General features: G+C 39.0%; 1 protein-coding gene and 1 long non-coding RNA gene across 3 annotated transcripts; both read left to right on the top strand.

Annotated features, from left to right (window-relative positions):
- The first annotated feature begins 8,867 nt into the window (after window positions 1-8,867).
- LOC129410007 (uncharacterized) lies at window positions 8,868-25,114 on the top strand. Its single transcript, XR_008632675.1, has 3 exons — window positions 8,868-8,938; window positions 24,840-24,963; window positions 25,034-25,114. It is a non-coding gene; the product is annotated as an uncharacterized LOC129410007 (long non-coding RNA).
- A 30,037-nt stretch (window positions 25,115-55,151) lies between these two features.
- Window positions 55,152-116,928, top strand: atat1 (alpha tubulin acetyltransferase 1). 2 transcript variants are annotated; one of them, XM_055157015.1, is made up of 12 exons: window positions 55,152-55,541; window positions 59,092-59,152; window positions 67,154-67,245; window positions 74,992-75,049; window positions 78,475-78,588; window positions 81,291-81,392; window positions 92,528-92,573; window positions 99,840-99,914; window positions 101,720-101,900; window positions 110,931-111,022; window positions 113,221-113,278; window positions 114,624-116,928. In XM_055157015.1, the coding sequence occupies exons 1-12, from the start codon at window positions 55,450-55,452 to the stop codon at window positions 114,946-114,948; spliced, it is 1,296 nt and encodes a 431-aa protein (XP_055012990.1). In that variant the 5' UTR covers window positions 55,152-55,449; the 3' UTR covers window positions 114,949-116,928. The 2 variants fall into 2 exon arrangements, with proteins under 2 accessions (XP_055012990.1, XP_055012991.1); XM_055157016.1 differs by lacking the exon at window positions 110,931-111,022 and having other exon boundaries at window positions 114,624-114,855.
- Window positions 116,929-135,000: the final 18,072 nt, after the last annotated feature.

Genomic DNA, 135,000 nt, shown 5'->3' with positions numbered 1-135,000 from the left:
ATAGATAGATAGATAGATAGATAGATAGATAGATAGATAGATAGATAGATAGATAGATAGATAGATAGATGATAGATAGATAGATAGATAGATAGATAGATAGATAGATAGATAGATAGATAGATAGATAGATAGATAGATAGATAGATAGATAGATAGATAGATAGATTGATTGATTGATTTATAGATAGGTTCACAGCGTCACTTCTAGTTCAGTGTAATGGATCATTCGATGACTTATTCTGACTTCAGTACTTCCTTCTTCTTCATGTGTTTTTATTTTTAGTGCGTGTTTATATTTAGGCTGCTGCACTTTGGAGAGATCAGAACAAAACACTCACTCCCACCTTGTGATGTCATCAGGTTGATCAGGTTGTAATCCTGAAGTGCACTTCTATATTTGAAGTTATGAAAACACAGTGACCACATGACATCACCAGGTGGAACAGAGTGTTTTCAGTTTGAGAGAAGAACTCAGCGTAAATATGCAGATTTTGTGTTTGTTTGTGATGAGCAAATATTATAACTTTGATTATAAATAGTGTAAATAAATATGTGTAATATGTGTAATATGTGTAATATGAGTAATATGTGACCTTTAATGTATCAAGACCAGATTCATAAATGTGGAAACTGGAAACATCTTTGGGCCCTGAGATTCCAGATCGACTCACAAAAGAACATTTAGAAATTAAAAATGTGTGGTGCTGTGCTGTGTTGCCAGATTGGGAGTTTAATTTCATCTCTAATTCTCTGTTGTGACCGTGTTATATTTGTCTGTGTTTATCTGCCCCGTGTTTCTCATGAAGAGTCTGTGTGAAAGATGAAACTGTAGTACTTATGTATGAGAGATGAAGTATTTTTGTATGAGAGATGTAAAACTGCAGTATTTTGGTATGAGAAATGTAGTATTTTGGTATGAGAGACATAAAACTGCAGTATTTTGGTATTTGAGGCATAAAACTGCAGTATTTTTGTATGAGAGATGAAGTATTTTGGTATTTGAGACATAAAACTGCAGTATTTTTTTTTATGAGAGATGAAGTATTTTTACATGAGAGACATAAAACTGCAGTATTTTGGTATTTGAGACATAAAACTGCAGTATTTTTGTATGAGAGATGCAGTATTTTGGTATTTGAGACATAAAACTGGAGTATTTTGGTATGAGAGATGAAGTATTTTGGTATTTGAGACATGCAGTATTTTGGTATTTGAGATTTAAAACTGCAGTATTTTGGTATGAGACATGCAGTATTTTGGTATTTGAGACTTAAAACTGCAGTATTTTGGTATGAGACATGCAGTATTTTGGTATTTGAGACATAAAACTGCAGTATTTTTATATGAGAGATGCAGTATTTTGGTATATGAAACATTAATTTGCAGTATTTTTGCACGAGAGACATAAAACTGCAGTATTTTGGGTGATACATGAACATAAATGGAAGGATTTTGGAATGAAAATCAGTTTTTGACACTTTTCACATCTTATTATTTAGACTTTATTCATTACATCCAAATAATGATCTTGCTCCCGTCACAATGCACCCATTTATTTTTTTATTTTAATGCTATTTTGACTCTTTGTGACATGTTGCACATCGTATTAAACTTTAAAATAAGACACATCAGTTTGAGCGCAGGAAACCGTGATTCATTTGTCAACTGTGGTCGTGTGAAGCGTGACTAAAACTAACCTAAAAAGGAAAATACTACAGTCGATTATTTGTCTTCAGTGGAAGTCTTTGAGATTATCCCGAGATTGTGATGTGACGTTTTTGTGATGAATCTGAAACCACTGCATTTTGACTTCCTGAGTAGTTGACGTGAATCTCTCGGTACTCTCAAAACGAAAAAACTCAATTCTCTAAATAAAAATAAAAAGGACCAGAGTTTTCTGTTTAAATGAAATGGACTGATCAGATTTTTACTTTTTTAAGACCAGGACTCTACTACAGGACTCCAGAGAAACGGAAGTCAGTTTTTAAACAAAAAGTTAGGAATCAGTTGAAAAACAAAATTTGAATCACACACAGATTTAGATCCTGCACATAAACAAACAGTAACGGAGCCAGTTTGTTGAAATTATTATCACAAGCAGAAGTCAGAGCTCAGTGATGAATTATTACGATGATTTATTTTGCCCGAGTTTGTGTCTGTGTTCTGTTTTCTCTCTCGTCCGAACGCCTCATTACTCGTCGTGTTTCCTCCTCCTCCGCACACTGACACTGACTGACTCTTCTGGAAGCCGGTGTCAGTCTGTACCAACGTGAACTCACACAAACATGACTTTATGTTTGCTCAGAGGAGTGAACCTGTGACTCTCTGGTTAGTGGGCATATACCTCTCTCTCCACATGAGTGTGTACACATGCACATCAATAACCCGGTTATGATCGGCTTTTTTGAGTATCCTGGTTTCTTGATGGTGCATGTAAACGCAGTAACCCGGTTATTAGAAACCAGGTTACTGTAGCTGGTTTATTCCGATAGTAACCGGGTTACTTGTGGCATGTAAACGCAGTACCCCGGTTACTGCAACATAAAGTTGAGTGCGCATGCGTCCAAAAGACACTTTCCAGCCTTTCACCACAACAGTAGCGACAAAAAAGTGACCAAACGAGTGAAATGACTGTAAATTAAAGAGCTGCGCTAAACCTGCACACGTACAATCTGCACTCGTACGACCTGCACTCGTGTGACGCTGAAAAGCTAAAACATGAACTATCTCCTATACTCTATACGCACGGAACACACTTACCATCATTAGTGCCTCTTCTGTCACAGAAATAACACACATAATCCACAGAGTCGTGTCATTTAGTCCAAAAGAAACTGATCACATCAGCGGCACAAGGAGCGAGTTGTTTTTATCGCCGCTAACAGTTTATGCTAATTAGCCAAACGGTCTTAAGTTTCGTTTCTGTAAAACGTAAACAAATGTGATCAGAGCTGAATTATCTGATCAAACGGGCTGATGTGTCTATAGTGTTTATGGTTTATATGTTGTAAAGTTGAGTTTATTTATGCAGAAGATTTTAATGAAGAATCTGCACAGTGGATTGTGGGAGATCTCGTAGCTCCTTAGCTTCTTATGCTAAAGGAGCTCACGGTTTGTATTTTTCCTGGTTTATGAAATTGATTTAAGTTAATTTTTGCGCCTGCGCATTTGTAAGATTATGTCAAGAAACCGGGATACTCCATTTGATCATGTACACGCGGATATGAGTGTCCCGGTTTCTCAGTGCGCATGTAAACGCAGTAACACGAATACTGACATAACCGGGATATGGACAATAACCGGGTTATTGATGTGCATGTAAACACACTCATTAAGAAGTTTTCGATACGATACACACCTCGATACAGTGAGCGTTCGATTCTATAAGATATACTTCAAATACACTTCAATTCTGTACAAATACTCTTGGGTTTATGTCCAGAGATCCGCTCGTCGAGGTCCTCGCCTTCGACTGCTGCCCCTTATGGCTCCTCCCGCAGGTGCTGGGCCCACGGAAGAACGGACCCAAAGTCGCTCGTTCAGACTGTGCCCGGCGCTCACCATGGAGCTCCCACCCCAGGCCTGGCTCCAGGGCGGGGCCCCGGTGAAGCCACTCCGGGCGACGTAACTGTCCTCTGTGTGGACATCATCATAAAGAAGCTTCTGAACCTTTCTTCATCTGACCCGACCCCCCGACCTGTTTGACATGAGAGTCTGTTTGACTCTACCAGCAGTGTTGGGGAGTAACAGATTACATGTACCAGAGTTATGTAATCAGAGTACAAGTTATGAGGAACTGTATTCAGTTACAGTTACTGTTTCAGTGAGTGGTAATTGGATTACAGTTACTTTGTTGAAATAAATGGATTACACAGAGGGATTTTCCTGTTTTTACATTTGCCATTTTGGGCTATGTCCCTTTTTTTTTTTTGGTGATTCCACTCATTGCCAGACACTAAACCAGGTCTAAACCGGGTCTAAACCAGGTCTAAACCAGGTCTAAAACCAGATCTAAAACCAGGTCTAAAACCAGGTCTAAAACAGGATTTAACAGGACTAAACCATGTTTTGCAGACCGTGTCTCCTCTTCTTCTATCAATAATATTTTTAATTTGGTTCAGTAAAGTCTGAACTTTTTATTTTCTTTTATCAGACAAAACATCTCATGTGAAGATTTCCTCGTCTTTGCTTCTCTACAGCAAATGAAGTAATCCAAAGTATTCAGATTACATTACTCACTTTAAGTAATTTAATGGATTATGTTACAAACAACATTTTGGGGTATGTAACTGTAATCTGTAGGGGATTACATTTTAAAAGTCACCTTCCCGACACTGACCACGATAAGGTGACGGTTCGAGGAGGAGATGGATGGATTCTCTACGGTTCAATAAAAACAAACGCTTAATTGTGGCTGTGATACTGAAAGTCTTTGATAAGACAAAGTGTAAAGTTCATATGAAACAAACAAACAAAAGTGAAAATGTCAAATTTCTTTCCAATAAACAAGCAACAAAACTGCTTCATCAGCCAGTTTCACTTCGTACAAACCGTCTGACCTCGCAGCATTAGAGTTTGTTCGACGGTAGGCAGGTACTTTTTATCATTTAACCAATCGCTGCTGTTTGGTCATGACGTATGTAATGCGACAGTAAAAGATTTAATAATGTGTCACTGTACTGTCGTATTTTCTGATTTATATTATAATGTTTCCTCGTCACAAACAGACCTGAAGTTGTGTTTTGCTTCATTCTCACAAGTTTAACACACAAATCCTGCACATTTAGGCTGAACTCCTCTTTCAAATAGAAAACACTCTGTTCCTACTGTGTTTTTAAACTTTACACATCTTCACTAAACTAATTCCGATAATTTTAGCCCTGGAATTGCCAATCTGAATCTACTGAACTAAAGACAAGAGGAGCTGTTAACTTGAAAACTAAAGCTTTATACACTGAAAATTTCTCTGACGTGGCCAAAATTTTAAAACTTATATCAGGTTATTCCTCTTTTTTCAGATTTATTGTCTACTTACTAGTTCTGAAACTGCTTCATTCTAGTCTAAAGGTCGTTTATTTTAAGAAAACTTGTCAAGTAAAATGATCTTAAGTAATTTTCTGATCGATTTAAGTGTTTATATCTTAAAATGTGACACCACAAGAGCATTTTGAGTTTTGCAGAAGTAGACAGACTAATAATAAAACATAACTCAAACACGTGTGAATGAAACAAAACGTAACTTCAGGTCTGTTTTTAACGAGGTAACAACTTTATAAACAGTGTTGGGGAGTAACAGATTACATGTACCAGAGTTATGTAATCAGAGTACAAATTATGAGGAACTGTATTCAGTTACAGTTACTGTTTCAGTGAGTGGTAATTGGATTACAGTTACTTTGTTGAAATAAATGGATTACACAGAGGGATTTTCCTGTTTTTACATTTGCCATTTTGGGCTATGTCCCTTTTTTTTTTTTGGTGATTCCACTCATTGCCAGACACTAAACCAGGTCTAAACCGGGTCTAAATCAGGTCTAAACCGGGTCTAAAACCAGATCTAAAACCAGGTCTAAAACCAGGTCTAAAACAGGATTTAACAGGACTAAACCATGTTTTGCAGACCGTGTCTCCTCTTCTTCTATCAATAATATTTTTAATTTGGTTCAGTAAAGTCTGAACTTTTTATTTTCTTTTGACAAAACCTCTCATGTTACGATGTCCTCGTCTTTGTTTCTCTACAGCAAATCAAGTAATCCAAAGTATCCAGATTACATTACTCACTTTAAGTAATTGAATGAATCACGTTACAAACTACATTTTGGGGTGTGTAATCTGTAATCTGTAGGGGAAAACATTTTAAAAGTCACCTTCCCAACACTGTTTATAACCAGAGTCAGTTTAGTGTAACATGGCATCTTTAGAGAATGCGTAAACTTTGGTATTTGGGTCAGTTCCAGTGGAAACATTCGACGTGTGAAGTAACAAACCACAAAGCGCAGACTCAGCTTCAATATTTCTCAACACTGCCAACATATATGCTGATCGTTTCCATATTAGGACCAACATATACGTCTTCTGGTTCATCACTTCCTCCCGGGTTTCGAATAATCGTGGAAAAAAACTGGCTTTGGCCCAACCCAAACATGTACTGTAATCTCCTCACTGTACATGTGTCATATAGAAAAGCCGTCGTGAGTCAGGAATATGGGTTTAAAGAGCTCGTGTTACGCAATTTTTTTTTTTTTTGGGGTCTGTAATGGTGTTTCCTCGAGACAAAAACAGACCTGGAGTTGTGTTTTGTTTCATTCACAAGTTTAAAAGCACAAACGCAGCAGATTTAGACGCAGTTTTTCTCTCAGAATTGAAAATACGTTGGTCCACCTGGTGATGTCATGTTCATTCTTGGTTTAGTCTTGGTTTAGTCCTTGTTTAGGCCTGGTTCAGTCCTGGTTCAGTCATGGTTTAGTTTTGGTTTAGTCCTTGTTTAGTTCTGGTTCAGTCTTAGTTCAGTCCTGGTTCAGTCCTGGTTTGGTCTTGGTTTGGTCCTGGTTTAGTCCTTGTTCATTCTTGGTTCGGTCTTCGTTCAGTCCTGGTTCAGTCCTTGTTTAGTTCTGGTTCAGTCTTGGTTTGGTTTGGTTCAGTTTTGTTTTAGTCTTGGTTTAGTTCTGGTTTAGTCCTGGTTCAGTCTTGGTTCAGTCTTCGTTCAGTCTTGGTTCAGTCCTGGTTTAGTCCTTGTTTAGTTCTGGTTCAGTCCTGGTTCAGTCTTGGTTCAGTCCTGGTTTAGTCCTGGTTTAGTCCTTGTTTAGTTCTGGTTCAGTCCTGGTTCAGTCTTGGTTCAGTCCTGGTTTAGTCCTGGTTTAGTCCTTGTTTAGTTCTGGTTCAGTCTTGGTTCAGTCTTGGTTCAGTCCTGGTTTAGTCCTGGTTTAGTCCTTGTTTAGTTTGGTTCAGTTTTGTTTTAGTTCTGGTTTAGTCCTGGTTCAGTCTTGGTTCAGTCTTCGTTCAGTCCTGGTTCAGTCCTTGTTTAGTTCTGGTTCAGTCCTGGTTCAGTCTTGGTTCAGTCTTGGTTCAGTCCTGGTTTAGTCCTTGCTTAGTTTGGTTCAGTTTTGTTTTAGTTCTGGTTCAGTCCTAGTTCATTCTTAGTTCAGCCTTGGTTCAGTCCTGGTTCAGTCCTGGTCCAGCTTTGGTTCAGTCCTGGTTCAGTCTTGGTTCAGTCCTGGTTCAGTCCTGGTTTAGTCCTTGTTTAGTTCTGGTTCAGTCCTGGTTCAGTCTTGGTTCAGTCCTGGTTTAGTCCTTGTTTAGTTTGGTTCAGTTTTGTTTTAGTCCTGGTTCAGTCCTGGTCCAGCTTTGGTTCAGTCCTGGTTCAGTCCTGGTTTAGTCCCAGTTAAGTTCTGGTTCTGTCCTAGTTCAGTCCTAGATTAGTCCTTGTTCAATCCTTGTTCAGTCCTGGTTAAGTCTTGGTTTATTTCTTGTTCATTTGTGGTTCAGTTTTGTTTTAGTCCTGGTTCAGTCCTTGGTTTAGTCCTGGTTCAGTTCCTGGTTTAGTCCTTTATAATTAGGGCAACCACTTTGACAACAACTGCCCCTCACCTTGAAAACATCCCTCCGATCTACGTGAATCCTCGTAAAATTACAGTCGTCGCACCCAAATCTTCACTTTCACCTTTTACCGGCACAGAATCTCCGCCCTCCCGCCCCCACGCCCCAAACCCTCGACCTCGGTCCTTGAGTAAAAGTCTAATTTCAGTCCCTGGGGACGTTGTACCTGCAGCAGATCCACACTTACTCCAGACAATGTGGGACAAATTTTTTTTTTTTCTGGCCAAAAATCTGAAGATTGAGGAAAACTTCACGCTGGACCTGTTACTGCTGCACTTTAAATTTTGAAAAGTTTTGTTTATCTGCCATGTGGTATTAAAGGATTTTAATTATTTTGTACTTTTTTGATTGCCTCAGTTTTTTCTACTTTGTATTTGACAATTCTGCACAATTTTTGCATCTCCAAGTAACACTGCTGCCCCCAAACTTTTTAAAATTTTGTTAACTATTTACAACTATTTATTTTTTATAATATTTCATACATTTGTTGCTTATTTGAGAATATTTTCTTGAACTTATTAGTGTTACCAAGCAGCACTTTGCATTTATTTTAATTTCCCGTTTGTATAATGTTAAAACAAATTGTTGGTTTAATAAAAACACAAATAAACATTAAGCAAATGATTTCGCATTTTGTTCCCGAAAATGAACCGAACCGTGACCTCGAAACCCAGGTACTTTACCCAACTCTGATTTTTGTACCGTTACATCCGTGGTTTTTATAGTTTAACGTGAAATGCGAAAGAAAGTAGAAGTGGGATTTAAGTGTTTTTCTTCCCATTCCTTTTTGGACAATTTTATTGTTATTTCTGTTATAATTTCACTCATGTTATATGCTCAATTTTTAAAGAACATAAATTTGTGACTGGCCCAAATTGAATACATGAATAAATACAAATAAAAAAATAAATCACGAAGCCGAACGGAGCATTTTGAGCGTGTGTGAATGAAACAAAACACAAATCCAGCTCTGTTTTTGATGAGGCAACAACATCTTAACATTACAAAAGAGAAATTGCCATGGATTCGACCTCCACAAACACAAACTCTGCCACTTCTTAAATATCAGATGAGTCATGTTTGTGTAATAAAGGACCTTTAAAGTACCTGAGTCAGAATTCTTAGACTAAATTTAGCGAGTCGGGTTTTATTTAGTCTAAACTTAACTTGGTCGGTTCATGTTCTACCGACACCTCCTCCCACGGTGCGTGAAAAAACTCTCTGGTCATGACAAGTGGGGACTTGCCTGAGCAGTGGACCGTGGACCGGGGACGTCTGAGGAATGAAGTTTGTCTCGGTGGAAATATTTAGAAACGTGAGGAGGTGAAATTTCGATGAGGTGAGACGACGGCACGAGATTCGGTTCCCAAAATCGAGACGAAAGAGACAAAACGAGGTTCTGATATAATTTCAGTTCACATTTTTTAGTTGCGAATGAAAGTTGATACAGTTTCAGTCCTGGTTTAGTCTCGGTTTAGTCCTGGTTCAGTCTTGGCTTAGTCCTGGTTCAGTCCTGGTTCAGTTCTGGTTTAGTCCTAGTTCAGGGTTCAGTCCTGGTTTAATTCTTGTTTAGTCCTGGTTCAGGGTTCAGTCCTGGTTTTAGTCGTGGTTCAGGCCTGGTTTAGTCCTGGTTCAGTCTTGATTCAGTCTTGGTTCAGGCTTGGTTCTCCACTGGTTTAGTCCTGGTTCAGTCCTGGATCAGTCTAGGATCAGTCCTGGTTTAGTCCTGGTTCAAACCTGGTTTTAGTGTAGGATCAGTCCTGGTACAGTCTTGGTTTCGTCCTGGTTTAGTCTTTGTTCATTCTTGGTTCAGTCTTGGCTTAGTTCTGGTTCAGTCCTGGTTCAGTCTCGGTTTAGTCCTGGTTCAGTCCTGGTTTAGTCTCCTTTCAGTCCTGGTTCAGTCTCAGTTTAGTCCTGGTTTAGTCCTGATTTAGGCCTGGTTTAGTCCTTGTTCATTCTTATTTCAGTCCTGGTTTAGTCCTGGTTTAGTTTCAGTTTCTGGTTCAGTCTGGTTTAGTCCTGATTTAGTCCTGTTCATTCTGGTCTTGTCCTTGGTTCAGTCCTGGTTCAGTCTTGGTTTCAGTCCTGGTTTCAGTCCTGGTTTAGTCCTGGTTCAGTCCTGGTTCAATCCTGGTTCAGTCCTGGTTTAGTCCTGGTCAAACCTGGTTTTAGTGTAGGATCAGTCCTGGTACAGTCTTGGTTTTCCCTGGTTTAGTCTTTGTTCTTTCTTGGTTCAGTCTTGGCTTAGTTCTGGTTTCAGTCCTGGTTCAGTCTCGGTTTAGTCCTGGTTCAGTCTCAGTCCTGGTTTAGTCCTGATTCAGTCCTGGTTTAGTCTCCTTTCAGTCCTGGTTCAGTCTCAGTTTAGTCCTGGTTTAGTCCTGATTTAGGCCTGGTTTAGTCCTTGTTCATTCTTATTTCAGTCCTGGTTTAGTCCGGGTTTAGTCCTGGTTCAATGTTAGTTTAGTCCTGGCTCAGTTCTGGTTCAGTCTTGGTTTAGTTCTGGTTCAGTCCTGGTTCAGTCTCAGTTTAGTCCTGGTTTAGTCCTGATTTAGGCCTGGTTTAGTCCTTGTTCATTCTTATTTCAGTCCTGGTTTAGTCCGGGTTTAGTCCTGGTTCAATGTTAGTTTAGTCCTGGCTCAGTTCTGGTTCAGTCTTGGTTTAGTCCTGATTTAGTCCTTGTTCATTCTTGGTCTTGTCTTGGTTCAGTCCTGGTTCAATCTTGGTTCAATCCTGGTTCAGTCCTGGTTTAGTTCTGGTTCAGTCCTGGTTCAGTTCAGGGTTCAGTCCTGGTTTTAGTCGTGGTTCAGTTCTGGTTTAGTCCTAGTTCAGTCCTGGTTTAATTCTTGTTTAGTCCTGGTTCAGGGTTCAGGCCTGGTTCAGTCCTGGTTCAGTCTAGGATCAGTCTAGGATCAGTCCTGGTTTAGTCCTGGTTCAAACCTGGTTTTAGTGTAGGATCAGTCCTGGTACAGTCTTGGTTTCGTCCTGGTTTAGTCTTTGTTCATTCTTGGTTCAGTCTTGGCTTAGTTCTGGTTCAGTCCTGGTTCAGTCTCGGTTTAGTCCTGGTTCAGTCCTGGTTTAGTCCTGGTTCAGTCCTGGTTCAGTCTCAGTTTAGTCCTGGTTTAGTCCTGATTTAGGCCTGGTTTAGTCCTTTGTTCATTCTTATTTCAGTCCTGGTTTAGTCCGGGTTCAGTCCTGGTTCAGTCTTGGTTTAGTTCTGGTTTAGTCCTGATTTAGTCCTTGTTCATTCTTGGTTCAGTCTTGGCTTAGTTCTGGTTTAGTACTGGTTCAGTCCTGGTTTAGTCCTGGTTCAGTCCTGATTCAGTCCTGGTTTAGTCCTGATTCAGTCCTGGTTTAGTCTCCTTTCAGTCCTGGTTCAGTCTCAGTTTAGTCCTGGTTTAGTCCTGATTTAGGCCTGGTTTAGTCCTTGTTCATTCTTATTTCAGTCCTGGTTTAGTCCTGGTTCAATGTTAGTTTAGTCCTGGCTCAGTTCTGGTTCAGTCTTGGTTTAGTCCTGATTTAGTCCTTGTTCATTCTTGGTCTTGTCTTGGTTCAGTCCTGGTTCAGTCTTGGTTCAATCCTGGTTCAGTCCTGGTTTAGTCCTGGTTCAGTCCTGGTTTAGTCCTTGTTAACAGTTTTAATCAACTAGAAAATCAGTTTATTGAACCAGATAAGTCCCGTGTGATTTGTGGACGGGGCGTGTATGGACCTGTTCTTGAGGTTTGTTTCTAGTCGTGTTTCAATCTCTGGGATTGAAAACTAATCTCCACTTGTACCTTTCACTTATTTATGTTTCGTTTTTTTTTTACCATTTATCGAAAATATCAACTTTTATCCATGGTGCTGAGCTCATGTCTCTAGGTCAGGTCCGTCCTGGTTCAGTCCTGGTTCAGTCTTGGTTCAGTCTTGGTTCAGTCTTGATTCAGTCCTGGTTCAGTCCTGGTTCAGTCCTGGTTTTCAGTCTTGGTTCAGTCCTGGTTCAACCTTGGTTCAGTCTTGGTTCAGTCTTGGCTCAGTCTCGATTCAGTCCTGGTTCAGTCTTGGTTCAGTCTTGGTTCAGTCCTGGTTCAGTCCTGGTTCAGTCTTGGTTCAGTCTTGCTTTAGTCCTGGTTCAACCTTGGTTCAGTCTTGGTTCAGTCTTGGCTCAGTCTCGATTCAGTCCTGGTTCAGTCCTGGTTCAGTCCTGGTTCAGTCTTGGTTCAGTCTTGGTTCAGTCTTGATTCAGTCCTGGTTCAGTCCTGGTTCAGTCCTGGTTCAGTCTTGGTTCAGTCCTGGTTCAGTCCTGGTTCAGTCTTGGTTCAGTCTTGCTTTAGTCCTGGTTCAACCTTGGTTCAGTCTTGGTTCAGTCTTGCTTTAGTCCTGGTTCAACCTTGGTTCAGTCTTGGTTCAGTCTTGCTTTAGTCCTGGTTCAACCTTGGTTCAGTCTTGGTTCAGTCCTGGTTCAGTCTTGGCTCAGTCTCGATTCAGTCCTGGTTCAGTCTTGCTTTAGTCCTGGTTTGGTCCTGGTTCAACCTTGGTTCAGTCTTGGTTCAGTCCTGGTTCAGTCTTGGCTCAGTCTCGATTCAGTCCTGGTTCAGTCCTGGTTCAGTCTTGCTTTAGTCCTGGTTTGGTCCTGGTTCAACCTTGGTTCAGTCTTGGTTCAGTCTTGATTCAGTCCTGGTTCAACCTTGGTTCAGTCTTGATTCAGTCCTGGTTCAACCTTGGTTCAGTCTTGATTCAGTCCTGGTTCAGTCCTGGTTTGGTCCTGGTTCAGTCCTGGTTCAGTCTTGGTTCAGTCTTGGTTCAGTCTTGGCTCAGTCTTGATTCAGTCCTGGTTCAGTCTTGGTTCAGTCTTGGTTCAGTCTTGGTTCGGTCCTGGTTCGGTCCTGGTTCGGTCCTGGTTCGGTCCTGGTTTGGTCATACATTCTTATTTGGGTTAATTGCTGAAACCATTAGACTATTTATTTAAAATTTGTTGTATTTAATTTTGTATTTATTATTTTTTGTTTTTTATTATAATGAAACGGCAAAAGTAATCATGTAATTTTCTGTTCGTGAGTAAAATGTGAATATTTGAGGAGCGTGTGATCATTTTGTTGCGTGTTAAACTCTGCGTGACAAAGCGTTTTTATTCTCACAACATGTAGGAGGCAGAGGAGACGAGACGGAGGGAGGGAAGGAGGGAGGGAAGGAGGGAGGGAGTCACCGTCTCATGATCTCGAATGAATGAATCTTTCTACAATTTTCTCCCTAAACTCGACGAGTTACAGTGAGAAAGAAAAATAATAATCCTCCTCCCGTTGCCATGACGACAACCACAACCATTTTAATTAAACCGCAGAAATTGATCAATCAAAATGTCACAATGTTGTTACTAGACAGAAAAAAATGCAAAGAAGGAAGATGAAAAGAACGAGAGTCTGGTCCAGGACATGTCCACAGTCTGTCCTGGTTCAGTCCTGGTTCAGTCCTGGTTTAGTCCTGGTTTAGTCCTGGTTCAGTCCTGGTTCAGTCCTGGTTTAGTCCTGGTTTAGTCCTGGTTCAGTCCTGGTTCAGTCCTGGTTTCCAGTCCTGGTTTAGTCCTGGTTCAGTCCTGGTTTGTCCTGGTTTTAGTCCTGGTTCAGTCCTGGTTCAGTTCCTGGTTTAGTCCTGGTTTTAGTCCTGGTTAGTCCTGGTTTAGTCCTGGTTCAGTCCTGGTTTTAGTCCTGGTTCAGTCTGGTTTCAGTCAGTCCTGGTTCAGTCCTGGTTCAGTCCTGGTTCAGTCCTGGTTTAGTCCTGGTTCAGTCCTGGTTTAGTCCTGGTTTAGTCCTGGTTCAGTCCTGGTTTAGTCCTGGTTTACTCCTGATTCAGTCTTGGTTTAATCCTTGTTCATTCTTAGATTAGTTCTGGTTCATTGTTGGTTTAGATCTGGTTCAGTCTCAGGTCAGTCCTGGCCCAGTCCTGGTTTAGTCTTGGTTCAATCTAGGATCAGTCATGGTTTAGACTTAGTACAGTTCTGGTTTAGTCCTGGTTCAGTCCTGGTTTAGTCTAGGGTCAGTCTTGGATCAGTCCTGGTTCAGTCTTGGTTCAGTCGTAGTTTAGTCCTAGTTCAGTCCTGCTGCAGTCTTGGTTTAGTCCTGGTTTAGTCCTGGTTCACTCCTGGTTGTGTCTAGGATCAGTCCTAGTTTAGTCCTAGTTCAGTCCTGGTTCAGTCTTGGTTCAGTCCTGGTTCGGTCTTGGTTCTCTCCTGGTGTAGTCCTGGTTCAGTCTAGGTTCAGTCCTGGTTTAGTCCTGGTTTCCTAGTTTCAGTCCTGTTTAGTCCTGGTTCAGTCTTGGTCAGTCTGGTTCAGTCCTGGTTCAGTCTTGGTTCCTCCTGGTTTAGTCCTGGTTCAGTCTAGGATCAAGTCCTGGTTTAGTCCTGGTTTAGACCTAGTTCAGTCCTGATTTAGTCCTGGTTCAGTCTTGGTTCAGTCTCGGTTCAGTCCTGGTTCGGGCTTGGTTCTCTCCTGGTTTAGTCCTGGTTCAGTCTAGGATCAAGTCCTGGTTTAGTCCTGGTTTAGACCTAGTTCAGTCCTGATTTAGTCCTGGTTCAGTCTTTCAGTTCAGTCTGGTTCAGTCCCGGGTCGTCTTGGTTCTCTCCTGTTTAGTCCTTCAGTCTTCAGTCCTGGTTTAGTCAGTCTAGGTCAGTCCTGGTTTAGTCCTGGTTTAGACCTAGTTCAGTCCTGATTTAGTCCTGGTTCAGTCTTGGTTCAGTCTTGGTTCAGTCCGGGTTCGGTCTTGGTTCTCTCCTGGTTTAGTCCTGGTTCAGTCTAGGATCAAGTCCTGGTTTAGTCCTGGTTTAGTCCTGGTTTAGACCTAGTTCAGTCCTGATTTAGTCCTGGTTCAGTCTTGGTTCAGTCTTGGTTCAGTCCTGGTTCGGTCTTGGTTCTCTCCTGGTTTAGTCCTGGTTCAGTCTAGGATCAAGTCCTGGTTTAGTCCTGGTTTAGACCTAGTTCAGTCCTGATTTAGTCCTGGTTCAGTCTTGGTTCAGTCTCGGTTCAGTCCCGGGTTCAGTCTAGGATCAGTCCTGGTTCAGTCTTAGTTCAGTCCTGGTTTATTTCTATTTCAGTCCTGGTTTTGCCTGAACTTAGACTTAGTCCGTATTTTTCAGCTGTTACAAACACAGACGCTCAGAGCATCGACCATTTTGACTCTCTACACTCTTTGGCAAAGTTTTTACTGGACACTTGTTTTCCCGACATCATCACAATATTACGGTTATTGTTACATCTCTAATGATAAGACACATCGATGACCTGAAAACGGCTCCAGACCGCAGTCAGAGATCAGTGAAACAAGGAGCGTTGGTTTTAAATGACCTTCTAAGGCCCCATCCACACTAGTACGCCTTCAAGTAGTTTTCGTTGTGCATCCAAAAACGCTGATACATCGAAGTAGGTTGCGTTCTTATTTGACCACGTCACTGTGACTTGCACCTTCCTGATTCACAGAGTTTGTGACATCGGTCATGTGGTCTGCCATTCTCTGACATTCAGTAACATTCAGTAACAAATGAACCTCGTCGTCGAAATGACGGTTTCCATGCTTGCCATCTTCCTCAGCTCAAACTCGACGGCTGCAACTTCAGACACGATGCTCCACATCCTTGTTTTTATCGCCCACGTTTTTTTTTTTGCATTGCTGTGTGGATAGGGAAGGCTTTGAATGCGGACACAGAAATAACAAAAATAATTTAGTCTACGAAATGAACACTGGTGCTGAGTGCTCATCTCTCTAGGTCCGGTCAGTCCTGGTTCAGGTCTGGTTCAGTCTTGGTTTATTCTCCTTTCAATTTTGGTTTAGTCCTGGTTTAGTTTAGTTCAGTCCTGGTTCAGTCTTGGTTCAGTCCAGGTTCCAGTGCTACGTTCAGTAACAACTGACCCTCGTCGTCGGTCCACGAAAAGACTGTTTTCACGCTTGCCATCGTCCTTGGTTTCGAAATCGGCTGCTGCAACTTCAGACACGGTGCTCCACTTCCTTATTTTTATCGCCCATGCTTTTTTCGCATTACTGTGTGGATAGGGAAGACCTTGAACGTGAACACAGAAACTACGCAAATTATTTCCGATACAGTGATATGGTAATACGGTGATTTTTTTCAGTGTAAACATAACTTAAGTCTTGCAGAACCCACACGAGTCCTGAACCTCACTGCAGTCACAGTCCGTGTACACTGGGCATTACTGGGTGTCTCTTTTTCCACTTTGTCCATTAATATCACCATCTTTTTAGGACTAACCAACAGTTTCATGGTTGGATTTTCTCTTGGTCAAATCAAGAAATCTAGAGCAGGTAGAGATTCCGGTGAGGTGACTGCCGTTGTGATCTTGGACAATGCCAAAATACATTGAGCTGAACTCTGATTCTCTGATGTCTGTTGTGACACAGATGGAGGAGGGAGAGTGCGAGACTGTTGTTTTCAGAGCTGGATTGCTCATGTCACGCAATTAACTTGTTGCGTGCTTGTCATGGAATGTGCAGATGTTTGGCTGGTGAGAAAAGATCTGAAGAAGCCACAATTCCACAATGCTGCAATCGAAAAATGAAACATCTGGATGCTGTGGTCGCTCCATTTCTTCTAAAGGAATTTGTGAGAAGAAATTCCAGTCAAACCAAAAGAGGAAGTTCTAGAGGTGACTTCCCTGTGTTTTTCAGGGGTGGGGTCACATATTTTTTGGTTGGAGCTAAGGGGCTGCAAGGTCTTCAAGGTCTTCTAAGGTCATTTTGAACACTCTCTGGTTTCTATTGGAACATTTTTGATCGAGATCCTGTATATCAGAATGGAGAACCCTAACTCTACCCTCTTCCCGCTTCTTGGCACCACCCCTGGAACTTTTGGGCAACTCTCTTTTGCTTATGGAGGAGGTCAGACCAAGGGCGTAGGTTTGGTGTCAGCGTTGGTGGGAACATTATCAGCTAACATCCCCCCTCATGAAACCGACTGATAGGTTACTTCATTAATAGATTAATTCAAAAATATTGTTTACTTTTCAGCAAAAACCAAACAGCACATCTTCCATATAAGTTTTACATATGTATTATATAACCATGGGTGAGAGTAGGAACCTATAGTCATGAGCTCTGGGTAATGACCGAAAGGACGAGATCACGGATACAAGCGCTCGAAATGAGTTTCCTCCGCAGGGTGGCTGGGTGCTCCCTTAGAGACAGGGTGAGGAGCTCAGTCACACGGGAGGAGCTCGGAGTAGAGCCGCTGCTCCTCCACGTTGAGAGGAGCCAGTTGAGGTGGCTCGGGCATCTGTTCCGGATGCCTCCCTCGGGGAGGTGTTCCGGGCATGTCCCACCAGGAGGAGGCCCCGGGGAAGACCCAGGACACACTGGAGGGACTATGTCTCTCGGCATAGAAAGAAAATGGATGGATGGATATATATTATATATATTTATGTGTTTCTTTCCAAAAACACACAGAGTCTAAAAATAAGTGAGAGGTGGATTCATTTTTTCAGTTTGTGTCCATTGCCCTTCTAAGATGATTCTTTAGATCAGGGGTGTCAAACTCATTTTGGTCCAGGGGCCATATCCAACCTACTTTGATCCCAAAGGGTCCAGTAAAAAAAATAATGGCATATATTCCCCAAAAACAGCAATAAGTTCAAATATTTGTGCAGAGAAACACAAATCTATCACAGAAATCTTTTTTAATTGATGAACTCTTTTTTTGTGTTGTTTTAACATTAACTTGTATGCAAATAGGAATAAGTCAATTTTTCTTGGAAAATCCTGCACTCGGCTCCACTTTTCTCATTTTTGACATTTTTCTGATGAGGGTGTCACGGTCAACAGTCAAAACGATCGTCCTTTAAGAGCGTTTGGAAAGAGACAAGTCTTCATTTGTGCTGCTCTGGTGGGAGGGGCCACGTACAGAGACACTGGAGACGCTGCTCTGCTCAGCACCGTAGATAATTAACAATATTTTAATAGAAAATATAATGAAAATATTTTAGTAGAAAATCAGCTGAGGGCCAGATTAAAGGTCTTGGAGGGCCGGATCCTGCCCCCGGGCCGTATGTTTGACACCCCTGATTTAAATAATAACAGACATTTGTGAGTTCATGTCCAAACATTTTTCCATGGAATATTATCAGTAGAGTCCGATTGCTCACAGTGTGCAAGTAGGGCTCCGTTTGGGAGGTGCACTTGTGGACTTTTTCCGCTGTGACTGTTTTTAGAACGCTTCTGGATAAAAATGACAAAATATTTTATCGGAAGTGCCTTTCGTTTAGACGGTGGCGGCGTTTTTGGAGCTTAAAAAACGCAAAAATCTGAAACCACCCTCCAGAGTGGAAAAGTTGAATATTCTCCGCCGCAGCGTTTCCGTCTACACTGCCCAAGACGCAAAACTCTGGTCAGATCTGCTCAAGTCGTGTACGAGTTTACGTCACATACAAACGGTACACAGAAACAAACATGTCAGATGGCACGCATACCCAGTCAAATTCCACACACTTTTGCGTCACCGTATGCACGCAGATTTACTCCTGAAAATGCTTGTCTAAACGCAAAATAAAAAGTGAAGACGCGATGCCATGTTTGCGTTTTCCGTTCAGACGGTCATCGTATAAACATCGCCTAACTGAAGATGAAGCCAAGTAAGTTCCTTTTCCTTTTTCAAAGTTTGTTGCTCAGCGTCTTCACTCACGCCTGCTCAAGCCCCAGCTTAGGCTCCTGGCTCCACTAATGACATCACTCTGTTACAGCCAATGAAACAGCGGCAGGAGTAACCCTGTCGATATCACTGTACACGTCTCAGAACGTCTAATAAACAAAATGTGAACTCAAATGTGTTAAATTAATACCACTGAGTTTGGAAAAATATTGGACGAAATGTTTTAGTTTTTTTTGTTTATTAAAGTAAAATGGCAAATATTGGTCGAGACTATTTTGTCTTCCCCAAATATTGATTGCATAGGGACGGTGGGGGCATGTCTCAAACGCTCTTGGTTCAGATGTGGAAGTGAAAGTCAGACACGAGAGCTTTCAACACTGGGAGCATTTTCTAAAACTTTAAGACAGTGTTTGTTCAAAGGTCAAATATGTCGCCATGTTTACCAAAATTACACTTTTCTATTGAGGTGTTTAACTTTCTAACGACAAGTGAAATGTCCTTATAATCACATGTTCAGTGAGTGTGTGTGTACATGTACTTTTGTGTGATTATTTCTGTACTTTTGCTTGTAATCCTTCCTTCCTTTTACTGTTTGACTTCAAAATAACTGGATAGGGTGTTGCTGCTTGTAGCTGCATTCAGTTTTCGTAGTGACACTCACTATTATCATATTTTCCTCACTATTAGGCGCTCTGGATTATAAGGCGCACTGTCATTGAATGGTCTATTTTCGAACTTTTTTCACATATAAACGGACTTTAAGACGCATAAAACGAAACACAACAGTTCGATAAGTCAGTCAAACTTTATTTAACATGTTCACAATAACTCTCAACTTTGTTCAATTGCAACATGTAAAAAAAATACTGAATGATACAAAATTGTTAGAGGATTCACAATAACTGTTCGGTTATAATTAAAAATAACACATTACACTCCCTTTTTTGGTTCATTCCTCCATTCCATTCCTCGCCTACGTGGAATAATAAATGTGGCTAAAAGTATTTTTCTCTGCACAGTCCCTATTTGCTCCGTGCGCTGCAAGTGGTGCGGCTTTGTGGTTTACTAAAGTCGTACTAAGACACCCCAATAAATTCATATATAAGGCGCACTGTCATTGAATGGTCTATTTTCGAACTTTCTTCACATATAAACCACACCGGACTATAAGACGCATTAAACCAAACACAACAGTTAGATAAGTCAGTCAAACTTTATTTATTTGTTCAATTCTAACACTTAAAAAAACAAAACAGTTTGAGACGCTAAATTGTTAAGAGTATTCACAATAACTCATAATTGTTCAGTTCTAACTAAAAATAACACATTACACTCCCTTTTTCAGTTCATTCCTCCATTCCATTCCTCGCCTACGTGGAGTAATAAATGTGGCTAAAAGTATTTTTCTCTGCACAGTCACTATCTGCTTCGTGCGCTGCAAGTGGTGCGGCTTTGTGGTTTACTAAAGTCGTACTAAGACACCCCAATAAATTCATATATAACGGGCACTGGATTATAAGGCGCGCAGTCGTTTTTTGATGAAATTAAAGGCTTTTAAGTGCGCCTGATAGTGCGGACAATACGGTAATTTAGCGGAAAAAATGCGCTGGGCTGAGAAATGATTTTTCTCGTAATCACAAACTGCTCGTGTTCAGCTGACAGGGCACGTACAACTTTCAAAAACGTCAACTTTTGTGTCGATATTTACCTTATTTTTATATCATTAATCATTTTTCTCAGCTCAAAATCCTTCAGTTGTCTTAAAAAACACTTTATAATCGTTAGCTTCCGGCTCCGCTCTGCTCCTCTCTGATTGGTCGACGCGATCACATGCCTGTGGAAGAAAAGAGCATTAGTACCTCGCCGAGCTGAAAGGCGAATCTGGAGTCACGCGCCATTGAGCTCGGGCCACTGACTTGAATAAATACACCAAATACTTTCACATTAAAGATAATTTAAGTATAATTGAATACAAAGGTTTATTTATTTAATGTGTTAAGATCGTGTGCCAAGGCTGCAACAAAAAGAAGGAGGCGAAAGGTTGGATTTTAACTAAAGCACAAACAAAAAAATACACAATTTCTGCCTTTTGTCTTCGCACGACTCTGTGTTTCTGGCTCATGATACAAAGGCAAAGTACGGGAACTGAGAAATAAGACTTAAAGGTCGATTTTGAGCTCAATAGTTTTTTTATTCACATGATAAAGGAGCTCTCACATACAAACAAAACCACACAAACTCATTTTTGACCAAACATGATATTGCGGTGTTCTGCTTTTGTAGGGAAGAACAGCCCAAGCTAATTTCCATCCTTAGTCCCGCGACTTAACCCGCACAAATCATAAAACATGACAAAATGTAGAATACCCCATACAAAACATGCGTCTGTCACTCATAAACTCCAAAACATTCTCATGCAAGATTAGTATTAAAATGTACAGGTCAAATTTTTACTCTCACTACTCACACATGCGCAGTGTTGGGAGTAACAGATTACATGAGTTATGTAATCAGAGTACTAATTATGAGTAACTGTATTCAGTTACAGTTACTGTTTCAGTGAGTGGTAATTGGATTACAGTTACTTTGTTGAAATAAATGGATTACACAGAGGGATTTTCCTGTTTTCACATTTTGGGCTAAATCCCTTTTTTTTTTTTTTTTTTTTGGTAATTCCACTCATTGAAGGACACTAAACCAGGACTAAACCAGGATTGAACCAGGACTTTAAACCAGGACTAAACCAGGTCTAAACAGGACTAAACCAGGTCTAAACCAGGACTAAACCAGGTCTAAACCAGGACTAAACCAGGTCTAAACCAGGTCTAAACCAGGACTAAACCAGGACTAAACCACTAAACCAGGACTAAACCAGGTCTAAACCAGGTCTAAACAGGTCTAAAACAGGACTAAACCAGGACTAAACCAGGACTAAACCAGGTCTAAACCAGGACTAAACCAGGTCTAAACCAGGTAAACCAGGACTAAAACTAAACAGGTCTAAACCAGGTCTAAACCAGGACTAAACTAAACAGGTCTAAACCAGGACTAAACCAGGACTAAACTAAACAGGACTAAACCAGGTCTAAACCAGGACTAAACCAGGACTAAACCAGGTCTAAACCAGGACTAAACCAGGTCTAAACCAGGTCTAAACCAGGTCTAAAACCAGGTCTAAACCAGGTCTAAACCAGGTCTAAAACCAGGACTAAACCAGGACTAAACCAGGTCTAAACCAGGACTAAACCAGGTCTAAACCAGGTCTAAACCAGGTCTAAACCAGGACTAAACCAGGTCTAAACCAGGACTAAACCAGGTCTAAACCAGGTCTAAACCAGGACTAAACCAGGTCTAAAACCAGGTCTAAAACCAGGTCTAAACCAGGTCTAAACCAGGACTAAAACCAGGACTAAACCAGGACTAAACCAGGTCTAAACCAGGACTAAACCAGGTCTAAACCAGGTCTAAACCAGGTCTAAAACCAGTCTAAAACCAGGTCTAAACCAGGACTAAACCAGGTCTAAACCAGGACTAAACCAGGTCTAAACCAGGTCTAAACCAGGACTAAAACCAGGACTAAAACCAGGTCTAAAACCAGGTCTAAACTAGATCTAAACCAGGTCTAAAACAGGACTAAAACAGGATTTAACAGGACTAAATCCTGCTGTGTGGACGTGTCTCCTCCTCTTCTATCAATAATATTTTTTCTGGTTCAGTAAATCTGGACTTTTCATTTTCTTTTATCAGACAAAACTTCTTATATGAAGATTTCCTCGTCTTTGTTTCTCTACAGCAAATCAAGTAATCCAAAGTATTCAGATTACATTACTCACTTTAAGTAATTTAATGGATTACGTTACAAACTACATTTTGGTGTGTGTAATCTGTAATCTGTAGGGGATTACATTTTAAAAGTCACCTTCCCAACACTGCACAACATCTACACAACATTAACATCTATTTACAGATTTTCATACTGTACAAATATGACTGCAGTCCCCGGCTCGTGTGCAAAAACGTTCTGTCCTGCTCTGAAAAGTCAATTTCGCATAATTTGTCTTTGGCTTTAAGATCATGACACACCTTTGTAACATTTTCAAAACCAAATTAAATGTCTTGTGAGTTTCTGTGCGAGGAGAGTGGTTTCACCCAGTTTAATTCCTGTTTAACTTTCCCTTCAAGGTTTCAAAACTAAAAGTGCACTTATCTGCTTTGTTCTGCTTTCGACTTGGCCGACCCGCTCTCTGTTCTCCATGGAGCTGTCTCGGGCTCAAACAAAGCTCAAATTTTGGAGTTTTTAAACCTGATTCGACTCAGCTCAAAGTACATATAATATAATAATGGTATAAAATAATATTATGGGGCCGTTAAATGTGCTGTTAAACAAAATAGGAACCTATATTTCACGGTAAAAGTCACACCGCACCACCCACAACATGCTATAAAAATGTTTAGATATTAAACTTGTCATTTGTTCACACTTCCTCTTCACTATACAAAATAAAAAAGCACCTAGGTTCCACTTTCAAGTCAAAAGCAGAAGTAAGGACAGGCTGCTAAAACTACCCCAGTCTCTTCCTGTGATGGTCGGAGACTTCACACCTTTTTAACTTTTTAATTTGGAGGTGTTGATCTCAATATTTCGCTCCTGTACAGATGTGCTCAGAGGGGAAGTTTGAGGTTTTTGAGGGCAGATGTACCTGAGATGTACCTAGTTTGTCCCCTCCCACTGTAAGAGGAAACTATCGTCAAAAGTCCTGACCACATGTGGATCATTTTCACCTTCACTGGTTCATCATTCACACCTTTGAAAAGTTTAATGTCATACTTTCAAACCCACGATGAACGCGACGGTGAAACTACAGTGATGTTGGTTCTCAGTCGTCGATCTATGAACGAGGAAAATCAAAGCTCAGAGACGCTTGGAGACATTGAATCCGTGGCCTGCAGTACGTCCAGAACGCTGCTGCTCAGGTCCTGACTCGAATCAAGTCCTGGTCTCAGGTCTTTGCACACGCTCCTGTGGCTCAGAGATTTTAAAGGAGCTGCATGTTGTCTGCGCTCTTATTCTTCTACTTCTAGTTTGTTTTGTTTTTTTAAATATATATATACAGTGCTTTACACAGACATTTGTCACAAAGACGCTTTACCGAACATTAGTCAGTTCTGTTGCAACTGAACCTGTGTTGCTGTGTACACGTTTATCTCAGTCTCAGTTTATGGACAGACTCATCTGAAGCTCAGAGCCTCCAGAATTCCCTCCCTGAGCTGCAGAGGCTGCATTAGCACAGACTCAGGACTGGTGCAGGAGCTGGAGTTTATGTAGAGACCGTTCAGATCAGAGAGAGACATTTTAGGTTTAAAAAATGGCAACAACATGTGAGTCTCATTCTGCTTTCTGATTGGATAATGAGAACACCAAATTATAATATAAATGAAAGGGACATAATATCTGATGTTTTTGTCATTACAAATAAATCAGCATTACATTTATCAGTAAAAGCTGTATTTAATACACAGATCAGTCATAATCTTAAATACTCTTCCTTTAAAATAGCTCTCTGTGTATATATATATGTGTATATATGTATATATATATATATATATATGTGTGTGTGTGTGTGTATACATATATATAAAGGGAAAATATAATAGATATTATGCTCTGCCTTTATAATATGATGTAGTGAAATATATGTATGTGTAAGGATATATGCCTGCATGTATATATGTGCATGTGTATATATATGTAGGCATGCATGTGCGTATATAGGTGCGTGCATGCGTCCACACATGTGTGTACATAAGGGGTAGTGTTATGAACATATAATGTAAATGAATGTAGAGAATGAATGTGTACATGTATGTACCTGTGTGTGTGTGTGTATATATATATATATATATATATATAGTGTGTGTGTGTATGTGATATATATATATATATATATATATATATATATATATATATATATATATATATATATATATATATATATATATATATATATATATATATATATATATAAAAGCAGCTCTCTCTCTCCACAGCCGAGCACCACAGACATGTCAGTGTCTGTGAATCAGCTCACACTCTGAGGAGCACAGGGACCAGCCTCCTGCTTTACACTTAGACAAACTTTATTGATCCACAAGGGAAATTATTTGGGCACAGTAGCTCACACATCACAATATAATATAATAACAAAGAGAAAAAATATAAATGGTAATAATAAATTCTAAATAAGTAGCAAAAAAGAGTAAGAGACAGAGTCAAATAAGACATAATTATATAAATGTAAATGTACAAGTCAGAATAAAATAGAAAAATAAGTAATAGTCCTGGTTTAGCCCTGGGTTAGTCCTGGTTTAGTCCTGGTTTAGAACTGGGTTAGTCCTGGTTTAGCCCTGGGTTAGTCCTAGTTTAGTCCCGGTTTAGTCCTGGCTTCCTGCAGGTTCAACACGGGGAGTCGGAGTTTGAGTTGCAGCTAAACCCTGGATCATTTGTCCTGTCCAAGTAGAGCCCAAGACTCTCCTCGGACTCTGGAGTTCTGTTCTGTGACTGATTTAATGACTTAACCTTTTCCAAGTTCAGTCAAAAGTGAAACTGTTTATTGTGCAGAAAACGAGGAAATCCCCCCTCCCTCTGCTCACTGCTGTGGAATGTCTGAGCTCAGCAGAAGCAGCGAGACTCAGCAGAGCGGCATGTGGTCTGCAGGTGCCCAAGTCCAGATCCTCTAAACCAAGTCCAAGTCACAAAGTCAGAAAGTGTTCACCCATAATTAAATTTTATACCTGTTTTATTTATTTTTACAGGATGCTTTTAAAGAGACAGTCTGGAATTTTGGACGTAGCACCTCATTTCCTTGTGAGTCAGAGTGTTGGAGACGTGTGGAGACATTTTTTTAAAATATTCCATCCAGTCCTTGTATTTGCAGAGGTCACTGGTGCTAAACTAGTGCATGTCAATGGTCATAGTTAAACTGGCACTAAAAACAGTCTTACCCACTCCACAAAACACCCGAAACAAATCTATTATTACACCAGACTGTCCATGTGAATGTCTGTGTTGAAATAAAAATAACCTTGCATCGCGTGAATCTTTGCATGTTGAGGGACTATTTTCTCATATATCAGTCCGCCGCTGCCGAGCTTTCTGTCAGGAAGTACAACTCACTGCTGCTGCTCAGACATAAATCCTTCAAATGCAAGGTTGGTTTTACTTATTTTATCAACACAGACATTCACATGGACAGTCTGGTGTAATAATAGATTTGTTTCAGGTGTTTTGTGGAGTGGGTAAGACTGTTTTTAGTGGCAGGAAAACTATGACCATTGACATGCACTAGTCTAGCACCAGTGACCTCTGCAAATGGGCCCGGTCAAGCAGAAGTAAACAACAAGGCCAAAAATTCAAGTTAATTCATCTGATATAAAAAAGTATTGAACAGATACATATGTACTCTAGTTTATGAAACTGTTTACCTTTTTTCTGTACCATTTTTGGTTCTAAAGTTCCATATGTTTTAAACAGACCATGTATGAAACATGGAACAAAAAATATTTCCCAAATTTCAAAGACCTGCAAATCATGTCAATAAATTGATGTATTTCATCATATCTTGTGTTATTCCATCTTTGAATTTACTTGGAAGGACTGACATATTTTATAGAAATATTTTCCTTTCATTTTGAAGTAATATTAAAATATTCAGAAGAAAAAAGCGACAAATTATGTAAAATCCTGCACCTTCTACTTGTTTGCACAATTTTCCCTCCGTTACTTTTCCCTCTGTTACCATGATCTTTCTTAATAAAAAAAATCTCATGAGTCAAAAAGTAAGAGGTTTTTTAACCTAATCTTGTACCATATGGTAGAAAACTATATGAAGCAAATATTCAAACCAGTTTGTTAAGGATATGTAAGTGAGAACCAAGAGTTATCACTGTTTGTATTTATTGCCCAAAAAGTGTTGCATATTTCATTACCTCCGTTACCGACATGAATTTTTAAATTTTTTGTCAACAACTTGAAAGAATATCACAGGTTTAACTTGACCCTGTTGGAGTGTAACTCTTTCCTACATTCTGATACTTTACTTATTTCAATAGTCCCTCTAGTTTCTGAATAAGAGACATTTGAATGTCAAAAATCTGCCCGTTTCCCTCCGTTACCACTTGACCGAACCCAAATACAAAAGTAAATAAATTAAAAGTTTGTTTAATTGACAAGGGTCTTTTTATACTTTTTTACTACTTACTATCATTTATTTTGTAGCACTCTGTTCAAGGAGGAGTGTGGAGGATAAACATTTGATGCCATGTGTGTTAATAATAGTAATTCATTTTACACACAGTTTTGCATTATTTTTGGTGATAAATGAATTTAAGAAGCAGACAATCTGAGGAGCCATTTGGGATCCGAAAGAGTCGGCTCTTTATAGTAAGCAGAGCCAAAAGAACTGGCTCTCCAAAAAGAGCAGGAATTCCCATCACTGAGGGCCTGTTTACATGAGAACATTTGTGGGTAAAAACGGCAAAATATTTTATTGAAAGTGCCTTTTGTTTAGACGGTGATGTGTTTTTGGGGCTTAAAAATGCAAAAATCTGAAACCACCCTCCAGAGTGGAAAAGTTGAATACTCTCCACCAAATACTGAATACTAGGGGTGTAACGATATTCAAGTCTCACGATATGATATTGTCACGGTATGAACCTCACCGTACGATATTTATTGTGATATCGTGGGAAAGTTCACGATATGGTGCAGAGGCTCACGATTAGAGATGTAACAATATCCAAATCTCACGGTACGATATTTATTGTGATATTTTTTGGAGACTAATATGCTTCTTTTTCCTCTTAAAATGCCTTGACAAGACTTAACCCAAAGAACTAAGACTTAAAAGTGTTAGAACTGTTTTTTCTTCTTGTAGTTTACACTGAAATGGAGCAAAGGATCATGGTCTATGTGGTTCCCTCTGTCTTTATTTAGCAATTGCTGCACGGTAACTTTTAATTTAAGAGAGACTTGTAATTCGATATATTGTGATGGTCCATGATATTATTGTGAGAACTTTGACGATACGATATCACCATATTTTGGTTATTGTTACATCCTTATTGAATATGCTCCACTGTAGTGTTTCCGTCTTTATTTATGTCGGTCACTTTATTTATGTCGCTACAGTTGTGGTGAAAAGACTGGAAAGTGTTTGTCTTTTGGACGCATGCGACTCAACTTTATGTTGCAGTAACCGGGATACTGCGTTTACATGCCACAGTATCCCGGTTACTATCGGAATATTAGGGGTGTCAAATTATCGCGTTAATTGCGATTAATTAATTACAGTCATATTTAGCGCGTTATGTTTTTTAATCGCGTTAATCTCATTTTTAATCTCTAACTTTACTGTTTCTGTATGCGAGTTGCTTTATTATAAAACCTGTTTTTATGCGTTGCTGGGACAACAACACACACACACACAAAACACATTTATACATTTTTTTATTTCGGTAATTCCACTCATTGCCGGAAACTCACACAAAACACGCGCAGTAAGAGCGATGTAAACGTCATGTTAACGTTGGCGGCGTCAGGCACAATGGACGAGGTCGAAGAGCCAGTAGAACAGAGCAGCAGTGCACAGGTAAAAACACATTTGTGTCTTGGAAATTATTCTCCCGACGTGAAATATAAAAGAAAATAACAAATATAATATCGCCTGAAAACAACCTGCATAGACTCATGATGTCTGCACTACTGTCCTATAGTGACCTGCCACATAAGGGGACACACACACAAACACACACACACACACACACACACACACACACACACACACACACACACACACACACAAACACACACAAACACACACAAACAACACAAACACACACACACACACACACAAACACACAAACACCTTCATCATCGTCATTAACCTGAGAACGCGCGGACCACGTTTCCTTCCGTAGTTACTGCGTGGACACCGACGTGCTGCCGTGAGCCGCGTGTGGATCGTGTTTTCTCGCGTACGCGGCGTAAACCGCGCTTCCTCCTGTGCGCCTCTAAACCAGAACTAACACCAAGACTAAAACCAGGACTAAACCAGGACTAAACCAGGACTAAACCAGGTCTAAACCAGGACTAAACCAGAACTAAAACCAGGTCTAAAACCAGGTCTAAACCAGGACTAAACCAGAACTAAAACCAGAACTAAAACCAGAACTAAAACCAGGTCTAAACCAGGTCTAAACCAGGACTAAACCAGGACTAACACCAGGACTAACATCAGGATTAATCCATTCCAGGACTAAAGCAGGTCTAAACCAGGTCTAAACCAGGACTAAAACCAGTGATCTCATATATAAAGCATTTCTCTATCAATAATATTTTTAATATGGTTAAGGAAAGACTGGACTTTTTATTGTCTTTAAGTCGACAAAAGTTATTATGTTCAGATTTCCTCGTCTTTGCTACTTTACAGCAAACAGTTTCTTATTCATGGAGACTTGGGCTCAACAGCCAATTTGGAGATGACTTTATAAAGTCACTTTTTTTTTTTGTTCTATATCAGTCTTTTGATCTGCCACAATAATGTAATAATGAGAATTAATGAGATTAATTAGATTAATTAATTACAGATCATAATTAATTAATCTCTCAATTTTTTAAATCGCATGACAGCACTACGGAATATATCAGCTACAGTATCCCGATTTCTAATAACCGGGATACTGAGACCGGGATACTGCGTTTACATGCACCATGAAGAAACCGGGATACTCAAAAAACCCGATCATAACGGAGATACCGATGTGCACGTAAACACACTCATCGATTAAGAAAGTAAAACTGGAGAAAGAAAATGTGCACTCATCATGACCTTCACACATACCCGACCTTTGTGCCGTTTGTGTTGTTGTTGTTTGTCACTGAAGCCGAGGTTTTCCGTCCTTACATTAAATAGACGTACGCGCGGCCCACGGTGTGACTCATGACCCTGTGTCACCGTTCGTCGCCGCGTTCACTTCCTCCTCCCCGAGCCATTCACTAATCATGACCACATCTTTGGTTTGTACAAATTGTGAAAAGTAGTGACAAGTTGTTACATAATTGAGCTGTGATTTTAGGACGTTGTGGGTGACTCATCCGTAATAAATGGCTGGATTACAAAACATTTCACCTGAATGAACCCAAACCTACAAACATGAGACCTGTGTGTGATTAAATAAAACCCCTGGACCCATCGACTGTATAAAGAAGTGGATTAATAAGAGTGTGACGTCACCAATCTGTGTATCATTCCTTCATTTTTCAATATAAAACCAAAAAAAGAAAATGAAAAAACTACTATTTTCTTCATTATTTGTCTCCAAAACCAAAATGAAAAAATGAGATAATGATTCGTTTTTTCAGTTTTCGATTTTGTGTTTAAATCAAGAAAGGAAAATGAAAGTTTTCCGTTTCCATTATTTAAACTGTGATGTCGGACTGAACCAGGACTAAACCATTTTCAGTCCTGGTCTGGTCCCAGTCTCAGTCCCGGTCTGAATCATGGTCTGGTCCTGGTCTCAGTCCTGGTCTCAGTCCCGGTCTAAATCATGGCCTAGTCCTGGTCTGGTCCAGGCCTCAGTCCTGGTCTCAGTCCCGGTCTAAATCATGGTCTGGTCCTGGTCTCAGTCCTGGTCTCATTCCCAGTCTGAATCATGGTCTGATCCTCGTCTGGTCCTGGCCTCAGTCCCCGTCTGAATCATGGTCTGATCCTGGTCTGGTCCAGGCCTCAGTCCTGGTCTCAGTCCCGGTCTAAATCGTGGCCTGGTCCTGGTCTCAGTCCTGGTCTCAGTCCCAGTCTGAATCATGGTCTGGTCCTGGTCTGGTCCTGGCCTCAGTCCTGGTCTCAGTCCCGGTCTAAATCATGGCCTGGTCCTGGTCTCAGTCCTGGTCTCAGTCCCCGTCTGAATCATGGCCTGGTCCTGGTCTGGTCCTGACCTCAGTCCTGGTCTCAGTCCCCGTCTGAATCATGGTCTGGTCCTGGTCTGGTCCTGACCTCAGTCCTGGTCTCAGTCTCGGTCTGAATCATGGTCTGGTCCTGGTCTGGTCCCGGCCTCAGTCCTGGTTTCGGTCTCGGTCTGAATCATGGTCTCATTCCCGGTCCTGTTCCCTGGTCTGAGTCCTGGTCTCAGTTCTGGTCTGGTCCTGGTCTAAGTCCTGGTCTCAGAAAGAAATGAGTTGTTTTTTCATTCTATTATTTTTGGTTTTATATTGAAAAACAAATGAACGAACGACACACGGACTGTCACTGTAGCCACTCCAGTCAAATGAAGCTCATCGAGGCTGCAGTTACAGGAGAGAATTTAGAGCCGAGTTTACGAAAATAAATAAAATGCACCAGGATCATGTTGAGCGGGTTAAAACAAACATTTAAAGACCAAAACAACGACCCTGACAGCAGCAGTTACAGAGAGAGCGGCGATGTTTTTTTCAATAGAAAGTGAGGAACCATTATGATGTTTGGATCCATGAGCACCTGCCGTCTTTTTTAAACTCTGGTGTGAAAAATTATCATCAATTTTGCCTCATAAAAGACTTTATAATGTATTGGAAGGAACCTTGGACTATTTTGCAAACAGTGTTGGGGAGTAACAGATTACATGTACCAGAGTTATGTAATCAGAGTACAAATTATGAGTAACTGTATTCAGTTACAGTTACTGTTTCAGTGAGTGGTAATTGGATTACAGTTACTTTGTTGAAATAAATGGATTACACAGAGGGATTTTCTCTGTTTTCACATTTTGGGCCACTCATTGCCAGACACTATGCCAGGTCTAAACCAGGACTAAAAAACTAAAACCAGGTCTAAACCAGAAAACTAAACTAGATCTCTAAAAACCCTAGGTCTAAACCAGGACTAAACCAGGTCTAAACTAGATCTAAACTAGATCTAAACCAGGTCTAAACCAGGACTAAAACCAGGTCTAAAACCAGGACTAAACCAGGACTAAACCAGGACTAACCAGGACTAAACCAGGTCTAAACCATGTCTAAAACAGGATTTAAAATCTTTTTTTTTTTCTTTTATCAGACAAAACATCTTATGTTACAATTTCCTCGTCTTTGTTTCTCTACAGCAAATCAAGTAATCCAAAGTATTCAGATTACATTACTCACCTAAAGCAATTTAATAGATTCTGTTACAAACATTTTAAAAGTCACTTTCACAACACTGTTTGTTAAAGACTGGTCACATTTAAGAGACTTTCTTGGCTCTGAATGGCTCACAATAATCAGTATAACGTGAAAAGGAATAGAAAGTTTTTGGGGTTTTTTTTATAATATGGAATAAATGTTCTGTGCGATGCTCTCTGTCACGGAAAGGAAAAATCAATAAATAAACAAATAAATAAAAAAGAGCAATATATAATTTACTATAAACTATAAGAGCCATGATAAAAGGGAAAAAGAAAGCAAAAACAGAAGAAAAAGGGGAAAAAACAAAAACAAAAACATGAATGGTAGTGTGTGTGTGTGTGTGTGTGTGTGTGTGTGTGTGAGTGCGTGTGTGTGTGTGTGTGTGTGTGTGTGTGTGTGTGTGTGTGCATGAGAGTGTGTGTGTGTGTGTGTGTGTGTATAAACAATAAATTGTATCAGCAGCTCTTGAGGGCAAAATCATTCCACCGTGTTCTGTCTGTATCTTATTAGAAAGCATTTTACTGTCAGGAAGTGCGCCGTTAGCCAGCTGATTGTTGATAGTTTTACTGTCGCAACAAAACTCCGCCCTGGTTTCTGAAAATTGTGGAAAGAACTTATAATTTCCTGAGTGATTAGGATGCTCTGAATGCATAAGACACTACAAAACAGCACCTCTAATAATGTACAGGTAAGACACTTTTTAATTTATTTATTTATTTATATTTCATTTATTCTAACAAAAAAATAAAAAAAATATTTAGAATACTAAAATTATTTGCAATTCTAAATAATGAATAATAGACAGATGTAATAATAAAAAACATTGCCTGCAGAACATCTTTTCTGATCATTCATCACTTTTTTTTTTTTTTTTTAAACAAACAAACAAAACATTTTAAATAAAACAAGTGCATTACCCCCCCCCCCCCCCCCCCCACACACACACACACACACACAGATGGCGATTTAGAAAAGTTCCACAGTGTTCCTTTAAATTTCAGATATTTCCTCATCAAACACACTGTAATGATTCATCCATTTAATACCTGTTATTATTTGAAGCAACGTCAAAGTCGTTTTCCAAATATGGACGTCACTTCCAGGTCATAATACTAATATTTCACCTGCATGGAAACGTTATTGTATGTCAGTGTAAAGTTGCACTATGTAACATTATACAGAAGGGTATATCCTGCTTGTCTCCATGGTGATCTTACTGCTGAGACTAAACTATGTTGCATTTTATTTATTTTTTAATTCCTGGTGTTTCTGTTGGGAAAAAAAAAAAAAACATTTTACTGTGACTTGGTCTGGTGACGTCAAATACTTCAGTCTCCATGGAGATACTGTATATACATTTAATGCTTTACTGTGGAACATTCTAGGCAAATCATTAACGGAAAAGTTCCACAGTGCTCCTTTACATTTCAGATATTTCCTCAGAGCAGAGGAAACACACTGTAATGATTAACACATTTTAATACCTGTTATTATTTTAAGCAGCGTCAGAGTCGTTCTCCAAATATGGACGTCACTTCCAGGTCATAATAATAATAATAATAATAATAATATTTCACCTGTCAAAGCCAAAAGGAAATAAATTTCTGTTAAAACAAGACAAGACTCAAAACAAAAACAAACAAACAAATACACAAAAATAGATCTTAATTCAGATTACTTTGGGGCTAAAAAGTTACATACTGTGGCTTTAATTAGCTATTGATTGCACCTTTTGATTTGATTTTATGTATGTATATATATGTATGTATGTAAGTGTGTTTGTGTGTGTGTGTGTGTGTGTATAAAACATAAATACATAAATTAAAAACAAGTAAACAGATAAAATAATAAGTAAAATAGTAAAACATAATACAACACAATACAAACAAAAAAAAAAATATTTGGTTAAAATTATATTTAGTATGCACAGTGTGTCATTTCTTTTACTTTATGTAAATATTTGTAAAGTTTTGTCATCAGTTTACAGAAGAAACCACAGTGTTTTTGAAACTAGGTCATGAACAGAAGTTTGTTCATAAAAGTTTTTCTTCTTCCTACTGCTTTTCTGTTTTGTTTAGTTTTTTTTTTACAATGTTTATGTAATATCTGTGTGTGATTATTGTTTTTCTCTTGGCACAAACTCAAAATAAAAAACAATGGATCAATTAATGTCTGTGTAAAGTTGCACTGTCACAGAAAGTTAAAGCCACACCTTGGAACATTCCCCATTGAGACAGTTGATTTGATGCCATACAGAGGAAGAGTAAAGCCAAAGGAACTACATTTCCATGGAAACAAGCAAGATAAGAGTCGGGTTTGTGGAGATGCAAGCCCCCCCCAAAAAACAAACAAACAAACAAACAAACAAAAACTCAAATTTAATAATAATTCAAACTACCTTGGGGCTAAAAAGTTACATACTGTGGCTTTAAATCGCTATTTATTGCACCTTTTTATTTAATATTTGTGTAAAGTTGCACTATGTAACAGAAATATAAAGACATATTTTGGAATATTCCCCACTGAAATGGATTATTTTATGCCATACTCTGGAAGATTAAAGCAAAAGGAACTAAATTTCCATGGAAACAAGTGGGATAAGAGTCATGATTGTGGAGGTGCAAGCCCCAAACAAACAAACAAAAACATACTCTTAATTCAGATTACTTTGGGGCTAAAAAGTTACATACTGTGGCTTTAATTAGCTATTGATTGCACCTTTTTATTTTATTTTATGTATGTATATATGTGTGTATATGTATGTACATGTGTGTGTGTGTGTATAAAATAAAAATAATAAAAACATAAATACATAAATTAAAAACAACAAGTAAAATAATAAAACATAATACAACACAATACAAAAAAAGATTTTGGTAAAAATTATATTTAGTATGTATAATGTGTCATTTATTTTACTCTGTATAAATATTTGTAAAGTTTTGTCATCAGTGTTCAGAAGAAACCACAGTGTTTTTGAAACTAGGTCATGAACTTTGTTGTTGTGTTGTTGTTTACAATGTTTATGTACGTGTATGATTATTGTTTCTGTCTTGGCACAAACTCAAAATAAAAATGATTCATTCAATGTCTGTAAAGTTGCACAACGTCACAGAGATTTAAAGCCATACCTCGGAATATTCCCCACTGGACGGATAGTTTTATGCCGTACTGTGGAAGATTAAAGCCGAAGGAACTAAATTTCCATGGAAACAAGTGGGATATGAGTCAGGTTTGTGGAGGTGCAAGCAAACAAACAAATAAACAAAAACATACTCTTAATTCAGATTACTTTGAGGCTAAAAGATTACATACTGTGGCTTTAATTTGCTATTGATTGCACCTTTTTATTTTATGTATGTGCATGTGTATATAAAATAAAAATAATAAATAGATCAATAATAATAATAAATACATAAATTAAGTAAACAGATAAAATAATAAGTAAAATAGTAAAACATAACACAACACAATACAAAAAAAAGATGTTGGTTAAAATTATATTTAGTATGTACAGTGTGTCATTTCTTTTACTCTGTATAAATATTTGTAAGGTTTTGTCATCAGTTTACAGAAGAAACCACAGTGTTTTTGAAACTAGGTCATGAACAGAAGTTTGTTCATATAAGTTTTTCTTCTTCCTGCTTTTTAAGAAATGTGTTTTTCTGTTTTTTTTTACAATGTTTCTGTAATATCTGTGTGTGATTATTGTTTTTTTTCTTGGCACAAACTCAAAATAAAAAACAATGGATCAATTAATGTCTGTGTAAAGTTGCACTATGTCACAGAAAGTTAAAGCCACACCTTGGAACATTCCCCATTGAGACAGTTGATTTGATGCCATACAGAGGAAGAGTAAAGCCAAAGGAACTACATTTCCATGGAAACAAGCAGGATAAGAGTCGGGTTTGTGGAGATGCAAGCCCCCCCCCAAACAAACAAACAAACAAACAAATAAAAACTCAAATTTAATAATAATTCAAACTACCTTGGGGCTAAAAAGTTACATACTGTGGCTTTAAATTGCTATTCATTTCACCTTTTTATTTTATGTTTGTGTAAAGTTGCACTATGTAACAGAGAATTAAAGCCATATTTTGGAATATTACCCCTTGAGATGGATCGTTTTATGTTGAAGATTAAAGCCAAAGGAATTAAATTTCCATGGAAACAGGTGGGATAAGAGTCAGGTTTGTGGAGATGCAAGCCCCAAACAAACAAACAAAAAAAACATGCTTTTAACTTAGACTATCTTGATCTAAAAGTGACATACTGTGGCTTTAATTCGCTATGGACTGCAGCTTTTTATTTTATGTCTGTGTATATCTGTGTTCCACTATGTAACAGAGAATTAAAGCCATATTTTGGAATATTCCCCACTCAGATGGATGATTTTATGCAGTACTGAGGAAGATTAAAGCCGAAGGAACTAAATTTCCATGGAAACAAGGTGGCATAAGAGTCGGGTTTGTGGAGATGCAAGCCCCAAACAAACAAAAAAAAAAAAAAACATGCTTTTAATTCAGATTACTTTGGAGCTAAAAAGTTACATATTGTGGCTTTAATTTGCTATTGATTGCTAAATTTCCATGAAAACAGTTTATAAGAGTCAGGTTTGTGGAGCTGCAAGCCACTTTTTTTTTTTTTTTTTTTCAGTGCAATAAAGAACCAAAATGAGAAAAAACAAAAAGAAATGCTCTTAATTCAGACAATTTTGAGGCTAAAAAGCTTTATACTCTGGCTTTATTTAAGTATTGTTTGCACTTTTTTTTGTATTATTTCGTGTCTGTATAAAGTTGTACTGTGTAATTAGTTTTGTCTCCATGGTGACCTTATTTCTGGGACTTTCTGGCCACAGTAAGAAATTAAACTGTGGAACATCTTCTGCAAATTAATGACCGAAAAGCTCCACCGCGCTCCTTTACGCTTTAGTGTTTCCTCAGCGCACTGGAAACGCACCGCAACGATCCAGTCCGTTTAATCCCTATTATTATTTTCAGCAGCGTCAGCGTCGTTTTCCAAATATGGCCGTCGCTTCCAGGTGCGATGTGACTGCGCTGTTGTGTCGTGTTGTTTTTTACGGACCTCTCCCTTCGCGTTCGTCTCCTGCAGTTTACAATAATCTCTTGTGACGGCCTGAGTGTGAGCTTTTGAGCAGCAGCAGCAGCTCATACCGCGACTGAAACCACATGAAAACAGGGCGAGTGGGGGCTGGTTTCTGTCTGACAGAAGAACCATGATAAACACAACAAGGGAAATACCCCCCCGCGCACCTGCCTCACCACGCCAGGCCTTCACGATGACACCGCACCATCAACACTGCACACATTTACTATTGTGCTGCTCTCACAATGCTCCATTTAGCAACAAGAGATCTGTTTCTTAAAGCTCCACTGATCTGAAAGTCGGTGATTCGAATCCTGCTCCAACATAAACATCATATACACACATCATATTTATATATATATACACAGTGTTGGGAAGGTGACTTTTAAAATGTACTCCCCTACAGATTACAGATTACACACACCAAAATGTAGTTTGTAACAGAATCTCTTAAATTACTTAAAGTGAGAAACGTAATCTGAATACTTTGGATTACTTGATATTGTCATGCAACACGAATGTACCAACCACATCCTGAAAATTCTTGTTTGTTCTTTTCAAATTGTCTGTTGAGCCCAAGTCTTGCTGAACAGGTATTTGTTTACTGTAGAGAAGCAAAGACTAGAATATCTGAACATAAGAAGTTTTATCTGCTAAAAGAGAATAAAAAGACCAGTGTTTCCTTAACCAGATTAAAAATATTATTGATAGAGAAATGCTTTCTATATGAGATCACTGCTGCTTTAAATTATGTCCATCCTACTGTTAGTGTCATATTGTTTATTAAAAAATAAATAAATAAATCACTGTCAGTACAAACATAAAGGCGCCAGCCCAGTAAAAATCAGTAATATTTGATGTTCTTTACTCAAAATGATGCAGAATCAGATTATTAACAATGACGATTATTAACGACCTCGTCCATCGTGTGACTGACGCCGCCAACGGTAACAAGACGTTTATGTAACTGCAGTCTGTTTGTGTTTCCGGCAATGAGTGGAATTACCGCAATAAAATAATAAAAAAACGTGATATAGCCCAAAATGTGAAAACAGGAAAATACCGCCATGTAATCCATTTATTCCAACAAAGTAACTGTAATCCAATTACCACTCACTGAAATCATAATTTGTACTCTGATTACATAATGCTGGTACATGTAATCCGTTACTCCCCAACACTGTATACACTACCAAAAATTTTAGAACATCTTAATTTTTCCAGTTATTTATTGCAATTCAAGTTCAATGATGAGTTTGAAATGGTACAAAGCTAAAAACTGAATAGACAGAGGTTAAAAAAAATAAATAAAAGACAACAAAACACAAGTCCAAGCTCTGCCAAAAGTAGAAGTGTCCAGCACTAACCAGGCCGGCCCCATCTAGAACAAGAACATTAGAAGTGTATCTGCAGAAACAAAACTCACCATGTGCTGCTTTTCTTCCTCTAAATGCAGTAACAGGAAGGGCATCTGGTATAAAGTCTCCTAATGCCACATCACCCTGTAGAAGCACGATAACAGTTTCAATAGGAAGTTCAGTTTGAAAAAATTGTTTAAAATCATTTTAGTTGGTTTACTTACTTTGTTCATCTGTGCTCTGTGGTTTGTTGGTTCTCAAACATCTTCCTTTTTTCTGAAACATCTGCTGTAACATTCATGAACTTCCCCACAGCTCCAGCAGAACTCTGGACGTCACTCTGTGTTTGTAGACGACTCTGGAACAAACACATTCAAATCTGAGTACAAGTGTCACACTCTTGTAGATGGACAGTTTCAAGCTGTCCTTACATTAACTCTAATTTCAAATAAAACACCACAAACATGTTTTAACAATGACGACATTCTAGTCCAGAGAAACATATAAAGTCTTTGAAAAGTCTCACCTCCAGATCAGCTCCATAATCCTCCTGCTCCACACTGTGTGTCTCTGCTCCTGGATCTGTCCTGTGTCCTGTTACATTTGAATTTTCCCTCCAAAAGTTTTGGGGAGGAGAATTCCAGAGGGAGGAGCCTCACTAGAAATGATAATAAAGTCATGTTTCCACAACCTGATTAAAACATGCAGGTCTCACATCGGCCACAATCAAGCGATGTTTGTAAAGATTTAAACACACTGGACAGAGAAACATTAAAAAAAGTCATGTTATTGTTGTCAAATTAGTTTTTGCAATTTGAGCAACCCCTCTCGGACCGTTTTTTCAGTGTTGGAAGTGCGAGTTCGGGCACCAGCCAATCAGGGAAGAGTGATGTATTCAGAGTTGGCAACGATTCACAAGATCGAGGATTTAAAGCCGAGAATGTTCGGTGAATTTTATCAAGGGGAAAGACGTTATTGTCCTTCTTCCTACGGGATTTGGGAAAAGCTTAATATACCAGTTACATACGTCACGACCAAATAGCAGCGATTGGTTAAATGATAAAAAGTACTCGCCTACTGTCGAGCGAGGGTCAGGCGGTTTGTACGAAGTGAAACGAAGTAAAACCGGCTGATGAATCAGGCAAGTCCAGCACAGTGTCCAGACTTAAACCCCGTCGAGCGGGTTTGAGATGAACTGGACAGAAGAGTAAAGCAACCTACAAAATTGTGCTCACGATCTTGTCTTAAAAGTGGAAAAGACAAAATAGATTATTTTTGACCCCAAATCTGTCAGGGATCACAGCCTCATTAATACCAGGGGGAGGGACGTCGAGCAGGTGACATGTTATAAGTACTTAAGTTCTTTGACTCTGAAGGCTGTACCAAGTGGTGAAGTTTCTTGAGTGCATCACATGTGCATATTAAACATTGAATTTATATATTTGTTTGACTGTTACACGTTGAGTTGTTTAACCACTGAACTCTTATGTATGTTTAAAGGTACAACTGTGTGAAACATGGATGTTTTTAAGGTCAACTTTTGCAGATATAGGTTGTTTTCTTTTAAGGAAATTCATTGCAGAACAGCAGCAGTGGAGATGGTTTGGTCTGGTACAAAACCAAACAAACTGGTGATTTACATTTGGCTGCTGTCAACCCCCTGAACCTAAAGGAACGCAGAGAAACTCCGAGGAAGATTCAAGGCGTTACGACCCGGGTGGATCAAACATATTAATGAGGACACAGGAGGCGAAAAGGTTACAAAAGTAAAAGATGTTTTTATTTTTAAGTTATTTTTAATTTACTTTAAAAACGCTAAAACCCCTCCCGTGCCCAAAAACAAAGTAACAACTGAAAGGTGGACCTGGTGAGCCGAACAAACAGAACAAAATTATGCGGCACTGGGCCAACCCCGTACAGGGCCGGAGAAGCCTGTACCAACATCGCTAAACTAAAGGGAAAAAAGACGTCCCCAAACTAACCTGACCAAACAAAAGGCGAAAACAGGACAGCCGGTCCCACCAGGTCAAACACAAAAGGCTAACAGCAGCTCACAGGCACGATGTAGCCTGTGCCGAGCAGCCAGGACAAAGGAGCGCGCATAGTGACGAGCGCGCGCCCAGGTGTGCGGAGGGCGAGGCGGCGCGTAGTGAGGAGCAAGAGCAAGAGCAAGAGAGCGCGCCACTGATAGGCCTATTTATATGCGAACCAACCACGCCCCAAAACAGACACAATTAATACACACAATGGGATGTGCAAAGGGGCGTCAGCACGTAACACAACTGTTCAACATATTATTTGCATATTCATATGGATGTCTATAAAATCTGGGTTAAGGTATCCAGAGGCAGTCAGATGGCCTGATTTAAGACCTCTGTAGCCATGGGCAGTTAGGGACAACGATCTGACCCAGAGCTCTGTATTAGATTTGTATTGAATAGGGAATAAATTCTTTTTGATTTTAATTGATCGATTCCAGTGGTTATTTTTGAGAGAACACGCTTAATGGTTTTTGAAGATACCTAACAACTCTCAGCTCCAATAGACATAGAGTCAGCGTGTACAGTCTGTCTGCTCAAGAATCAGCCAGCGCCTCTGTTTTTTTAAGACGACTTGGGTTACATGGAGTGGATGTTTTACAGAGCGTGCATGGAATCAACTTTACATTATGGCATGTCAACATGGTTTAGTAACCTGTCAGTCAAACTTAAATCATAGATGTTTACCTTCACTAAAAGAGCGGGTAAATAATGTGTGTGGCCTCTAGCTCACTTCAGCAAATTTTTGAGTAGACTGTTAGGAAGCTCGGCAGGAAGGAAGCCAGTAACCCAACCCATGTTCTTCACCGTCAGTTTGTGATGAAGCCAACAGGCAGAAGGTTCAGGGTCCCAGACTGTAAACTGAACAGATTCAGATTCATTATTTTGTGTCATTAGCTGTTAATCTGCTAAACTCGGATAGTGCAGTTAAAAAATAAAAGTAAAAGTGCTTCGGGATTGTGCAATCAAAACTGCACATAGGTAAAGGAATGTGCAATTATTAATAAAATACAAGATGGTGAAGGGTTTGCCTGTAAAGAACGACTTAAACTTCCTGTTGGTGCATCACTCGTGGTCAGACTTGTGCTCTTATTTATTTATGTTCTGTGGTGGATGGTTGTGTGGTTCTTTTGTTGTTGTGTTGTCCTGTTTTTGTGATAAAGCTGTGATCCCCAGTGCCAAGACAAATTTCACCCATGGGAGACAATAAAGGATTATCTTATCTTATTTTATCTTACATTTATGGGAACTTCTGCAGCAGACTTAAGAAGAACTTTCTGAAGAATATTTGATTTCTATTGTAAAAAAGAACGAGCCACAAGTGTGTTCAGCTGTTAGATCTGCCAAAGATCAACAGTAAATTGTAAAAAACTGGAAAAAGTGTGGTTTTCTAAAACTTTTGACCGGTAGTGTACGGACAAGGTCATCAGGAAGTCCAGCTCTGTCCAGTTCTGTCGTCTGGACTCAGTGCAGGAGGTGGGGGACAGGAGGGTCCTGGCTAAGATCATCTCTATGCTGGGCCATGACGCTCTGTCTGCTCTCGAGAGCAGCTTCAGTGACAGAATGATTCACCCTCGCTGTGTGAAGGAGGTTTCACAGGTCTTTCCTTCCTGCTGCTGTCAGACTGTACAACGAACACTGTTAACACTGAACATGTGTCATTCAACTATATCTATGTGCAGTTATTTTTTTTAATTATTATTATTTTTAAGCCATTATTTTTATTTTTATTTATTTATTTTTTATTTTTTAATTATTATTTTTTAAGCCATTATTTTTATTTTTATTTTTTATTTTTTTATTTATTTTTTATTTTTAAGCCATTATCTATTATCTGTTTTATTGCATGTTACCTTTTTCCTGCTGCTCTTGAATTGCGTGTTGCAACACTGGAATTTCCCCTCTGTGGGACTAATAAAGGCGTATCTTATTTTATATCTGTTTCAACTATAGGCTGTATCACAGGTCAGATCTGTGGAGAGGCAACCCTCCTCCACAATATTTTCCGTTTCTCATTTGGCCCCATGGAAACAAAAAAAAGCCCACCCCTCGTCTAGTAATAAATAACACTGATCGAGTCAGATATTTTTGCATTTACCTTTTGAATATTTCATGACAAAGTAAAATGTAATCAACAGGGAAATCTGTCTCTGCCCTCCATCTGTGGGTACGCATTGCCTGGAATGTTCCATGATATGACTTTAAACACGTCTGTCTATTATTTATTCATTACATGTGTTTCTGTTGCTCAAATACCATAATCCTCTCTGTGAATAGCGTTGCCTCTCCACAGATCTGACCTGTAATGCCGCCTATAGTTGAGACAGATCGATTTGGAACATTCTAGACCAGGTGTGTCAAACTCATTTTGGTCCGGGGGCCGTATCCAACCGACTTTGATCTCAAAGGGGCCGGATCAGAAAACTCATGTCATATAAACCCCAAAAATAACAATAAGTTCAAATATTTGTGCAGAGAAACACAAATCTATTACAGAAATCTTTTTTAATTGATGAACTCTTTCTTTTACTAAATATTATAATATTATGAACAACCTGAAACTTTAAGGAAAATCCAATCTCAACACAATGTTTTAACATTAACTTATAGACAAATAGGAATAAGTAAATTTTTCTTGGAAAATCCTGCACTCGGCTCCACTTTTCTAATTTTTGACATTTTTCTGATGAGGGTGTCACGGTCAACAGTCAAAACGATCGTCCTTTAAGAGCGTTCTGGAAAGAGACAAGTCTTCATTTGTGCTGCTCTGGTGGGAGGGGCCACGTACAGAGACGCTGGAGACGCTGCTGTGATAAACACCACAGAAAATTAACAAGATTTTAATAGAAAATATAATTAAAATATTTTAGTAGAAAATCAGCCAAGGGCCAGATTAAAGGTCTTTTAGGGCCGGATCTGGCCCCTAGGCCGTATGTTTGACACCTGTGTTCTAGACCAAGCAATAACATCTCCACGGAGACAAGCAGGTGCCAGACCCTCTGCTAGAAAAGTTACACAGTGCACCTTTAAATAATACTGACCTATACAATGTTATGATGTCAGGTGAAAATAAGATCAAATAAAAAAATAATATCCAGGTAAGTTAAAACGACTTAAATGAACAATTATTGACTTTATTTGAGTCGATTCAACTTGAAAAATAAAATGATCCACCAATGGAATAAGTGTGTTTGTCTTAATTCAAGCAACATTCGATTTTGTTTCTTATTTTAAGTGCAAAATGTTGTTATTTTTCTTATTTTCAGTGCAGCAAGATGCATTTTCATATTTTAAAGGTCGTATAGAAGATTTTCCAAGGAAAGACAAATGCAGCGACTGTTTGTCCTTTTTTAAATGTTGAGCTTCGCTCCTTTTCCCCTTCTCTTCTTCTTTCAGTGACGTCAAAAACTGACTTTCTTTTGTGACGAACCGGTCGTGAATTCTTGTCTGCCGTGAAAACTAAATTTGTGCAAACGGAGAGGAAGCTACAGTTTGAAAAAGACGCCAAGAACCGCTGTGCAGGTTGAGTAAACGGCATCAGTTTGTGAGAGTCGAACATAAACCAGAAACGTAGGGAGTTTGATTGACAACCTAACAGCCAATAGATAAAGAGGTAGCCTTGTTCTCTATAGGCGAGTTTCAGCTGACGTCATTGTTATTAAAAGCCCGCGTTGCATGCTGGGAAATATTTTGGTCGGAGGCAAGAAACACGGTAGCGTCAAACACAGTGCGTAACCTCGCGTATTATTCCCTGATAATGGTAAATTCCTGCTGCATTATCGGATGCACAAATAGAAGCACGGAAGAAGGAAAATGTCTTTTTCGTATTCTGAGTGAAAAGAACCGCTAACGGTGAATTAAATGGATTTCAAACATTCGCAGAGCAAACGTAGAAGATCCTAACAAACCGCGGATTCCAACAAGTTCAACAACGTGTGAAGAATCCCTCAGTCGTCCAGGTAGAATCCGTGAGGAGAAAAATTCAGTTTGTCGACTGGACAAAAGTTAGTTTGGTTGAAGACGTTTCGCAGCTCATCCAAAGCTGCTTCTTCAGTTCTGGTCAGACGCTGGTGGACACTTCCTTATATCTGTCTGCAGGGAGGAGCTAACTACACTGAAACTAACACACACTTGTTTACAGTTTCTGTTAGTTAATTAGGCCTATTGACCTGTACAGGGTGTAGGGCTCTAATTAGCAGAAAAATTAATGTCCATAATGGAGCTTCCACACCTCTGGAACCTGACCTGGCTGCACCTGTTGTTCTCTAGTTTATTTTGATTTAGGTTTGAGGATGGAGTTGTAAATAGGAGATAGATGGTGTCTGAGACCTCCATTTCTGTTTAGAGAAGGATTCTCTTTCTTAACAAAAATAGCTTCTTTCACTCTCCTCTCAAACCAATTTTTCTCTCTGGCTAAAATCTGTACCTCGCTGTCCTCAAATGAGTGGCCTGTGGTTTTTAAGTGGAGATGTACAGCAGACTGTGGTCCTGTGTTGCTCTCTCGTCTGTGTTGGTTCATCCTCTTGTGAAGCAGCTGTTTAGTTTCTCCAATGTAGCGTTCACTGCACTGAATGGAGTAGACCACATTGCTTTGTTTGTGGCTCTGTGTTTTTCTCCTCAAGTTCAACAACGCATCTTGGAGGTTTTCATCTTTTCTACTGCGAATGGTCCAGGAGTTTCCACCAAGTCATTGTGGATGTCGCCCAAGTGAATATTTGTCCAGGTAGTTGGAGATTCTGACCAGAAATTTGGTTTGGTCCACCTTTTGTCGGGGTTGAAAAGGGTGATTTGTCGTCCGTCGATGCTTATGACCAATTTCTGGTCAAATGGTCTTGGGTCCTCTGCCGTTAGAGTGGATAAATAACCGGGATCAATACCCTTTACGTGCTTTCTCGCTCCGTCCGTCATGTTGAATTAGTGTTTCTTGCCGCCGACCAAAATAATTCCCAGCATGCAACGCGCGCTTTTGTCAACAATGAAACTCGCCTATTGGCTGACGTTTATCTGCCCCCACCACGTCCACAGCTGATGGATTTTCATTCTTTTTTTTTTTTTTTTTTTTTGGTCATCATAATTACAAAGCTGCTGTATCTCTGTAATTCTATTTTGAACTTTTAGTGACAATTTGAAACAAAAAAAAATCCTCCATACAACCTTTAAGTACAAAAATTTGTATTCCACTGGCAGATATTTTTACTTGTCAAGTGAAATTTACTCAAATCACGATCAAACTTTGTTTATTCAAGTCATCTTAACTTGAGAATTGGAGACTCAAAAGTGCATCTAGACGGCAACTAAACTTTATTTATTATTATGTTTTGGCTGAACGGTTTCATAGTATGCTTTTAAATCTGTGTCTAGCCTGTGCTCTTGATCTCTTAAAAAAAATATAGTACAATCACAACTGAACCTGTGTCTCCAGAGTCTTAACCTGCACTGCACATTTCTCTGATCTGGCCAAGATTTTAAAACTTATATCAGGTTTTTCATCTTGTTTTCACATTTATTATCTACGCACTGGTTCTGAGATGCTTCATTCTCGTCTAGAGGTCGTTTATTTTAAGATAACTTGTCAAGTAAAACGATCTTGCTGCATGGACAGATAATTTTCTAATAGATTTAAGTGCATTTTAGGTTTAAACCAACTGGATTTGAGCTTTTAAACTGGCAACACAAATGAAAGACACATGTGAGGCTCATTCTGCTTTGTGCTGTTAACATAAAATCAACATAAACTTGGTGATTTTGTCCAACGTTTTTTATCATTAAGAATAAATCGGCGTTAGGATTGTCGTCAGTTTCTCAAGTTTCCTTCGTATCTGGGGGCGCAGTCGTGTTCCTGCAATTTCAAATCAAAATCATGCATTTCCTTTAAGTAAGAACTCACATAACTGTACTTTTTCCTGTTAAATCTTCGCTTTCATTTTCAGTCGTCCCCCACTGAAAGGTCTTCTGCTGCAGAGGCGGAAATGCAACCACAGAAAGCAGCAGAGGGTTTACGTGAAGGCACAAGAACTTTAAAAACACTCGGAACATGTATTAATTAAAGAAAAGACAAGTCTGTGTATTTACTTTTCTGTATTTTTTTGTATTTGTGCAACTTAAAATCAGAGTACGTCACTTTTAAGACAAAACAAATTAAATACTTAAATAAAAACTTTGCATTTTTTCATTTTGAGTGTTTTTATTGCACCGAAAAACAAAAAAACTTGCGTCCTTACTGTGAGTGGGCTTGCATCTCCACAAACCTGACTCATATTTGAACTGGAAAAAGGTCTCCTCGTGTTTGTTTCCACGGAAATGTTGATCCCATTGGTTATAATGTTCCACGGTGCGGCAGAAAACCCGTCTCTGTCCATGGGGAATGTCCCGAAGTGAGGGTTGAGTCATGCAGGTGACGTGCCGCCTCCAGAAAGTTACACACTGTATCTTTAAAACTGAAAAAGTACAGTGGGTGAAAAAGTGAAAATGCTATTATTCGAGAAAGGGTTGGAGATGTGATGAATCGACTGTTTTAAAATGTAAATATGTGCAGAAGGATGGTGCATATGAAGGTTTTAAAAACACTACTCGTCAAAAGTTTGAACACATTTTTTCATTTAGAGTTAGAGTTCATTTTATTTGAACTTTTTTTGTTGTTGTTTTTTTTTAAAGTATGAAGACACAACATACAGTCTCCATACTCTCAGAACATTTACATTTAGCAGAGAAACAAACAAAATAAAGCAAACTAAATTGTTAAAAACATTCAATGTTCAAAAAAAGTAGTAGGAAGAAGCATAGATTATTTTAATCCTAAACCTACAGTTTACAATATTTAATTTACATGATATTTATTAAACAATGAAAAAAAAAAAAACAGCTCGCTCATCTAAATAGGCAAGTTTATTTGTACAGCACAATTCGTACACAAAGTAATTCAAAGTGCTTTACAGAATAAGAAATACATTAAAATCTAAATAAAAACAAATAAAAACATAAATAATCATGAAGATTAAAATTAAAAAAGAGAGACATAAATTGGAGAGAAGAGTGCAGAATGAAAACCTTTCAGTTATTTGCACAGTTAAACAGAAATGTTTTGAGTCTGGATTTAAACAGCGTCACAGAAGAGTCTGTCTCACATGTTCAGACTGTTCCAGGTTTTAGCTGCATGAACCTGAAACTCTGACTCCCCTTGTTTAGTCGTGACTCTGGGCACCAGCAGGAGTTGGTCCCTGAGCTCCTCAGAGTGTGAGATGTTCATATGACACTAACATGTCACAGATGGACTTTGGTTCTCGGCCATAGAGACACTTGTACAAACAGAGCTGCTTTAAAGTCTCTGAGCCACAGGAGCCAGAGCAGAGACCTGAGCACAGGACTTATGTGCTCGTACTTCCTAGTTCGAGTCAGGACCGAGCTGCAGCGTTCTGGATGTTCTGGATGTTCTGGATGTTCTGGATGTTCTGCAGCATCTCACAGCTCGTTTGGAGAGACCAGTGAGCAGAACATTACAGTATCTAACCTACTGGAGACAAACACATGGATAAGTTTCTCCAAGTCTGATTTAGACAGTAAACCTTTGATTTTTGTTATGTTTTTTAGATGGTAAAATGCTGCAGATGTTATTGATTTGATGTGGCAGTTAAAGTTCAAGTCTGAGTCCATTATTACCCCGAGATTTCTTGCCTGATTTGAAGGTTTTAGAGAGAGAGACTGGAGGTGATGCTGACACTGTCCCTTTGTTTCTGTGGACCAAACACTGTGACTTCAGTAATAACTTATATAAACTTCATGTATAACAAACATATTTTTAAGATATTGTCATTTTTAAATCTATATAAATGCAAGGGTGATTAAAAAAGAATAACAACAGAATCAAACTAATTTTAGATGCAGGTCACTAATGAGTTGTGCTGTTTTTAGACGCGGCGTGCGGGCGACTCGTGTCGTCCTTGGGGGCGACCTGCAGCCTGCAGACGCCGTGTTGGTGACTCCTGTATTAGATATTTGACATTAGATAAACTATCTGTCATCCATCCATTTTCTTTCGCTTAGCCGAGGTCGGGTCGCGGGGGCGCCAGTCTAAACAGAGACTCCCAAACTTCCTTCATCCCAGACACTTCCTCCAGCTTCTCTAGGGGGACCCCGAGGTTTTCCCAGGCCAGTCCAGAGACACAGTCCCTCTAGAGCAGTGGTGTCGAACTCATTTTCACCAAGGGCCTCATTTGGATCATGTTTGTCGTCAAAGGGCCGGTTGTAAAGTTCAAACTGCTACTGTAACTGTAATATCAGTCTGTTACAAAACTGTAAAGTCTGTATTTGATTTTTCATTTCATATTTATTTATTTTGTTTATTTGTATGTTTTTTGTTTTTTTTTTTGTGTTTTTTTTTTTACCTTTTTAATATTTACTGGTCTTCTTGCTCTTATTTGATTTGACTAGTTTTATTGTCTTAATGAGGATTAGTAGAGTTAATTAGAGCTTTACTTTATATTTCTATTGGATATGTTTTATCTGTATTGTGCAGCACTTGGGAAACTGTTTTGTTTATGAAATGTGCTGTAGAATTAAAGTGGATTGGATTTGATTTAAAGGTTTAAGTTAAAACATTCATATGACTCCTTCAGTAACTTTCATGAAAAAGCCGTCCCTTCTGCATCAATTTTTCTTTTCTTGGATATTTTTGGGGAGATTTGATCATGTTTTCGTGGCGAGATACAGTCACTTCACGGGAAACAACTGCGGTGCATTGTGGGAGATGTAGTAGCGGCACAGAGTCACAACATAATAATAAATTATACCTTTTAACCCCTTGTGGGCCACAGAAAATGGCTTGGAGGGCCGGATGTAACAAACAGTAACAAAACAAGAACACATACACATTGAAAATAGACACAAGTTTGTATGTATTATATCATCATTAGAACTTTTTAATAACAGTTCATGATTTAAGTTTAGTTTTCCATGGTCATTTCTACGGAAGCTTCTCACTGAAAAATATACTCAAAAATATAAATGACACGTATGTAGTAAACAATAAAATAAATTAACACGGAAAAATTGTTTTAGATTTAAAAATGTAGAAACAGGCTCTATTCATGATTAGGGCTGAGTATCATTAAGAAGTTGTCGATACGATACATACCTCGATACAGTGCACCTTTGATTCGATACGATATATTTCAAAACGATTCCATACGGTTCAATAAACAATAAAGGCTAAATCATGGCTGTGATACTAAAAGTCTTTGTTAAACGGCAAAGTTCACATGAAAGACGTTTGGAAACTTCTTGATGAATGTGATAAAACTATGAATTCAGCAGCAGCGTTTTCACAACCTGCCAAAGCTTTTCCACGAAGAACGAGACTCTGATTGGATCTTCGGTGTCACTTACAGAAGCTTTTTTATTAAGTTAGACAAATTATAATACACAATGCATAAAAGGAAGGAAGAAAGAATGGATACAATGACACATAGATGAAGAAAAAGTGCACCATTGTCTCAGTTTTCCCCAGATTTGGTCAGAGATACTATCGCCAAGTCATTACCCGCATGTTTCCATACGTCTTCTGATTTTGTGACGTAAGCGAAGTGAATACTCTTTGCTTTGACCATCGCTTTTCACGCTTTGACATTTCTTGACCCTGATATGACACAGGTGTGAAGTGAAAACCATTTCAGGAGACGTCATCAAGAAGCTCAGTGTGGGAAAGCCAAGGGTTTACAGCTGTGTTGACAAAGCAAATCTGAAAAATATTTAACAGTAATTTCACCTTTTTTTCCTCTTTACTATAGAATTCTAACGTCTTCTGTGTGTATATACAATGTAGAAAGGAGTAAAATTTAAATAATAATAATAATAATAATAATAATAATAATAATAATAATAATAATAATAATAAAAACAATAAAATAATAAAATAAAAAATAAAAATAAAAACAATAAAAATAAAATAAATAAATAAATAATAATAAAAAACACAAAAAATAAATTAAAATAATAATAAAATAAAAAAGAATAAAAAATAAAAAAACAATAAAAAATAATAAAACTAAAATAAAATATAATAAAATAAAAAAATAATTTAAAAAAACAAAAAATAAAAAAATTTAAAAATTATAAAATAAAAAATTATAAAAAATTAAAAACAAAAAAAATAATAAAATAATAATAATAATAATAATAATAATAATAATAATAATAATAAAAAAACACACAAAAAATAAATAATAATAAAATAAAAAAATAATAAAAATAAAAAACAATAAACAAAAATAAAAACAAAAATAAATAAATAATAATAATAAAAAATAAAATAAAAAAAAACACAAAATGAGCAGGTCTTTCTACTGTTTACACTGTGTGACCCGCATTTGTAAAGCAGGTCTAAAAAAAAAAAAAAAAAAAAAAGCATGAGGATGTTTTTGCCTGTGAGCGTGTGATTCAGGGACCTGCCAGGACACGCATCTGCACCAACGCCTTTCTGAAAACGCCAGACTTATGCAACTGTGTACAAGTTTGTCACTGTTTAGTAGCACCAGCAGAGGAGTAGTAGGAAAAGTAGTAGTAGCAGTAGTAGTAGTAGTACCCAGATGGCTGAGGCAACATGTAGGAAAGAGTTGAAGAGATACTAACAGTGAAACTAGTGGTTGAATCAGCTCACCACCGTCTGACCTGCCTCGTTACATCACACCAGACCTTTCCAAAACCGCAGTCTTCACTTGACCTACATGACAGTGACAGATGCTTCCGCTACAGCCACTGCTACCTGCAAACAGTGTTGGGAAGGTGACTTTTAAAATGTAATCCCCTACAGATTACAGATTACAGATTACATACACCAAAATGTAGTTTGTAACGGAATCCATTAAATTACTTAAAGTGAGTAATGTAATCTGAATACTTTGGATTACTTGATTTGCTGTAGAGAAGCAAAGACGAGGACATCTTCACATGAGAAGTTTTATCTGATAAAAGAAAATAAGAAGCAGGAAAACACCGCCGTGTAATCCATTTATTTCAACAAAGTAACTGTAATCCAATAAGTGTTGGGGAGTAACAGATTACATGTACCAGAGTTACATAATCAGAGTACAAATTATGAGTAACTGTATTCAGTTACAGTTACTGTTTCAGTGAGTGGTAATTGGATTACAGTTACTTTGTTGAAATAAATGGATTACATGGTGGTATTTTCCTGTTTTCACGTTTTGGGCTAAACCAGGTCCAAAACCAGGACTAAACCAGGACTAAAACCAGGACTAAACCAGGTCTAAACCAGATCTAAACCAGGACTAAAACAGGATTTAACAGGACTAAACCATGTTGTGTGGACCGTGTCTCCTCGTCTTCTATCAATAATATTTTTAATTTGGTAAAGTCTGTTTAATTAAAAGTAAAGTCTGGGCTTTTTATTTTCTTTTAATAGATAAAACATCTTACTTTACGATTTCCTCGTCTTTGCTTCTCTACAGCAAATCAAGTAATCCAAAGTATTCAGATTACATTACTCACTTTAAATAATTTAATGGATTACATTACAAACTACATTTTGGTGTATGTAATCTGTAATCTGTAGGGGATTACATTTTAAAAGTCACCTTCTCAACACTGCCTGTGGGTGACGTCACACTCACTTAGTCCACTTCTTTGCACAGTCTGTGGTTTCAAAAGACATTTCATTGTTTAAGTTCAGTTATTATTGACCAAAATGTTCTACAATCACAACTGAGTCTGTGTCTCCAGAGCTTTAACCTGCAGACAGAGACACACACACGTTTTTCTCATTCTCAGTTTATGTTCAGGCGTCATGTGAAGCTCAGAACCTCCAGAACTCACTCACTGAGCTGCAGAGGCTGCACTAGCACTGACGAAGGATTGGCTGCAGGTGCTGGTTTCAGATCAGAGTCCTGTGTTTAAAACAAATGGATTTCAGCACTGAAGGCTCATTCTGCTTTCTGAGTGAATTCTCGAGAACCAAAACACCAAATCGTCTCTATTCACGCTTACGTCACAAACCAGGAAGACGTTTGGAAACATGTGATGAAAACTTCCAGTGTAGTTGCAGACACTGGGCTCACTGACCGACTGCGGTCAAACCTATTGTAGTAAATGTCATCAGTGGTAAAATGAAGACTACAGACGTCAAGATGATTCCTCATCTCTTCTAATCACATGAACTCAGTGCGCTCGGAGTTGTGTGTCAGCGGGGAAATGATGAAAACTCAGGTTGTAACTGGCTGTAATTGTTGATTAGCTGAACATAACCGAATGCTACAATGACATGGAGAAAACTGGGACATTTTCTAATTTTTCCTAGATTTTGTCAGATTTACTAATGCGAACAAAACCCACCGGAAGTTGTCACTGCATCTTTGCAAACATCTTCCTGGTTTTGTGATGTAAGCGTGAATAGAATCTATTATATTATAAATAAATGAGACATCATGTCCATTGTTTTGTCATTAATAATAAATCAGGATTTCAGTTGTAAAAAGTTGTATTTGACACACAGTGGCTGCTTCATATCTGGAGACGCAGATGAGTCAAGTTTATGACATTTAAAAATCGAAATCCTTCATACAGTTTAAAAAAAATAAAAAATAGAGCAGCTTGCCTTGGTTGTTTCTTTGAAAACAGCGACATCGTGTGGTGGTTCGGTTCATAACACCAATTTTATAGAACAGCGTGGGGCCTGGGTGCTGGTGTGTTCTACTTTCTCCTGCACGAGTCACATAGATAGACATTTACATAGAACCATGAACGTACCACAGCCTCTTTTGGTGTTTTTTTTTTTTTTTTTTTCAGTCTTAAAATCACACACATGTCCTGACAAATCCCTCCTGCTATGTCAAATTCTTTGCTCCAACCTTTGTTTGTAAAGTCAGTCAGACTCACCAAGTTCAGGAACAGTCTCCTATTATCAGTCATCATTATCAGTGTCGCTATTGTCACTTTTTATTGTTTTTGCTGTTAAATTTGTGGTGTCACCTGCAGATCGGGACGACAGATGGAAATTAGGATTTTTGCTATAATCTGTCATATTTACACTGCAATGTTGTAGATGTTCATTAATATGCACTGTCTCTATTAAATAAATAAATAAATAAGTTTAATGGGCTGATATTACACTATTTCTGATCTACATTATAATATTGTATTCTCATCAAAAACATAGTTGCTGTTTTTTTGTTTCATTCACACATATATTTCATTCACATATTTAGGCAGAATTCTGAATTCTTCTCTCAAACAGAAAACTCTCCACATTGTTCCACCTTGTTTTTAAACTCCACACGCCTTCACTAGAATCATTTGAATAATTTCAGCCGTGGAAATGTCCATCTCTGCTTAACTACTGTTAACTTTGAAAGCTGACATCATGACATCACAAGGTGGAACAGAGCATTTTGAGCTTTAGAGATATAAACAGATCATAAACGATAAACTTTTACGCCTTTGTTAACATTATTATTAGGTTGTACCACCATAAAAAAAAAAAAAAACCTTCTATCTTTTCATTTACATTGTTGTTTGTTTTGCATGATCATAAACGATAAAATTTTGTCCCTTTGTTAACACTGTTATTAGTTTGTACGACCATAAACACATATCTGTGTATCTATGTATGTATGTATATATATGTGTATATATGTATGTGTAAAAAACTAGAATTGATTAATAATAAAAAAATAAAAATAAAATTAAAAAAAGAGATATAAACAGATTAATAATAGAAGAACGTTTTTGTGTAATCTTCTATTATTATTAGTCTCTCTGGTGAAACAACAACAACACCAGTCTAATAGCACAAAATAAGACCTCTATTTATTTAAATCTACACATCTATAAATGTTAATAAATATGTAATAGTTTAAACTCTTGATAAAATTGTAAAACAGATGCAAATAGTGACGGGATTTGTTTAGAAACCGAGATCCTGGCGACGTCGTACACTACCGTAAACCACATCATGGCGGTGACTTCAGTTTGGGCTTTTTCTTAAACCAAAGTGAATTTCTGTCACTTTTTTACACTTTTCAACCAAAACTACAATTGTGAAAAACATATCTACAATTATCACAGTCCCACTTTTGTTATAATGGTTGTTTATGCGCAGTGTTGGGAAAGTTACTTTTAAAATGTATTCCCCTACAGATTACAGATTACATACTCCAACACGGTCCACACAGCATGATTTAGTCTTATTAAATCCTGTTTTAGACCTGGTTTAGGCCTAGTTTAGTCCTGGTTTTAGTCCTGCTTTAGTCCTGGTTTAGTCCTGGTTTAGTTCTGGTTTCGACCTAGTTTAGTCCTGGTTTAGACTTGGTTTAGTCCTGGTTTTGACCTAGTTTAGTCCTGGTTTCGACCTGGTTTAGTCCTGGTTTAGACCTGGTTTTAGTCCTGCTTTAGTCCTGTTTTAGTCCTGGTTTAGTCCTGGTTTAGTCTTGGTTTCGACCTAGTTTAGACCTGGTTTAGACTTGGTTTAGTCCTGGTTTAGTCCTGGTTTTGACCTAGTTTAGTCCTGGTTTCGACCTGGTTTAGTCCTGGTTTAGACCTGGTTTTAGTCCTGCTTTAGTCCTGTTTTAGTCCTGGTTTAGTCCTGGTTTAGTCCTGGTTTAGTCTTGGTTTCGACCTAGATTAGACCTGGTTTTAGACCTGGTTTAGTGTCCGGCAATGAGTGGAATCACCGAGAAAAGAAAAAAAAAGAAAAGAAAAGAAAAGAAAAGTGGATATAACCCAAAATGTGAAAACAGGAAAATACCTCCATGTAATCCATTTATTTCAACAAAGTAACTGTAATCCAATTACTCACTGAAACAGTAACTGTAACTGAATACAGTTACTCATAATTTGTACTCTGATTACGTAACTCCGGTACATGTAATCTGTTACTCCCCAACACTGTTTATAAATGTTAATAAATATGTAATAGTTTAAACTCTTGATAAAATTGTAAAACAGATGCAAAGAGTGACGTGATTTGTTTAGAAACCGAGATCCTCGCGACGTCATACACTACCGTAAACCACATAATAGCGATAAATTCAGTTTGCCATTTTTCTTAAACCAAAGTGAATTTCTGTCGCTTTTTTACACTTTTCAACTAAAACTACAATTGTGAAAAACATATTTACAATTATTACAGTCCCACTTTTGTTATAATGGTTGTTTATGCGTGATTTTCGTGATAAAGTGAATCGTTTTGCACTTTTATTCCCTCTATTACGGTAGTGGGAGGGGGCCGCATCCACAGTGACAGACACAATGGAGCTGCACCGAACATGAAAATACTGCAGCAGGTGCCTCTAAAAAAACAGTTATTTCCCCCGCGATTAACCTGTCAAAGTTCACATTTATCCTTTTTACTGCGAACTACAAGATTCTACTTTTGTGCCCGCGAATGTTTGCTTTTGTAGTCCTTTTGAGAGCAAGGCTAGTTAGCAGTTTAGCTATTTAGTGTAACGTTTGCTGCTTTGTTTTGGTTTTGCGGTGGATTAATTAAAGTGTTGTAGGTTTTTTAGAGTTTCTTTTAGCTTCATCATGCAGTTCCCGTTTGATATTAACCAGTTATTTCCTGAGAGAATTACCATCTTGGATCACACTCTTGTAACTGGTCGCAAATCAGCAGGAAGGTAAGAAATTAGCGTGAATATTTGCATTGTTTTGCTTGGATTAAAATGTATAATCTCACAATTCTGATACATTTTAGTTGTCAGGACACGTAAAGTCTTCTTCAGAATATGTGTTTTGTTTCTGTTTGTGGATTGGATCTAGAGATATTTGCAAAAAATAAAAAATAAAATGAGCAAAATGTCTTGACTTGAAGTGGACTAAAACAGGATGTTTTAGACCTGGTTTAGATTTAATTTAGATCCAGTTTAGACCTAGTTTAGACCTGGTTTAGACCTGGTTTTAGTCCTGTTTTAGTCCTGGTTTAGACCTGGTTTAGACCTGGTTTAGTCCTGGTTTAGTCCTGGTTTAGACCTTATTTTAGACCTGGTTTAGCTCCAGTTTAGACCTGGTTTTAGACCTGTTTTAAACCTAGTTTAGACCTGGTTTTAGACCTGGTTTTGACCTGGTTTAAGACTTGGTTTTAGACCTGGTTTTAGACCTGTTTTAGACCTGGTTTAGATCTAGTTTAGACCTGGTTTAGATCTAGTTTAGACCTAGTTTTAGTCCTGGTTTAGACCTTATTTTAGACCTGGTTTAGGTCTAGTTTAGACTTGGTTTTAGACCTGTTTTAGACCTGGTTTAGCTCTCATTTAGACCTGGTTTTAGACCTGCTTTAGACCTGGTTTAGCTCTCATTTAGACCTGGTTTTAGACCTGCTTTAGACCTGTTTTAGACCTGGTTTAGATCCAGTTTAAACCTGGTGTTAGACCTGGTTTAGACCTGGTTTAGATCTAGTTTAGACCTAGTTTTAGACCTGGGTTTAGTCCTGGTTTCCAAAAAAAATTAGCAAAATATCTTGACTTGGAGTGGACGTCAATATTTAGTCGATAACAAATCAATAACGCCACTTTTTATCCAAACTATATTGCAAATTAGTATATTTATCTTTGCTCACATTAATATATTCATCAGTATTTTATTTGTTGCATGTTTTGTACTTTTAGAAAATTAAAAAAACCTGTGTAAAAATGAAAAGAACAGAAATAAACACATATATTTAACTAACAATAAATGATACATACCAGATGCATTTTCTAAAAGGGCATTATTTTTATGTGTTTGTTTATTTATTTATATTTATATTTTGGTCTACGGTCTAATCTGAACAACTGTATTTGGATTAATTTCCTGGATACTGAGCCATTCTGGAGTCACATTAGAGAAGCCTAGACCAGATAGTTTATTAATATTTCTTTATATTGGACTGTATTTAACACCTTTTTTGTACAAACAAAATTTCGTTTGTACTCCTACACCAGCTGAGCCTTCAGGACTGTTGTTATCTTTGTAATCGAGCTGCTTGGTTATGGAAAAAAATAATTTTCAGGTTTTAGTCAATATTGAAATCACAATTGTTCAAACGATTATTTTTTTAGATACACAATGCATTTATTCAGCATTTCTCTCTCAAAACCACACTTTGGTATTGATAATTTACGCAAAACGTTCAAATTGAAAATAAATATAGGCTACAAATATGTATCTTAGAGCGGTTTTGCGATGTATAAACCATAAAATGAATAAAATATACTTTGAACATGAAATAACTTGAATTTAACTTATTTGTTTGGAGGATAAGCCCCTTGAAATGTTTCCCCATCTCGTTTTCGAGGGGGTCCTCATACACACAAAAACAAAAGACAGATACAGTAGGGAGACAGAAGGATATATAAATTCAAATAAGCATCAAAACAACAAAATCAACACAACCACAAACACACAAGAAACACACAAGTAACACACAAATAACACATAGAAAAACTTAAATATATCCAAAATAATCTATATATCCAGCTGTTCTTCAATCTCTCTATATAAAAAATTGACTAAATATACTTATTTATATAAAAAATATTCCCGAATAAACTTTGTTAAGCTTAAACGTTTCAACTCGATTATATGAGTTTGGAGATCATTTGACACACAAATTTAAATAGCGATAAAAATTCTGTTAATTGCACAGTTTTACTATGTAATTATTATTATACACAGTGTTGGGAAGGTGATTTTTAAAATGTATTCCCCTACAGATTACAGATTACATACACAAAAATGTAGTTTGTAACGGAATCCATTAAATTACTTAAAGTGAGTAATGTAATCTGAATACTTTGGATTACTTGATTTGCTGTAGAGAAGCAAAGACGAGGAAATCGTAAAGTAAGATGTTTTATCTGCTAAAAGAAAATAAAAAGCCCAGACTTTACTTACCAAATTAATTAAACAGACTTTACCAAATTAAAAATATTATTGATAGAAGACGAGGAGACACGGTCCACACAACATGGTTTAGTCCTGTTAAATCCTGTTTTAGTCCTGGTTTAGATCTGGTTTATACCTGGTTTAGTCCTGGTTTAGACCTAGTTTAGACCTGGTTTAGACCTGGTTTATATCTGGTTTATATCTGGTTTAGACCTGGTTTAGACCTGGTTTAGTCCTGGTTTAGTCCTGGTTTAGTCCTGTTAAATCCTGTTTTAGTCCTGGTTTAGATCTGGTTTAGTCCTGGTTTAGTCCTGGTTTTAGTCCTGGTTTAGTCCTGGTTTAGTCCTGGTTTAGACCTAGTTTAGTCCTGGTTTAGACCTGGTTTAGTCCTGGTTTAGACCTGGTTTAGACCTGGTTTAGTCCTGGTTTAGTCCTGGTTTAGTCCTGATTTAACCCAAAATGTAAAAACAGGAAAATACCACCATGTAATCCATTTATTTCAACAAAGTAACTATAATCCAATTACCACTCACTGAAACAGTAACTGTAACTGAATACAGTTACTCATAATTTGTACTCTGATTACATAACTCTGGTACATGTAATCTGTTACTCCCCAACACTGAATATACATCAAGAAAGAAAACAAGATTATTTGGATATAATTCAAAACTATTTAATTATACTTTTGACACGCGATAATTTTAGATTTTTTTGAGTAACCTGACTGCACACCCCCGAGTTTAACCACAAAATTCTCAGTTTTCCTAAATCACACACTACTGTTATTGTAATATTTGTTTTTAGATAGTCATGTCCCTCTTTCTGATTAAAGTAGGAGCCAATATAATCCATAAAATCTTTAAAATCTACAAAATGTTGAACTTAATCAATAATACTAACACCAAGGCTTGTGATTTCTCGAACTATATCCATACAACCACTTCAATCTGCATTTTGTTGTCATTTTCCCCCATTTTCTACACCAGTACAGCTCTCTTTAACCACTATGCAGCCTTTATATGCATTAATACGTGCATATTGTTGTATTTTATTGCTTAAATGTCACTAGAAAATCATGTTCATCATGCCGGGATTGTTGTTGATGCTCCAAGCAGAAAATCCTACGTCCAGTAAGCTCTCAGAGTGGATTAGGACACACCCTGAGGCCATCTGCAGACCGGCATGTAATGGAGTATGAGAGCCGGCGTTCACTGGAGGCCATTATAGCTGTGGAGCGTTTGTTTATGCGCTGTCAGTCAGATTTCCAAAGGCTGAGTTAAAAGTGCGTCTGCTCTTTTTTTATAGACCCGATCTCCAAGAAAACATCGCCACAGTGCTGGACGAGCTGGGGAAAGCCTCTGCGAAGGTCAGTTATGGGATTGATACTTTTTTTACTAAATTATTTTGTTACAGCGCTACAGTTTTGTTGAATGTTTAGAGGAAAGAAACTCATTTATGCGACACATTTGACATTTTCACTGTTTTGATGATTAAAATGTTTGTGTTTCATATGAACTTTGGACAAGAAGTGGTTTGACAAAGACTTTTAGTATCACAGCCATGATTTAACCTTTATATTTAATTGAATCGTATCGAAACATAAGCTCACTGTATCGAGAGATGTATCGTATCGAGGCCTGTGTATCGAGAGATGTATCGTATCGAGGCCTGTGTATCGAGAGATGTATCGTATCGAGAGATGTATCGTATCGAGGCCTGTGTATCGAGAGATGTATCGTATCGAGGCCTGTGTATCGAGAGATGTATCGTATCGAGGCCTGTGTATCGAGATATGTATCGTATCGAGGCCTGTGTATCGAGAGATGTATCGTATCGAGGCCTGTGTATCGAGAGATGTATCGTATCGAGGCCCATGTATCGAGATATGTATCGTATCGAGGCCTGTGTATCGAGAGATGTATCGAGGCCTGTGTATCGAGAGATGTATCGTATCGAGGCCTATGTATCGAGAGATGTATCGTATCGAGGCCTGTGTATCGAGAGATGTATCGTATCGAGGCCTGTGTATCGAGAGATGTATCGTATCGAGGCCTGTGTATCGAGAGATGTATCGTATCGAGGCCTGTGTATCGAGAGATGTATCGTATCGAGAGATGTATTGTATCGAGGCCTGTGTATCGAGAGATGTATCGTATTGAGAGATGTATCGTATCGAGGCCTGTGTATCGAGAGATTTATCGGCAACTTCTGAATGATCCCCCGTCCTACACAATACACACATTAGCAAACCGTGTCAAATAAGTTTTAAGATTGTCTGAAAACTCAAGAAAAAATACAAAATGGATTTAAACCGCATGTTTTCCGGAGTCTGTGATCGATACGAGCGTTCATGGTTCTGTTCAGGTTTGATTTATCAATAAAAATGTGAAAGTGATGAACTGAAAAGCTGTCAAAATCATTTCATCTGTTGTGGTTCCAGTTAAGACCGTTCTTTCCGGTCAGATTAAATTTAATGTTATATATGTTAAATTAGATTTCAGATTGAAGTCTAACAAGCCTCAGACCGAGCAGTGCCTCCAGTTAGCATCACACCTAAGTTTGCAAGTAAATTTGCAAAGATATATTAAAATGGAGTTTAGATTATTAACAACATTCTCAATTTGCAATTTCTAGCAGCCAAATGTTAAGAAAATTAGGAAAAAGTTAAGAAAATTTAAAGTTTAATCCAAGTTCAGTATTTTATTCACAGCATTTTTATTGTGTTTAGAAGATTTTTTAATATTTGGTAAAAATGCAAAAAAAAAAAAAAAAGAGAGAGAAAAGAATAGACATAAATAAAAAAATTAAACTGAACAATAAATGAAAAGTTAAGTTATTTAATTTATAATTTGTTGCTAACATGGAATCACAAACCACATGAAATTTACAATTTTCTTTTATGTCTTTATTTGTTTATATTTATTTATATTTATATTTTGGTCTATTGTAGTCATCTAAACAACTGTATTTGGAGGATAGTGAGGCTGAGACGGGCGTCATAGTTGGAAATGGCAGTTGTACAGTGTAGTGCATTTCTCCTGATCAATAAAAGCCGTGGAGGATTTCACCCGATGCGCAGCTCAAATGACCAACAGGCCCTGACCAGAACGTCTGTACAAGAATGAATTGAATGAATTTGTTTTATTATTGTGTCATTTTATAAGTGAGTTTCATTGTTGACAAAAGCGCGCGTTGCATGCTGGGAATTATTTTGGTCGGCGGCAAGAAACACTAATTCAACACGATGGACGGAGCGAGAAAGCACGTAAAGGGTATTGATCCCGGTTATTTATCCACTCTTAACGGCAGAGGACTGAAGACGATTTGACCAGAAATTGGTCATAAGCATCAACGGACGACAAATCACCCTTTTCAACCTCTACAAAAGGTGGACCAAACCAAATTTCTGGTCAGAATCTCCAACTACCTGGACAAATATTCACTTTGGTGATATCCACAATGACTTGGTGGAAACTCCTGGGCCATTCACAGCAGAAAAGATGAAAACCTCCAAGAGTCTCGATGTGTTGTTGAACTTGTTGGAGTCCACGGTTTGTTAGGATCTTCTACGTTTGCTCTGCGAATGTTTGAAAGGCGTTTAATTCACCGTTAGCGGTTCTTTTCACTCAGAATACGAAAAAGACATTTTCCTTCTTCCGTGCTTCTATTTGTGCATCCGATAATGCAGCAGGAATTTACCATTATCGGGGATAAATACGCGAGGTTACACACTGTGTTTGACCACTATCCTGTTTCTTGCCTCCGACCAAAATATTTCCCAGCAGCAACGTGGGCTTTTAATAACAATGACGTCAGCTGAAACTCGCCTATTGGTTTATAACATATAAGACCATCAACAAAATGCAATAGGCCAAACTGATACACCATCCCTTTGTTATTATTATATTATATTGTGATGTGTGAGCTACTGTGTCCAAATAATCTCCCTTGTGGATCAATAAAGTTTGTCTAAGTCCAAGTATCTCCAAAGCAAAGCAGTATTATAGATCAGAATCTGAACCTGATTTAGTCTCAGGTGTAATTTTAGTCGAGCCTCTCTCCAAAACGCCTAAAATAGAACATTATGTGGAACCAAAACTCTATTCTCCATACTTTTATTATAGCATTAAGGGCACAAACTGCGCTAATTTAAGTTTATGAGCTTCAAAAATCGCTCACTCATTTGTAAACACTTCCCTTAAAGCCTGCTAACAATATTTGTACCAGCAGAGGGCGCCAAACTTCAGTAAATTTCTACTATAATAAACAAAAAGCAGGAGTAGGAGTTTGGGGAATGTTCAGCAGCATAAACTTCCCATTTATGGAAGTATTTATCATAAGTGAACATACTTTTATGGTAGAGCAAAACTGGCGTTACTGGTGCGGTTACACGCTCGAGGTCCTTGTAAAACCGCTGTGTGCATTTCTAATTTAACTACACCCCAGATTAGACAAGTTTGTTCATCTCGTTTAAACTTTTTAATCGATTAAAGGGCCTGTTCTTGATTTTTTCCCCTATGTATTTGAGGAAAATGAGTCTTTCACCAGTAGAGAAATCTTCTATAATCAGTGTTGGGAAGGTGACTTTTAAAATGTAATCCCCTACAGATTACAGATTACACACACCAAAATGTAGTTTGTAACAGAATCCATGAAATTACTTAAAGTGAGTAATGTAATCTGAATACTTTGGATTACTTGATTTACTGTAGAGTAACAAAGACTAGGATGGTTTAGACTTGGTTTTAGTCCTGGTTTAGATCTAGTTTAGACCTGGTTTTAGTCCTGGTTTAGATTTAGTTTAGACCTGGTTTTAGTCCTGGTTTAGATCTAGTTTAGACTTGGTTTTAGTCCTGGTTTAGATCTAGTTTAGACCTGGTATTAGTCCTGGTTTAGATCTAGTTTAGACCTGGTTTTAGTCCTGGTTTAGACCTGAATTTAGAGCTGTTTTAGACCTGGTTTAGATCTAGTTTAGACCTGGTTTTAGTCCTGTTTTAGTCCTGGTTTAGACCTGGTTTAGTTCTAGTTTAGTCCTGGTTTAGACCTGGTTTAGTTCTAGTTTAGACCTGGTTTTAGTCCTGGTTTGAGTTCCAGTTTAGACCTGGTTTTAGTCCTGGTTTAGACCTGGTTTAGTTCTAGTTTAGACCTGGTTTTAGTCCTGGTTTAGTCCTGATTTAGACCTGGTTTAGTTCTAGTTTAGACCTGGTTTTAGTCCTGGTTTAGACCTGGTTTAGATCTAGTTTAGTTCTAGTTTAGTTTCCGGCAATGAGTGGAATTACCACTATAGCCCAAAATGTGAAAACATTAAAATACCACCATGTAATCCATTTATTCCAACAAAGTAACTGTAATCCAATTACCACTCACTGAAACAGTAACTGTAACTGAATACAGTTACTCATAATTTGTACTCTGATTACGTAACTCTGGTACATGTAATCTGTTACTCCCCAACACTGTCTATTGAGGTCAAAATAAGTCTGTTGTGTTCTGTCTGCATCTAATTATAAAGTTTTGTATTGTCTTCGAAGGCAAATCAGTAAAAATCAGGTAAAAATGAATCAGTGCCTTACCTTTAAATGCCCACTTTATACACGACTACAGTCTGCTTCGCTTGTAAACTACTTGGTTTACAGCGGCCCCTTGTTTATCGTGGGTGTTATGTTCTAAAAATAACCCGCGCAAAGTAGTCAACTTTATATTTTACAATTATTTTATCTGTTTTAAGGCTGTAAAACTCCTCAGCACAAACTTTATACACTTTTCTCACACAGGACATTTACAACACTTTTTACTTCCTTCTTAAAACTTATTGCTGCTGTCGTCCTTTTGTTATTTTCCTCCTTCTTTATGTAACGAACCGAAGATTTATTTATTCCGTACTGGAGCCCGACAGCGCAGAGTCCTGCACGGGGCCAGTTTTGGAGACCTGTACCCGCGCAGTACAACACCGCACCCGCCCGTCAACCTGAGATAATGTCAAATTTTTACGGACTGAACCATGACTAAACCAGGACTAAACCAGGACTGAACCAGGACTGAACCAGGACTAAACCAGGACTAAACTAGGACTAAACCAGGACTAAACCAGGACTGATTTCAGGACTGAAGAGGAGGACAAAACCAGAACTGAACTAGGACTAAAACGGGACTAAAACGGGACTAAACCACGACTAAACCAGGACTAAACTAGGACTAAACTAGGACTAAACCAGGACTAAACCGGGACTGATTCCAGGACTGAAGAGGAGGATTAAACCAGGACTGAACTAGGACTAAAAGGACTAAAACGGGACTAAAACAGGACTAAAACGGGACTAAAAAGGAGGAGGAAAACGGGACTAAAAAACAGGACTAAAACGGGACTAAACCAGGACTAAACTAGGACTAAACCAGGACTGAACCAGGACTTAACCAGGACTCACTGTCGGGACGGACTCGGAGGTGATCACAGGAGAAAGGACCGGCTCAGCTCCGCACCTCACAGAGGTAAGCGCGGCCCGATTGCGTTTGTGGACACTCTGCTTCTGTGTTCTCTCCCTTAAGTCCCGGTTTAGTCCTGGTTTAGTTCTGGTGTAGTCCTCGTTTAGTCCTGGTTTAGTCCTGACCTGCCCGTGTGTAATCACTACTCACCCGTAAAATTCCAGAACTTTGAAACCCGCCCGTTTCTGCCACTATTTACCCGTACTCGACCCCGGTGCAGGACTCTGCTACAGCCGCGTAACTTCTCCCTTCCTTCAGCGTGTCCAGAAGTCCATCTTTTTGTGCGATGGTTTGCATCTTCCTCCGCCTCACGGGTGCGACCGCAGGAGCCTTTGTCGGTGCAGAACATTTCGTCGACATTGTGGGTTTTGTCGGGGAGAAAACTCGCAAACACACAGCACTTCAAAATCACACTGCTAGAGAGCGAACATTTATGTAAATCTGTCAAGCTGAACACATTCTGAACTGTACAGGAGACACGGCACGGAGGAGATTGATTGACAGTGGTCTGCAGTCTCTTAGCCAATCAGGACGCAGGGGGAGGAACACAGTGCACGCTCATACACTGTAAAAAATTGCACTAAAAATCATCCGCGAAACAGCGAGGCCGCGAAAAGTGAACCGCAGTACATCTGTAACTGGCTCCGCGTGAACCACACTGACAAACCTCTGAGCGTTAAAAGTACAGCGCGTTTTTCTGTGTTGACATGTTGTGTAATGTGACTTTAGTTTACAGCCTGACGTCCTGTTAGAAGTGTCAATCTACGGCAGCCCTGCGGGGACAACCTACTATATCTGTACTATATACAAACATAACAGCAACTGCGTTTTTTCATCCTTCACTGTACGTCACTGTCGTAATCAGAGGTGGGTAGAGCGAGTATTGTACGTCACTTCAAAACTATTTAACTAAAAGTACAAGTAAACATAGGTTAAGTCAACAAGTAAGTACAGTAAACAAGTAAATATTTAACTAAAAGTACAAGTAAACATAGGTTAAGTACAAGCAACTTTAAAGGTAAGTAAGTACAACATAAGTACAAGTAACTAAAAGTACAAGTAAACATAGGTTAAGTACAAGCAACTTTAAAGGTAAGTAAGTACAACTAAGTATAAGTACAAGTAAATATTTAACTAAAAGTACAAGGAAACATAGGTAAAGTACAAGTAACTTTAAAGGTAAGTATGTACAACTAAGTATAAGTACAAGTAAATATTTAAGTAAAACTGCAAGTAAATATAAGTAAAGTACAAGTAATTACAAGTATAAGTACAAGTAATAAATATTTAAGTAAAAGTGCAAGTAAAGTACAAGTATAAGTACAAGTAAATATTTAAGTAAAATTACAGTTAGTTTAAAGTAAGTAAGTACACATAACTATAAGTACAAGTAAATATTTAAGTAAAAGTACAAGTAAAAGTAAACAAGTAAGTTTAAAGGTAAGTAAGTACAACTAAGTATAAGTACAAGTAAATATTTAACTAAAAGTACAAGGAAACATAGGTAAAGTACAAGTAACTTTAAAGGTAAGTATGTACAACTAAGTATAAGTACAAGTAAATATTTAAGTAAAACTGCAAGTAAATATAAGTAAAGTACAAGTAATTACAAGTATAAGTACAAGTAATAAATATTTAAGTAAAAGTGCAAGTAAAGTACAAGTATAAGTACAAGTAAATATTTAAGTAAAATTACAAGTTAGTTTAAAGGTAAGTAAGTACACATAACTATAAGTACAAGTAAATATTTAAGTAAAAGTACAAGTGTAAATATGTAAAGTTCAAGTAAGTTTAAAGGTAAGTAAGTACAAGTATTTACAAATATGATTACAAGTAAATATTTAAGTAAAACTGCAAGTAAATATAAGTAAAGTACAAGTAAGTATAAAGGTAAGTAAGTACAAGTAACTATAAGTACAAGTAAATATTTAAGTAAAAGTACAAGTAAATATTAGTAAAGTACAATAAGTATAAAGGTAAGTAAGTACAAGTAACTATTAGTACAAGTAAATATTTAAGGAAAATTACAAGTAAATATTTAAATGTACAAGTAAATATAAGTAAAGTTCAAGTAAATATTTAAGTTAAAGTACAAATTCATATTTATGTAAAAGTACAAGTAAATATAAGTAAAGTACAAGTAAATATTTCAGTAAAAGTGCAAGTAAATATCAGTCAAAGTGCAAGTAAGTATAAATAAAATACCAAGTAAGTATATGTAAATAAAGGTCAAATAAATTTAAGTAAAATTGCAAGTAAAAGTACAAAATGTAATGATTCAAGAAAATACAAAAAAAAAAAATTATCTAAGTAAGAGTACTGTTATTTCAATAAAAAAATTATATACACTAAAGTCAAAAGTTTGGACATACCATCTCATTCAGTGTTTTTTTTTTCTTTATTTCTACCACTTTTTTTCATTTTAAATATAACGTGTGTATATATATTTAAAAGTTTAAAAGCTACTCAAGTAAATGTAACTTGAGTACTACCCACCTCTGAGTATCGTGTAGTATGAATATTTATTTTTGATACTTAAATGATTTTGTGTTTTAAGTCTTGTCTTAAAACCCACTTTTATTCTCTGGTCCTCTGTGTTTTTTATTTTTTAAATTTATTTGTTTTACTTATTTATTGCTATTTTCAGATTTTTATGGTTTTGCTTTTATTTGATTTTTACTGGTTTTATTTTTTTAGTACTGGTATGATCAAAATTTTAGCAATTTATTTTTTAGTTGTGCCAATTTTCTGATCCCTGTGCAGCACTTTGGAAACTGCCTTGTTTGTTAAATGTGCTGTATAAATAAAGTGGGTTTGGATTTGTATAAATAAAGTTATTCTAACACCGTGAATTATGAATGTCTCTCTGTCCGTCTGTCCCCAGGCCCAGCAGCTGACAGCTCCCATCACAAGTGCTTCCAAACTGCAGACACAGAAGCACCAGCTGTACCTCATGAAAGATGGAGAAGGCCACGGGTACGTCACAACCGCACTGGAAAACATCCTGATCATTTTGTTTGTTTGACTCATCAAAAACAGTTGTATTTTTGCTTCATTCACACGTGTCTAAGTAAAACTTTTCTAATAATAAATAATAATAATAAATCTTTATTCATAAAGCACTTAGAAAACAAGGTTGACAAGGTGCTCTACAAGCCACAAAGAACAATACAAACAGCATAAAAACAGCAAACAGAAGGCAAATAAAAACAGTAGGGCTGAGTATTATTAAGAAGTTGCCAATACGATGCATATCTCAATACATAGGCCATGATACGTTACATATCTCGATACAGACGCCACGATACGTTATATATCTCGATACAGAGGCCACGATACGATACATATCTCGATACATATGCCACGATACTATATATATCTCGATACAGAGGCCACGATACGATACATATCTCGATACATATGCCACGATACGATGCATATCTCGATACATAGGCCACGATCCGACGCATATCTCGATACATAGGCCACGATCCGATGCATATCTCGATACACAGGCCACGATACAATTCATATCTCGATACATAGGCCACGATACAATTCATATCTCGATACATAGGCCACGATACAATGCATATCTCGATACATAGGCCACGATACGATGCATATCTCGATACATAGACCACGATATGATGCATATGTGGATACACAGGCCACGATACGATGCATATCTCGATACATAGGCCACGATACAATACATACATCGATACATAGGCCACGATACGATATATATATCTCGATACAGAGGCCACGATACGTTACATATCTCGATACAGAGGCCACGATACGATGCATATCTCGATACATAGGCCACGATATGAGATATACCTCGATACACAGGCCACAATACGATGCTTATCTCGATACATAGGCCACGATACGATACATACCTCGATACATAGGCCACGATACGATACATATCTCGATACAGAGGCCACGATACGATACATATCTCGATACAGAGGCCACGATACGATGCATATCTCGATACATAGGCCACGATATGAGATATACCTCGATACACAGGCCACAATACGATGCTTATCTCGATACATAGGCCACGATACAATACATACATCGATACATAGGCCACGATACGATATATATATCTCGATACAGAGGCCACGATACGTTACATATCTCGATACAGAGGCCACGATACGATGCATATCTCGATACATAGGCCACAATACTATGCATATCTCAATATAGAGGCCACAATACGATTCATATCTCGATACACAGGCCACAATACGATGCTTATCTCGATACATAGGCCACGATACGATATATATATCTTGATACAGAGGCCTCAATATGATGCATATCTCGATACAGTGAGCTTTCGATACTATACGATATATTTCAAATCGATTCTCTAAGGTTCAATAAAAAATAAAGGCTAAATCATGGCTGTGATACTAAAAGTCTTTGTTAAACCACAAAACAAAACACAACTCCAGGTCTGTCTGTGATAAGGAAACAACATTATAACATATTGGCGTTTTAATGTTATGGAGCTGGACAATATAACTCTAAAAAGATTGTAGTTTTACACCTTTAACTTTGAATTCTTTGTGCCGTATTTGAACCTCATTAACCAGGACGTTTGGGACATTTCGGATGCACAAAATATTGTCTTCTTAATTATCTGAGTCCAAAAATAGTGCAGTATTCTGAGCCCTCCCCTCTGGACATACCTGCGCCGGGCTCCTGTGTCTTGCTGGCTCACAGTTCAGGTCAGTGTTAGTGTCACAGTCCTGAGCGAGTGGGTTTAAGGGCAGAGAGAATGAGTCATGAGACGCTCACAGGGAGAGACTGTTCTTTTTCAAATCTGCGCTCACCTTTTGTGCTGGAGTTTGGCTGCATTAAATAGAAGAAGTTTTCCCTGTAAAAATGACAATATATTCTATGTGTGTTTCCAAACCTTTTTTTTTTTTGGGACCCATATTTTAAAAGTAATAAAACTTTGCGACCTGAGCCAATAGACGTTATTTTTAAATCACAAAATAAATGTGTGACCATTATTGAACATTAATGAGGATATTTTATTGTTGAGTGATCGTTGTCTCTCTGGACAATTAGTATTACCGTATTTTTCGGACTATAAGGCCCAATAGGCGAGTTTCAGCTGACGTCATTGTTATTAAAAGTTGCATGCTGGGAAATATTTTGGTCGGAGGCAAGAAACACGATAGTGGTCAAACACAGTGCGTAACGTCACGTATTTATCCCCGATAATGGTAAATTCCTGCTGCATTATCGGATGCACAAATAGAAGCACGGAAGAAGGAAAATGTCTTTTTCGTATTCTGAGTGAAAAGAACCGCTAACGGTGAATTAAACGGCTTTCAAACATTCGCAGAGCAAACGTAGAAGATCCTAACAAACCGTGGACTCCAACAAGTTCAACAACACATCGAGACTCTTGGAGGTTTTCATCTTTTCTGCTGTGAATGGCCCAGGAGTTTCCACCAAGTCATTGTGGATATCGCCGAAGTGAATATTTGTCCAGGTAGTTGGTGATTCTGACCAGAAATTTGGTTTGGTCCACCTTTTGTCGGGGTTGAAAAGGGTGATTTGTCGTCCATCGATGCTTATGTCCAATTTCTGGTCAAATGGTCTTGGGTCCTCTGCTGTTAGAGTGGATAAATAACCGGGATCAATACCCTTTACGTGCTTTCTCGCTCCGTCCGTTATGTTGAATTAGTGTTTCTTGCCGCCGACCAAAATAATTCCCAGCATGCAACGCGCGCTTTTGTCAACAATGAAACTCGCCTATATCAATAATGTTGAGTTCTCTTGTCTATTTTCATACATAAGGCCCCAGATTATTAGCCTGATTCATGAGCCGGTTTCACTTCGTACAAACCGTCTGATCTCGCAGTATTAGGATTCGTTCGCTCGACAGTAGGAAGGTACTTTTTTATTTAACCAATCGCTGCTATTTTTTCGTGACGTATGTAAAGCGCCACTAATGGGGATAACTGGTATATTAAACTTTTCCCAAATCCCGTAGGAAGAAGGGCAATAACGTCTTTCCCCTTGATAAAATTCACCAAACATTCTCTTTATTCCGGCTTTAAATCCTCAATCTCGGGAATCGTTGCCAACACACAATGTATGGCTCTTCGCTGATTGGCTGGTGCCCGAACTCACACTTCTGGGGTTTTTGTGTGTTCCGATTCCTGACCTAGTCGCTGGAGAGAAATGAAATTGAGTGGAGGCACTAGGTGGCGCCAGCCTGGCTAGGAAAAATGGGTACTGAAAACAAAACTTCATCTATGCTTGAGTTTGATATTTTGAAATGTTATATGCCAAAAAACAGGTTTGTGAAATAATGCAAACTAGGTGCGTGCAAAAATATATCATTTGATGTGATGATACAGTATAAGATTATAAGGTGCATTAAGCGGCACAAACGGACGACACTTGAGACTTGACTTGTTTATTTCCCATGAGTGGAACTCAAATATACAGTAATAATAAGAGTAATGATGTGTTTAATGCAGCTTTGCGCACATTTGTTTATGTTTTATAGAAACAAAACTTAAATCAACATGGCTTAAACTATAAGTGATTAAAAAAAAAAACAAAAAAAAACATGCCACTCCTTGTGCGCTGATGGGGTTCAACTTCTGTTGGAGTAAAGAACATGACTCAGTGGAATATATGTGAAAATCAGTGTGAGGCCAGTAAGCACAACCAGAATTAATACATAAGGTGCACCGGATTATAAGGCTCACTGTTGATTTTTCAGAATAAACAAGGAAAAACAGTAATCAGTGTTTCCCACAGAAAACTGGTTAGGCAAGGCTTCGGAAAAAGTGAGGAGTGGGGTACGCAGCGATGTATGTACATGTACATCGCAGACCTACATGCAGATCCCAAGGGCGACCCAAAAAAAAAAAAAAATCTCGACCCTCAAAGTATTAGAGATGTAACAGTAACCAAAATATCGTGATATCGTTTCGTCAAAAGTCTCACAATAATATCATGGTCAATTACAAGTCTCTTTGCTTTAATGAAAAGTGATGGTGCAGCAATAGCTAAAAAAAACAGAACTACATAGACCATGATCCTTTGCTCTGTTTAAGGGCGAGGCTATAAAGAAAACGCTGTTATTACTAGTCTTGTCAAGGCATTTTAAAAAGAAAAAGTGCATATTATTCACCATTTTGTTACACTTCACAAAATATCGCAATAAATATCGTACCGTGAAATGTATATTGTGAAAGTATCGTACCGAGAGTTTTGGATATTATTACATCCCTAATATATATTAAAATGACCAAAGTGGTAAAAAAGAAAATATGGTAACAGCACCAGTCCAGATTTCTCAGTTCTGATACCAGGAGTGGGCAATTATTTTTACCACATGAGAAACAGAAACAGAAAACTCAATTCTGCATAATATTAAATCTATTTCTTTATAAAAAGCAGTAAACATTATTGTTTTGACGAGCTGGTAAGAGTTTATGTTATGACTAAGCAATGAAAATATGAGGTTGTTTTACATAAAAAGTCATTAAAAAGCACCTCTGAAATAAAAGCAATTCAGTGTTAGTCCTTGCATGAGGTAAAATTATAAAATATGTTTATTTTGTAATTCCGGGCGAGTCAGAGTCAACCAAAGAGCCGTCTGTTTGTGGTCCAGGAGCTGTACAATGCCCCGGTTTGTCCGATTTGATGTGGACACTTTAGCTTTAAGTATCTGCAGATAGAGCAGAGACTGAACACAGTATTTATTTCATTTAAACAAACATAACACAAGACAAAACTGACCCAAATGTGTTATGTAGCTGTTATTTATCACTCTAGTACAGGCGTCTCCATCCTGTAGCTCGTCAAAGGATTTCTGAATTACATGTATTGTCCTGAATAAGTAAAATTTGATCAATTAAATCCCTATTACCAATGTACATTTATTATTTTGATGCCTAACTTTGTGCACTAATAAACGGATAATGGCTTATGTTTTATTGGTATCTGACTGTACCTCATTTAAGGCTCGCTGTGGCACTTAAATATACTCAATTTCTTGCTCTCTGGCATTTTCGTTTTGTAAAGGACCTCACCAGAGGAAAAAGGTTGGAGACCCCTGCTCTTGTATTTACAACTACTACAAAAGTATCGATAAAACGTCTAACACACAGGTGTCAAACATAAGGCCCGGGGGCCGGATCCGGCCCTCCAAGACCTTTAATGTGGCCCTTGGCTGATTTTCTACTAAAATATTTTAATTGTATTTTCTATTAAAATATTGGTAATTTTCTGTGGTGCTTAGCATAACAGCATCTCCAGTGTCTCTGTACGTGGCCCCCCCCACCAGAGCAGCACAAATGAAGACTTGTCTCTTTCCAAACGCTCTTAAAGGACGATCGTTTTGACTGTTGACCATGACACCCTCATCAGAAAAATGTCAAAAATGAGAAAAGTGGAGCCGAGTGCAGGATTTTCCAAGAAAAATTGAATTCGTATTTGAATACAAGTTCATGTTAAAACATTGTGTTGAAATTGCATTTATCTTAAAGTTTCAGGTTTGTACATAATATTATAATATTTTGTAAAAGAAACAGTTCATCAGTTAAAAAAGATTTCTGTAATAGATTTGGGTTTTTCTGCACAAATATTTGAACTTATTGCTGTTTTTGGGGTTTATATGACATGAGATTTCTGATCCGGCCCCTTTGGGATCAAAGTCGGTTGGATTCGGCCCCCGGACCAAAATGAGTTTGACACCCCTGCTCTAACATTATGAAACGTTTAGGGCCATCTACAGCCAGTAAATAGTAAATAGTCTTATTATTAGGGGTGTAACACTATCCAAGTCTCACGATACGATATCGTCACGGTATGAACCTCACGGTACGATATTTATTGTGATATCATGTGAAAGCTCATGATATGGAGGAGGGATATAACAATATCCATATCTCTTGGCACGATATTTTCACGATATACATCTCATTGTACGATATTTATTGCGATATTTTGTGGAGACTAAACAGCTAAAACTGTTAATACGCTACTTTTTCCTCTTAAAATGCCTTGACAAGACTTAATCCAAAGAACTAAAACTTAAAAGTGTTAGAACTGTTATTTCTTCTTGTCGTCTGCACTGAAAGGGAGCAAAGGATCATGGTCTATGTAGTTCCCTCTGTCTTTTTTTTTGGCTATTGCTGCACCATAACTCTTAATTTAAGCAAAGAGACTTGTTGTGATGGTCCACGATATTACTGTGAGAACTTTGACGATACAATATCACGATATTTCGGTTATTGTTACATCCCTACTTGTTACTAGTGCTGGGTATCATTAAGAAGTTGCCGATACGATACATTTCTCGATACAGTGAGCTTTCAATTCAATAAGATATATTTCAAATCGATTCGATACGGTTCAATAAAAACAAAAGCTAAATCATGGCTGTGATACTAAAAGTCTTTGCTAAACCACTTCCTGTGCAAAGTTACAAAACATGCCCATTTTAAATCATCAAAACAGTGAAAATATCAAATTTATTTCCTCTAAACAAGCAACAAAACTGTGGCTGTAACAAAATAATTTAGTAAAATATACCAAAAAATACTCTTGGTGATATATCGATACAGCAGCCCACGGTATCAATACTGTATCATCACATTAAACAATACGATATATCAATATTTTAATATTTTGCACACCCCTACTTATTACCGTATTTTCCGGGCTATCACCATCAAAAAACGACCGCGCGCCCCGCAATCCAGAGCGTCCTATACACGAATCCACTCGGGTGTCCCAGCACGACTTCAGTAAACTACAAAGCCGCAAACACACACGGAGCAGACAGCGACCGCACAGCGAAAAACACCCACAGACACACTCATCACTCCACGCCGACGAGGAACGGAACGGAGGAACGAACCGAAAAAGCGAGTCCAATGTGCCACTTCTAGACACGACTGAACAACTGAGTCACTGCAAACACGCCGACAATCCGTTGGTCCCAGACAGCACCTCCCTACACGCCACAACTGAACAAAGCCCAGAGTCACCGTGAACGAACAAACAAACAAAACCACTCACCCATCACACTGTTGTGTTTCATTTAAAGTCCAGTGCGGTTTATTTGTGAAAAAGTTCGAAAATAGACCATTTAATGACAGTGCGCCTTATAATCCAGAGCACCTAATAGTGTGGAAAATACGGTACATCGTTTATTATGTCGAACCATTATATTGGCTCATCCTGTACATTTTTCATTATCATCACAGATGTCCGATACCACTACTGGAACATTCCTTACAGCTATTTTAGTTAGAGATGTAACAGTACAATTGATACTTTGAACAATCATCTCATTGTGTGGTAGAACAGAAACTGACAATTCTTTGCAGTGACTCACTCTGGGGGTGTTCTACATGCATCTCTAATGGTGCAATGTTTAGGAGTTGCCGTAGTGACACAATGCACACATGAGCAAACACTGTCATGAAAGTTTTAAGACGGGTTGAAATCAGCTCAGATGTTGTAGTTCCAGCTGAGTCAGTTCTTTCTGGTCAGAGTGTGTTAAAATAAAGCTCAGATTAAAGTCTAACAGCGCTTCAGACAGAGCAGTGCCTACAGTTAGCATCACATCCCCAGGGAATTTTAATGACATCAGCTGCAAAGTGTCAACAGATGAATCCCATAATCATTAAACTTGTGTTGTCTCCACAGCGGACGGGGAGCAGTGGTGGGGTTTCTCAAAGTTGGTTTTAAGAAGTTATTCCTGCTGGTGAGTGTCTGTCCCTGCTGTGATTTGCCTTTAGTCACTTTCACTGTTGACGTTTGTGTTTTATTTCGTATGTCGAGGCATTTCAGAGCTTATAATTAGATCCACGCAGCGTCGCCATTGAAACATGAAAAACAAACTGCTCAAATCACACAATCCAAAAGTCCTTAACTTCTGTCACATGCTGCACTTCTTAATTGGTCAAAAATCACAAAATATTAAGTTAAAAAAGTAAGATAATCATTTTAAAAGTTTAAGAGCTGTTCAGTGTGACAGTCAGCCAGCCACAAGAGCAGCCAAACACCCCCATGGCAGCGATGGAACTGACCAATTAATGAATAAACCTTTTTCACAATGGTCGGAAGTGTCATGCTGTAGGTTTGTAGAACTTCTGGTTACTGTTTTTTTGTGGCAAAATGTGTGTGTAAATGAGTGTGTATACATGCACATCAATAACCCGGTTATGATCGGGTTTTTTGAGTATCCCGGTTTCTTGATGGTGCATGTAAACGCAGTAACCCGGTTATGGCAGTATCCCGGTTATTAGAAACCGGGTTACTGTAGCTGGTTTATTCTGATAGTAACCGGGATACTTGTGGCATGTAAACGCAGTATCCCGGTTACTGCAACATAAAGTTGAGTGCGCATGCGTCCAAAAGACACTTTCCAGCCTTTCACCACAACAGTAGTCACATAAATAAATTGACCAACATAAATAAAGTGACCAAACGAGTGAAATGACTGTAAAATAAAGAGCTGCGCTAAACCTGCACACGTACAATCTGCACTCGTACGACCTGCACTCGTGTGACGCTGAAAAGCTAAAACATGAACTATCTCCTAAACTCTATACGCACAGAACACACTTACCATCATCAGCACCTCTTCTGTCACAGAAATAACACACATAATCCACAGAGTCGTGTCATTTAGTCCAAAAGAAACTGATCACATCAGCGGCACAAGGAGCGAGTTGTTTTTATCGCCGCTAACAGTTTATGCTAATTAGCCAAACGGTCTTAAGTTTCGTTTCTGTAAAACGTAAACAAATGTGATCAGAGCTGAATTATCTGATCAAACGGGCTGATGTGTCTATAGTGTTTATGGTTTATATGTTGTAAAGTTGAGTTTATTTATGCAGAAGATTTTAATGAAGAATCTGCACAGTGGATTGTGGGAGATCTCGTAGCTCCTTAGCTTCTTATGCTAAAGGAGCTCACGGTTTGTATTTTTCCTGGTTTATGAAATTGATTTAAGTTAATTTTTGCACCTGCGCATTTGTAAGATTATGTCAAGAAACCGGGATACTCCATTTGATCATGTACACGCGGATATGAGTGTCCCGGTTTCTCAGTGCGCATGTAAACGCAGTAACACGAATACTGACATAACCGGGATATGGACAATAACCGGGTTATTGATGTGCATGTATAACGCACTCAATGTCTCGCGTATTTCCCACCAGCTTCATAAATCTGTCCCATCACCAAATCTTCAACCAACAAAACATTTTTCCATGAAGAATTTATCCACAACTATCAAGGCAAGAAAGACGAAAGCTTGAAGGCGAACAAAGACGACGCATTATTGAACTACTGAACAAAAATAATGTTATACTCATGAATAAAACATTAGTAACTTGTTCACTCAGACTGATTTTACAATTAAAATAAAAAATTGATTTCATGATTTAGATAGATTTGTGCAGTTCGAATGTGAGACATCTCCGGGACCATAACATTAGTTTTGTTCAAGAGTTCTCCAATGCGCTGTCGTTGTTCGTCTTTAAGCTTTCGTCTTTCTTACCTTGATAGTTGTGGATAAATTCTTCATGGAAAAATGTTTATCCTTTGTGGATCTTGTTGGTTGAAGATTTGGTGATGGAGCAGATTTATGAAGCTGGTGGAAAACAGGCTCGATTCACGCGTCACAAACCATGAAGTCGTTTGGAAAGATACGATGACAACTTCCTGTGGGCTCTGTTCACGGTAAAAGTCTGACAACATCTATGAAAATGAGAAAGTCTCCCAGTTTTCTTCATCTCCATGTCATTTTAGTATTCCTTTGTGTTCGGCGAATCAACAATTACAACCATACCTCAGTTTTCACGCACTGGGTACATGCGATTAGAAGAGACGAGGCGCCAAATTCAAGATGATTCCAAACAGCACATACGTCTGCAGTCTTCATTTTACCACTGATCACATTTATTTCAGTGGGTTTGATCACAGTCGGTTGGTGAGCCCATTGTCGGGAACTACACCGGAACTCATCGTATGTTTCCAAACGTCTTCCTGGTTTGTGACGTAATGTGAATAGAGCCTATACGAGAGAAATTTCCAGATATTTTGTCATAGAAAACCGTTAAACAGAAGTTCTGCAAACCTACAACACGGCATTTCCATCCATTTTAAAAATGGTCTATTAATGTATTTTACCAGAGCTATTACTCTTTTTGTTTATGTTGTCCCTGTGCTGTTTCTGAAGTGGTGGTGGTGAGCCAAAGATGAAGTTCTAGTTCGGTAAACAATAAAGACATTGATACGTTGCAGTGGCATCATGTTGGGGTGTATTTCTGTTGGCGGACTCTTCAGCATTAGTAACACAAACAATATAGTTTTAAGATCATTTGACAACATTTTCAGAAGTCTGTGATCAATACAAGCGTTCATGATCCACGGTTCTCCGAATCTCACCTGTTGTAGTTCCAACTCTTTCTAGTCCGACTGTGTGAAAACAAAAAGCTCAGAATATTTTATTTTACCACATATCCATATATATCCTGTAGTTTATTTCTCTGAATATTTTATTTTACGTATAATCTCTTGGCCCCCTTTTTATGTGTTCCCTTTTTTTATTAACTTATTAATTTATCACTTTTAATATTATTGGTTTAAATTTCATTATTTAAAACTACTATATTATTTTTTATTATCATATTCATTTAGCAGTTTTCTACACTGCAAAAAAGCTTGGCCAAAATGTCAGATACAAACACTTAAATCATCAATCAAGCATTCGCCCACTGATCACAGGTTGGCTGGTGTGATTCCAGCTCCCACAGATGAATGCTGTCGGTGTGTCCTTGGGCAAGACACTTAACCCACCTTGCCCACAGTGTCTGCGTACACTGGTGTGTGAATGTGTGTGTGAATGGGTGAGTGGTTCCTTGTTGTAAAGAGCTTTGAGTGCCTTGAAGGTGGAAAAGCGCTATAGAAAAATGTGACCATTTACTTAAATCAATCAGAAAATGACTTAAAAGTAGTGAAATGATCTGTCCATGCAGCAAGATCATTTTACTCGACAAGTTTATCTTAAAATAAACGACCTCTAGACTAGAATTAAGCATCTCAGAACTAGTAAGTAGATCATGGAAACTATTTGAGTTTGTTTTATTCTAACGAAACCGTCTTGACCTCCGTGTTCAGGACAGGCACGGCGCTCACGTCGAAGCGGAGCCCCTGTGCATCCTGGACTTCTACATCTGTGAGAACATGCAGCGTCACGGATACGGACTGGAGCTCTTCGACTGCATGTTACAGGTACGAACACTGCACTCCTTCTTCACCGCGCTGAGTTTGGACTCCGAGGAGCGACGCCAAGGTAAATCTCAGGGCAGGATGAGGAATAGAGCAGCTGTGAGGGCCAGAGGACGCTGTGTTTTCTTTGGGCATTCCTACACTAAGGGTCCCTTCACTAAATATTCCCTAAAATATCCCCTCTCACCGCTGAGTGCGTTTTCTGTTTAGCTGGATGGAAGTAATCACATGCAAAACATCGATCAGTGTCAGGAGGTAAGTGCAGTCTGGGAGTCAAAACAAGGGGAGGGGAAAGGGTTTGGTGACAATGCTACTGAAGTATGAAGTAGATATAAGGACATGGATCTGATTTAGGCTTTAGATTTAGGATGATTAGAAGACCATAGTGAAAACATGTAATTTTTTTATTGTTAAATAGTGAGTTCTAGGGTCTAGTCACTAAGGCTGTGCAATTATTGAATTTTGATCGCAGTTTCGATTTGTGTGTCAAATAATCTCCAAGCTCATATACCGTATTTTTCGGAATATAAGTCACACTTTTTGGGGGAAATTTATTTTATAACATCAGAGACCAGGGACCGACATTTCCTGTTGAAAGTCAAGTTCTAGTAAAAACAATAGAAGAGAGAACAACAGACTGTTAACGTCACATATGAACAGTTCTTCAGATAAACTATAACATAAACAACAGAACAGAACAAGTTTAACAAACTCTCCATCTCACTCCAAATCACTAAATCCATTCAATTCTTCATCCTCGGTGTCACTTCTGAGAAACTCCACGACCTCCGGAGGTAAACAGAGCGCCGCTTCCTCTTCTGTGTCGCTGTCGTCAGACTCAGCATCAGTTCCAGTTAGAATTATTCCAGCCTTTCTGAATCCCGACAGGATGGCATCAGTTGTCACTTTATGTTTGTTTAAATTTTAAATGATCAGTAATACAGAAGTAATGGTGCGATCGACTGACCTGATACAGACAGGACAGTGGCTCTTTCTCACGATTTCGATTTGTGTGTCAAACGATCTCCAAACTCATACAATTGAGTTGAAATTATTTAAGGTGCACTCACACTAGGACTTTAGAATCAGACCCAGGCGCGGCACAGTTGGGACTTTCGCCTTTTGCTTTTTCGACTTTCCAGCAGGAGGACCAAAGCACAGGACACAAGCACACACACACACAACTTTACTATACGAGCCCTGTCAGGTGTGCTGTTGTCACTCATATGATAAAAACAGTGAATAAAACACACAGAGAATCCATGCTTACCTTCAATAAGGACTGTGACAGTGACAAAGGTTTTGCCGTGTCGTCTCCTCCTGTCCTCACTGCTCCGTGCTGTTATTATCTCCATGAACTCACAGAGGAGCATGTATCACTGTAGGACTCACATCTGCCTCACTCTTTAATAGCTATTTCTGCCACTGGACTTATTTTCTCCACTAAAAGCCTTAACTTGTAACAAACAGCACTTGTAAACAAAGAGCATCATGTAACGATGTCATCGGCCCTGGCTTGGTTCTAAAGTCCTAGTGTGAGTGCACCCTAAAGTTTAACAAAGTTTATTTTGGGATATTTTTTATATAAATAAGTTAGTAATATATATATTTTTTAAAATATAGAGATTATAGAAGAGCTGGATATGTAGTTTATTTTGGATACATTGCGACTCCCCACCCACACGTTCTTTTCTATGGACGTTGCTGCCACTGCCCCACAAAACGCAGTGGCCAAAAACCTCGTTCTTCTCCTTCTCAATCTCCTACAGAGTGAAGTCTGAAGTCATCTGTCATTAGGTCCGAGCTGAGTTATGGTTCCAGGAAGTGTGTTTTATCTCTGGTGGCGATTAAATATGATCATGGTATCGGTCTGAACATCTCGACTAGGGATGGGCATGATTAATCGAATAATCGATAAATGATCATTAAGAATTTCATCGATTACGTTAATTTTAATCGACAAACCGAATGTAGGTTGCTGTGCGTAGTGCTCTCTGCATCAGAAGGAGCGAGCAAACACAAACATTCGGTCAGCCTGCGGCGTACCGAAGCACAAACGCGTATTTAACGATGACTTGTACAAGAAATTCCGCGCTTTCTGTTGCGTTCGGGACAAGTGTGAGTCCATGTGCACAGTGTACAAAGCAGGAACATATGTTTCTGTGTCCAGTGGAAAAAAGCTTTACCAGGTGAGAGTCGCTCAATGTCGATGACGAGTCTCCACCTCCCTCCCCCCGTACGGTGTCCTGGTTTTGACAAACGCAAATCTGGTCACACTAACCTGTATTCACACTGAGTCGTGTCTTTTAATCCGACAGAAATTGAACCACATCAGTGACACAAGAGCTGGAGTTTTATCTTTCGCTGAGTTTATGCAAATTAGCGATGCGTTTTAAGTTTCGTTTCTGTGAGAGTTGCGCAAAACTGAATTAAACACATTATAATGTCAAACGGGCTGATGTGGCTCTAGAGTCGTTACGGTTTATATGTCGTAAAGTTGAATTTATTTATGCAGATTAGTAGTTCAGATAGTAATAATAATGATGATCATTTTAATATAAAAACGTTAATGATTAATCGATAATCGATCGTTAATTCTTCCGACGATCGATTAAGAAAATTTCATCGAATGCCCATCCCTAATCTCGACTAAAGAACAGGTCCTTCTTTCATTCCGCTGACACTTCCTTGTTGTTTCTGTTCAGCACAAACACGTGGAGCCGGTGCTGATGGCGTACGACAGACCCTCCCCCAAACTCCTCTCCTTCTTGGCCAAACACTACAGTCTGACACAAAGCATTCCTCAGGTACTCCTCCTACGATTTAAAACTCTTATGTTATGTTTTTAAAGGTGCTGTGTTACGCAAAACTGACTCCTGTGATGTTTAAGACGTGTTAGAATGATGTTTCCTCCTCATAAACAGACCTGGAGTTGTGTTTTGTTTCATTCACACGTGTTTGAGTGACACTTAATTATTAGTCTGTCTCAGTGTTGGGAGTAACGTGTTATAAAAGTCACAAATTACTGTAATGCGTTGCTTTTTGCCGTAATGCAGTAATATTCGGCATTACAGGGAAAAATGTTAATATTTTACTGGGTATAAATGTCAGTAATGCCTTTTTTAACCTGGATTGAAGTGGTGGGTTTTTCGTTTTTCTTCATACAAATTCGCTAAAATCTCTGCGATATCAGCAGCGATTCGGTTCCGAATGTTGGGATGGGTCCGGAGGTGCGCCCGCGTAGACCGTCGGGTGACCGCGGGGGAAAGGACCGACGCAGAACTCCACGCTCCACGGGGCAAAGAGCAGCTGACGCCCGATCGAGCTTTGAGACACTCTGTTCTACAGGCTCGAGGTTCTCTCAGGGGCGGAGCTAGATTCCAAGTCCTAGTCCAAGATCCTGGTCCTGGTTTAGACCTGGTTTAGACCTGGTTTAGTCCTGGTTTGGACCTGGTTTAGACCTGGTTTAGTCCTGGTTTAGACCTGGTTCATTTCTCATTCAGCTTTGATTTTGTCCTGGGTTGGTCCTGGTTCAGTTCTTGGTTCAGTCCTGGTTCAGTCCTGGTTAAGTCCTGGTTAAGTCCTGGTTTAAGCCTGGTTTGGACCTGGTTCAGTTCTGGTTTAGACCTGGTTCTGTCTGGTTCAGCTTTGATTTAGTCCTAGCTTAGACCTGGTTTATACTTGGTTTAATCCTGGTTCAGTACTGGTTTAGTCCTGGTTTAGACCTGGTTTAGACCCGGTTCGGTCCTGGTTCAGCTTTGATTTAGTCCTGGTTTAGACCTGGTTTAGACCTGGTTTAGTCCTGATTTAGACCTGGTTCAGTTCTAGTTTAGACCTGGTTTAGACCTGGTTCAGTCCTGGTTCAGCTTTGATTTAGTCCTAGTTTAGTCCTGATTTAGACCTGGTTCAGTTCTAGTTTAGACCTGGTTTAGACCTGGTTCAGTCCTGGTTCAATTCTGGTTTAATCCTGGTTCAGTCCTGGTTCAGTCCTGGTTTAGTCCCGTTTTAGTCCTGGTTCAGTCCTGGTTCAGTCCTGGTTCAGTCCTGGTTTAGACTTGGTTCAGACCTGGTTTAGTTTAGTCCTGGTTTAGTCCCGGTTTAGTCCTGGTTCACCTGGTTTCAGTCCTGGTTTAGTCTGGTTTATTCTGGTTTAATCCTGGTTTCAGTCCTGTTCAGTCCTGGTTCAGTCCTGGTTCAGTCCTGGTTTAGACTTGGTTCAGACCTGGTTCAGACCTGGTTTAGTCCATATACGGCGCAGAAGTCGCTGTAGTTCTGTTATAGTCGTGTAATGTTTTACATTTTAAACACAGTAATATTGTAATTTAACAAATTATTTTGAAATGACAGAAACAAATCATAAATAACACTTTACAGTTTTAAAGTCACTTGCCCAACAGTGATTATTAATCTGTCTGCAGCTGAAAATAAACAAGTGTGAATGAAACAAACCACAGCTCCAGGTCTGTTTTTAGTGACGAAACAGAACACAGAGAAACATGAGCTCTTTAACTTTCATATTTATATTTCGGGAAGTTTGAAATGGTCAGAAATCGTCGCGAACACGATAATGTTCGGTTACGGAACAGCAGACGCCCAAACTACAGTGTCAAAAGTTTTTTATTACACAGAGTACGTGGAATAAGGAGGATATGAAGTAATGAAATACTCGTCACAACTGCATTCCGCGCGTAATGAAGTACTGTGTTCCAGATATTTGCATGTTTTGCCCTACGGGATGGAAACGAGATGTAAGCAGGAGATACTGTAGGTCGCCTCCTCCCTCCTCGCTCCTCTTCTAACTCCTCTCTCATCTCCCTCTCTCTCTCTCTCTCTCTCCTCTCTCTCTCTCTCTCTCTCTCTCTCTCTCTCCTCTCTCTCTCTCTCTCTCTCTCTCTCTCTCTCTCCTCTCCTCTCTCTCTCTCTCTCTCTCTCTCTCTCTCTCTCTCTCTCTCTCTCTCCTCTCTCTCTCTCTCTCTCTCTCTCTCTCTCTCTCTCTCTCTCTCTCTCTCTCTCTCTCTCTCTCTCTCTCTCTCTCTCTCTCTCTCTCTCTCTCTCTCTCTCTCCTCTAATCTCTCTCTCTCTCTCTCTCTCTCTCTCTCTCTCCTCTCTCTCTCTCTCTCCTCTCTCTCTCTCTCTCTCTCTCTCTCTCTCTCTCTCCTCTCTCTCTCTCTCTCTCCTCTCTCTCTCTCTCCTCTCTCTCTCTCTCTCTCTCTCTCTCTCTCTCTCTCTCTCTCTCTCTCTCTCTCTCTCTCTCTCTCTCTCTCTCTCTCTCTCTCTCTCTCTCTCTCTCTCTCTCTCTCTCTCTCCTCTCCTCTCTCTCTCTCTCTCTCCTCTCTCTCTCTCTCTCTCTCTCTCTCTCTCTCTCTCTCTCTCCTCTCTCTTCCTCTCTCTTCTCCTCTTCTCTCTCTCTCGTCTCTCCTCCCACCTCTCTCCTCTCCTCTTCTCCTCCCTCCTCTCTCTTCTCCTCTCCCTTCCCTTCTCTCTCCTCTCTTTCCTCTTCTCCCTCCTCTTTCGTCTCTCTCCCTCCTCTCTCTCTGCCACCTCTCCTCTATCATCTCTCCTGTCTCTCTCTCCTCGCTTTCCTCCTCTCCTTCTTCTCCTCTCTCCTCCCTCTTGTCCCTCCTTGTCTCTTCTCTCTTTCCTCTTCCCTTCCTCCTCTCTTCTCAATCTCTCCCTCCCTTTGTCTCCCCTGTCCCTCCTCTCGTCTCTTCTCTCCTCCCTCCTTCCTCCTCTCATTCTCTCTCTCTCTATTCTCCCTCCTCTCCTCACTCCTCTTTCCCTCCTCCTCTCATTTCTCCTCTTTCATCTCTCTCCCTCCTTTCTCTTCTCTCCTCCCTCTGTCTTTCTCACTCCTCCTTCCCCTCTCCCACCTTTCTCCTCCCTCTCTTCCTCCTCTCCCCATTCCTTCCTCTCCTCTCTCCTTCCTTTCTTTCTGTCCCCTCTCTCTCCCTTTCTTCTCCAGTCTTCTCTCCATCCTCTCTCTCACTTTCCTCTCTCCTCTTTCATACCTTTTCCTCCTTTCTCCTCGCTCTCTCTCTCTCCCTCTTTTTCTCATTCCTCCTCCCTCTGTCCTCCTCTCTTCTTCCTCTCCTCCCTCCTGTGGATTCCTGTGTGATTGCTCCACTTTTCGTCACTATTTATAGAATTGTCACGATGAGACCAAAGCCACAGGAAGAAACTGTTTATCATTTACAACTATCTGGTCTCTGTGACTCAAGGTTACTCTCTGAATCTGGAAAGTTCCATAATAGCACTTTAAAATGGAGTACAGTAAAGTACAGATGACTAATGCAATATTATATAATCTATTTATGAAAATTTCTTGCTTCTGACCAAAAACTTGGACAAACTTTATTAAACCAAGAAGTAAAATAGAACTAGAAAACCAGGGACTTTGGGACTAAACCTGGACTAGTTTACGTTATTCAATTCAATTCAATTCAAAATTTATTTATATAGCACATTTAAAACAACTTCAGTTGACCAAAGTGCTTCACATACAAGTCAACAGCAACAGCATAGAAGAAACAGTTACATATACAAATATACAGAAAACATGTTAAAACTACCAAGATAACCTGACCAGCTCGTACTAAATGCCAGGGAGAAGAGGTGAGTTTTCAGTCTTGTCTTAAACTGCGTTCCAGACTGAGAGGATCTGACAGCAAGAGGAAGGCTGCTCTATAGTCTGGGCGCTGCCACAGAAAAAGCTCTGTCACCTCTTGTCTTGAGCCGAGTTTTGGGCTCGACCAACAGGAGCTGGTCGGCTGATCTCAGGGTCTGGGGGGAGGACAGGGCCGCAGTAACTCCCTCAAGTAGACTGGACCCATGGAGTGCAGACATTTGAAAACAATTAACAACATTTTAAATTGCACCCGGTATAGGACAGGGAGCCAGTGCAGGTCACACAGAAGAGGTGTGATGTGTTCACGTTTTTTAGTATTTGTCAGCAGACGAGCTGCAGGGTTCTGGACGTGTTGTATGCGTTGCCCTGGTCTAACCCTACATATAAAGAATTACAATAGTCCAGGCGTGATGTCACGAAAGCATGGATCACTTTTTACGTTATGATGCTACATGATGAAGACTAGGACGTGGATACAGTGTTTAGATCAGGGGTCTCAGACTCGCGGCCCGGGGGCCAACTGCGGCCCTCCACTTAATTCCAAAGAATGTCAGTGCGGCCCGCGGTAGATGTACGCACAATCCCACCCCCCTACCGCGGGCCGGACTGACAGATGAAGCTGCAATCGGTGCCCATGCAGATTCACAACAACAGATTATTAACGCATCTTACGTCCCAAAACTCAACTTACAGCAGCTGTGAAGCAACGAGTCTAAGTGGATCTGTTAATACAAGCACATACGGCGTTTTTTTTTCATGCAGCCGCTATTTATCGAATACTCAATGCGGCCCAGCCTCACTCAGACTTTATCTAATGTGGCCCCCAGGTAATTTGAGTTTGAGACCCCTGGTTTAGATGAATGAGGGAGCACGGACAGAAACACATAAAGTTATTTATTACATAACGGTGAGATGTTTACAGCTGTTAAATTAACCTATAATGTTCAAATCAAATATAGCTCTTACTGGTAACAATTCTAATGCTGATTTATTCTTAATTTTATAAACATTTAACATGATGGTCAAGTTGTTTATGTTATAGTTTGTTGTTTTGGTTCTCAAGACCGATTGAGCCTCACATGACTCTATTTTTGTGTTGCCAGTTGGTTTAAATTTTATTTATTTATTTATTTGAAAAGGGACAATGCACATTAATCAACATCAAAACAATGTAAATGTGCCCGAGTTTGCTGATTAGAGCTAATTTGCATCGGTAGTCCCTTTGCCAGATGTCAAAAAGGCATCCTAAAAGAAAATACACTTAAAAGTTACACATCAAAAATTACACAAATGTACAATAAGATTACAAAAATACAATAAAAGTTTTAGTGTTCACACATTTGCGTTTCTAAAAGCCACTTTTTAGCATTCTTTTTAAAAGCAGAGAATGAGGGAGATGTTCTGACGGCTTCAGGCACAGAGTTCCACTGATGAGACGCTCTGACGGAGAAAACACACTGACCAAATACAGTTTTTCTATGAGGAATAATGCAGCCTTCCCTCACTGCTCCTCTGGTCACTCTGCCCTCACTAGATCTGAAATTTACAAAGTCATTCAGCGAAGGGGGGGCCGAGCCATGTTTCTATCTAAATCTAAAATGTCTCTCTCTGATCTGAACGGTCTCTATCTAAACACTGTCATGAGTCAGTGCCAGTGCAGCTTCTGCAGCTCAGGGAGGGAATTCTGGAGGTTCTGAGTTTTCACATGAGGCCTGAACTTAAACTGAGAATGAGACAAACTTGGATGTGTATCAATCTGCAGGTGAATGAACTGGCAACACAGTTTGAGATGTGATTATACTAACTTTTTAAAACAGTAAGAGTGCAGGTATTTTTCGTTGGGGATCTGTCACCTGCTTGTTTCTATAGATACTCTGCCTGGAATGTTCCACTGTATGACATTAAAGAGTCATTAAACACCCTCCTGAAGCTTTACTCCGCCCTTAAGCAAAAATTGAAAAATCCTCCCGCCGGGTTTGGGAAAGCGAGTGTGGGTTGGGCTCTGGAGCGATGATTGACAGTTGACTGACAGCCACAACAATCCAACACGGCGCGGAACGGTACGCTCTGGGCTTTAAAACAGAGCGGACATTTGAGCTCGGATCGCGCTGTTTCCCTTTTCTCCAGACACGTCAGGACATCGCGGTGTCAGGTCGGGGCGGGGCTGAGAGGGGCTCCTCATGTTCCGTCCGTAGACGTCAGTGTCTACGCTCGTCACGTAATAACCTGCATCTGACTCATTGACGCCGTTAGTCCAACCCAAAAAATTCAAATGTCTTGGCAGTAGTTGATCCTGAAGAGGCCAACACAGACACGACTTTGACCCAAATGTCTGATTTTTAATAAATATTCACTAAAATGCCAATATAAGGCCACGGATATGTATACCTTTCTATTTTTGACACATTTACACTAGCCAGGCTGGCGTCACCTAGTGCCTCTGCTCAATTTCATTTCTCTCCAGTGACTAGGTCAGGAATCAGAATAAACTAGACTGTTTGCAAAAACCCCGGAAGTGTGAATCCAGGCACCAGCCAATTAGTGAAGAGCCAGACATTCTGTGTTGGCAATGACTCCCGAGGATTTAAAGCCAGAACAAAGAGAATGTTTGGTGAATTTTATCAAGGGGAAAGACGTTATTGCCCTTTTTCCTACGGGATTTGGGAAAAGCTTAATACAGCAGTTAGCCCCATTAGCGGCGCATTACATACGTCACGACCAAATAGCAGCGATTGATTAAATAAAAAAAGTACCCGCCTACCATCGAGCCAACGAATCTTAATGCTGGGAGGTCAGACGGTTTCCATGAGACTATAGGTCTGCGCGGGACAGAATTTTCAGTCCCGCTCCCGCCCACAAATCCCGCAAGATGGGGACGTTCGCTTTCTTAAACTCTATCAAACACAGAAAACCGGAAAGGAATTGTCTAAAACAGTGGTCTAACAGTGTCTAAATCCTGTTTTAGTCCCGTTTTAGCCCTGGTTTTAGACCTGTTAGACCTGGTTTAGTTCTGGTTTAGCCCATGGGAGTGCAGGGCTTTAAATCAGGTTACACTTACATAGAGAATCAGTAGAAAAAAGTTAATTTGGTGTTTAGTGGCACTTTAAAACAGCTCTAGTTTACGTGTATTCAATTACAGGTGGTTTTATGGCTCAAAAACACCTAGAAAAACAGACATTCTGACTGTGAGCGGGTTCGCCTCTCCACAAATCTGACCTGTAACTTGGTCTGGTTTGGTCTCCATGACGATAGAAAGGTTTAATACCACACTTTGAAACACTCCAGACAAAGCAAGCAACATCTCCATGGAGAAAAGCATTTGACGGACCCTCCACCAGAAAAGTTACACACTGCACCTTTAACGACACAAAGCAGCGACGAAACCCTAACCTATCACATATAACTTGACGAACACTAATATAAAAATATAAAAACAGAAACTTAACGCAAACATAGAATAACCAGGTGGTGTGTATTCTACAAGTACATTTGTCAAATTTTAACCCTTGAAAATTTTAATCGTTTTTTAGATACAACAGTCTGAAAGTGGCTCTTTGGAAAACTCGGCTCAAAACAGGTCAGAGCAGAGTTGACAAAATATTTTTTAATGGCAAAACTATAAGGAGTTGGGAGCGAGAAGTGTGTGAACCTCCTAGAATTTTTTTTTTTTCAGGCAAATCTGAGATGGTCGAGCGTAGGTGTTTGGAGATTTGGCGTGGAATGACTCATCTAGTTTACATTTATTCACTTACAGATGGTTTTATAGCTCAAAAATACCTAGAAAAACAGACATTCTGACTGTGAGCGGGGTCACGTCTCCACAAATCTGATCTGTAACTTGGTCTGGTTTGGTCTCCATGAAGATAGAAAGGTTTAATACCACACTGTGAAACAAAAAGCAAAAGAAAAGCACTTGATGAACCCTTCACCGGAAAAATTACACAATGCACATTTAACTATAAAAAATTTCCAGCAGTACGTGTAGGCGCAGTCATAATCTTGATAAATACACATAAAACCATCGTGACATAACTCTTTTCGGTTATAATACGACTAAACTTTCCTTTTATTAAACCGAGTCTCGTCTCTCTGTGATTCCACACCGGCTCACAAAGGCCCTCATTCACTCTCGCGTTACTCGATGCCTCTGGGTGAAGTCTGGATCTGTGCAGACGGGAAAGTAGCGACCCGATAAAACCAAAAAAAAAACAAAAAACTGTAAACCCGTCGTATCTGTATCTGCTCCTTCCAACCAGCTGGGCCAGTTCACAGCCTCCGCCCGTTAGAATGGGGTCAGCCGAGGCCACTGTTACCGTCTGACACGCGGTTCTACCAGGAAATAAGGGACAGTTGGTGAGTCATTATGGAAAAGTCTTGGGTTAGGTGTTGTAATATTATCTATTTTAAGCTCCACACGGTTTGTTGACGTAGTAGTAATTAATCAAAATACCTGCACACACCACCTGGGTCATTATATATTCGTGTTAAGTTTCCCTTTTTGTATTTTTATATCAGTGTTTGTCAAGTTTTATGTGACAGGTAAGGGTTTTTATCGTGAAAAGCTGCATTGTGTGGTTCTTTTCCATCAAATAATTAATTGCTTTGTCCGGAATGTTTCACAATGTGCTATTAAACTTTTTTATCTTCATGGAGACCAAATCAGACCAAGTTACAGGTCAGATCTGTGGAGACTGGAGAAACGACCCCGCTCACTGTCAGAATGTCTGTTTTTCTAAGTGTTTTTGAGCTATAAAACTGATTAAAATTGATTAAATGTAAAGTAGAGCGGTTTAATGTCATACAGTGGAACATTCCAGACAGAGCAATGACATCTCCATAGAAACAAACAGGTGACGACCAAAGAAAAAGCTACATACATACTTAACTTTTCACAAGCATGAACCAAGTTTTAAGAAAATATTAAAGAAATATATTGGAACATGTGCCAGTCAATTATATCCATGTGAAATTATTTTAAGTCTATTTTTAAATTATTTTTAAGCTATTATTTATTATCTGTGTTACCTTTTCCTGCTGTTCTGAAATTGCGCGTTGCAACACTGGAATTTCCCCACTGTGGGACTAATAAAGGCATATCTTATCTTATCTTGAATTTGTATATAATTATATTTAGTCACTAGTTATGCATTGTAATTTATTGGATATATTATAGTTGTAGTAGTGTAGTGTAGTGTAATATACTATGGAACAGAACTGTATGAACTTATGTGAATAGTCTTTACACCAGTAAAGACTAAAAGGAATCCAATAAATAAATACATAAATAAACATAGTGATCCTTTAAAAGCTTCATTTTGAATTTCAGGTGTGCAATAAAGTTAACACATTTTCTCGTAACTTTTTTGTTTCCATTTCATTTTACAAGTGTTATTTCACAGGAGATCACTTTAAGGAAGAAAAACAAAACCAAATGGCTGGGTTTTTTCAATCCTTTACGGCCAGTTTTAACACTTACACAATTCCTGTACTTAAATTTTTTTCCATCTGCCAAACTTCTATCCCATAACACTGAGCTCATCCAATTTTGTTTCATTCTCAGTTTATGTTCAGGTCTCATGTGAAGCCCAGAACCTCCAGAACTCCCTCCCTGAGCTGCAGAGGCTGCACTAGCACTGACTCAGGTTGGCTGTAGGTGCCGGGGTTTAGGTAGTAACGGTTTTCAGAGAAAAGCATTTTAGATTTAAACCAACTTGATTTCAGCTTTGAAACTGGCAACACAAATGGGAGACTCATGTGAGGCTCATTCTGCTTTCTGATTGGATAAAACGTCTCGAACCAAAACATCAAAATATAACGGACAACTTGTCGATTATCTCCAATGTTTTTGTAATTAAGGGTGTGCAAAAATATCAATATATCGTATCGTTTAATGTGATGATACAGTATCGATATCGTGGGCTGCTGTATCGATGTATCACCAAGAGTATTTTTTGGTTTATTTTTACTACATGTGTTTGTTACAGAGCTCCAGTTTTGTTGCTTGTTTAGTGGAAGGAAACTAGTTTATGTGTCACATTTGACATTTTCACTTTCAGTTTTGATGATTAAAATGTTTGTGTTTCATATGAACTTTGCACAAGAAGTGGTTTAACAAAGACTTTTAGTATCACAGACATGGTTTAGCCACTTGTTTTTATAGAAACATATCGAATCACTTTGAAATATATCTATAGCTCTATTTGTAAGAATAAATCTGCATTAGAATTGGCCAATGAGGTTAATTTGGTCGTCCGATATTTTATATTATTAGGGTTTTTTTTACAGACCAAGAGTTTGTTTTCATACCTGATAGTTTCGTGGTCTTCTACAGAGTGGTCAAGAGTGGGCAATAAACAAAAGGAAACAACAGGTTAGAGAGAAAGAAAAACAACCAGAAAAACAAAAATAAAACAGAAAATGAGCACAGGCATGATAACATTACCATACATCAGGGGCATAACAGAAAAAGTGCCGAGGCCGATGAAAAAACACAGTATCAACACACCAGTAAAACCGTACAGAAAACTTAGACAATTACTCGTCCACCCGAAAGACAAAATAGAACCGGAGCATAAATGTAACGTGATTTACGAAATACCCTGCATGTCTTGCAATAAAACACACATCGGAGAAACAGGGAGGGCGTTCAGTACACGAAAAAAGGAACACAGAACAGAACGCGAAGGCGAAAAGACGAGCAACAAAACACAAAGCAGAACAGGAACAACTCAAGTCTGCAATTTCTGAGCACTGTAAAAAAAACACATTATGGACTGAGACGGTGCAAATGTCACTGGGACAGAGGAAAACAAACATCGTCGCTGGATTAAAGAGGAAATTGAAATACAGAAACATGCTCATGGGACGATAAACCGGAACGAGGGGGCTTTTTTACTCTCACACACACCTGGGATACTGTCCTGAGGAGGTCGGGCTGCAGATGGCGCTGTCGTCCTGCCTCCACTGGTAAGAAGACAGCGCCAAAACCTGTTTAAATCAATCCGAGTGACATGCCACAACAACATGACGTAACGAATCTGAAGAAGAGCGCTAGTGAGCAGTCGAAACTGTCAGGTATGAAAACTCTTGGTGTGTAAAAAGTACCTAATAACATACTGCATTAAAACTGTGTGACTAAAAGCAGTATTTGATATAAACATGTGTCCCTCGTATCTGGGGAAGTCATGTTTATGGAATTTAATCAAAATCCTGCTCCTTTTGAACTCCATAATGATCTGCTCTCTGTAAATAAACAGATGGATGTGGACCGCAGTGGCTTTTTCACACATGCACTAACAACGCTCCCGTTTCCTTTAGGTCAACAACTTTGTGGTTTTTGAAGGATTCTTCTTCAACAAATCAGGTACCAACTGTCCTCCGTCGTTTTAACAGGACTTTGTTTAGAGCAGTTGCAGTGATTTTAAACAAAACTAGGACACTCCCACTGAGTACACGGCCAGAGGAAATCAGATAAGCCAATAATTACAGCTGTTTGTGTGTGTTTGTGCGTGTGTGTTTACATGTGTTTATATGTACAACAGAAATCTGATCCTCAAAAAGACCCGGTGACACGTGTCCATGAATCAGCGGGTTTTAAGTTTTATTTATGAAAACAATCTTTACAGTCTTTAATGTTTTTCCTTTGCGGCTTTTCCACATTCGATTGCCCTTTTTTTTTTTTTTTGCTTAATGTCCTTGTCAAAATCTGCACAGAAACAAACCAAAAAATATTTACACTATCAGAAATAAGTTTGGACACACGTTCTCATCCAGTGTTTTTTTAGGTTTACCACTTTATATAGTTTATATATATACAAAATATATATAAAAATGAATGAAGCAAGGGATATGGAATTACGTAGTGAAGAAAAAAGTTAAATAACACAAACGACGAGACAAAATTTCTACAAGACGAGACGAGATACGAGATTGAATCCACGAGAACGAGACTTTATCATAATTCCTAATATTTACATTTCACGATTCAGTTTCCAGTTTTGGCCTCACAATTTTTATTTATTTGATTTCATATTTTGTTTACATTTTAGTACGGCTGTTTTGGAACTGTAAGAAATGTAACTCAACAACACATGGCCTTTTTTTCGTCCAAACCATATGTAAAAATCTCATGATCTTGTGGCAAATGAGATCTTGTCCCATCCCTTCTACTGACTATGATTTCTTTTTATGTTTTTATGATTCAAAACCTCAAAGTATCCACCCTTTGCTTTGTGGTCAGTAGGGGTGGGACGAGATACATTTTCCACAAGATGAGAGGAGACACGAGATTGGATCTATGAGGATGAGACAAGACAAGATTTTTACATTATTATACAGTATTTTTTTAACTATAAGTCGCTCCAGAGAATAAGTCGCGCCAGCCAAAATGCGTCATGAAGAAGAACACAGAAAAACATACATAAGTTGCACTTTTTGGGTGAAATTTATTGTATAAAATCAGCGACCAGGAACCAACATTTCTTCTTAAAAGTCAAGTTCTAGTAAAAACAATAGAAGAGAGAACAACAGACTGTTAACGTCACATATGAACAGTTCTTCAGATAAATTATAACATAAACAACAGAACAGAACAAGTTTAACAAACTCTCCATCTCACTCCAAATCACTAAATCCATTCAATTCTTCATCCTCGGTGTCACTTCTGAACAACTCCACGACCTCCGGAGGTAAACAGCGCCGCTTTCTCTTCCTCTGTTGCACTCGAGTACCGTATTTTCCACACTATTAGACGCTCTCTTAAGCCTCCAACCCCATCAAAAAACGACTGTGCCCCACAATCCAGAGCGCCATATACACGAATTTACTCGGTGTGACTTCAGTAAACTACAAATCCGCACCACTCGCAGAACACGCAAACACACACGGAGCAGACAGCGACCGCACAGCGAAAAACACCCACAGACACACTCATCACTCCACGCCGACGAGGAACGGAACGGAGGAACGAACCGAAAAAGCGAGTGCAATGTGCCACTTGTAGACACAACTGAACAACTGAGTCACTGCGAACACGCCCAGACACACCCTCCCTACACGCCACAACTGAACAAAGCCCAGAGTCACCGTGAACGAACAAACAAACAAAACCACTCACCCATCACACTGTTGTGTTTCCTTTAAAGTCCCACGCGGTTTATTTGTGAAAAAAGTTCGAAAATAGACCATTTAATGACAGTGCGCCTTATAATCCAGAGCGGCAATAGTGCGGAAAATACAGTATAAGTCACAGAAGCACCCACACCATGAAAAAAAATGCGACTTGTTGTCCAAAAAACACGGTAAGACATAAACTGTATGATCCAGTTTCCAATTTTGGACTCACCATGTTTGATTTACTTTATTTAATATTTTTGCTCATTGTAGCTCTGCTTTTTGGGACCACAGCTTCTCAAAAACTGTAACTCAACAATACTTAACTCAAATTATTTTAGAATCCAAATCTAAAAACACGGAAAAGAAATCTCACAAGATAATTTTTCTCATGCGTGCATAATCTTTTGACAATTTGGTTTCACGAGATCTTGTCCCATCCCTTGTGCTGTAAACCCTCGTCCTTTTCTCAGTGAACTTCTCGATGACGTCTCCTGAAAATGTCTTCACTTCACAGCTGAAGAAATGCCAAGAATGCGAAACAGTGAGCATAACAAAGGCTGAAGGATATGCTAAACAATCTAAAACAAGTTATCAGATGAAGAGTAAAGGTAAAGCGCTTCACTGGGTCATGAAAAACTAAAAATAAATACCAGTACAGGTGCTTTACGAAGGTTAAACTTTGAAGCCTCAACAGAAAGTCGCCCTTAAAAATGGGTCGAAAAGGGACAAACTTAAAGCACACAGACCGAATTAAAAGTATTAAAAGTTAGTCCAAGTTAGTTTGAAAAAGAGGGAGATAGTTCTGAGTGAGTTTGAGTTTATTTTTGGTTTTCTACATTCCTCGCGCGTCAGTCGTAGCTTCGATGCCTCAGTGAGAATCTGCAAAGGAAATGATCAAGGGCGAGAAAAGGAGAACCGAAAGTCAAAACGCGTGTCCAAACTTTTGACGTGACTTTTTAATAATCTGATAACTCCAGAAATCAGATAAGGCTCAGATTTCTGGTGTGCATTTAAACATCGACGCGTGATTAAGCGTGAATGTTGGACACTACCTCACATTCTTCTTAAAATGGATAAAAAGAACAGATAAATCACACTGTTTTTGTATTTATTTTTATATTGTGCATGGAAAGTCAAGTTCTTTTTCTTTTGGCATCGCACAGATCCACACGCTTCATGCTTTTGTCTGTGTGTTTTCTTTTATTTTTCTCTTCGTTTGACTGTTTTTTTTTCCGGAGTCTTCTTCTGTATATTTGTGACGTTGTTTATGCCACACTCAGGGCCACACTGCGCTCCTCTGACGGATCAGGGGATGTACGGATATTTGTAAGGACGCTCTTCTGTTCCCCCCCATCCATCCCACATACCCACAATGCTTTGCCCTAGAACGCCATTTTAAGTTCTGTTGTGTCACCTGCGGCTGAACCTTCCTGTTTGTTGTAGGGTTAAGTTTGGTCTGATGTTCTGGGAGTAACAAAACGACTTATCTTAAAGAAGTTAACATTGCTGGAATTTAGGTTTATCTTGATTTGAGTCAAATGTTACAAAGTTTGCGAAGGTCACTTACCAGCAGAGTTAGTACAGTTTTGTATCAGAAATTTTCTTTCAAACAGTTGCAATGCTGTACTGAGCTGGCAGTGAATGACGTCAGTACAGCACAGCATTGTAATGTCTGACTATTTTGGAAGAAGAGACAAGAGGCTGGACTTCTAACCATGGAACTATAATAAAATCTGGAAGTTGAACTCAAGATGGCATCGTGTTGTTTTCAGTGGTCTGTGCTCACTGGCTCATGGGCTCAAAAATAATTTTCTCTCCCGCATTTGCTTCCTCAGTCCAGGCGAGCTCCGACCATCCGTGTGATTTCTGTAACGTGCACGGCGTGGAGCGTTTGGACCAATCAGCAAGAGCTGCTAGAGCGGAGCGAGCGCGGCTCACAGCGGCTCACAGCGGCTCACAGCGACAAGGCTATGTCTGCGTTCAGACTGCAGCCTGAAGTGACCCAAATCTGATTTTTTGGCCCCTATGTGACCTGTATTTGATATTTTAATGACGACACAGATCAGATTTTTTCAAATGTGACCCAGGACACTTGGATATGTGCTCCTAAAACCGATACATATCTGATCTTTTGACATGCGACTTCAGTCTGAATGGCCAAAGCGCATTCATCCACCTACACGTTATCAACAAGACACAAACGTCTATTCTGCACTGAAGTTGGCGAAAATTGTTAATGAACTCCGTGTTACTGAAGAGAAGCACATCACCACTCACCACTCTTGGCTCCATCTCCACATCCACATGTTCCTTTCAATGGACGTTGCTGCCGCGTTCCCACAAAACACCACGGCCAAAAACCTCGTCCTTCTCCTTCTCAATCTCCTCCTTAAAACAAGTAAGTTGTTCATGTTCTGGCTCCAGTACGAGAGGAACTTTAAAATCTCCAGATGTTCGATGCTGCGTCCATGTTCCATAAACACAGAGCACGCTCACTACGGTTGACGTCGTTGTGTCTCCAGTGCACATGTGGGACACTTTCAGGCCATTTACTGTTCACACTGGAGTCACATACAAGTCACATTTAACTGGAAATGTGAACGACCTCGCAAAAACATCGGATTTCACAAAAAAATCGGAATTGAGCGTTAAGCCCTGCAGTCTGAACGTAGCCTAAGTCTTATAATATAACTTTTAGGCAATTTGAGGATTTAAACATTTTAAAGTTGTATGTTGTGAAAATAGCAAAGAATCCTACAAAATCTGACCTTTGTGAAAGTTGTGGATGCCCTGTCAGCCCATGGATCTGTTAAAATAACTGGATAGTGTATTACTAGTGGACACTCAGTGGTGCTTCAGCGGAAAAACCTCCTGGGCCAAGACAGGATTGTTTTCATAGAACGCAATGTAATCACAAACTGCTCGTGTTCAGCTGACAAGGCACCTACAACTTTAAAAAATTTAGAATTTTGTGCAATTTTTACCTATTTTTAAATCATAAACTTTTTCTCAACTCAAAACCCTTCAGTTGTCTTTAAAAAACGTTTTATAATCGTTAGCTCCAGCTCCGCTCGGTTCGGCTCCTTTCTGCTCCTCTCGCTCTAATTGATCAAAGCGATCACGTGATACATAAGACCGCGCTCTGTGTGTGCGCTCGCGTGCGTTGGCGTGTGCCCGCGGGAGAAAAAAGACACTACTGCAAATGTTCAATCGGCCCAGAGCCACAGGAGGTTCCTCGCTGGGCTAAAGGCGAATCTGGAGTCACGCGCCATTGAGCTCAGCCCATTGACTTGAATGTGCGGCCATTTTAAAACCCCGCGGCTCGTGTCAGCCGAACACGGACAGTTTGAATTCCCAAAATGCATTGCGCTCTGTCGGAGAATTCTCCTGGATCTGCAGTACCTGGAGCGACCACTAGTCGATCTCGAGCCAGGACAGTTTTTAATTATAGATCCATGATTCTAACACAGGAGAAGTGTATTTACCGTTAGTACAGGACCCAGCACCTGGAGATATGAACCTCAACACTGTGATAGTGTTGTCCAGTCTGATCCTGTTGTAGGGAGTATTATACCTCTGGTGATGTAGGCCCAGATAAACAGCACAGCACAGCACAGTAGAGCAGTGCAACTTCTCTAACAATAAGATTAGCCTTTATTGTCCCTGTAGGTTATTTGTCTTTCCTGGGTCCAGATGGCCAGAAGGTCTGTGGAAAAAGATCTAATCTTGTCTGACGACGATGATTAAAAAAAGACAGAAATGTAAACCAAAATATAATTGGGTAATTCTGTAAGTCTGTTTTGTCCATGGCTCAAATCAAGATAAATATCCTTTATTCAAGAGATTTTAACTTTGTCATTTTTGTTTTTGTTGTCTCTCTGTAGCATCTGCTGCACTGTTACATAATTATAATAATAGTAATAATCCAACATGAGACTGTTTTAAAGTGAAGTCTCTCCGGAACATTCTATTCAGTCTCTGGCGCTGCACACAGAGTGAATACAGTAAAAAATGTCCTTGACTTTGTGACTGTGCTAAGTTTCCTCTAAATATGTTCTAATAATATACAAATATATAAGAGATGATAACTTGCATGCCGCCTTTCTGTTGTCTCTCTAACATATTCTCCTCAAAGTGAATATTTAGTTTGTCCCTGCAGGGCTGCCGTCCACAAAACTGACCAAGTGTAGAAAGGAGGATAGAGGCTCAGTGATGTTTCACCTGCAGATGCTTCAATAAAACACGCGGCACCTTTTATTTATTGATACTTTGCAGCTGATGTCCTCTACATTCCCTGCTAACTGGTGGCACTGCTCTGTCTGAAGCTCATTTTACAATTAATCTGAGCTTTGTTTTAACACAAATTGACCCTAAATAAATGACAAAAGTGAGCTGATTTGTGCTGTTAAACCTGAACAGCTAAAAGATTTGGTAATGATTTCTAACGTGTGCAGTAGGGAGCATCATTTGCCCAACACTTTGAAACATTTTTGAAAATCAATCTGTACCTAGTATCAGTTTTTTACACTTACACTTAGTAAAGTTCCAAGAGAAATTTCATGAAATTCTATTGATGTTTACTGGGTCCACCAAGCCCAAGTTTAATGCTTGTAGGAGCGTTAAATCTGAGCTGAAAAATCAAATTTTTCTTTAATAACATCCTTATCGTTTCTGGAAACTTGTGTTTACCAAACCCTGAGCCGTACATGTCATTGGGACGCACCTGTCACTGAGCCGTACCTGTCACTTGGACGCACCTGTCGTTGAGACGTTCTGGTGACGTCACACTCACTTACTCCACTTTTTTATACAGTCTATGATCACTACAGAAATAACAAACTTTATGTCTCTCATTTCATCTTTGGCCTTTATGGATATTGGATAATTATGAAAAAAAAACCACCCAAAATCTTGACGAAATGATCATATCTTAGAAAGTTATGAAGATAGAGATATAAAATTGGTACCAAAAGATGCACAGCAACAGCAACATTTATATTCAACTTTCACTGACACCATGGACCTAAATGGATTATTTTTAAAGTTATTTGAGAAAAACTGATTTTTCAGCCAGAGCTTTATGGACACCGGAACTTAAGAGTCTTGGTGGACCCAGTAGATTTTATTCAACTGAGCAGTTATTCCACACAACAGATTTTCTTTTAATTGGTATTGTCACATTTTATAATTGGGTACAAGTTGAATTTCTGACATCGGGGAAAATGATGCAGCCTAATGCGCACTGTATCAGTATTCAGAACTGCTGAACATTCCACCATAGACGTACATGTGAAAACCTCCCAGCGTGATGTCACTGCAAAGTATCGATATGTGTTCATTAAAATATAACAGAATTACAACAAACACTGGCACAAAATGACCCTGAATGTGTAGAGGACTGCATGGCTGCATGACGACTGTCCATTGTAGAAGTAATTGGATTAAAATAGTTGGCAGTGCTCTGGTAACTTTTTATTGTGTGTTCATTTAAACTTTTTTCTAAATGTGTTCACAGCGGGACAGTTGAGGAAGACTCCCCAAAGAAAACCAGACGGAGAGATCAAGCCTTATTCACTAATGGAGAGAGAAGGTAAATATGGAACTTAAACAAAACTATTCACTTTTAACTGAGAGAGAAGCTCATGGATCATCTAAAGAACAAAATCAGAATCAGGAATCAGGAGCAGTACCCACATGTTTAGTTAAAAGCAGCTTTTAGGGTTAAAATAAAACTGCTGTGTCACACTTGTTGTTAGACTTATACTTAGACAAACTTCATTGATCCACAAGGGAAATTATTTGGACACACGAGCTCACACATCATAATATAATATAATAACAAAGAGCAAAAATATAAATGGTGAAATAAATTTTAAATAAGTAGCAAAAAAAGAGCAAGAGACAGGTGTCAATTGTTGTACAGTTGTAGGGAGTATTATCTGTTACATATGGGTGAGTTGTTGTACAGTTGTGAACTGCACTTATGAACTCATGAATAATTAAGATGCTCTAAATGCATTAAGAAAGGAAGTGAGGAATAAGACCAGGGTCTAGGCTACACATGTTTGTAATGGACAGGAAAACCTACAGTCTTTCATAGCCAGACTATGTTACTGATACTGACTGAAAGATGTTTAACCAAAAACTTTGAGTGTAATTTATCATGATAATTGTATGACCTGGGTAATTCTCTTTGACTGTTCCGTTAACGGTGTCAGTAATCCTAATAATAATCACACTCTTAAGGGCCGTTCACGCCAAAGCGTCCAGTTTCTATGTAAAGTGTATGTGGATGTGTGACTGTGTTTTTGTGGCGCGTCTTCGGCGTCAGCGCAGCGCGAATCTGGTGTCGACGCAGCGCGTCTTGAGCGTTTTCACGTCGACGCTGTAGACGCACGTCCAAGGCGTCAGCGTCAAGAAGTTGAAAATCCTGAACTTTCCGCGTCAGATGCGCCGCGTCAACCAATCAGGGTCAAGTATCCAGTGACACAGCGACGTTATTATCAGGAAGAAAAACCCGAGAACCAGAGCGAGAACCACAAACATGAGAATAAATATATACACCACAATCACCGAGCCGATCGCGAGGACTACACCAGGACCGGACCAGCACTAAACCAGGACTAGACTGGGACTAAACAAGGACTAGACCGAGACTAGACCGGGACTAAACCAGGACTGATCCAGTGTCATTAGCGTAGTATAAATATATATACGCCCCAGTCGTCGACCCGATCTCCTCCGCTGATGTTTTATGTCATAAAAACACTCTTATTAGTCTGGTCTGACATTGTTTCGGGAAAAGACCGGGAACAGCTCTTGTTTCCAGGGCAACGGACGCACGTCAAGTATTTTTCTCCCGTTCGTCCACGGCGTCAAAGACGCGCGTCGGGGGAGTCTAAACTCAAATGCAAAGGCGTCCAAATAGAGGCGTCAAGGCGTTTTTTGACGCTTTGGTGTGAACGGCCCTTTAGGCTACATTCAGACTGCAGGGCTTAATGCTCAATTCTGATTTTTTTGTGAAATCCGTTTTTTTTGCGAGGTCGTTCACGTTTCCAATTAAATCCAACTTGTATGTGATCTCCAGTGTGAACTTTTAATGCCCCAAAAGTGTCCCCCGTGTGCTGACGTCACACACAGCGAGCGTGCTCAGTGTTTATGAAAGTCGTCTAAACACTGAGCTTGTCTCCCAAAATCTGGTCCAGTTCTTGGTAAAATGGACAGGTTACATGTCCTTTTGTTTGAGTCTTTAGCCTCCTCGTATTTGGCTTGCAGGCTCTTTATTTTTCATTGATATTGAAGCCAGGACCGTCCAAACGTAGCCTTAGATGTGAGTGTGAAACGTGTTTGAGACGACACCTGTAACTTCTTGTCCTCTCCCGTCCTTTCGTGCAGTGGTGCGTCAGGAGCAGAGGGTGCCCCCGTGGCCTTTTGCCCCTCCTCAGTCGCCCCAGCGGTGGGTATCCTCCCCGTACTCCCCCAGCTCCTCCCCCAGCAGGGCTCCCCGAGGAGGGGCCCCCGGAGGGTACAGCCCCCAGTCCCCCCTGCTGGAGCACTGCCGCACCAGACGCACCAGGTCAGAGCACACGACACACGACACACGACACATACGTTCTCTGTCAAATGTTATAATCCACTCATACATCATTGTGAATAATAAAATCTATGGACGTGGCAGCAGGGACTATTTATTTGTATTTTACCTTTGAGCTCCCATTGAGGTTCAGAATCTCTTTTTCAAAACAGACCCGGGCAAAACAGCAGCAACACAATCAATACAAAACAATACACAACACAGTCAAAGAGAGTGCCAATAAAAACCTTCTACAAACGAGCTAAATGTGAATTGGAAAGGCCACTCTGTCCGTCTTAGTCACATTTATGGAACAGCAGGTTTGCATTAGGGCTGAGTATTATTAAGAAGTTGCCGATACGATACATACCTTGATAAATAGGCCACAATACAATAAATATCTTGATACAGTGCACTTTTGATTCGACACAATATATTTCAAATTGATTTGATACGGTTCAATAGACTTTTTGTTAAACCACTTCTTGTGCAAAGTTAATGTGAAATACCCATTTTAATCATCAGAACAGTGAAAATGTCAAATGTGCTGCATACTGTAAATGAGTTCCTTCTTCTAAACAAACAGCAAAACTTTAGCGCTGTAACAAAATAATTTAGTAAAATACACCAAAAATACCCCACGATATCGATAGGGATGTAACAATAACCTAAATATAGTGATATACTATCATTAAAGTTCTCACAATAATATCGTGGACCATCACAATATATCGAATTACAAGTCTCTTTGCTTAACTACATAGACCATGATCCTTTGCTCCAATTGCTTCCATTTCACTGCAGACTACATGAAGAAATAAAAGTTCTAAGCACTTTTAATTCTTAGTTCTTTGGATTAAGTCTTGTCAAGGCATTTTAAGAGGAAAAAGTAGCATATTCACAGTTTTGTTCACAGCCTCCACAATATATCGCAATAAATGTCGTACTGTTAGATGTATATACTGAAAATATTGTACGGAGAGATTTAGATATTGTTACATCCCTCATACCGTGACGATATCGTATCGTGGCACTTGGATATCGTTACACCCCTAATTAAACCACTTCTTGTGCAGAACAGTGAAAATGTCAAATGTGTCACATAAATGAGTTTCCTTCCTCTAAACAAACAACAAAACTGTAGATGTAATAAAATATTTTAGTAAAATTTACCAAAAAATACTCTTGGCGATATATCGATACAGGAGCCCACGATATCGATACTGTATCATCACATCAAACTATATATCGATATTTTTGCACACCCCTAGTTTGCACGTGATGATTTCACAAAATAGAATTCAAACTTTTTTTTTTTTTTTTACATATGTAGAACATTTCAAAATACCAAAATCAAGCATAGGTGAAGTTTTGGTTTCAGTCACCAATTTTGTCCCAGAATGTCTGAAAATAGTTTACTGACACAATGATGTTCAGTAGTAACAAGGAAACTATGAAAGGTAACAGACTGCACAAAATGTAAAAGGAGCTGTTAACTTAAACTACCACTGCATGACATCACAAGGTGGCATCACAGAGCATTTTGAGCTTTGGAGATGCAGAGAACCTAATCATCCAGGGTTATTTGAGTGTGTGAATGAAACAAAACACAACTCCAGGTCTGTTTTTGATGATGTGACAGCATTATAACACGTCTTAAAGCTCACAAGAGTCAATTTTGTGTAATACAGGACCTAGAACTTGTCTTTTAGTGCAAATTATCAAAACAATAATATCAAGATATTAATTTTTATCTTCATTTTACACCTCTTGACCTGCAGACATCACACACATTTAACACAACAGTAGCTCTTCTCTTTAGCCGCTTATTCTCCTCCTCACATTTTTCTCACTACTGTCTCTCCTCCTCTCTTTCTTCATTCATAATCCTTTTTTTTTATTATCATTTCTCTATTATCAACATCACCCCTTCGCCCCATGGCGTTTAGTTCCCCTAGCAGAGCTAACCTGGGCTTCCACTGACCTCCTGCAGAGCCCGGTTCTCTGGTTTTGATGAATGGCCTGTTCAGGTGCACTGTGGGTAGAGGGATGATGGGGACTGAGCGGAGAGACGGAGGACACGTTCCAGAGGCCTTTTTGAACCCCGGTTGTTATGTGTTGATTGGAGACGGACCTGAGCGCTCTGTCCCGCTGCCTGCCTTTTGTAGCCATTAAAGTCTGACAGTCAAAAACTCCACACTGCAGTTTGACTTTTGTCGCGTTGATGTTATTGGGTTAGCTCCAGATGGGTTTAACTTAAAGAGCCGTTAAACGCCCTCCTGAAGCTTTATGCCACATTCTGTTAAATGTCAGTAGTGGATAAATCAGTGTCAGGCCTCCCGACATTGATTGTAAATGCGTTCCTTTGCAGCATTTGGGGAAAATAGAGATACTCGAGAAAGTGTAGTGTTTATTTTGTCGGCTTTTCCCGTATATGGTATGTAAAATGACACTTGTGACAGGCTCCCTTTAACTCACTAGGGCTACTGTACATCTGAATCTTCAAGAACTCAACCCTCACTCACGTCAGGTATCGCTCGCTCCTGCTAATAAAGAGCTCACTTCAGCTGTCGGCGACTCAATTATGGCAGTTTGACTTTTACATGTTATTAGGTTATTTTTTTCAGACCTAGAGTGTTATTTCATACCTGACAGTTTCAACTGCTCACTAGCGTCTTCCTCAGAGTCACGTGATGTTGCTGTGACGTGTCCGGTCAGCTGATTTAAACAGATTTTGGCGCTGTCTTCCTACCAGTGGAGGCAGGACGACAGCGCCATCTGCAGTCCGACTTCCTCAGGACAGCATCCCAGGTGTGTGAGAGTAAAAAAGCCCCCTCGTCCCGGTTTACAGTCCTGTGGGCACGTTTCCGTATTTCGATTGCTTCTTTAATCCATGCGGCGATGTTTGTTTTCCTCTGTCCCAATGATGTTTGCTCCATCCCAATCCATAACGTGGTTCTCTCTTTTACAATGGTCAGAAATGGCCGATTTGAGTTGTTCCTCTAGGTCTGAAAAAAAGAACCTAATAACATAGAATATCGGAAGACCAAATGAATCTCATTGGGCTATTGACTTTTACATGTTCAGAAAAAAAAACTTGTGTCGACTGTGAAATACTGTGAAGATACACAGTTTTACATCCACGTTTTTAGAGACAATTTCTCTACACAAACACAACTTAACACATCAAAATGACGAAAAGACAGTTCTCTCCGTTTACGGTGTGTGCCGACATTTGCTGTAAATCCAACCGACTCTGCACTAGGGATGGGCATGATTAGTCGATTAATCGATAATTGATCATTAAGAATTTCATCGATTACATACATTTTAATCGACAAACCGAATGTAGTTTACTGTGTGTAGTGTGATCAAACAATCCGTACATGTGTCTCTGCATCAGAAGGAGCGAGACACAAACAGTGGGTCAGTCTGCAACGTACCAAAGCACAAATGCGTATTTAACGATGATTTGTACAAGAAATTCCACGCTTTCCATTGCGTTCGGGACAAGTGTGAGTCCATGTGCACAGTCTACTAAGCAGGTACATATGTTTCGGTGTCCATTGGGAAAAAGTTTTTCCAGGTGAGAGTCGCGCAATGTGGATGACGAGTCCCCACCTCCCTCCCCCCGTACGGTGTCCTGGTTTTAACAAATGCAAATATGATCACACTAACCTGTATTCCACTAAGTCATGTCTTTTAATCCAACAGAAATTGAACCACATCAGCGACACAAGAGCTGTAGTTTTATCTTTGCTTAGTTTATGCAAATTAGCGATGCGGTTTTAAGTTTCGTTTCTGTGAGAGTTGCGCAAAACTGAATTAAACACATTATAATGTCAAACGGGCTGATGTGGCTCTAGAGTCGTTACGGTTTATTTGTCGTAAAGTTGAATTTATTTATGCAGATTAGGAGTGCAGATAGTAATAATAATGATGATCATTTTAATATAAAAACGTTAATGATTAATCGATAATCGAACGTTAATTCTCTCGACGATCGATTAAGAAAATGTCATCGAATGCCCGTCCCTAGTCTGCACCGATCTAGCCCGAGTTTGTGTTTCAGAACCCTGATTTGATTGGCCGTTCCATTGCACTTTCTCGAGGTGGAGCTCGGTTTTCCCCAAGTCCCGAGCACAATAGAATGCTTTATTACTCCGCCCCTAAGCAAAATCTGAAAAATCCTCCAGAGTGGGCGGTGCTCTGGAGCGATGATTGACAGTTGACCGACAGCCACAACAAACCAACACGGTATGGTGCGCTCTGAACTTTGAAACAGAGCGGACATTTGAGCTCGGATTATGCAGTTTCCCTTTTCTCCAGACAAAGCGGGACATTGCGGTGCCCGGTGGTGCCAGTTAGGGGCGGGGCTGAGAGGGGCTCCTTACATCCTGCCCGTAGACACCAGTGTCTGCGCTCTTCACGTAAAAACCTGCATCTGACTCACTAGTGGCTGTTAGTCCAACCCAGAAATTGAAATGTCCTGGCCGTAGTTGATCTTAAAGAGGCCGTTATAGACATAACTTTGACCCGAAAGTCTGATTTTGGACAAATATGCACTAAAATACCAAAATAAATCCAAGGATAGAAATACACTTTTATTTTAGACACATTTACACAGATAGTCAGTAGAAAAAAAGTGGTTATAGTGTTTAATGGCTCTTGAACTGTCTTGATTTCAAAATATTGTCTTATTTCAACCTGGAGAGACTCTGACAGACACAAAGTAGTAGTAGCTTTATTAAAATAGTTGTCTTTAGCACTCAGACAGAAGCAAAAGACATTACGATGAAGAGCATGGATGATTAGATGTTAGAGGTGAGGCCGAGGAGAGTGAATGTCAATAGTGGATAAATCAGTCAGTTCTCTCGACATCTGTTGTAAATGTGTTTCATTGCAACAGTCGGGGAAAATATGGATCCTCGAGAAAATTTAATGTAACGTCAGGTATCGCTAGCTCCTCAATTATGGCAGTTTGACTATTTCATGTTCATGTAAGAAACTTGTGTAACTGTCAAACGATGTGAAAGAAAGTCTAAATGTCACTACAGAGTTTTTAGAAGACACAAACACAACTTAACACATCAAAATGACAAAAAGACAATCCTTCCCGTTCACTGTGTGCGCCGACGTTTTTGCTGTGACATAAATCCAACCAACGTCTGCACCGAACTAGCCCGAGTTTGTGTTTCAAAATCTCGATTTGATTGGCCGTTCCATTGCACTTTCTCGAGGTGGAGGTCAGTTTTCCCAGAGTCCCGAGCACAAGAGAATGCACTGTTACTCCACGCCGAAGCAAAATCTGAAAAATCCTCCAGAGTGGGCGGTGCTCTGGAGCGATGATTGACAGTTGACTCACAGCCACAACAATCCAACACGGCGCGGACCGGTGCTCTTCGGACTTTGAAACAGAGCGGACGTTTGTGCTCAGATCTCGCCGATCATCGCCCTTTAACCTGCATCTGACTCATTGGCAGCAGTTAGTCCAATCTGAAAACTCAAATGTTCTGGCCGTAGTTGATCCTAAAGAGGTCGATACAGACACGACTTTGACCCAAAAGTCAAATTTTTTTAACATATATGCACTAAAATGCCAAAATAAGGCCAGGGACATAGTAGGGATGGGCATGATTAATCTATTAATCGATAATTGATCATTAAGAATTTCATCGATTACATTAGTTTTAATCGACAAACCGAATGTAGGTTGCTGTGTGTAGTGTGACCAAACAGGTGTGTACATGTGTCTCTGCATCAGAAGGAGCGAGACACAAACAGTGGGTCAGTCTGCAACGTACTGAAGCACAAATGTGTATTTAACGATGACTTGTACAAGAAATTCCACACTTTCCTGTTGCATTTCGGGACAAGTGTGAGTCCATGTGCACAGTGTATAAAGCAGCACATATGTTTCTGTGTCCAGTGGGAAAAAGTTTTACCAGGTGAGAGTCGCTCAATGTCGATGACGAGTCCCCACCTCCCTCCCCCCGTACGGTGTCCTGGTTTTGACAAACGCAAATCTGGTCACACTAACCTGTATTCACCTGAGTCATGTCTTTTAATCCAACAGAAATTGAACCACATCAGCGACACAAGAGCTGTATTTTTTATCTTCGTTTAGTTTATGCAAATTAGTGATGTGGTTTTAAGTTTTTGTTTCTGTGAGAGTTGAACAAAACTGAATTAAACACATTATAATGTCAAACGGGCTGATGTGGCTCTAGCGTCGTTACGGTTTATGTCGTAAAGTTGAATTTATTTATGCAGGTTAGTAGTGCAGATAGTAATAATAATGATGATCATTTTAATATAAAAACGTTAATGATTAATCGATAATCGATCGTTAATTCTTCCGACAATCGATTAAGAAAATTTCATCGAATGCCCATCCCTAGGACATAGATAGACTTCTGTTTTACACACATTTACACAGAGAATCAGTAGAAAAAAAGTGATGTTGGTGTTAATGGCTCTTTAACTCTCTAGATTTCAAAATATTGTCTTATTTCAACCTGGAGAGACTCTGACAGACACAAAGTACTAGTAGCTTTATTAATTTAGAGTTCTTTAACACCGAAACAGAAGACACAGAAGATGAAGAGCGTGGCTGATTAGATGTTAGAGCTGAGAGCGAGGAGAGTGAAGCAGACTATGAGATGATGAGGGGGTGAAGGGATTGTGGAGGAGGGGGTGGGGCTTGGCACGAACGAAAGCGGCCGTGCGTCTGTAATGGGGGTTTAAATTGGGCACACTGGACGCTGATTGCGCGAGGAGGAGGAGGAGGTGCGGCGAGGAGCAAGGAGGAGTATTTGGAGTGAGGGACAAAGGTAAACTCTGGAGAAGGCGGGAGCGAAGTTAAGTCTCAGGTTGAATTTACGCCAGCTCCGTTTGAATGTTGAATGAAAGCAGCGCTTGGAGGAAGCAGATGGAGGTGGAAAGTCACCAGCGCGATTCCATGGAAGTGGAAAGTTAAAACCGGACTTTGGAACGGTCTCACTGGAGAATATTACAGCCAAAGGAACAACAATTCCATGGAAACGAAACGAGCAGGAAGAGGAAGAGGCCCTCCTTCACACCAAATAAGAATCTGTCTTGTGGAGATGCATTGTATATTTTTTTATTTTTATTTATTTTCCATACATTCCAAAGAACTTTTAATTTATTTTTTAACTGTCCACTCCAGTTTGACCTGTGCGGTACCGTCAAAGGATCTGTGTCTTTTTTTATAAAGGGGTCACAAAGGAGGAACGTTTATTATTTGCCTCAAAATTCTGAAAAAAAATAAAATTAAAGCAGCAGTTTAGTTTGATGTAGCTCACTGGGAAGAGGTTCTGAAGACTTAGACTTAACACCAAAGAGAAAAAAATATATTGTAAAAATAAATTCTAAATAAGTAGCAAAAAAATAAATAAATTTTAAAAAAAAGGGACAGGTGTAAAAATAGTCAAAATAAAATAGAAAATAAGTAATAAATAAAATCTGCTACATAAGGCTGAGTTGTACAGTTGTGGGGAGTATTATCTGTTACATAAGAGTGCATTATACAGTTGTAGGGAGTATTATCTGTTACATAAGGCTGAGTTGTACAGTTGTGGGGAGTATTATCTGTTACATAAAGGTGAGTTGTACAGTTGTAGGGAGTATTATTTGTTAGATAAAGGTGAGTTGTTGTATAGTTGTAGGGAGTATTATCTGTTACATAAGGGTGAATTATTGTACAGTTGTAGGGAGTATTATCTGTTACATATGGGTGAGTTGTTGTACAGTTGTAGGGAGTATTATCTGTTATATAAGGATGAGTTGTTGTACTGTTGTAGGGAGTATTATCTGTTACATAAAGGTAAGTTGTTGTACAGTTGTAGGGAGTATTATCTGTTACATAAGAGTGAGTTATACAGTTGTAGGGAGTATTATCTGTTACATAAGGATGAGTTGTACAGTTGTAGGGAGTATTATCTGCTACATATGGGTGAGTTGTTGTACAGTTGTAGGGAGTATTATCTGTTACATAAGGATGAGTTGTTGTACAGTTGTAGGGAGTATTATCTGTTACATATGGGTGAGTTGTTGTACAGTTGTAGGGAGTATTATCTGTTACATAAGAGTGAGTTATACAGTTGTAGGGAGTATTATCTGTTACATAAGAGTGAGTTATACAGTTGTAGGGAGTATTATCTGTTACATAAGAGTGAGTTATACAGTTGTAGGGAGTATTATCTGTTACATAAGAGTGAGTTATACAGTTGTAGGGAGTATTATCTGTTACATAAGTGTGAGTTATACAGTTGTAGGGAGTATTATCTGTTACATAAGAGTGAGTTATACAGTTGTAGGGAGTATTATCTGCTACATAAGAGTGAGTTATACAGTTGTAGGGAGTATTATCTGCTACATAAGAGTGAGTTATACAGTTGTAGGGAGTATTATCTGCTACATAAGTGTGAGTTATACAGCTGTAGGGAGTATTATCTGCTACATATGGGTGAGTTGTTGTACAGTTGTAGGGAGTATTATCTGCTACATAAGTGTGAGTTATACAGCTGTAGGGAGTATTATCTGCTACATATGGGTGAGTTGTTGTACAGTTGTAGGGAGTATTATCTGCTACATAAGAGTGAGTTATACAGCTGTAGGGAGTATTATCTGTTACTATTACATAAGGGCGAGTTGTTGTACAGTTGTAGGAAGTTGTCGGGTCCATTTAAAAGTCTGAATGAAGTGTCTTGCCCAAGGACACAACCGTACGCAATAGACTGAGCTGGGATTGACCCGCTGAACTTCGGGCAGGAGGGCGATAGTTCAACCACTGCGGCCCCGTGTTTTAAACTAATACTCCGTAATCAAACAGCATTCTCTTCATACTCTTATGTTCTAATTACACATTATCACCCATCGTTTCACTTTGAGTTTGTGTTTCTGTTTCTGTTGTTTCTTTTAAGTTGGATGCATTTGTTTATTTGCATTGCCCCCGCTCCCTCCTTCTCTCTCCGTCTCTTCTGTTTGTTTTTCCTGTTCCTTCGTGTGCAGCTGCAGTCTCCAGGGGTTGGTGGCTAAGAGTTCTCTGTACAGTCGGCATCTGGACCAAAGTTCTGTCAATCAGCTGGAGCGACCGATGCCAGGTAATATAACATAAACCATATTTTTAGGAGTATAAGTCACACCAGCCAAAAAATGCGTAATGAAGAAGAAAAAAACATATATAAGTCGCACTTTTGGGGGAAATTTATTTGACAGACTGTTAACGTCACATATGAACAGTTCTTCAGATAAACTATAACATAAACAACAGAACAGAACAAGTTTAAACTCTCCATCTCACTCCAAATCACTAAATCCATTCAATTCTTCATCCTCGGTGTCACTTCTGAACAACTCCTCGACCTCCGGAGGTAAACAGACGCCGCTTCCTCTTCTGTGTCGCTGTCGTCAGACTCAGCGTCAGTTCCAGTTAGAATTATTCCGGTCTTATCACTAATAACCAAAATATGTACTTTTATTTTTATTTATTTCCACTGGGTTGGAGTGGTAAACAGGGGCATGGTGATAGCTTCTACCAGTACAACAGTTTCTTTTAAAGCCCCATTGCGTAGCTTTTTAGCTAAAATATGCACTAAAATAAAATCAGTCAGCACAATAAGTCGCACCAGCCAAAAAATGTGTAATGAAGAAGAATAAAACACACTTTTTGGGAGGAAATTTATTTTATAAAATCAGAGACCAGGAATCGACATTTCCTGTTAAAAGTCAAGTTCTAGTAAAAACAACAGAACAGAGAACAACAGATCTGAACTCGCGAGAGTGAAACTGAGAAAAATTACTTCAGAGTTTCTGTTTTGTTCAGACAGGTAGGGCTCCCAAAATTTCACAACTACCGTATTTTTCGGACTATAAGTCGCTCCGGAATATAAGTCGGACCAGCAAAAAAAATGCATAATGATGAAGAAAAAAAGTCGCACCGGACTATAAGTCTCACTTTTGGGGGAAATTTATTCTATAAGCAACAACAACAGACTGTTAACGTCACATATGAACAGTTCTTCAGATAAACTATAACATAAACAACAGAACAGAACAAGTTTAACAAACTCTCCATCTCACTCCAAATCACTAAATCCATTCAATTCTTCATCCTCGGTGTCACTTCTGAACAACTCCTCGACCTCCGGAGGTAAACAGACGCCGCTTCCTCTTCTGTGTCGCTGTCGTCAGACTCAGCATCAGTTCCAGTTAGAATTATTTCAGTATTTCTGAATCTCGACAGGATGGTTTCGGTGTCACTGAAGTCCAGGCTTTGTCCATCCATCCAGTGACTTCAGGAAAGTTTCATGGTGCATCCTCCCGGTGTCACAAGTTTCTCGCTCACTCCAAACTTTCTTTCTGCTGCTCGATTACCGTTTTCGGCTGAATATTTCACGACTTGCAGCAGGACAGAGGCTCTTTCTACAGGAGACATGCGCAGTAGAGGACGAAGTGACAGTGGTACAGGAGGAACAGGAGCAGCAGATACTCACACACAAGACTAGAGCCTCTCGACGCTTCAGTGTGAAAATTTTAATATATAAGTCGCACCGAAGTATAAGTCGCAGGAAACACCCAAACCATGAACAAAGTGCGATTTATAGTCCAAAAAATATGACATTTAGCTGATTAAGATGTGACACCATGACTTTCTGATGCACTGAATTTAGGGTTGTTCATTATCTGTAATCCATCATTCGTCAAAATTTCAGTAGAAAGAAAAGGCTTGAAAGCTTCACTCTCTGTGGGTTTGACTTTCTGAAATGAGACAAATATTGAACTTTTTCAGGATATTCTCATTTTTTTTAGATGGACTAGTAGCTCAAAATTAGTATCAACGTTCGCTTTGAGACACAAACATTTCCCTTTCTAAAAACGGAAGTGTCCTCCGGGGAAGTATTCACCCATAACTCTCTGTCCACTGCCTCATCTGTAAATATTTACTCTTTTCAGCGTGACTAGTCAGGAAGCAGTGACGTTAACACACTGAGCTCGCCGCTTGTTTGAAATATTTATATAATAATTTTACTGTTTTTGAGCCAAATAGCTGCGATTCTAATATTTGCCATAATGGATCAGTCCAAATATGGGACAGAAGTATGAATCAGATCAGAATCAAACACAGGTGTAGTTTTGATTTTTGTTTTTTACCTAAGATGGAGAAGGAGCTTTTCAAACGCTGTTCAAAGTTTTTACAAATGAGTCCTGTTTGTGAAAAGATGGTTCAGGACATGTTTGGCATTTTGCGTTTTAGAAGTGCTTTTTAGTCTCACCTTTTGTGTTATTTTGTCTCGTGCAGGTCTGAGAACGCCGTGGGCCCAGTTTGGATCAGACTCTGTGAACTCGGCTCAGAACAGGTACGCACAAGAGATCTCTGAATGAAACAAACAACCAAATTCAAATCTTTGCCCATAAAAACCTGTCAGACTCTTGTCCCAGTCTACAGCAGGTCAAAGAACCGAGCAGGTGGCGGTGAGGGGGCGTCGACACGAGTATCAAACAAACATGACACCAGAATCGAACTATCGAATATTATATAAAATCCTGTTTCGTCCCAAATAAATCCTAAATCGTGTCTAATTTAACACATGTATTGTAACACATATATTGGCTGTTTCTTACGTCATGCAGTTGAACGCCTCTCCAGTCTGCGCCTAAAGTAAAACAGACTTTTCCAGATGTTCTGAGATTCCAGTCGTAGTATTTTGAAGGATTAAACCGAATAAAAAATTGAGATTGACACCAACTGAGTCCTACTGTTATTTTGTGTCATAATTGCAAAACTGCAAAAAGTAATATCTAAGTTTAAATGACTTTTTTTTGCATTACACTTCAGTAGATTTTTGTAGATTTGACTTGACAAGTAAAATTATCTACCAATGGAATATCATATTTTCTGCACTATTAGACGCATTCTTAAGCCTCCAACCCCATCAAAAAACGACTGCGCCCCACAATCCAGAGCGCCATATACACGACTCCACTCAGGTGTCGCAGCACGACTTCAGTAAACTACAAAGCCACAAACACACACGGAGCAGACAGCGACCGCACAGCGAAAAACACCCACAGACACACTCATCACTCCACGCCGACGAGGAACGGAACGGAGGAACGAACCGAAAAACCGAGTCCAATGTGCCACTTCTAGACACGACTGAACAACTGAATCACTGCGAACACGCCGACAATCCGTTGGTCCCAGACAGCACCTCCCTACACACCACAACTGAACAAACCCAGAGTCACCGTGAATGAACAAACAAACAAAACCACTCACCCATCACACTGTTGTGTTTCATTTAAAGTCCCACGCGGTTTATTTGTAAAAAAAAGTTCAAAAATAGACCATTTAATGACAGTGCGTCTTATAATCCAGAGCCCTAATAATCCCTATAGTGCGGAAAATACGGTAAGTCTTTCCTTCCGCCAAGATAAGTTTTAGTTTCTTGTTTTAAATGCCAAGAGTTGTTGTTTTTTTATCTTCAAAGTGATTGCATTTACATATTTCAAGTAAGTACAAAAAGACGTGTTCCACTGGTAGATAATTTTACTTCTCATGCGAAATTTACTCAAATCAAGTCAACCTTTTCATATTTAAAGTCATTTTAACCTTGGAAGATTTAACTTTTCGAACAGTACCTCTAAAAGTGATCAGTCTCAACACGTCTTTTTTTTGTTTTTTTCTCATGTTTTGTCCAGGTTGTCCTCTTTGCCGCCCGTTTCTGCTCCAAAGACGTCTACACGAAGTCAAACATCTGTGAACGACAAACACTCCACCTCCACCAGCTCTGAGGAGGACTTCAGACCTACACAGGGTCAAGACCAGAATCTAGACCAAAGACCAGACCAAAACCAAAACCAGGAGCCAGCATTAGGACCCCACGTGGACCCGAAGCCCGTCCCTGTGGTCGGACCTTCGCAGAGACGAGGGGACAGTGGGTGGACGTGGACAGTGGGACAGAACATGTTCACAGCTCAGTGGGTCAAACAGAAGCAGCAGTACAGGAGCACACGTCCATGGTGACCGCACGAACTCCCCATCGAATAATACTGACGATTATAAATGTACAAAGCAACTGCAGTCTCAGGTTATGAAGTATAAATCAGTAATAACCAAAATATGTACTTTTATTTACTGCTACTGGGTTGGAGTGGTAAACAGGGGCATGGTGATAGCTTCTACCAGTACAACAGTTTCTTTTAAAGCCCCATTGCGTAGCGTTTTAGCCAAAATATACACTAAAATAAAATCAGATACCGTATTTATCAGTCTCACCAGCCAAAAAAATGTGTAATGAAGAAGAATAAAACGCACTTTTTGGGAGGAAATGTATTTTATAAAATCAGAAACCAGGAATCGACATTTCCTGTTAAAAGTCAAGTTCTAGTAAAAACAACAGAACAGAGAACAACAGATCTGAACTTGCGAGAGTGAAACTGAGAAAAATTACTTAAAAGTTTCTGTTTTTGTTCAGACAGGTAGGGCTCCCAAAATTTTACAACTACTGTATTTTTCGGACTATAATATATAAGTCGGACCAGCAAAAAAGTGCATAATGATGAAGAAAAAAGTCACACCGGACTATAAGTCTCACTTTTGGGGGAAATTTATTTTATAAGCAACAACAACAGACTGTTAACGTCACATATGAACAGTTCTTCAGATAAACTATAACATAAACAACAGAACAGAACAAGTTTAACAAACTCTCCATCTCACTCCAAATCACTAAATCCATTCAATTCTTCATCCTCGGTGTCACTTCTGAGCAACTCCACGACCTCCGGAGGTAAACAGACGCCGCTTCCTCTTCTGTGTCGCTGTCGTCAGACTCAGCATCAGTTCCAGTTAGAATTATTCGTGTCTTTCTGAATCCCGACAGGATGGTTTCGGTGTCACTGAAGTTCAGGCTTTGTCCATCCATCCAGTGACTTCAGGAAAGTTTCATGGTGCATCCTCCCGGTGTCACAAGTTTCTCTCTCACTCCAAACTTTCTTTCTGCTGCTCGATTAACGTTTTCAGCTGCAGATTTTGCTACTTGCAACTTGTAATCTGCAGAATATGATTTTCTTTTTCGGTCTTCTCAGTCGTCTTCATAAGTTTGTTTAAATTGGTGCTGAAGTAACGGTGCGATCGACTGACATGATACAGACAGGACAGAGGCTCTTTCTGCAGGAGACATGCGCAGTAGAGCCAAGTGACAGTGGTACAGGAGGAACAGGAGCAGCAGCAATGTCAAAATTTTAATATATAAGTCACACCGGAGTATAAGTCACAGGAAACACCCAAACCATGAAAAAAAGTGCCACTTATAGTCCGAAAAATACGGTAGATATTTTCATGATGGATGTTTTTATTGCACTAAAAAAGACGTACTGTGAGTGGACTTGTATCGTCACACACTGGACTCATCTGCTTGTTGCCATGGAAATTGTGTTGATTTAGAAATGTCAAAAACTGCAGTCATGCCAAATCTGTCCGTTCAGTTTATTTTTTTTTTATTTCTTTTCCATTGTGATTAATGTTGAAGGCCAAATGAACCATTCCTTTGTTTATTCGACAAACACGATTCTGCGACAGTGTTCAGCTTGATCTTCACATCTGTGCCTAGAATGTTTGGGCCAGCGTATTCTACCTGAAATAAATAAAATAAAATACTAAATATGAGCCAAAAACGTTTAAAAGCCATAAAATGTTTACAGAGGAGCCTGAGTTAAAGTCGCTGTATCTGATTTTTACAAGAACAAATGGTCCAAAGTCATTTCTCACTTGTTTTATATATTCAGAGTAATTTGTTTCTAAGCACTTTTCACAACTTTCAGACACAACAGCGAAGAAACTTTAACAACTAGCATGCTAAAGGTGCACTTCCTGATTCTCTGACAATAAAAAACTATAATCAGAAGCTGCTTATACAATATATCTGTACTGGAGCAAGACAGAAGTTGCTCAAAACAAAAAACTTGGGCTGAACCTGGAATAAACCTGGAATAAACCAGGGCTAAGCTTGGGCTACACCTGGACTACACCGGGCTACACCTGGGCTACACCTGGGCACCTGGGCTACACGTGGACTAAACCTGGACTAATCCTGGAGTAAACCTGAACTAAACCAAGTCTACATCCGAACCAAACCAGAACCAAGACAAGTGTCAACAAAACCAAAATATTACTTATCTGAAGTCTAAACCTGGGCTAAAACTCAACTAAACCTTAACTAAACCTGGTCTAAACCTGGTCTAAACCTGGACTTGACCTGGACTTGACCTGGATTTAACCTGTGCTAAACCTGGGCTTAACCTGGACTACACCTGGACTACACCTGGGCTAAAACTCGACTAAACCTTAAGCAAACCTGGTCTAAACCTGGTCTAAAACTAGACTTAACTTGGACTAAACCTGGACTAAGCCTGGGCTAAACTTGGGCTACACCTGAATTACACCTGGACTACACCAGGGCTACACCTGGACTAAACCTGGGCTAGACCCGGGCTAAAACTTGACTAAACCTGGACTAAACCTGGACTAAACCTGGACTAGACCTGGACTAGACCTGGACTAGACCTGGACTAAACCTGGACTAAACCTGGACTAGACCTGGGCTAAACCTGGGCTAGACCTGGGCTAAAACTTGACTAAACCTGGTCTAAACCTGAACTAAACGTGGTCTAAACCTGGACTAAACCTGGACTAAACCTGGGCTAGACCTGGGCTAGACCTGGGCAACACCTGGGCTAAACCTAGTCTAAACCTGGGCTAAAACTCAACTTAACCTGGTCTAAACCAATGCTAAACCTGGACTGAAACTGGAACTGAAACTGGACTAAACCTGGACTAAACCTGGACTAAACCTGGACTAAACTTGGACTAAACTTGGACTAAACTGGACTAAACCTGGACTAAACCTGGACTAAACCTGGTCTAAACCTGGACCAAACCTGGTCTAAACCTGGACTAAACCTGGATTAAACCTGGATTAAACCTGGATTAAACCTGGACTAAACCTGGACTAAACCTGGACTAAACCCGGACTAAACCCATTCTCCATCCCAACCAAACCAGGACTAAACCAGAACCAAGACAAGTGTCAACAAAACCAAAATATGACTTATTATTTTTATTAATTTATTTGAGAGACTGAAGTGAATTCTGTGGTGAAATGTTTACACTGTTGTCATGTTCACTGTTGAAAACTCTTGAATCTTTTGTACGATTTTCCATAAACAAAACTAATTTATAAGATGAAATAAATATTTTCCTAAGTACAGGTTTGTGTGATTTTTGTAGAAAATGAATTAAACGCGTGACAATGTGGGTAAAGAAATGTACGACGACTTTGAAGGGCGACAGACTCTGAATCTGAACTCGTTTTCATTTAATCTTAATATTTTGACTCAAACGCTGCCAAGACTTAGTATTTATTCAAACAGAAATTATTACTTTCTAATTCACTGGAAAATATAATAATTTAGTAGGAATTTCAATTTAGATACTTTTTTTTCTCTCATATACTGGTTATGGTCCAATATTTAAAGGAAAAGTATGACCGTGTCTCTTTCCTCGCTTCCTTCTCCTTGATTCGTCTCCTGGATCCTTAATATTTCAGCTGTCAATCAAAAGTGTCATATTAAGTTGTGTCCTGAAGAAAACTATAGAATGAAGGAGTGGGTATGCGTGATGTATGTGAAGCAAACGCGACGTGAGCAGATCTGACCAGAGTTTTGCGTCTTGGGCAGTGTAGACGGAAACGCTTTGGCAGAGCATATTGAACTTTTCCACTCTGGAGGGTGGTTTTAGATTTTTGCATTTTTAAGCCCCAAAAACGCTGTCAGCGTCTAAACGAAAGGCACTTCTGATAAAATATGTTTTTACCCGCAAGTGTTCTTGTGTAAACAGGCTTTCAGTGAGGAGTCCCTGTATCTCCTCTGTGGGCAGGACTTACACATTTCCTGCAGAATCGAGGAGAGGAAGCAAGGAAAAGGAGGCGAGGAAGGCAAGGCAAGTTTATTTGTACAGCACAATTCATACACAAAGTAATTCAAAGTGCTTTACAGAATAAGAAATACATTAAAATCGTAATAAAAACAAATCAAAACATAAATAATCATGAAGATTAAAATTAAAAAAGAGGGACATAAATTAGAGAGAAGAGTGCGGAATGAAAACCTTTCAGTTATTTGCACAGTTAAACAGAAATGTTTTGAGTCTGGATTTAAACAGCGTCACAGAAGAGTTTGTCTCACATGTTCAGACTGTTCCAGGTTTTAGCTGCATGAACCTGAAACTCTGACTCCCCTTGTTTAGTCGTGACTCTGGGCACCAGCAGGAGTTGGTCCCTGAGCTCCTCAGAGTGTGAGATGTTCATATGACACTAACATGTCACAGATGGACTTTGGTGCTCGGCCATGGAGAGACTTGTACACAAGCAGAGCTGCTTTAAAGTCTCTGAGCCACAGGAGCCAGAGCAGAGACCTGAGACCAGGACTTATGTGCTCGTACTTCCTAGTTCGAGTCAGGACCCGAGCTGCAGCGTTCTGGATGTTCTGGATGTTCTGGATGTTCTGGATGTTCTGGATGTTCTGGATGTTCTGGATGTTCTGCAGCGTCTCACAGCTCGTTTGGAGAGACCAGTGAGCAGAACATTACAGTATCTAATCTACTGGAGGAAAGAGAAATGAGACCTGGTCTATGAAACCTGCACCTTACAATCGCACCTAAACCTGTGTCTCCAGAGCCTTAACCTGCAGATAAAAGACACATCCAAGTTTGTCTCATTCTCAGTTTATGTTCAGGCCTCATGTGAAAACTCCAGAATTCCCTTCCTGAGCTGCAGAGGCTGCACTAGCACTGACTCATGTTTGTCTGCAGGTGCCAGGGTTTAGGTCAGGGGTGTCAAACTCATTTTGGTTCGGGGGCCGTATCCAGCCGACTTTGATCCTAAAGGGGCAGGATCAGAAAACTCATGTCATATAAACCCCAAAAATAACAATAAGTTAAAATATTTGTGCAGAGAAACACAAATCTATTACAGAAATCTTTTTTAATTGATGAACTCTTTCTTTTACAAAATATTATAATATATATGAAAAAAAAATGCTATTTCAACACAATGTTTTAACATTAACTTGTTTGCAAATAGGAATAAGTAAATTTTTGTTGTAAAATTCTGCACTCGGCTTCACTTTTCTCATTTTTGACATTTTGCTGATGAGGGTGTCACGGTCAACAGTCAAAACGATCGTCCTTTAAGAGTGTTTGGAAATAGACAAGTCTTCATTTGTGCTGCTCTGGTGGGAGGGGCCACGCACAGAGGCACAGGAGACACTGCTAAGCTAAGTGGAACAGAAAATTACCAATATTTTAATAGAAAATATGATTAAAATATTTTAGTAGAAAATCAGCTGAGGGCCAGATTAAAGGTCTTGGAGGGCCGGATCCGGCCCCCGGGCCTTATGTTTGACACCTGTGGTTTAGGTAGAGACCACTGAGATCAGAGCGAGACAATTTAGATTTAAACCAACGGGAAAGGAGACTCGTGAGGCTCATTCTGCTTTCTGACTGGATAATCGTCTGGAACCAAAACACAAAAAAGCTCTATTCACGTTACGTCACAAACCAGGAAGACGTTTGGAAACACGATGAAACTTCCGGTGTAGTTCCCAACACTGGGCTATTTTAACATAAAAACTTGCCCATCCTGTCCAATGTTTTGTAATTAAGAATGTGGAGACTATTTGTCAATGAAACTAACAAACAAAAGCAGTGAGCAAACTAAACTTTTAACAACAAAAAGTCTTGTTTCACTGGCAGATAATTTTACTTGTCAAGTGAAATTGACTCAAATCATGAAACTTTCTTAATTCAAGTCATCTGAACGTGGTTAGATTTTACTTTTTGCAGTGTAGATAAGTTTAATGCCTTAAACACCTCCACCAGAAAACTCACACAACGCACTTTTATTACATCTTTTACTGATAACAATTGTAATGCTGATTTATTCTTAATTACAAACGTCATTTATTTTTGTTATAATTTGATATTTTAGTCTCAGAATGATTCAGAATGAGCCTCACACGAGTCTCGCATTTGCGTTGCCAGTTTCCGCGCTGAAATCCAGCAGTGTTCAGGCAGGTTCTTTTGCAAAATGAAATTGAATTCTGTGACCTGGACAAACGTTCTGGAGCGAATCCATTTTGCCATTCATCCAAGAGGCTTCTTCACAGTTGCAGCCAGGTACGTTCAGTGACGGGATTCTCGTCTCTTTTATGGGATCTGAATGTTTTCGATCGGTTCATTTCAAAGACCGGCTCCTTTTACTGTTTAATTATTTCATGTCAATAAGTCATTTTATGTACAAACTATTCACAGAGAGAAAAGTGCAAGGGTCAGATCTGTTTTAAATGGTTCAAAATGAGAGTGGGATGGTTTTTACTCTTTGAAATTATGAAAATCTAATTAAAAAAACAGATATGTTTTTTTAAATGCAAGAACTGGTGTTGCCTGATCTGCTTCTGTTCAGATTCTTGTGTTGGTTCTGGGTTAATCAGTATAAAAATAAAAATCCATGAAAATTAGAAATAAAAAGATTTGGTTCTTAAAAATAAAAAAAATTGGATCAAATTTGCACCATTCACCCAAAGGAACCATTCGAAAGAGATCAAGACTCGTTCACGAACTTCACATCACTACTACATCACAACATAAGTGAAAACAAAGGGGAAAAAATCCTGAATGATGATAAATGATAAACTTCTGTGCCTTCTTTATCAATATTATTAGTTTGTACGACCCTAAACGAAAATGTATGTATGTATGTATGTATATATGTATGCATGTATGTATGTATATATGTATGCATGTATGTATGTATGTATGTGGAGTGTATGTGGTGAAGTGGGCGGAATGAAATGTGGGATTGTTTTTAATCACTGTAAAGCAATTTGTGTTACATTTTTTTATGAAAAGCTCTTTATAAATAAAGTTTGATTCATGTATGTATGTATATATGTATGTCTGTATGAACATATGTATGTAATGTATGTATGTATGAATGTATGTAAGTATGTATGTATGAATGTATGTATGTAAGTATGTATGTATGAATATATGTATGTAAGTATGTATGTATGAATATATGTATGTAAGTATGTATGTATGTACGTAAGTATGTATGTATATATGTATGAATATATGTATGTAAGTATGTATGAATGTATGTACGTATGTATGTATGTATGTATGAATAAATGTATGTATGTAAGTATGTATGTATGAATGTAAGTATGTATGTATGAATGTATGTATGTAAGTATGTATGAATATATGTATGTAAGTATGTATGTATGTATGTATGTAAGTATGTATGTATGAATGTATGTATGTAAGTATGTATGTATGAATATATGTATGTAAGTATGTATGTATGAATATATGTATGTAAGTATGTATGTATGTACGTAAGTATGTATGTATATATGTATGAATATATGTATGTAAGTATGTATGAATGTATGTACGTATGTATGTATGTATGTATGAATAAATGAATGTATGTAAGTATGTATGTATGAATATATGTATGTATGTATGAATATATGTATGTATGTGTGAATGTATGTATGTATGTATGTATGTATGTATGTATGTATGTATGTATGAATATATGTATGTAGTATGTATGAATGTATGTATGAATGTATGTATGTATGTATGAATATATGTAAGTATGTATGTATGTATGAATGTATGTATGAATATATGTATGTATGTATGTATGTATGTATGAATATATGTATGAATATATGTATGTATGTAAGTATGTATGTATGTATGTAAGTATGCATGTATGCACGTATTTATGTATGTATGTATGAAATATGTATGTATGTATGAATATATGTAAGTATGTATGTATGTATGTATGTATGAATGTATGTATGAATATATGTATGTATGTATGTATGTATGTATGAATATATGTATGTATGTAAGTATGTATGTATGTATGTAAGTATGCATGTATGCACGTATTTATGTATGTATGTATGAAATATGTATGTATGTATGAATATATGAATATATGTATGTATGTATGTATGTATATGTATGTATGTATGTATGTATGTATGTATGTATGTATGAATGTATGTATGAATATATGTATGTATGTATGTAAGTATGCATGTATGCACGTATTTATGTATGTATGTATGTATGTCTGCACGAATATATGTATGTATGTATGTATGTATGAATATATGTATGTATGAATATATGTATGTATGTATGAATGTATGTATGTATGAATATATGTATGTATGTATGTATGTATGTATGTATGAATATATGTATGAATATATGTATGTATGTATGTATGTATGTATGCACGTACGACAGGTATGTCAAGTCATGTGTCAACCACATGATTATGTAAAATAATTGAGGATAGGCACCAAATGTATGCATGTATACATAAATCCTTGTTCTTGGTTGTTGTTTTTGTTGTACGTTGTCCAAACAAATCAAATAAATGAATGAACATTCTTCAACAAATGTAAATAGAAAGAAGAAAGTGGGTTAAGTGTCTTGCCCAGTGACACAATGGCAATGTTTCTGTATATGTTTGTAAAGTTTGAACCGGAAACCCACACCTCCTTTATTCCACTGAACAGAAGAAGAATGAGCAGCACAGTTCAGCCCCGGACGAGCAGACAGATGTTCTTTGTGTTTTTAACGTCACAGTAAATAAAAGGTCTTTACTCACATTGAAATGATTCACACGTTTCCTCACATCACGTCCAGGCGTTGTGTTTTGTCCCTGTCTGTCCCTGTCTGCACCTGACGAAATGTGACTGTGAAAAGCTCTGCATAAATAACTATGTGAGGCTACTACAGTTCCACAGAACAACAGCTAAAGCTCAAGGGCACAACGGCAGAACATGGACTCCTGATCCAGAGGTGGAAAGTCACAAAGTACAAAAGTAAAAGTAAAATTTTTAGTATCAGTACTTTATTATTGACTTTCCCTTCTTCCCTCCCATCTCCCCTTCCTCTCTCTCTCTCTATCCTCTCTCTCTCTTCTCTCTCTCTCTCTCTCTCTCTCTCTCTCTCTCTCTCTCTCTCTCTCTCTCTCTCTCTCTCTCTCTCTCTCTCTCTCTCTTCTCTCTCTTCTCTCTCTCTCTCTCTCTCTCTCTCTCTATCTCTCTCTCTCTCTCTCTCTCTCTCCTTCTCTCTCTCTCTCTCTATCTCTCTCTCTCTCTCTCTCTCTCTATCCTTCTCTCTCTCTCTCTCTCTCTCTCTCTCTCTCTCTTCCTTTCTCTCTCTCTCTCTCTTCTCTCTCTCTCTCTCTCTCTCTCCCTCTCTCTCTATCCTTCTCTCTCTCTATCTCTCTCTCTCTCTCTCTCTTCCTTCTCTCTCTCTCTCTATCCTTCTCTCTCTCTCTCTCTCTTTCTTTCTCTCTATCCTTCTCTCTTTCTCTCTCTCTCTATCCTTCTTTCTCTCTCTCTTCCTTTTCTCTCTCTCTCTATCCTTCTCTCTCTCTCTCTCTTTCCTTCTCTCTCTCTCTCTCTCTCTATCTCTCTCTCTCTCTCTCTCTCTCTCTCTCTCTCTCTCTCTCTCTCTCTCCCTCTCTCTCTCTATCCTTCTCTCTCTCTCTCTTCCTTCTCTCTCTCTCTCTCTATCCTTCTCTCTGTCTCTCTCTTCCTTCTCCCTCTCTCTCTCTATCCTCTCTCTCTCTCTCTCTCTCTCTCTTCCTCTCTCTCTCTCTCTCTCTCTCTCTCTCTCTCTCTCTCTCCTCTCTCTCTCTCTCTCTCTCTCCTCTCTATCCTTCTCTCTCTCTCTCTCTCTCCTTCTCTCTCTCTCTCTATCCTTCTCTCTCTCTCTCTCTTTCCTTCTCTCTCTCTCTCTCTATCCTTCTCTCTCTCTATCCTTCTCTCTCTCCCTCTCTCTCTATCCAACGCTCTCTCTCTCTCTCTGTCTAATGCTCTCTCTCTGTCTCTCTCTCTATCCTTTTCCCTGTTTCTCTATTCTTCCATCTATCATTCTTTCTCTCTGTCTCTCTCCTTCCCTCTCTTTCTCTCTCTATCCTCCTCTCTTTCTTTCTCTCTTTATCCTTCTCTCTCTTTCTCTCTCTATCCTTCTCTCTCTTTCTCTCTATATCCTTCTCTCTCTTTCTTTCTCTATCCTCCTATCTCTCTCTCTCTCTCTCTCTCTAGCCTTCTCTCTCTCTGTTTCTCTATCTTTCTCTCTATCCTTCTCTCTCAATCCTCCTCTTTCTTTCCCCCTTTGTCCTTCTCTCTCTCTCTCTCTTTCTCTATCCTCCTATCTCTCTCTCTCTCTAACTCTTTATCCTTCTTCCTCTGTTTCTCTATCCTTCTCTCTCTTTCTCTCTCTATCCTTCTCTCTCTTTCTCTCTATATCCTTCTCTCTCTTTCTTTCTCTATCCTCCTATCTCTCTCTATCTCTCTAGCCTTCTCTCTCTCTCTCTGTTTCTCTATCTTTCTCTCTATCCTTCTCTCTCAATCCTCCTCTTTCTTTCCCCCTTTGTCCTTCTCTCTCTCTCTCTTTCTCTATCCTCCTATCTCTCTCTCTCTCTCTCTCTCTAACTCTTTATCCTTCTCCCTCTCTTTCTCTATCCTTCTCTCGCTGTCTCTCTATCCTTGCTATCCTTCTCTTTCTCTATCCTTCTCTCTCTCTCTCTCTCTCTCTTTCTTTCTTAAACTGTAAAATCAAATCAAAATCATTATCTGTTTTTTCATTTTGGTTTTAGAGACAAATAATGAAGAAAATCGTTGTTTTTTTTGTTTTCATATTTTTGGTTTTACTTTGAAAAACTCTCTCTCTGTTTCTTTATCCTTCTCTTTCCCTTCTTTCTCTAAAAAAACGAAAGTGAACGAACGATACACGGTTTGCAGAACATGTTTCAGGATAAATCGTTGGCCCCGCCTCTTTACTCCGTCTCTCGCTCTGACGCCGCTGAACCGCGACAAAGAAACATCTGCAGGACACAGTCGCAGGTGTTTCCTTACGGCTCTCATCAGAAAACATCTGATTGGATTAAATTACCTGTTCTTGGAAGCTGCTTCCATGTGGTTCTCATTCAGCAAACAAAATCTGTTTGTTTTCAAAGGACAAACACAAAAAACAAAAATGAGACAAACGAAATCAGATCTGAAGGAGCGAATCAAGAAACTCAAACGCTCAAATCATCTCATATTGTCACTGAAGCTTTCATCACTTTAGACTCACAGTTCGTTACTTCAATAAAAATATAACAAAAGTAGGGATAAAAAGACTAAAAGGTACAATTTCTTTTTAAAAAATCCTCAAGTAACTACCCACAAAACACTCAGAACTCATTGTGGTGAGTAATTTGGATGCTCTGATGCATAAGTAAGAAAACTTTCAGAAATATTTATGTGCATGTGATATAAATCTGTGCATATTTGTCTGTAGTTGAGCATAAAATAAATATTCGTAAATTCTGCAGTTTTCAGTTTTGGCCCTTTGTGAATTTGACTTTGACACCCCTGCACTAGACGGATCACAAAACCCCCAGAAATGTGAATTCGGGCACCAGCCAATCAGCGAAGAGACATATATTTTGTGTTGTCAATGATTCCTGAGATCGAGGATTTAAAGCTGGAACAAAGAGAATGTTTGTTGAATTTTATCAAGGGGAAAGACGTTATTGTCCTTCTTCCTGTGGGATTTGGGAAAAGCTTAATATACCAGTTAGACTCGTTAGTGACATACCCACCAAACAGCAGCGACTGGTTAAATAAAAAAAAAAGTACCCGCCTACCGTGTACAAGTGTCTCCATGGCCGAGCACCAAAGTCCATCTGTGACATGTTAGTGTCATATGAACATCTCACACTCTGAGGAGCTCAGGGACCAGCCTCCTGCTGGTGCCCAGAGTCACGACTAAACAAGGGGAGTCAGAGTTTCAGGTTCATGCAGCTAAAACCTGGAACAGTCTGAACATGTGAGACAGACTCTTCTGTGACGCTGTTTAAATCCAGACTCAAAACATTTCTGTTTAACTGTGCAAATAACTGAAAGGTTTTCATTCCACACTCTTCTCTCCAATTTATGTCTCTCTTTTTTAATTTTAATCTTCATGATTATTTATGTTTTGATTTGTTTTTATTATGATTTTAATGTATTTCTTATTCTGTAAAGCACTTTGAATTACTTTGTGTATGAATTGTGCTGTACAAATAAACTTGCCTTGCCTACCGTTGAGCGAACAAATCCTAATGCTGCGAGGTCAGACAGTTTCCATGAAGTGAAACCGGCTGATGAGTCAGGCTAATCATTTCAAGTAATTTATTTAGAATTATTATTACCATTTATATTTTTACTCTTTGTATATTATATTGTGATGTGTGAGCTACTGTGTCCAAATAATTTTGCTTGTGGATTAATAAAGTTTAAGTCTAAGTCTAATGCCGGACGTACACTGTGCCATATTTTCAATCATTTCACTCAGCCCCAGCTCAAACTGTTCGACCAAATCACAGGGTTTAAAAGTTCACAGCTCATGATTCATGTTCTCACACTGTACGACTTCAACACAAGACAACAGTACGAACCCTTACGAGAGGCGACTGGATTTCAAACAGGTTTGATTTTCTTGTGACATATGAATGCTGATCAGGAGCTGGTCGTGAGGTTTTAATCGGCTTTCATTACCCCATGTTTACTACACAAAACACAACACATGAGTCTTGATGCATGTCCAGATGCTTGTCTTGGTCACATGATACATTAACACTAATATTAAACCCACAAGCGGGAAAATGAATAAATAACGGACATCTCTGGAAACCTTTATTATTATATTTACAAAATAATCAAAATCATTTTATTTTATCATATTTATCGACCACACCACCTCCGCCCCGCATTGACTAACAATTCCCACATGAACCTAAACAAAAGCGACAGCATGAGATCATTGTTCTACTCTGCAGTGAACACGATATAATAAGTTTATCTACTAGTGTTTATTAATATTTTACCAATCAGTAATGTTCAGCTGATGTGGACGCGGTGCTTGAGCTTCGTGCTCCTCAAAGTCCTCGTCTGATTCCGGGTCCAACACATGCGGCTGAACGTGCTGTATCTCCATGATGAATAAAAGTTTATTCCTACGACTATCAGGGTGCACGTCTGTCTCCCCCTCCCTCCCTGAGATGGCGGAGGAAGGGCGACTCACTCAGGGCCAGTGTTGGGAAAGTTACTTTTAAAATGTAATTCCCCTACAGATTACAGATTACATACCCCAAAATGTAGTTTGTAACGTAATCCATTAAATTACTTAAAGTGAGTAATGTAATCTGAATACTTTGGATTACTTGATTTGCTGTAGAGAAGCAAAGACGAGGAAATCTTCACATAAGAAGTTTTGTCTGATAAAAGAAAATAAAAAGCCCAGACTTTACTGAACCAAATTAAAAATATTATTGATAGAAGACAGAGGAGACACGTCCATGCAGCATGATTTAGTCCTGTTAAATCCTGTTTTAGTCCTGGTTTTAGACCTGTTTTAGTCCTGGTTTAGTCCTGGTTTTAGACCTGGTTTAGACCTGGTTTAGACCTGGTTTAGACCTGGTTTAGACCTGGTTTAGATCTAGTTTAGATCTAGTTTAGTCCTGGTTTTAGACCTGTTTTAGTCCTGGTTTAGTCCTGGTTTTAGTCCTGGTTTAGTCCTGGTTTAGTCCTGGTTTAGTCCTGGTTTAGTCCTGGTTTTAGACCTGGTTTAGACCTGGTTTAGATCTAGTTTAGATCTAGTTTAGTCCTGGTTTTAGACCTGTTTAGTCCTGGTTTTAGACCTGTTTTAGTCCTGGTTTAGTCCTGGTTTTAGTCCTGGTTAGTCCTGGTTTAGTCCTGGTTTGTCCTGGTTTAAGTCCTGGTTTAGTCCTGGTTTAGTCCTGGTTTAAGTCCTGGTTTAGACCTGATTAAGATCTTGTTTCGACCTGGTTTAGTTTCTGGCAATGAGTGGAATTACCAAAAAAAAAAAAAAGATATATCCCAAAATGTGAAAACAGGAAAATCCCACCATGTAATCCATTTATTTCAACAAAGTAACTGTAATCCAATTACCTCTCACTGAAACAGTAACTGTAACCGAATACAGTTACTCATAATTTGTACTCTGATTACGTAACTCCGGTACATGTAATCTGTTACTCCCCAACACTGCTCAGAGCCTTCGTCACGTTTGGAGGGCGGAGCCTGTGTTTTCTCAGGACGGGCGGGGGGAGGAGCAATAGTCGGTCTTTCATAGTTCCTGGTCTGTGACGCCTCCAAGAAATCAGTAAAATTTCATAACTATTGTGTAATGGATGTTCCAAAACCCAAATTGTGCTTGTTTATGTACAGAAGACACAATGTGAAAAGAGTTATTTTACATGAGATGGACCTTTAAACCGGTCCGTGGTGCAGCTGAGATAACATGTAAACAACGGGCAGAAATGTGACGCTAGTTCTGTTTTAAATCACGTGTTTTGGTCACATCTAACGTGACTTTTTGACATAAAACGAACCCAACCCTTTTCAAACCATTATTTTTATACATTCAAGACCTTTTGCTTTTGAACGCACGAGCTGAAAATAAAACACCTTGGCGTTTTCATTATTTTCCCAAGGTCTCCCTCCATCATGTATTCAGAAAAAAACAAACAAACAAAACTCAGATCTTTGTAAAACAGCTCCGTGTTCACTTGTTTTTGTATTTACGCTTTTCAAAATATGACCTCAGCATCACCTCCGGTCCATCTCGCCGCGTTTCTCTGCAGCTGGCGTGTTTGCTGACGGCGTGTACTCTCCTCCGTGTGCATCTCCGTCTCCTAGCAACCGCCGCACACACACACACGCGCACGCACGCACGCACACTCCTGCACATGTATACACTGGACCCCCTCCTTCCACTTCCGCTGTCGGGCCTAAGCACTATCATCAAGTCCGGCGCACCACAGGCGTCCTCACGAAAACACGACCAGTGACCCGTTCAGAGGCAGAACGCGCAGGTGGGCAGTTTTCTCCTCAGGTACAAGAGCGATTTTTAAAGAATTTTTATTATTTTTTTATTTTAATTTGATTACTGTGGTTTATTTTACGCTACGTTTATGGAATTATGTTTTATTTGACATCAGAGTTTTGGTAAAAGTCACATTTTTATACAGGTTTAGTCCTGGTTTAGTCCTGTTTTAGTCCTGGTTCAGTCCTGGTTTAATCCTGGTTTAGTCCTAGTTCAGACCTGGTTTAGTCCTGTTTAAGTCCCGGTTTAGTCCTGGGATCCGTCGTGTTTTAGCCCTGGTTTAGTCCTGGTTCAGTCCTGGTTTAGTCCTGGTTCAGACCTGGTTTAGTCTTTTTTCAGTCATGTTTTAGCCCTGGTTCAGTCCTGGTTCAGTTCTGGTTTAGTCCTGTTTAAGTCCTGGTTTAGTCATAGTTCAGTCCTGGTTTAGTCTTTTTTCAGTCCTGGTTTAGTCCTGGTTCAGACCTGGTTTAGTCCTGGTTCAGACCTGGTTTAGTCTTTTTTCAGTCATGTTTTAGTCCTGGTTTAGTCCTGGTTTAGTCTTTTTTTTGTCATGTTTTAGCCCTGGTTTAGTCCTGGTTCAGACCTAGTTCAGTCCTGGTTTAGTCCTGGTTTAGTCTTTTTTTTGTCATGTTTTAGCCCTGGTTTAGTCCTGGTTCAGACCTGGTGTAGTCCTGGTTCAGACCTGGTTTAGTCCTGGGATCCGTCGTGTTTAGTCCTGTTTTAGCCCTATTCAGTCCTGGTTCAGTTCTGGTTTTAGTCCTGGTTTAATCCTAGTTCAGTCCTAGTTTAGTCCTGGTTCCTGGTTTAGTTCTGGTTTATTTTGGTTTAGTCTTGGGATCAGACCAATGACCCTTTCAGAGCCAGAACGCGCAGGTGGGCAGTTTCCTCCTCAGGTACAAGAGCGATTTTTATTATTTTTAAAAGATTTGAGATTTTGATTTGAGATTTTGATTTGATTGCTGTGTTTTATTTTACTCTACGTTTATGGAATTATGTTTTATTTGACATCAGAGTTTTGGTAAATGGTCACATTTTTATACAGGTTCAGTCCTGGTTCAGTCCTAGTTCAGACCTGGTTTAGTTCTGCTTTAGTCCTGTTTAAGTCCTGTTTTAATCCTGGTTTAGTCCTGGTTCAGCAGTCCTGGGATCAGTCCTGGTTCAGTTCAGGCATCAGACCTGTTTTAGTCCTCTTGGTTCAGTTCTGGTTCTGTCCTAGTTTAGTCCTGGTTCAGTTTTGGTTTAGTCCTGGTTCAGTCCTGGTATCAGACCTGGTTGAGTCCTAATTTAGTCCTAATTTAGTCCTGATTTAGTCCTAGTTCAGTCCTGGTTTATTCTTTTTTCAGTCATGTTTTAGTCTTGGTTTAATCCTGTTTTAGTCCTATTTCAGACCTGGTTTAGTCCTGGGATTCGTCATGTTTTAGCCCTGGTTTAGTCCTGGTTTAGTCCTGGTTTAGTCCTGGTTCAGTCCTGGTTCCTGGTTTAGTTCTGGTTTATTTCTGGTTCAGTCCTGGGATCAGACCATTGACCCTTTCAGAGGCAGAATGCGCAGGTGGGCAGTTTTCTCTTTTATTATTTTTGATATATTAGATTTTTATTTAAAAGCTGTATTTTATTTCTACTTGTACATTTATAGAATTATGTTTTATTTGACATCGGAGTCTTGGTAAAGAGTCACATTTTTATACAGCGTTTTCAACAAGGAATATGGAGAAGGAAAGTTTCCAGAAATATAAGTAGTCCTTTTTAGTCCTGGTTCAGTCCTGGTTTAGTCCTAGTTTCAGTCCTAGTTTAGTCCTTTTTAGTCCTGGTTCAGTCCTGGTTTAGTCCTAGTTCAGTCCTAGTATAGTCCTAGTTTTAGTCCTGATTTAGTCCTGGTTTAGTCTTTTTTAAGTCATGTTTTAGTCCTGGTTTAGTCCTATTTTAGTCCTAGGATGAGTTCTATTTTAATCCTGTTTTAGTCTTATTTAAGTCCTAGTTCAGTCCTGTTTTAGTGCTGATTTAGTCCTGGTTTAGTCCTTTTTTAGTCCTGTTTCAGTCCTGGTAACATCTTTAAAGTGAACGTCTATTATACTTGCGATTACTGTCACTTTCTTGTCCTTTTATTTTCCCTCGTCTGACAGTCTGTGTTCTTCCAAAAAAGAAACAAAACTTAATAAAGATAATATTAATAAAAACAAAAAAAGGTATTTCTGAACAATAAAATCATGACCAGACTTTTAATACCGTCAAGTTATAATGTTGTTACTAAACTTACGACTTACGATATAGAAACCAAACCATAAAGCAGAATTATCCACAAAATCTTTTACAATATGTATAATATCATAAAAAAAAAAATGTAAAAAAAAATTAATTAATAAAAAAAACAAAAAAAACAAAAATGGAGCACTTTTCCGGTGGAGCGTCCTTCAATGTTCATGCTTTTCTCTATGAAGATGTTATTAGTTTGTCTGAAATGTTCCACAGTATGGCATTAAACCTTTCTATCTTCACGGAAACCAAACCAGACAAAGTTACAGGTCAGATCTGTGGAGAGGCGACCCCGCTCACAGTCAGAATCATCATTGTTTTTTTAAGGCATTTTTGAACTATAAAACCACCTGAAATTGAATAAATCTAAGGCAAAGCTGTTTAATGTCACACTGTGGAACATTCCAGACAGAGCAATGACGTATCCATAGAAACAAACAGGTGACGGACAGATCTTCCAACGGAAAAGCACCTTCGAGTAGTTGTGTCTAGAATGAGTCATAAAAGTTCAGATCTCATCGTACGGCGGTAAAATAACACAAAAGTCCAACAAGTTCAGAGAAAAATGATCCACAAAATCATCAACACGTCCCATCGATCAGACTGAAGTTAATACTGTGATTATCGTGACGGGTCGAGCTCTCACCTCGTCAAAAAACAGACCCGGAGTTGTGTTTGTTTCATTCACATGTTTGAGTAACTCTTTATTATTACTCTGTCTACATCTCTACTGAGACTGGAAAAGTACTGCAGCACTTTTCAAGGTAAAAGCCACATTTTACCTTTTAGTTCTCTTTTAAGATTGACATTTCCAGAGCTGAAATTATCCAAATAATTCTAGTGAAGACGTGTGGAGTTTAAATCGGGTTATTCAACTTGTTTTCAGTTTTATTCTCTACTTATTTGTTGTTGTATAATCTTAAAAAATGTCACGTAACAGGTACAAAGAATGGACCTGTTGAGAAAACTGAACTCTTTTGATGAAAACAAAACGATTCTCAACCATTTTTACTGTTCTTTTATCGAAAGTCTGCTCACTTTTTCTTTTATTTGCTGGTTTCATCTAGCCTGGTTCATCAGACGGTTTCACTTTGTGGAAATCGTCTGACCTCGCAGCATTGGATTCGTTCACTCGATGGTAGGAGAGTTTTGTTTTGTTTTTTTAATTTAACTAGGCCGGGCACGTTACTGTGTTAATTTTGCGTTAACTAATTAAGTTATTAACGCTGACAATTATTTTAAGGCCGTTAACACAGTTTTTATTATTTATTTATTTATTTTATTGTAAAAGTCTGTTTCTCACTGGCTTTTATTTTGAAAAAGTCCACCGCGAGCGTTTCTTTAAGTTTGACGTCTTTTCTTTACACTTTTTTCACTTTTTTCTGACCACGTGAGATGCAACGAGTCTGAGCCTCTGCGGGTTCAGCCGCGGGTTCGGCTGCAGGTTCCGGCTCTGACCGGACCAGCCGTGAGCTCTGAGCTGATCTTGTTTGTTTAGTTCAGCGCTGCAGGGGGAGTCACTGATTTACCCAGATACAACTGGAAGAAAAAATGTGATTGGTCCATTTCCATTCTATTATATTAACCCTTTGATTCCCAAGAAATATCAGTCCAAGTTTATAACAATGATCTAGAAATTATTATTAGTGTCATGTTTATTACTCACTGAATAAAAAATATTCAAAAAAATATATTAGTAGTACAAAAGTCCATTCAATATTTTTTCTTGAGGCTTCACTGAAAACCTTGACGTCTCTGAGGTTCAACTCTGAAAGAAATGCTGTTTGCACAACAAATGTTTGACTCTTTCATTTACATTTCCAATAAAAGTCACTACACTCTACTTTTTAATTCATTAATTGGTGTTGCATAAAACATGCGATGAATCGTGATTAATTTTTAAAATTTTTGCCCAGCCCTAAATTTAACCAATCGCTGCTATTTGGTCGTGACGTATGTAATGCACCAATGGTGCGACATTTATTGCAATATGTTGCAACAAGACTTAATCCAAAGAACCAAGACTTAAAGTGTTAGAACTGTTATTTCTTCTTGTAGTTTACACTGAAATGGAGCAAAGGATCATGGTCTATGTAGTTCCCTCTGTCTTTTTTTTAGCTATTGCTGAACCATAACTCTGTTCTGACGCCTCCTGGACGTCTCCCTCAGGATGTGTTCATGTCTCACCAGGAGGAGGCCCCGGGGAAGACCCAGGACACGCTGGAGGGACTATGTCTCTGGTCTGGCCTGGGAACTCCTCGGGGTCCCACAGGAGGAGCTGGAGGAAGTGTCTGGGGTGAAGGAAGTCTGGGAGTCTCTGCTTAGAAGAAAGTGGATGGATGAATGAACCATAACTCTTAATTTAAACAAAGAGACTTGTAATTCGATATATTGTGATGGTCCATGATATTATTGTGAGAACTTTGACGATACGATATCACGATATTTTGATTATTGTTACATCCCCAATGTACTGGATACACACTGTCACTGAGCTCCACTTGTGCTTTATAATGGACTGACTCACGGCGTTTGTGTGTGTGTGTTTGTGTGTGTGTGTGTGTGTTTGTGTTTGTGTGAGAACTGCTCTGAGAACTGCTGCAAATGAAATGACCTATTTTATCAATAAAGTCTCTCCGACCTCTGGCTCCTGAGTAATGCAGATTCAGATTCAGAATAAAGTTTTCTGAATCTGAACATATATTTCTTCCCTGATTCAACTAGAAGCTCCAGTCCATTTACCGTCATTTTCCTCTGCAACACTTCACTTGTTTTTAGATT

The sequence above is a fragment of the Boleophthalmus pectinirostris genome, unplaced genomic scaffold (assembly GCF_026225935.1).
Source record: "Boleophthalmus pectinirostris isolate CB_2022bp ecotype Guang Dong unplaced genomic scaffold, ASM2622593v1 HiC_scaffold_21, whole genome shotgun sequence".
In the NCBI taxonomy this organism is placed as follows: Eukaryota; Metazoa; Chordata; class Actinopteri; order Gobiiformes; family Gobiidae; genus Boleophthalmus; species Boleophthalmus pectinirostris.
The sequence above is the reverse complement of the archived record's forward strand: the minus strand, read 5'-3'. Positions and strand labels throughout refer to the sequence as shown.

What these genes read in the sequence shown, in the direction of transcription:
- atat1 (XM_055157015.1), top strand. Translation starts at nt 55,450, where the DNA reads ATGCAGTTCCCGTTTGATATTAACCAGTTATTTCCTGAGAGAATTACC. An exon ending in GGTCGCAAATCAGCAGGAAG is followed by an intron (nt 55,542 to 59,091) that starts GTAAGAAATTAG and finishes CTTTTTTTATAG; the next exon opens with ACCCGATCTCCAAGAAAACA. An exon ending in AAAGATGGAGAAGGCCACGG is followed by an intron (nt 67,246 to 74,991) that starts GTACGTCACAAC and finishes TTGTCTCCACAG; the next exon opens with CGGACGGGGAGCAGTGGTGG.